Source organism: Rhinolophus sinicus, linkage group LG07 (genome assembly GCF_036562045.2).
Source record: "Rhinolophus sinicus isolate RSC01 linkage group LG07, ASM3656204v1, whole genome shotgun sequence".
Classification (NCBI taxonomy): domain Eukaryota; kingdom Metazoa; phylum Chordata; class Mammalia; order Chiroptera; family Rhinolophidae; genus Rhinolophus; species Rhinolophus sinicus.
In genome coordinates, this window is record NC_133757.1 from 73,112,441 (window position 1) to 73,234,561 (window position 122,121).

General features: G+C 48.4%; 7 protein-coding genes, 1 long non-coding RNA gene and 4 pseudogenes across 14 annotated transcripts; 6 read left to right on the forward strand and 6 right to left on the reverse strand.

Annotated features, from left to right (window-relative positions):
* The first annotated feature begins 1,223 nt into the window (after nt 1-1,223).
* On the forward strand, nt 1,224-4,595 carry LOC109434703 (CD209 antigen-like protein 2; annotated as a pseudogene).
* A 13,122-nt stretch (nt 4,596-17,717) lies between these two features.
* On the forward strand, nt 17,718-21,861 carry LOC141572684 (CD209 antigen-like protein 2). The gene is made up of 7 exons (XM_074337738.1): nt 17,718-17,868; nt 17,973-18,059; nt 18,283-18,372; nt 18,764-18,850; nt 19,266-19,417; nt 20,155-20,267; nt 21,093-21,861. Exons 1-7 carry the CDS (start codon nt 17,844-17,846, stop codon nt 21,241-21,243), a joined length of 705 nt encoding a protein of 234 aa, XP_074193839.1. The 5' UTR covers nt 17,718-17,843; the 3' UTR covers nt 21,244-21,861.
* A 1,314-nt stretch (nt 21,862-23,175) lies between these two features.
* Nucleotides 23,176-28,803, reverse strand: LOC141572850 (large ribosomal subunit protein uL4-like; annotated as a pseudogene).
* Nucleotides 28,804-34,897: 6,094 nt separating this feature from the next.
* LOC141572685 (CD209 antigen-like protein 2) lies at nt 34,898-39,033 on the forward strand. The gene is made up of 7 exons (XM_074337739.1): nt 34,898-35,050; nt 35,155-35,241; nt 35,460-35,549; nt 35,941-36,027; nt 36,443-36,594; nt 37,332-37,444; nt 38,269-39,033. Exons 1-7 carry the CDS (start codon nt 35,026-35,028, stop codon nt 38,417-38,419), a joined length of 705 nt encoding a protein of 234 aa, XP_074193840.1. The 5' UTR covers nt 34,898-35,025; the 3' UTR covers nt 38,420-39,033.
* A 1,311-nt stretch (nt 39,034-40,344) lies between these two features.
* Nucleotides 40,345-42,062, reverse strand: LOC141572851 (large ribosomal subunit protein uL4-like; annotated as a pseudogene).
* Nucleotides 42,063-51,811: 9,749 nt separating this feature from the next.
* Nucleotides 51,812-62,378, forward strand: LOC109461397 (CD209 antigen-like protein 2). The gene is made up of 8 exons (XR_012498043.1): nt 51,812-51,967; nt 58,306-58,386; nt 58,491-58,577; nt 58,796-58,885; nt 59,277-59,363; nt 59,779-59,930; nt 60,677-60,789; nt 61,612-62,378. It is a non-coding gene; the product is annotated as a CD209 antigen-like protein 2 (long non-coding RNA).
* Nucleotides 62,379-68,712: 6,334 nt separating this feature from the next.
* Nucleotides 68,713-71,506, reverse strand: LOC109461384 (large ribosomal subunit protein uL4; annotated as a pseudogene).
* Nucleotides 71,507-76,230: 4,724 nt separating this feature from the next.
* CLEC4G (C-type lectin domain family 4 member G) lies at nt 76,231-79,454 on the forward strand. The gene is made up of 9 exons (XM_019757581.2): nt 76,231-76,372; nt 76,702-76,803; nt 77,171-77,224; nt 77,367-77,429; nt 77,548-77,652; nt 77,991-78,080; nt 78,270-78,418; nt 78,533-78,648; nt 78,928-79,454. Exons 1-9 carry the CDS (start codon nt 76,318-76,320, stop codon nt 79,064-79,066), a joined length of 873 nt encoding a protein of 290 aa, XP_019613140.1. The 5' UTR covers nt 76,231-76,317; the 3' UTR covers nt 79,067-79,454.
* Nucleotides 79,455-89,991: 10,537 nt separating this feature from the next.
* Nucleotides 89,992-101,691, forward strand: FCER2 (Fc epsilon receptor II). Of its 5 annotated transcripts, none has more exons than XM_074337741.1 (12): nt 89,992-90,142; nt 92,144-92,247; nt 93,977-94,041; nt 95,070-95,189; nt 95,483-95,536; nt 96,168-96,230; nt 96,436-96,498; nt 96,592-96,654; nt 96,744-96,833; nt 98,396-98,868; nt 99,001-99,107; nt 99,463-101,691. In XM_074337741.1, exons 3-12 carry the CDS (start codon nt 94,020-94,022, stop codon nt 99,608-99,610), a joined length of 1,203 nt encoding a protein of 400 aa, XP_074193842.1. In that variant the 5' UTR covers nt 89,992-90,142; nt 92,144-92,247; nt 93,977-94,019; the 3' UTR covers nt 99,611-101,691. The 5 variants fall into 5 exon arrangements, with proteins under 5 accessions (XP_074193842.1, XP_019613137.1, XP_074193843.1 ...); XM_019757578.2 differs by having other exon boundaries at nt 89,993-90,142; nt 93,921-94,041; XM_074337742.1 differs by having other exon boundaries at nt 89,996-90,142; nt 93,921-94,041; nt 98,717-98,868.
* Nucleotides 101,692-103,638: 1,947 nt separating this feature from the next.
* TRAPPC5 (trafficking protein particle complex subunit 5) lies at nt 103,639-105,891 on the reverse strand. 2 transcript variants are annotated; one of them, XM_019757605.2, is made up of 2 exons: nt 105,738-105,891; nt 103,639-104,255 (listed from the first exon to the last, which is right to left on the reverse strand). In XM_019757605.2, the coding sequence occupies exon 2, from the start codon at nt 104,238-104,240 to the stop codon at nt 103,674-103,676; it is 567 nt and encodes a 188-aa protein (XP_019613164.1). In that variant the 5' UTR covers nt 104,241-104,255; nt 105,738-105,891; the 3' UTR covers nt 103,639-103,673. The 2 variants fall into 2 exon arrangements, with proteins under 2 accessions (XP_019613164.1, XP_019613165.1); XM_019757606.2 differs by having other exon boundaries at nt 103,639-104,252; nt 105,738-105,857.
* A 407-nt stretch (nt 105,892-106,298) lies between these two features.
* Nucleotides 106,299-109,822, reverse strand: MCEMP1 (mast cell expressed membrane protein 1). 2 transcript variants are annotated; one of them, XM_074337743.1, is made up of 8 exons: nt 109,767-109,822; nt 109,004-109,167; nt 108,584-108,673; nt 107,896-108,024; nt 107,666-107,716; nt 107,429-107,575; nt 107,099-107,164; nt 106,299-106,997 (listed from the first exon to the last, which is right to left on the reverse strand). In XM_074337743.1, exons 2-8 carry the CDS (start codon nt 109,125-109,127, stop codon nt 106,975-106,977), a joined length of 630 nt encoding a protein of 209 aa, XP_074193844.1. In that variant the 5' UTR covers nt 109,128-109,167; nt 109,767-109,822; the 3' UTR covers nt 106,299-106,974. The 2 variants fall into 2 exon arrangements, with proteins under 2 accessions (XP_074193844.1, XP_019613166.1); XM_019757607.2 differs by lacking the exon at nt 109,767-109,822 and adding an exon at nt 109,594-109,687.
* Nucleotides 109,823-114,045: 4,223 nt separating this feature from the next.
* Nucleotides 114,046-115,655, reverse strand: RETN (resistin). Its single transcript, XM_019757608.2, has 4 exons — nt 115,503-115,655; nt 115,190-115,316; nt 114,592-114,669; nt 114,046-114,268 (listed from the first exon to the last, which is right to left on the reverse strand). The coding sequence occupies exons 2-4, from the start codon at nt 115,305-115,307 to the stop codon at nt 114,132-114,134; spliced, it is 333 nt and encodes a 110-aa protein (XP_019613167.1). The 5' UTR covers nt 115,308-115,316; nt 115,503-115,655; the 3' UTR covers nt 114,046-114,131.
* Nucleotides 115,656-122,121: the final 6,466 nt, after the last annotated feature.

A 122,121-nucleotide genomic window follows, 5' to 3' on the forward strand; every position in this document is an offset into this window, starting at 1 on the left:
TTCTCTGACCCAATCTTCCCATAAATAGATAACCCCATAATGAATTCTGTTATATTCTTTGTTTTTTTTTTTTTAAGAGTACAGGTAAAAATTTTTTTTTTTTTAAATTGGGGAATGTTGGGGAATAGTGTGTTTTTTCAGGGCCCATCAGCTCCAAGTCAAGTCATCATCCTTCAATCTAGTTGTGGAGGACACAGCTCAGCTCCAAGTCCAGTCACCGTTTTCAATCTTTTATTTGCAAGGGGCGCAGCCCACCATCCCATGCGAGAATTGAACCAGCAACCTTGTTGTTAAGAGCTCCTGCTCTAATCAACTGAGCCATCCGGCCGCCCAAATTCTGTTATATTCTATGGAGTTGCCTGCATAGTTCTTAAGTCTGAAGATATTTTCTTGTTACAGTGGCCACTACATCTTGCCCCACCCTCAAATAGAGACTCACTTTAGATTAAAAATAAAACATAGTAACATAAAACTGACTGAATCAGATGGGAAACCAGGAGCCATACATAAATAAGTTTGATACACATAGTTTCAAAGTGATTGTCTACAAAATACTTAGTAATTACAAAGGGGGAAAAGGTAACTGCTTAGTGTAATGGTTAAGCAGGGACTCAGAGGTCAACCTGCCTAGGTCCATCTCCCAGCGCCACCACTTACAAGCTGTGTGACCTCAGGCAGTTGCTTGCCCACTCTGTTTCTCAGTTTCCTCATATGTAAAGGAGGTTAATAGTGGTACCTTTCTCATAGGGCTGTTGTGAGAACTGTCAGTGCCCCCCAGCCAAAGACCACCCAGAACATACCTATGATTGAACAAAATTGGGTTTATCACTTGTGGAGGTGAGGGAGAACACACACATAGCACAGGGCTCTGTGGGGCATATGCTAAGTGCTATTACTATTGAGTATTTATCATTGGGATAGACAATTTATACCCATTACTGGTGCACTGTATTAAACCTCACAATAACAGTATGAGAAAGAGTAACTGTCCCATTTCAAAGTTGAGGAGCCTGAGGCTCTGATAAGGTGGGGCAAAGGTCCCAAGACTAGATGGGGTTGGAGCTGCACCTCTGGCGCTGGCCTTGACCGAGAAGCTTCTGCCCCCTCCTTAAATGACTTTTCTCACAGCTGTGTCAGGCATTTCATCTCTACCCACCACTTTCCCAAGAGGAAGTGGAGTCCCCACCCTGTTCCTTGTTCTTCCTGAGATGGGGAGGAATTGATCTGAGGAGGGGCTGCCGAGAGCAATACATGGGGTTATAAAAACCACAGATAGTACAGAGAAAAGTTGGACAGAAGAGCAGGGAGGAAAGGAGGATGGCGGAGATGTGTGTGGGGCCCCATTCTGGGGTAATGCTGGGGAGGGCAGAGCTCCAGGGTCTGGGGGGGGGGTGTCTGCGTCTGGCCTCTGGCAGGGCTCAACAGGCTACAAAGCTCAGCTGAGGTTGTTCTGTCCTGTTCAGAAGAGAAGGAGCTCTTTGCTGGCCAGAAATTGGCTGAGAAATACCTTGGGCTACCCAGGAGATCAAGAAGCTTACCAGGTACTGGGGTCGGTGGTTCAGCAGCAAACACCTGGGGATGGGGGCAGCTGGGAGGCTCCATCCAGCATGGGTGGGGTGGAGCAAGTTCTGTCCCGGAGCCCCCAGCTCTGCCCTTCCTGCAGGGTGTCTGACGCGGGCCCCTCTGCCTCGGACGCTGCTTTTCATCTCTTTGGGTCTCTTCATGCTCCTGCTGACCCCCTTGGTTCAAGGTGAGTCAGGGACTGGGAACTAGGAGTCCTGAGTGCCTTTGAGTTTTCACTCTTGGATGGCCTTTGCCCTTTCGCCCTTTTCCACAAACCCCAAACCCACTAGGACTGGGGCATTTGAGCTCTGCCTCATCTTCTGTGTGACTGTGGGTTGGTTACCACCTCTTTCTGAGCCTGTTTCCTCATCTGTGAAATGCAGCTTATCTTCCTCAGAGGGGCCGGGGCACGGGGGAGAGTTAGGCTCTCAGAGACCTGGAAACTGGACCTGGAACAGGATCAGTCATACAGTTGGCTCATAAAGGGACATTCTCTGCTCTATTGCAGTCTCCGGGATCCAACAATCCCTGCTGAGAGAGACAGGCCATCAGGAGAGCCACAGCCCAGGTGAGGGGCTGGATGCTGGCATCTGGAGTGGGAGAGGGCTCTGAGGCTGCATGACTTTGGACAAGGGATGAAGGAGGAAAGACAGGAGTGGAGGAGGACACTGGCCCCCTGCATGAGGTCTTGGGGGCCTGTGATATTGGGCAAGTCGCTCTCCAAGCCTCAGTTTTTTTGTTTGTGTCTAATGGGCTGTTGCGGTCACAGTGAGATGCAGAGATCCTGTTCTCATGGGGCCATCTCTGCAACCAGTACACAGTAGGTGCTTGTGGGGGCAGAGCCCCAGAAAGTAGTTTACAGGCTCTCAGCCTCACGTGGAGGGGTGCTGGCTCGGGTAGTAGATGGCCATCAGCTGGGGCTGGTTGGCCGTCAGCTGTAGCCAATTGAGCCATTAGCCACTAATATAACTGCTGCGGCTATGAAGGAGAGCTGAGGAGAGTGAAAGAGAGTCATCGGTGGGTTGCAGACAAAACGGACAGCAGGTCGCACGTCCAGTGAACCCAGCCTCCAGTGAGACCGTAGTGGTATGACTCCCCTACCTATGGCTCCGTGGGTGTTCCTTTTTGGCCTCACCATATCCTGCGTTCTTGTATGGGGAGCGGGAGCAGAGACCCCGCAGGCCTCCCTGCACGACAGTGCTTAATAACTAAAGTCCTCTTCTTCCAGCAGTCATTTTGCAGGAGCAGATGCAATTAGACCTGGAGGAGATCCGCCAGCCGCTGGCCTGGATGAATGCCACCCTGGGTAAGTTTGGACATTAAGGGACCCAGCTGTGGGGTCCCCTGTGGGGTCCTAGGTGGGGTGGGGCTCACCTTCCATGGTGGCCGGCTGAGGATGGCAAACCAGAGCTGGGATCTTTCTCATGGGTTTCTCAGGACTGAGCTGACAGCGAACAAAGGGTCCCAGGCTTGGGTTCCCAAGATCTGAGGCAGGTGTTGGGGGCCTGTCTCCTTAACTGGCAAATCCAACCCGCCCTCCCTCCCAGCTGGCCTGTGCAAGCCCTGCCCCTGGGATTGGGACCTCTTCCAGGGAAACTGTTGTCTTCTCCCGGGCCTAGAACACTTGGAAAGCTACTGTCTGCCTGTGAGGACATGAGGCCCAGCTGGTGGTCATCAACAACATGGAGGAGCAGGTGTGCCGGGCCAGCCTCCTCTCTGGGGCTGGGCCAGGTGACTGGTCAACCAAAAGCCTTCTGCCACCCTCCTCTGCCCTCTGACAGATGGAGGTCTGGTGGGCAGCTGGTGGTGGGGGGGACATGCAGTCAGGGAAGGCTTCCCGGAAGAAGAATAATGGCTTTGTGAAGGTAATGTGAGAGGAGCCCATGTATGGACAGAAAGGGAATTCAGAGTAATCCCACCGATGACACATAAGTGAACTGAGACACAAGCTAACATATTTCCACACATCACAGCATACATGCACATGTGAACACATACAACTTAGGTAGGGGCTATAGGCCAGACGGCAGAAAGAACTTCTGTGGGATGCAGGGGTCGGGGGGATGTGGGAAGGCATGGGACAGGTGGCATGCACAGATCTGCCTCTGATGCCCCACCCTCTCCCTCTGCCATGCCCCCAGAAATTCCTGAAGTCTTGGGATATCAGAAATAATAAACACACCTGGATCGGCCTCAGTGACCAACACAATGAGGGGTCCTGCCAATTGGTGGACAAGAGCCCCCTACAACTCTGGTGATGGCCTAGAAGGAGGAGGGTAGGGAAAAGACCCCCACCTCAAACCAGGGGTGCTCTGACTCTGGGATTGGGCAGTACCACTGAGAAGCTGGGTGGCGATGCAGAGTCCTGCATCCACCCAGGGTGGGGTGAGAGGTCTGATGCTATAAGTGTAGGAATGGGCCCAGGAATTTGCATTTTTATTTTACCAGAGCTGATTTGGAAGGAGGTGGTTTTTGAATCCACATTTTGAAAACCCTACATCTGAATTCCTCTCCCCCATCTGGCTGGTTCTTGGAAAATTGCTGACAAAGGCCATGGACCAGTTTGTCCAAGGGTGGGTTGTGGGGGTGGACTCTGGGTGGAGGAGGGGACTCAGCTCGGATGGTGTCCACAGCTTCTGGAAAGAAGAGGAACCTAACAATCTTGGAGACAAAGACTGTGGAAATGCCCGGTGATAGCTGGAATGATAACGAAAGTAGTGTAGAAGATTTGTGGATCTGCGAGAAACCCTTCGCTCCCTGCCCTGGTCTCTGAGGGCCACTGTCAGCCCCTCCCACCTCCCCAGAGCACAGGTGGTTTGGGCATGCACTCTGCCAGCTTCTCCCTGGCCCCACCCCCTTCTGTTCTCCCTCCCCCTGAACTGAGGTTTCTGAGATCCTGAGACTTGGAGATCCCCTTCTCCTCGGAGACCCATCCCTCCATAGGTTATCAACCATCTGTCTTCTTCTGTGGATGGTCTCAGGGCTCGCCACTCAGACCCCATGACGTCCCCTTAATAAAGTTACATACTGCATTATGCCTTCTGTTGAATTTATTGTCTATTCCTTTGCCACTGTTTCCATTACTGCAGTTTTATAATATGGTTGATATACACTAGGACATTGTTTCCTTTCAATGTTTCTCTCCACTATGCATTTTACTTCCCAGAGACAGTTTTGAATCAGTGTGTAATTTTAGTTGGGAATATACTGTCGTGTGGGGAGTCATGCGGGGTCTCTGCTCCCACTCCCTGCACAAGAACGCAGGATATGGCCAAGGCCAAAAGGAATACCCATGGAGCCATAGATAGGGAAGTCATACCACTATGGTCTCACTGGAGGCTGGGTTCACAGGACGTGTGACCTGCTGTCCGCTTTTCTGCCAACCGACCGACGACTCTCCTCCACTCTCCTCGACTCTGCTCCTCTACTCTCCTCGACTCTCCTCCGTAGCCGCTGCAGTTATATTAGTGGCCAATGGCTCAATGGTTACAGCTGACGGCCAACCAGCCACAGCTGACGGCCAACCAGCCACCTGAGCCAGCACCCCTCCATATGAGGCCGAGAGCCAGGAAACTGCTCGTTGGGGCTCTGTCCCCACAATACATATGTATGTATGTTTGTCCACTCATTCGTGAACCAATTATTTATTCAGGCACCTTCAAAATGTCCTTCGGTAAAGTTTCATCTTTTACTTCATATACATTTTTAAAAACACATTATTTCTAGGTGTGTCTATTCATTTCCAATTGATGTTGTAACAAATTACTGCAAACTTGCTGGCCTGAAACAACCCAAATTTATTGTCTTACAGTTCTGGAAGTCAGAAGTCCAAAATGGGTCTCATGGGGATGAATTCGGGGTGTCGGCAGGGCTGCGCTCCTTTCTGGATGTCCCAGAGGAGAATTGGATTTTTTGCTTTTCTAGCTTCCAGAGGCTGCCTGCACTTCCCGGTCGGTGGGTGGAGCCTTCCTCCACCTTCGAAGCCAACAAGGAGCTTTAGTCTTTCTGACTTTGCGCGGCTCCAACGCTGACTCTTCTGCCTTCCTCCTCCACGTGTAAAGGACCCTTGCGATTACATTGGGACACCGGGATAGCCCAGTATGGTCTCATTGTCTGTCATTGGATTAGGAACCTCATTTCTATCGGCAACCTTCATTCTCACGTTTCCACATAGCACAACAAATCCTCAGGTTCAAGGACACCTTTAGGGTGACGATATTCTGCCCACCATATTGTGTTATAATCTTTATTGTTGTGCTGAATGGGCTACATCTCCATGACAGATGGGAGTTAGAGGACAATTCCTCAACCCTCTCTGCTGTTGACCTAGACAAGCGATCATTCACAGGTCAGCAGCAGGACGGAGCCCCCGCTGCCCCAGCAGTCCCCTGCTCAGTAATGCCAACTCTTTCTCACAGCGTCCTTTCCTTCCTCGCGTCGCGTTCCCATTTCCCTGCTGGTGCTGCGTGAGGACGACACTCCTTGCATTGAAATCCTTGTCGCAGGGTCTCCTCGTGGAACTGAACCAGATTCAGGTTCATGTGACTCACTCTGAATGGTCTGCAATGACCACGCCTGGTGAATGGATGAGCTGAGACTGGATCGACCATGCCATGTCCAGACTGCGACATATGACAGCCAGTGATCACCTCCCTGCACTTCCTCCCCGCCCACCCCACACCCCCAGCAACCCTGGAACTCACAGCGGTAACTTGAGTGCAAGATAGCTTCCCCAACCTGCAACAGTGTTAGCAAGAGTGCATCTTGGCTGTGGCTACGATGTGCCAAATTGCTGAGATTTAGGAGGTATTTCTTGGTGAGACATACCAGATTCTTAGTAACTTGCCCGCATAGGAATTCCGGAACCTCAGCTAACATCCACAGACTGGGTATGTAGAGAAGAGAGTTCACCCAACTCATTCTAGGAGGCCAGCACAATTTATCATTAAAAAGAATCCCAGTGAAATAAAAAGGAAAAAGGGAGGGGGGAGAGAAACTCCTGAACTGTATTGAAAATAAAAATGATCCAGGAATCAAATTGGATCAATTCAGTTAATGCTGGAAAGGATTTTCCCAACAAAAATTCTTCAAATAATTATGATAATTCTGATTTACCAGCTTGTGTTTGTAAAGATGGAATTAAGATATTCCCATGATAACTTCCAGCCAAGATATAGTAACAGGGTCTGAATTTACCCTCCTGCTGAAAACAAGTAAAATACCAAACAGGACAGAATGTATGGAACATTATTTTCAGACAGTGGAAGTTAGTGTAATTCAGTGGCCCTTGAAAGAGGAGAAATGAAGTGAGCCCTACAATTGCACCCACCTGCTGCCTGGAGAGGGTTTCCAGGTTGTAATACCGGGAGGGAAAACCCACGCAGAGTTCAGAGAACTCCCTGGTTTGAAAGGACAGTTGGGAACTGAGGCAGGCCAAAGAGGCTAGGATTCACAGGGCAGAGTTTTGGGAAGCCAGAAGTGCACAGGACCTGCAGAGAGTTCCCATTCAATATATATTTTTTAAGAGTTACAAAAATTTTTTTTCTTTTTTATTGGACAGCAGTGTGGTTTTCCAGGGCCCATCAGCTTCAAGTCATTGTCCTTCAGTCTAGTTGTGGAGGGCACAGCTCAGCTCCGAGTCCAGTCACCGTTTTCAATTTTAGTTGCAGGGGGCACAGCCCACCATCCCATGCGGGAATTGAACCAGCAACCTTATTATTAAGAGCTTGTGCTCTAATCAACTGAGCCACTTGGCTGTCCCTCTCACCCATTCAATCTTTGGCCAAATTTTGAATGGTGTACGCAGTTGAAGAAATTAGATGAGGCCAAGAAAGAACTACTCAAAAGGAATAAAAGGGAATACCTCAGGCTCACACAGGACTGGGATTATCAGAAGCCTACCATTTATGGGCCTGTGATATGAGTAAAAACCAGCTTCTGTCATTCTAAGCTGCTTGAGGGCTATTTGTTACTGCAACAAACCTAAGCTGACATACTTGCAACATTTCTGGGCGTAACAGCCCCACACGTCCAATGACCAGCATCTGAGACACTTTGCCAGGAATTCCAGAGAACAGCGACCCCACTCTTCTTCATAGCAGCCTTTGCCAATAACTGATCAGAGTGAATGGTTAAATCCTCTAGCTTCCTGGCCCTTCTGGAAGGATGACTCTGTGAGGCAACGTCTTCAGATTCAATTGCCCACTAAAATTACTTGCTTATTGACATACTTGCAATCGGCTTTTTTCCCTTCCATTTCTCACTTCTCCACGGCCTCACTTACTTCCTGGAGTCACCTACCAAATAAACTACATCTGAGTCCCTACCTTAGGGTCCCCTGAAGGAGGAACCATTCAGAGGGCACAGAATAAATAGAAACTTTGCATTGAGTAAGACAAAAGCCATGAGTTAGAGAAGTGCTGGGATGCATTTATTTAGTTATTTAGTTTTATAATTTTTAATTTTCAAAATTACAGTTGACATACAATATTATATTATTTTCAGCTGTACAACAAAGTGATTAGATATTTATATGACTTATGAAGTGATCTCCCCAATAAGTCTAGTACCCATCTGACATCACATATTGTTATTATGATACTATTAACTATATTCCTTATGCTATAATTTACATCCCCATAACTATTTTATAAGTACCAATTTGTATTTCTTAATCCCTTCATCTTTTTCACCAAATCCCTCAACCCTCACCCCTCTGGCAACCATCAGTTTGTTCTCTGTATCTATGAATTTCTTTGCCAATTTATTTTACTTTCTAGATGACAAATATAAATATCATTGTTTTTTAGATTGCACATATAAATAACATATGTGAAAACATTGGGTATTTGTCTTTCTGTGTCTGACTTATTTCATTTAGCATAATACCCTCTAGGTCCATCCATGTTGTTACAAATGGCAAAATTTTCATTCCTTTTTTATGGCCAAGTAATATTCCATTGTACATATGTTCCACCTCTTCTTTATTTGTCTATCGATGGACACCTAGGTGGCTTCCATGTTTTTGGTAATTGTAAGTAATGCTGCAACAAACATAAAGGTGCATATATCTTTTAGTGTTATAGAATTAGTGTTTTGGATTTCTTCAGATAAATACTCAGAAGTGGGATTGCTGGGTCATATGGCAATCCTATTCTTAATTTTTTGAAGACTCTCCATACTATTTCCAATAGTGGCTGCACCAATTTGCAATCCCACCAACAGTGCATGAGGGTTCCCTTTTCTCCACAACCTATCCAACACTTGTTACTTGTTGATTTATTGATGATAACTATTCTGACAGATGTGAGGTGATAGATCATTGTGGTTTTAATTTGCACTTCTGATGATTAGTGACGTTGAGCATTTTTTCATGTGTCTATTGGCCATCTGTATGTCCTCTTTGAAGAAATGTCTATTCAGGTCCTTTGCCCATTTTTTAACTGGATTGCTTGATTTTGTGTGTGTGTGTTAAGTTGTATGAATTCTTGATACAGTTTGGATATTAACACCTTATTGGATGTGTCATTGGTGAATACCTTCTCTCATTTGGTAGATTGTCTTTTCATTTTGTTCATGGTTTCCCTCTCTGGGCAAAAACTCTTTAGTTTGATGAACTATTTGTTTATTTTTTGTTTTGTTTCCCTTGCCATAGGAGACATATCCAATTTTTTTTTTTTTTTTTTTACTAAAAGTGATGTCAAAGAGTTTACTGCCTATGTTTTCTTCTAGGACTTTTATGGTTTTGGGTCTTATATTTAAGTCTTTCATCCATTTTGAGTTTATTCTTGTATATGGTGTAAGAAAGTAATCCAGTTTCATTCTTTTGCATGCATCTGTCCAGTTTTCCAAACACCAGTTGTTAAAGAGACTGTCTTTATCCCATTGTTTATTCTTGCCTCTTTTGTCATAGATTAACTCACTATATAGGAGTGGGTTTATTTCTAGGTTCTCTGTTCTGTTCCATTGATCTATGTGTCTGTTTTTATGCCAGTACCATGCTGTTTTGATTACTGTAGCCTTGTAGCATAGTTTGATATCAGGTAATGTGATACCTCCAACGTTGTTCATCTTACTCAAGGTTGCTTTGGCTATTCAGGGTCTTTTGTGGTTCCATATAAATTTTAGGATTATTTGTTCTAGTTCTGTGAAAAATGCCATTGCTATTTTGATCAGGATTGCATTGAATCTGTATATTGCTTTGTGCATTACGGACATTTTAATGATGTTAATTCTTCCTACCCACAAGGACAGTATATCCTTCCATTTATTTGTATCTTCTTCAATGTCTTGTGGTTTTCCAGGTACAGGTCTTTCACCTCCTTGGTTAAATATATTTCTATGTATTTTATTTTTTGTGCAATTGTAAATGGGATTTTAAAAAAATTTCTTTCTGATAGTTTGTTACTGCTGTATAAAAATATAGCTAATTTCTAAAATTAATTTTGTTTCCTGCTGCCTTACTGAATTCATTTATCAGTTCTAATAGCTTTTTGGTGGAATCTTTGGGTTTCTCTCTATCTAGTATCATGTCATCTGCAAATAATGATAGTTTCTGTTCTTCCTTTTCAATTGGATAACTTTTATTTCTTTTTCCTGTTTGATTGCTGTGGCTAGGACTTCCAATACTACGTTGAATAAAAGTGGTAAATGTGGACATGTTGGTCTTGCTCCTGATCTTAAGGAAAACGTCTTTAGCTTTTCACCATTGAGTATGATGTTAGCTGTGGCTTTGTCATATATGACCTTTATAATGTTGAGGTATTTCCTCTATTTCCACTTTGCTGAGAGTTTTTTGTTGTATCATAAATGGACGCTGGATTTTGTCAAATGCTCTTTCTTCTTTTAAGTGTGACACATATATTAAAATTGCCAACGCTAAACCAAAAATTACATATTTGCATTAGGTTTGGAAATCTAGCACTATAACTCAACCTGGAAAGCAGAAATAACATTTAGGAAAACAGCCACTTTACAATGCACAAACAGGAAAATATCTGTCTGGGCTGGCAGAGGGTGCAAGGATCAAGCAAGGCAGGCAAATAAAACCCATCATTTCAAAAGCCACATACCATCATACTGTATTGCATTAAATAAGAGATCTTGATCTGTAACAGAACCCTGGGCCGCTGACTTCATGTGTCTCAGGTACAGATTTGTAGATTTTCTCAAGGGTTGTTTTGGTGTCACTTTTTGTGTTTAGTTTCACAAAAAAAGAAAAAGAAAAAACACAAAACAAACAAACAAAAAATCAATCCAGAAGTAGCCTTTTATTTTTTAAATTATTTTTTTCTGTAATATCACAGTTCTTGACCCCAGAAGAAAAGGCGGTAAAAGTCAAATCTAAAAGCAGAGGGTCAGGAGCCGCCAGATGGCTCAGTTTGTTGGAGGGCAAGCTCTTAACAACAGGGTTGCGTGTTAGATTCCCACATGGGCCAGTGAGCTGTGCCCTCCACAACTAGATTGAAGGACAATGACTTGGAGCTGGTGGGCCCTGGAGAAACACACTCTTCCCCAATAGTCCCCAATAAAATAAAATTTAAAAGAATTATTTAAAAAAAAAATAAAAGCAGGCAGTCTCTCAGTTGGTGTGCATATCCAGTTTTTCTCTCATTTACAGAAGACTGCTTCTCATGATTGACTTGAACGCTGAGAGACCACGCCAGAGCACCTGTGTGTGTGTGTGTGTGTGTGTGTGTGTGTGTGTGTGTGTGTGTGTGTGTGTTTGGTGAGCTTTATTGTTCTTTAGCAGGACTGCTCTAGAGGTGGGGGCTTCTCCTCTCCTCCCGTTCTCCCGGTGCTGGGCAGATGCAGCCCGCGGGGACCCGGGGTTGTGCGCTTGCCTCTCGCCGGTCCTTGGATTGGCCTGGCCGGCAGCTGGCAGCCAGGCTGCCCAGAAATCACCACACATCTGCGCACCCTATCCGCGCACCCTTTCCGCACCCAGTCGACGCTTGGGCCGCCGCTGCCTCCCTGGCCTTTTCTCTTCTTCCCGCTGGCTAACCAGCCTGCCTGGCCCCGCCCCAGCCCGCCCCAGGCCACCGGGAAGCGCAGCTCCGTCAAAAGCTTTTTCTGCATCTGTTGATTTTTGTCCTTTATTTTGTTTATATGTGGTGTATCGTGTTAATTGATTTGCGGATATTGAACCAAACTTGCATCCCAGGAATACTTGATCATGTGTATGATCTTTTAATGTATTGTTGAATTTGGTTTGCTAATATTTTGTTGAGGATATTTTGCATCTGTATTCATCAGGGATATTAGCCTATAGCTTTCCTTCTTTCCTTCCTTCCTTCCTTCCTTCCTTCCTTCCTTCCTTCCTTCCTTCCTTCCTTCCTTCCTTCCTTCCTTCCTTCCTTCCTTCCTTCCTTCCTTTTGTAAGGTCCTTGCCTGGTTTGAAATGAAGGTAATGTTAGACTGGTAAAATGACCTTGGGAGACTTTTCTCCTCTTCAATTTTTTGGAAGAGTTTGAGCAGGATTGGTATTAGACCCTCTTTGACGGTTTGGTAGAATTCACTAGTGAAGCCATCTGGTCCCTGACGTTTGCTTTTGGGAAGGTTTTGGATGACTGATTCAATTTCGTTGCTGGTGATCGGTCTGTTTAGATTTTCCAGTTCTTCATGGTTCAGCCTTTGAAGGCTATATGTTTCTAAGAACTTGTCCATTTCTTCTAGGTTGTTGAATTTGGTGGCATATAGTCCTTCATAGTATTCTTGGATGATCCTTTGTATTTCTGTGGTGTCCGTGATAACTTCCCCTTTTTCGTTTCTGATTTTGTTAATTAGCGTCTTCTCTCTTTTTATCTTAGTGAGTCTAGCCAAGGGTTTGTCAATTTTGTTAATCTTTTCAAAGAACCAGCTCTTTGTCACATTAATTTTTTCTATTGTCTTTTTGTTCTCTATTTCATTTAGTTCTGCTCTGATTTTTGTTATTTCCTTTCTTCTGCTGACCTTGGGTTTCACTTGTTCTTCTTTTTCTAGTTCTTTAAGGTGTAACATGAGGTTATTTATTGGGATTTTTCTTGTTTCTTGAGATAGGCCTGTAATGATATAAATTTCCCTCTTAAAACTGCTTTCGCTGCATCCCAAAAATTTTGGTAGGATGTATTTTCATTGTCATTTGTTTCTATGTATCTTTTGATCTCTCCTCTAATTTCTTCTTTGACCCAGTCATTCTTTAAAAGTATGTTGTTTAATCCCCATGTATTTGTGTTTTTCCTGCTTTCTTTTTGCAGTTGATATCCAATTTCAAAGCCTTGTGATCAGAGAATATGCTTGGTATGATTTCAATCTTCTTAAATTTGCTGAGGCTGATTTTATGTCCCAGTATATGGTCTATCCTTGAGAATGTTCCATGAACACTAGAAAAGAATGTATAGTCTGATGTTTTAGGATGAAGTGCTCTATAAAGGTCAATTATGTCCATTTCATCTGATATGTCATTTAGGGCTGCTGTTTCGTTATTTATTTTCTGTTTGGATGATCTATCCATAGCTGTCAATGATGTAATTAGGTCCTCTAGTATAATTGTGTTTTGGTCAATTTCTCCCTTTAGTTCTGTTAGCAGTTGCTTGGTATATTTCGGTGCTCCCTGATTGGGGGCATAAATATTGATGACTGGTATGTCTTCTTGTTGTATAGTCCCCTTTACCACTATGAAATGTCCATCTTTGTCTCTTGTTACCTTTTTCACCCTGAAGTCTGTTTCATCTGATATCATTATGGCCACACCTGATTTTCTCTGGGTACCATTTGCTTGGAGTTCAATTTCCACCCTTTCACTTTGAGTCTATGCTTGTCCTTGTAGCTGAGATGTGTCTCTTGGAGACAGCATATGGTTGGGTTTAGTTTTTTTTGTTTTGTTTGTTTGTTTGTTTTAGAGCAAGTCTATTGGCAATGAACTTCTTTTTCTTTTTCTTTTTTTAAAGATTTTATTGGGGAAGGGGAACAGGACTTTATTGGGGAACAGTGTGTTCTTCCAGGCCTTTTTTCCAAGTCAAGTTGTTGTCCTTTCAATCTCAGTTGTGGAGGGTGCCGTTCAGCTTCAAGTTGTTGTTCTTTCAGTCTTAGTTGTGGAGGGCACACCACAGCTCCAGGTCCAGTTGCCATTGCTAGTTGCAGGGGGCACAGCCCACCATCCCTTGCGGGAGTCGAACCGGCAACCTTGTGGTTGAGAGGATGTGCTCCAACCAACTGAGCCATCTGGGAGCTCAGTGGCAGCTCAGCTCAAGGTGCCGTGTTCAACCTTAGTTGTAGGAGGCGGAGCCCACCATCCCTTGCGGGACTCGAGGAGTTGAACTGGCAACCTTGTGGTTGAGAGCCCACTGGCCCATGTGGGAATCGAACTGCCAGCCTTCGGAGTTAGGAGCATGGAGCTCAACCGCCTGAGCCACCGGGCCGGCCCCTGAGTTTAGTTTTTTGATCCAATCTGCTACTCTGTGCCTTTTTATTGGTGAGTTCAGTCCATTTATATAGGGTGATTATTGATATGTGAGGATTTCCTGTCATTCTATCTGTAGTTTTCTGGTAAGGCTGTGTCTCCATTGTTTCTTTGCCTTTTTGTTTTTGTCTATTATTTCTGTGTGGTGGTATTCTATGATGTTTCCCTCTGTTTCTTCTTTTATTACAGTATATATTTCAGTTCTGGATTTTTTTGAGTGGTTACCCTTAAGTTTATGTAAAAGAAAGTTTGATATTTAGAGTATTCCATTTTCTTCAGCACGCTTTCTTTCTCCATTCCCATATTCGGTTCAGGCCTTTACTCTCCCCTTTTTATGTTTGGTTGCCACAAATTGTCCCTGTTGATGGTGGTCGAATAGCCTCCTTTAGTATTTCTTGTAGTGCAGGTCGTGTATTAGAAAATTCCCTCAGCTTCTGTATGTCTGGAAAGGTCTTTATTCCTCCTTCATATCTAAAGGATATCTTTGCTGGATATATTATTCTTGGCTCATGATTTCTCTCTTTCAATAGTTTGAATATTTGGTTCCACTCCTCCTGGCTTGTAGAGTTTCTGCTGAAAAATCTGATGATAATCTAATGGGCTTTCCTTTGTAAGTTACCATCTTCTTTTCCCTGGCTGCCTTGAGGATTCTTTCTTTGTAGTTGATTTTAGACAGCTTCAATACAATGTGCCTTGGAGAAGGCCTGTTGGGATTGAGGTAATTAGGTGTTCTATTTGCTTCTTGGATTCGAGGGTCCAGTTCTGTCCACAAGTTTGGGAAGTTCTCATTGACAATTTGTTTGAATATATTCTCTGTTCCCTTCTCTCTTTCTTCTCCTTCTGGTATGCCCATTATTCTTATATTGCTCTTTCTGATGGAGTCAGAAAGTTCTTGTAGAGTTCTTTCATTTCTTTTAAGTCTCAAGTCTCTTTCTTCTTCCATCTGTGTAATTTCGAGGTTTCTGTCTTCGATGTCACTCATTCTTTCCTCCATCTGGTCAACTCTACTACCTAAACTGGTTATTTCATTCTTAATTTCTTCTGTTGCGTTCTTACTCTCCAGAAATTCTATTTGGTTCTTTTTTAAAATTTCAATCTCTTTTGTAAAATGCTCATGCTGTTCTTTGATTGTGTTCTGAGTTCATTAAACTGCCTATCTGTGTTTTCTTGCATCTCGTTGAGTTTTTTCAGAACTGCAATCTTGAATTCTCTGTCATTTAAGTCACATATTTCCGTACCTTTAAGTTCCTTTTCTGGAGACTTTTCACTTTCTTTCTGAGCTGTCTTGTTGCCTTGGTTATTCATGGCAATTACTGATTTATTATTTCTCTTCCTAGACATCTACAGGAGTGGCTTCTGCAACAGGTTGATAGGAAGAGGTCTTTCTTTTGTTTTCCAGTACTTGTTGGTAGAATGTTTTATTTTCTATCTGGCTGCAGTCTTTTTTTCTCTCTCACACGGTAGTGCTATGTTTTCTCTGCACTATTCCAGTTTCTCACACAATGGGGGAATTCCCTGGGAGACAGGCTTCTCTTCTGTTAATAGTTCGCCTGGGTCACAGGGCGAAGTGTCCCGTGTGGGTATGTGGAGAGCTTTTGAAGTACCAAAGCTGTTCCTGCACCAGATTCAGAGCCTGTATGTTTCAGCAGTTCTGTTTACTCCTGCAGGGATCCACCCAGATAGGTGGGGCCAGGGGCGGGGTGAGTTGTGAGAGGTGGCCCAGAGCAATGGCGGCGACCACCACCACAGCTGGTCCTGCTTCCACAGCTCCCTCCCCTTTGCCAGAACTAGTTGGGCTGCGAATCTGTGTCTGCGGTCCACAGTTCTCAGAACAGCAAATATTCTGTTCTTTTGCTCTGACACTGCTACTGTTCCACTTCTAACATCGGGCAGGTGGGGGCGGAGCGAGCTCTGGGAGGGTAGGGAGGGGGTGGCTAGTCTCAGTGCCTAAGGCTCCGTTCTCTGCTCGGCAGTGAGGGCTTAAACCACCGTTTTCAGCCTTCTTCCCTCAGTCTTTTCTCAGAGGTCTCTGCCATGAGCGTTGGGTTCAGCCGAGTTATACGCTGCCCCCTCAGCCCTGTGGGCCTTAAGAGGAGCCCTAGCAGTCCGAGTTCTTCCCTCTCCCGCAGCTGCGGTAGTTCCGGGAAGCAGCGAGCTCGGAGCACTGAGCCAGGTCTGCGTCCTGCGCCCATGCGGCTCCGTCCCCGCACTTCTCCCTTCCCTCCCCCCCCCCACTCGCGTGATTCGCCCACCTTTAGGTGAATTCAGCAGTGGGCCTCTTCGTCTTGCCTGTCTGCTGTGCAGGGAGTCCTTTGTGGAGTTATTGTTGTTCAATTAGTTGTAAATTCCAGGGGAGCTTTACAGAGGCTCACCTCACGCCGCCATTTTGATTTTTATCTGTAAGTTTTAAACAAGCACATTTTTATTCCTTTCTCCTATAGGAAGCTAATTGTCAGAATCCCAGATGTGTAATCAACTGCTGACGTCTGCACACTCAGCAACACAGTTTTTCAAAAATTGTTTTTATCTTGGTAAAAGATATATAACATGAAATTGACCATTTTAACCGTTTTTAAGTACACATTCATAAATCCCACAGCCATCCTCACCATCATCTCCAGAACTTTCCATCTTCTGAAACTGAAACTCTGTCCCCATTAACACTCACTTCCCTCCCCCTCCCCCAGCCCTGGCCCCACCATCTACTTCCTGTCTCTATGAATCTGACCTCTCTAGGGACCTCCATTGAGTGGATTCACCCAGTATCTGTCCTTGTGTGTCTAGTCTTTCACTTACCATAACGTCCTCAAGGTCCATCCATGTTGTAGAAGGTAGCCACTTGGGTCTTTCTAGGACTATTACAAATAAAGCTTCTGTGAGTTTTTGGTTTCCTCCTTGATGCTATTTATACGCTTTGGATAACAGTGTGGACTGTGGAGGTGGACTGTCCGGGTTTGAATCCCATCCCCACTATTTAGCAGCTATGTGACTTTGGGCCAGAGGCCTAGTTCAGTGTCCCCCTATCTGTAAACTGGAGGTCATATTATCTACCCCAGGGTGGGAAGAGTAAATGAATTGTATATAAAGTAGTTAGAAAAGTGCCCCACTAGGGGCCGGCCCGGTGGCTCAGGCGGTTGGAGCTCCATGCTCCTAACTCCGAAGGCTGCAACGGCAACTGGACCTGGAGCTGAGCTGCACACAACTAAGATTGAAAGGACAACAACTTGACTTGGAAAAAGACCTGGAAGTACACACTGTTCCCCAGTAAAGTCCTGTTCCCCTTCCCCCCAAAAAAAAAGAATAAAAGAAAAGTGCCCCACTATAGTGGGCATTAAATAAACACAAGCAATTATGATTCAGCTACAACTTCCAAAGTCAGCAGAAATCACCATAAATGTGAACATCAGCAAGCCAAGTCAGCAGAGCCTGAAGGTCAGAGGGGAAAGTGGTTCCAAGAAGATTGGGGGTACTGCCGGCTCACCCCGTCCTATGTGGAGAAGGAATAACAAATTAGTGTTACTTCCCTTGTCATTGGATTTCATCAAAAGCATCTCAAGCTGGCCACAGCTTGAGTGGACTAGTCCTTCTCACTGTCGACCTGACCCCAAGACACCCAGCAGCACTTCCCTGGCATTCCTGGAAGGTCATCGCATTCTATAACAGAAGCCCCCACCCTCTGCCTTTGTGGTGATGAGTCAGTGCCCAGTTCCCTATTTCCTTCCTGAGTGAAAGTAGATGTGGGGAGTGAGCATCCCAGGCTGGGAAATAAAAGCTGTGGTCCACAGGGACTCGGACAAAGCTTTTGGAGACAGTGGGTGGACTTGTGTGGCCCAAGGAACTGATGGCACAGCAGCTGGGCTCCCTGGGTGAGGCTGGGTGGGGACTCTGGGATCTAGGGCAGGTGGGTAAGGGGATGGCTAGGTCTGGTTTCAGCTTGTCCAGGCTCTGAATTTGTTCTCTACCCACTCAGAGGAGGAAGAGCAGATAACCAACAGCAACAGAATCTCCCCTCAAGCCTTTGGATTCCAACGGACCCCTGATTCCAAGACTTTCACAGGTACAAGAGGATTAGGGGACGGGGACCAGGGACAGATGATTACTACCAGATTCCTGGGTCCTGGGGAAGTGCAGGCTCGGGGCCTGGGCTCCTGGGTCTAGGAGAAGGTGGGGGCTGTGGTCCTGGCTCCTGAATGCTGGAGGTGGAAGATAAGGGACAGAATGTCTCTGGGGCAGGCTGAGGGACATAGGCACGCTAGAACTGCCATCCTTTTCTCCCTCAGGGTGTCTGGAACGGGGACAGGTCTCCTTGGTGCTGCTGCTCTTCTCTTTCAAACTCTTCGCTGGACTCCTGGTGGCCATCCTTGTTCAAGGTCAGGGGCAGGCCCTGAGGTCTGGGGCTTCCAGTGTTGGGGCTTTTGGCTACGGACATAGCCTTGGGTGGGAGAGGGGGACAATCCCGGAGGGAGGTGGGGCTGAAAGCCAGAACTTAAGTTACTGTCGGTTTCCCTGGTCAGCTCTCTGGTGGCCTCTTCCATAGCCCCTCCCACCGCTGGTGCCGGGGAAGGGGGGAGAGCGGCAGAGGGATGAATGCTGGCTCCACCTGTCCTCCTGGTGTGGACTTCTCTGGACATCAAATTTCCTCATCTGTCACAGGATTAACCAAGACCTTGACCCTCAGAAACAATGTTCTCCACGGTCCAGTGTAGGGCATGACACAGAGTAGGTGTTTAATAATTGCAATTTGTTTTTTCCTTGGCATAGTCTCCAACATACCCAGGCCCCAGGGACTGGAACACTCGAAGCAGGAGGAGATTTACCAGGAACTGACCCAGCTGAAGTCTGGCCTGGGTGAGTGGCCAGAAGCCAGGGGCCACGGGCCTGGAAGGGTCTCCATGTGGTGTGACTCTGTTGGCATCATTCTTCTCTGCACCTTAGTTTCCTCATCTGTGAAATAGGAACACGAAATGAAAAGGATGATGGTACTTGATGTTCCCAGGGGTCAGGCATACAGTAGGCACTAAATTAAACCAGTCTCTTCTTCTGAGTTCTAAATCCCCTATTCCTCCCAGCCAGGGAGTGATGAGGGTCGGTATTTCTACATTCTCTGGGGGCTGAGAGGGAGTCATGGGAATTGGAGAGGGGAATGGTCCATGTTGCATGTGGAGTCAAGGAGGGACCTGACCCTCAAGGGATTAGGGTGGACAGGTACAGGTTCAGGGGTGTCCGGAGCTGGGTCCCAGCCCTGACTCACCTTCCCTAACAGCTCGCCTCTGCCACCGGTGTCCTTGGGAGTGGATCTTCTTCCAAGGAAACTGTTACTTCTTCTCCAGTTCCCAGAAGAACTGGCATCAGTCCGTCATTGCCTGCCAGGACGTGGAGGCTCAACTCGTGGTGATCAAAAGTGCAGAGGAGCAGGTACACCTGTCCTTTCCGGGGACCTGGCTTGGTCTGGAGCATGCACCTGACCACTGGCCAACTGGGGACCAGATGATGAGAGTGGATGTTCTGGGAGAGAAGCTGCTCACTCCACGTGGAATAGTGGGGCGGGGAAGGATACGCATGAAGAGACCCCAGCAATTTGTAAGGAGATACAAACAAGATCTGAACATGTGCGAGTGTTTTGGGGGACACCTAAAATATAAGTAAACCCCAGCGGTATCCTGGCAAATGTTTAACAATTAGCTCTTTGGGAGGCAAAAGCCCTGATTTGTATCGGTTGCCAGTTTCCCGGGTGTAAATTCTCCACCATGGCTGATTTCAAGCTGATATCATTCAATGCGGAGCTGCAAAGAGACGTGCATGAGCAGCTCTCACAAACTGGTTCGATCTAATTCCAGAACATTAATCTCAGGCATGAATGAATTAGTGAGGACATGCTTAGCACATGTAAAACCCATAACCATGTCATATTACCAAGTGTGTGTGATGAGAGACCAGTTATGTACATATATCTGCAAGTCAGAACAGCTGTGCTCATAGGATACAGATGTGAGGGAAACTCCGACATCCTGAGCGCACGTAGGGGCTCAGGATCTGGCAAACTAGAGGCTAAATGTCAGACTAAAGGATGGACTTCCTGCCAAAGGATGGGGAGATGCTGCGCCTGGGAAGTGGGGGGCCGAGCTCCCTCCTGACTTCTCTCCATCCACCAGACATTCCTGCAGCTGCGGGTTCCCAAGGATGACCCCCGTACCTGGATAGGGCTCTCAGACCTGAAACATGAGGGGAAGTGGCATTGGATGGACAACTCAACCCTGTCGAGCAGGTAAGTCTCAGGCACAGGGGACCCTCTATCAAAGCTTCCTGACGTGAGCTTTTCCTGGGAATCCTCCCCCACTGCCTGAGAGGGTTTAAGAGTCTGGGATTTCCACTGAGTTGGGAAGGTGGTCTCCACATACTCCTGTGTCGATAGCATGCCAGGAGCCCCAGATTCCACCATCATAACTGCAGGAGCAGCTTGCAGGCTGAGTGGGTGTTTTAAGATACAGTGTATGTTATCAGACTATCAGAAATATGGTAAGGCTGACCGAGCAGATTGCCATTGAAAAGATAGTTTGTTGCAGACACAGATTCTAAGAGAAGGAATACACATCACGGTGCAGGAGCGTCCCACGGGGAAGCACAGGTTGGTCAGGAAGAAGAGGGAGAGGAAGAACTGTGGGCAAGAGTCTTTATTGTGGTTTCAAGGGAACGAGTGGGCAAGGCAGTGTGAGGGGCCTTAGCATTGGCTCGTCTGAAAAACGTCAGTTACTCTCGGGCATAGGGGCTGCCCCTAGTTGTCTGGCGCTGGCCCTGGGGTGATCAGGGCAGGATCCTGAGTGTGAGAGCCTGATAACTAAGGTGGTTGGGGTGTGGGCTCTGGATTGGTTGCTTTATGGTTGAAAAGCATGTCCCAGGGAGAAGGGCTTCTGCTCAAATTGTAGGGGCAGGAGGCCAAGGCGAGTTGACCCAGGCATGTCATCGGGCCGTCCAGAACAAGGCAAGCCCGTCATATGCGTGCAGGGCAGATGTGAAAGCATCAGGTTAACCGAAGCTGGAAACACAGTTAACACAGTGGGATCAGGGCTAACGGTCTGGGTGGCCTTTGCAGCTTCAGCAAGTATTGGAACGATGGGGAACCTAACAGCCATGGGGATGAAGATTGTGCAGAATTCAAGGGCGATGGCTGGAACGACTCCGGATGTGACAGAAGCAATCTCTGGGTCTGCAAAAGGCCCTCAGCTTCCTGCTCTGGTGATTGAAGGCTGGTTTCTGTCCTCACCCCTGCAACCCCAACCCCTCCTCTGCTGCATCTGCTGAATTTCACCCATGTTTACGCCATGTTCACCCATGGTCCTTCTCCTGGTCTGTGCATGCTGAGATGTCTACAAAAGCTCCGAGACACTCTTCTGTGTCAGACTCCTCACCCTCTATGGGCTCAGCTATGTCCTTCCTCTGATGCTTCGAGGTTCCCCTTGGCTCAGAGATTGTAGTTCTAGAGACCTTGGAGCTCTTAAAAAAAACGATGAAGAAAAGAAAAACCAATAGGCTCAAAATGGAGTCGGTGGTGCTAAGCCCCATGTCAGCAAATCAAGACTTCTTTGCAGTTCCAGCCCCTCCCAGGAACGTGTGCTGTAACCTGTCCACCTGGAACTTCCTGGTGAGCACTAGTGAGGTCACGGGCCTGAGAAGACTCTGCCTTCTCCTAAGGGAAGGCGACCTTCCCTGGGATCATCCACTCTTTTCATTTCCTTGTTCCATCCTCCTTCTGCCTATAAAAAGCATGCATTTTGTCCAGCCTCTCAAAGCTCCTTGCTACTTGCCAGATGTGATGTTGCCTGATCCATGAGTCATTCAATAAAGGCAATGAGAGCTGCCAATTTACTCTACTGAATTTTGTTTTTTAACAGAGCTACACAAAGTGACCAGAGCTACATAAAGGATACCATGGGGGCTCGATGGGGACTCGTGTGTTTCATGGATCTACTCTCTCTGCCTTGAGAAGATCACATGGTTTTGGTGATCACGTCAGATCCCACAGGTTAAGGGCTGGGTCCTTCAAGACTGTCCCACCCTTCAGAGACCAATTGTAAGTCCAGGTTGTCACCTGGGCTTCTGACCAACCGGCTATAAATCAGAGGTTCCAATGACCCCCCCACCCCTGCCCTCTTTGGATTTGAGGAATTGGCTATAGTGTCTCACAGAACTCAGGGAAACACTTTACTTACTAGATTACCAGTTTATTGTAAAAGGATAGATCATGAACAGTGAGATGGAAGAGATATGGAGGAAAAGGTATGGGAAGGGTATGGAGCTTCTGTGCCCTCTCTGAGCACCACTCGCCCCTAATCTCCAAGTACTCACAACTTAGAAGGTGTTCAAATCCTGTCCTTTGGAGTTTTTGTGGAGGTTCATTACAGAGGCATGATTGATTAACTCATTGGTTATTGGTGATTGAACTAAATCTGCAGCCCCTCTGGTTCTGAGACTTCAGTAGTAAGTCAGACACTTCTGTGGGTTCCTGGAAACGGCCGCTTATCAAATGAAGGAAGTTTTATCCCGGATTTTGCTTACTGACCATTTTTCTTGTGTTTATCTTTTTTTAAATGAAAAATTAGTGTTGAATAGACATATCTTATAATTGTAACATGAAGGGAACAAAAACAAATTGTGGAAGGATATAGACCATGTGGTGCCATTTGTTTAAAGCTTGCAGATGTGCAAAACAACCCAATATATTGTCTAAATGGATACATAGTGTTGACTGGCAAAAATAACTCTCCAGAAAATCCACCAAAAGAGCTGTTTATTCGGGAAAAGAAAAAGAAACAAAACCCACCACTGTCGCCCGGGAATGCACACCTCCAACCCAGGGCTCCAACTAGCTGCCCAAGTGAAAAATAACCCCGGTTCCAAGATGGCTATTCTATATATCTGCAAACCCCCCACCCCCACCCCTGGTAGTTACCACAAAGTCCAACAGGAAGTCAGGACCAGAGAGACAACAAGGGGCCTAGCTGCACCCATAGTCCTCCCATTTCTATGGTTAAGCATTTTAACACGCTGGTTCATTTTTATCAATAGCTACAGTATGTTTTAATATGATAAATATCAAGTTTGGGAGGGCAGTTGACTTGGGGGATGAGGAGAGAAATAAAGTGATTCGACCTTTACGGAATAAAGAAGTTTTAAGGTTATGCCGCAGGCTGCCTTTCTTCTGTGGTGGGTTTCTTTCCTGCGGGCTTCTTCTCAGCTGCTGGCTTCCTGGTAGCTGCAGCCTTTTTCCCACCAAAGGCTTCTTCTGCTTCGTAACGCCAACAGCCTTCTTTCCTTTCTTCTGTACCACTGGCTTCTTGCCTGGAGCCCCCTTCTCATCTGACTTGGCTTCTAGCACTGCTGCTGCTTTATCCTCCTGGAGCTGGTGGTTCTTGGCCTGGTGAAGAATGGGTTCCGGTGCATGGTCTTTGCATGTGGGTTTAGCGTCAACCCAAACGATTCTCAGGTTTTTCAGTGGATTCTCTTCAGGACTCTGCAGTGACTCTTCTTGCGTGGTGCTCGGTGGGCTCTTTGCATCTCTGGGATTTTCAAGATTCCACTAAGGTCTGTACTGAGTGTCTTGTGCATGGGAAGGTTGTAGTTACTCTTGAGGGAGGCAGCTTTACACCAACTGCCACACACATCATCTAAGTTGTGGAAAGCACTTTCAGCCCAAATGCAGAAATGGCCCGCATGCCCACCAGGAGCAAGTTTCAAAGTGTTCAGTTTGCTTACATTAAGCCGAGTAATTCCAGGGATGTTTCTGAAGGCTTTGCGGTTGTCCTCATTATAGATGACACAAGGTACCCTGTATTGGAAGCGACAATGTTTTCCCATTTTGCCCTTGAGAGCTCTCATTTCCTAAGATGCATAGACATTTTTATTTATTTATTTTAAATTTTTATGGGGGAATATTGGGAACAGTACATTTCTCCAGGGCCCATCAGCTCCAAGCAGTTGTCTCTCAATCCAGCTGCAGAGGGTGCAGCTCACTGGCCCATGTGGGAATCCAACCAGCAACCCTGTTGTTCACAGACCGAGCTCCAACCAACTGAGCCACCCAGCGTCCCTGATTGATTTTTTTAAGGAGGGTGCAGCTCACAGTGGCCCATGCGGGGATCGAACCGGCTCTAACTAACTGAACTAACTGGCCACCCCGGTATTGACCTTTTGATGTCATTCCAGGTTTTAAGCTTTTTAAGGAGCAAAACAGCCTCCTTGGTCTTCCTGCAGCCTTCAACTTTACCTTCAACCACCAAAGGAAGTTCAGCAACTTCCTCAATACGATGACCTTTAGACATGACCAGCACTGGTTAAGGCCGAGGCGGCCAAGGCAGAGCAGATGGCATATCGCTTCTGTGCTGTGATCACTGCGGTGCCAATGGCGCCAGGTTGTGGTTGGTGCAAACATGAGGCCCCCATGACACACATTGCCAATGGCACCCCAGTCAGAACGCTGAGTCCCATCGCTTCGAACGCTGGGAATTCGAGCCACAGCTCTGCCAGGACCCCACGACTCAGCACTGGTTTGATGACCTGCTAATTCACTGACGGCACAGGGCTGCCTGTTGTTTTTGCGCAAGTTGGTGTGAACAAAGTTCACAATATCTGGCCGAATGGGAGCCTTGGACACAGCAGGAAAAGTGACATTTTTGCCAGATGATTCCCCCTTTTCAGAATACACCGATATCAGTGAACGAGCACACACCTGGCGGGGAGAGGAGACGCCACGCTCCCCTCAAGCCCGTGGCTCCCACAGGAAAAGGCAGGACTGATTTACTTTTAAGAGGACCTGACATATGTGAAGATGTCAAACCTTGATAAAGCTGCTTGGAAAATGTGGGTTTTCATGGGCTTTTTCTCTGCATCCCTGTTTGCATGCATAATTTTTTCCATAATAAAAACAGCAAATCCAAAATTAACAGCAACAACCAAAGTGTAACATTCCGTTTGCATTGAGCTGGGTTTCCTGATGGGTAGTGAGCCTCCCTCCCGTCTCTGGAGAAAATAGAAGTCACCAGGTGGCCTTGGCCTTGGGGCTGAGTCCTGTGACTTTTGCCTTCTTCCCATATTAGTCCAAACCCCTTGTTCCCACTCTTCAAGTCCTTGTATGATCTGGCCCTAGCTGACACCCCAGCCCCAGACTACTGCCTGCGAATTCCTCTCTGTTTTTCTGAAAAGTCCCATTCCCTCTCCACTCCCGCTGTTTACATGTGTTAATACCATGTTTGGAACACTCTTTCATCCACCCATCTCCTCCAGAATAATTCTACTTCTCCAGGCATCACCTCCTCCAGGAAGCCTTCCCAGATTTTCTGGGCTGAATTAGAAGTCTCCAAGAGTCCTCATAGTGCTCCATGCTTCCTAGACTCATCACATGGTTTTAACATCCCTGGTCACCTGTTCCCCACCATTCTGCACTCTCACCACCCCAAAAGTGTCTCCCTTCATTTTTATGGGCCAGGGTGAGGTTAGAGGTCTGTGGCCAGCCTCATGCCTGGAACCACCCTTCTCCTTTCATTTCCCCTTTCATTTCCCCTGAGGCAAATTCTAGGCACGGGACATGGTGCTGGCAGCCTTCTGGTGACTCCCTAAGCTGGACAGCTCCCCCCACCCCAAGGTAACTTGGGCTCTAGGGATGATGTCTGACAATTAAGTTTGCGAACTTATTGCAACAATGTTCCTAACGTTTTTTGATATCAGAGGGATTATTCATTATGAATTGCTACCAACTGGACAAGTAGTTGACCAAGTTTACTATTTGGAAGTGCTGAAAAGTTGCATGAAAAAGTTAGACAACCTGAACTTTTCACCAACAATTCATGGCTCTCGCATCACGACAATGCACCAGCTCACACGACACTGTCTGTGAGGACGTTTTTAGCCAGTAAACAAATAACTGTACTGGAACATCCTCTCTACTCACCTGATCTGGCCCCAATGACTTCTTTCTTTACTCAAAGATAAAGGAAATATTGAAAGGAAGACATTTTGATGACATTCCGGAATCGAAGGTAATATGATGACAGCTCTGATGGTCATTCCAGAAAATAGTTCCAAAATTGCTTTGAAGGATGGACTAGGTGCTGACTCAGGTGCATAACTTCCCAAGGGGAGTACTTCAAAGGTGACCATAGTGATATTCAGCAATGAGATATGTAGCACTTTTTCTAGGATGAGTTTGCGAACTTAATTGTCATACATCCTAAATACCATCTCTTCTGTTTTTGTCTATCGATGGACACTTGGGTCGCTTCCTGTTTTAGGCTACTGAGAGTAATGGTGCAACGAACATGCAGGTACATATACCTTTTAACGTCATAAAATTTGTGTTTTGTATTTCTTCAGATAAATACCCAGAAGTGGGATTGATGGGTCATATGGTAATTCCATTCTTAATTTGTTTGAAGAATCTGCATACTGTTTTTTATAGTGGCTGCACCAATTTGCAATCCCACCAACAGTGCATGAGAATTTCCTTTTCTCCACAGCCTCTCCAACACTTGTTGCTTGTTGATTTATTGATGACAGTCATTCTGACAGATGTGAAGTGATAGATCATTGTGGTTTTAATTTGCATTTTCTGATGATTAGTGACATTGAGCATTTTTTCATATGTCTGTTGGCCATCTGTATGTCCTCTTTGAAGAAATGTCTATTCAGGTCCTTTGCCCATTTTTTAATCAGATTGTTTGATTTTGTGTGTGTGTGTTAAGTTGTACGAATTCTTGGTACATTTTCGATATTAACACCTTATTAAATGTTTCATTGGCGAATACCTTCTCCCATTTGGTAGACTGTCTTTTCGTTTTGTTCATGGTTTCCCTCTCTGGACAAAAACTCTTTAGTTTGATGAAATCCTATTTGTTTATATTTTCTTTTGTTTCCCTTGCCATAGGAGACATATCCAACAATTTTTTACTAAGGGTGATGTCAAACAATTTACGGCCTATGTTTTCTTCTAGGACTTTTATGGTTTGGGGTCTCATATTTAAGTTTTTAATCCATTTTGAGGTTTTTTTTGTATATGGTGTAAGAAAGTGATAGTTTCATTCTTTTGCATGCATCTGTCCAGTTTTCCAAACACCGCTTGTTAAAGAGACTGTCTTTATCCCATTGTTTATTCCTGTTTCCTTTGTCACAGATTAATTGACTGTATAGGAGTGGGTCTATTTCTAGGTTCTCTACTCTGTCCATTGGCCTACATGTCTGTTTTTTATGCCAGTACCATGCTGTTTTGATTACTATAGCTTTGTAGTATAGTTTGATATCAGCTAGCATGATACCTCCAACGTTGTTCATCTTTCTCAAGGTTGCTTTGGCTATTCAGGGTCGTTTGTGGTTCCATATACATTTTACAATGATTTATTCTAGCTCAGTGAAAACTGCCTTTTGTATTTTGATTGGGATTGTGTTGAATCTGTAGATTGCTTTGTGCATTATGGACATTTTAATGATGTTAATTCTTCCTATCCATGAGGACAGTACATCCTTTCATTTATTTGTATCTTCTTTGATGTCTTGTAGTTTTCCAGGTACAGGTCTTTTACCTCCTTGGTTAAATATATTTCTATGTATTTTATTTTTTATGCAATTGTAAATGGATTTTTTTCACTTCTGTTTCAGATAGTTTGTTATTGCTGTATAAAAATACATCCAATTTCTTAATATTAATTTTGTATCCTGCTGCCTTACTGAATTCATTTATCAGTTCTAATAGCTTTTTGGCGAAATCTTTGGGGTTCTCTCTGTATATTATCATGTCATCTGCCAATAATAATAGTTTTAGTTTTTCCTTTCCAATGTGGATAACTTTTATTTCTTTTCCTTGCTTGATTGCTGTGGCTAGGACTTCCAATACTATGTTGAATAAAAGTGGTAAATGTGGGGGCCGGCCCGTTGGCTCAGGCGGTTAGATCTCCATGCTCCTAACTCCGAAGGCTGCCACTTCGATTCCCACATGAGTCAGTGGGCTCTCAACCACAAGGTTGCCAGTTCAACTGCTCGAGTCCCACAAGGGATGGTGGGCAGCGCCCCGTGCAACTAAAATTGAACATGGCACCTTGAGCTGACCTGCCGCTCAGTTCCCAAATGGCTCAGTTGGTTGGAGCGCATCCTCTCAACCACAAGGTTGCCCGTTCGACTCCGACAAGGGATGGTGGGCTGTGCCCTCCACAACTAGATTGAAGGACAATGACTTGGAGCTGGTGGGCCCTGGAGAAACACACTCTTCCCCAATAGTCCCCAATAAAATAAAATTTAAAAGAATTATTTTAAAAAAAAAATAAAAGCAGGCAGTCTCTCAGTTGGTGTGCATATCCAGTTTTTCTCTCATTTACAGAAGACTGCTTCTCATGATTGACTTGAATGCTGAGAGACCACGCCAGAGCACCTGTGTGTGTGTGTGTGTGTGTGTGTGTGTGTGTGTGTGTGTGTGTGTGTTTGGTGAGCTTTATTGTTCTTTAGCAGGACTGCTCTAGAGGTGGGGGCTTCTCCTCTCCTCCCGTTCTCCCGGTGCTGGGCAGATGCAGCCCGCGGGGACCCGGGGTTGTGCGATTGCCTCTCGCCCGTCCTTGGATTGGCCTGGCCGGCAGTTGGCAGCGGGGAATCACCACACATCTGCGCACCCTATCCGCGCACACTTTCCGCACCCAGTCGACGCTTGGGCCGCCGCTGCCTCCCTGGCCTTTTCTCTTCTTCCCGCTGGCTAACCAGCCTGCCTGGCCCCGCCCCAGCCCGCCCCAGGCCACCGGGAAGCGCAGCTCCGTCAAAAGCTTTTTCTGCATCTGTTGATTTTTGTCCTTTATTTTGTTTATATGTGGTGTATCGTGTTAATTGATTTGCGGATATTGAACCAAACTTGCATCCCAGGAATACTTGATCATGTGTATGATCTTTTAATGTATTGTTGAATTTGGTTTGCTAATATTTTGTTGAGGATATTTTGCATCTGTATTCATCAGGGATATTAGCCTATAGCTTTCCTTCTTTCCTTCCTTCCTTCCTTCCTTCCTTCCTTCCTTCCTTCCTTCCTTCCTTCCTTCCTTCCTTCCTTCCTTCCTTCCTTCCTTCCTTCCTTCCTTCCTTTTGTAAGGTCCTTGCCTGGTTTGAAATGAAGGTAATGTTAGACTGGTAAAATGACCTTGGGAGACTTTTCTCCTCTTCAATTTTTTGGAAGAGTTTGAGCAGGATTGGTATTAGATCCTCTTTGAAGGTTTGGTAGAATTCACTAGTGAAGCCATCTGGTCCCTGACGTTTGCTTTTGGGAAGGTTTTGGATGACTGATTCAATTTCGTTGCTGGTGATCGGTCTGTTTAGATTTTCCAGTTCTTCATGGTTCAGCCTTTGAAGGCTATATGTTTCTAAGAACTTATCCATTTCTTCTAGGTTGTTGAATTTGGTGGCATATAGTCCTTCATAGTATTCTTGGATGAGCCTTTGTATTTCTGTGGTGTCCGTGATAACTTCCCCTTTTTCGTTTCTGATTTTGTTAATTAGCATCTTCTCTCTTTTTATCTTAGTGAGTCTAGCCAAGGGTTTGTCAATTGTGTTAATCTTTTCAAAGAACCAGCTCTTTGTCACATTAATTTTTTCTATTGTCTTTTTGTTCTCTATTTCATTTAGTTCTGCTCTGATTTTTGTTATTTCCTTTCTTCTGCTGACCTTGGGTTTCACTTGTTCTTCTTTTTCTAGTTCTTTAAGGTGTAACATGAGGTTATTTATTGGGATTTTTCTTGTTTCTTGAGTTAGGCCTGCAATGATATAAATTTCCCTCTTAAAACTGCTTTCGCTGCATCCCCAAAATTTTGGTCGGATGTATTTTCATTGTCATTTGTTTCTATGTATCTTTTGATCTCTCCTCTAATTTCTTCTTTGACCCAGTCATTCTTTAAAAGTATGTTGTTTAATCCCCATGTATTTGTGTTTTTTCCTGCTTTCTTTTTGCAGTTGATATCCAATTTCAAAGCCTTGTGATCAGAGAATATGCTTGGTATGATTTCAATCTTCTTAAATTTGCTGAGGCTGATTTTATGTCCCAGTATATGGTCTATCCTTGAGAATGTTCCGTGTACACTAGAAAAGAATGTGTAGTCTGACGTTTTAGGATGAAGTGCTCTATAAATGTCAATTATGTCCAGTCCATCTAATGTGTCATTTAGGGCTGCTGTTTCGTTATTTATTTTCTGTTTGGACGATCTATTCATAGCTGTCAATGATGTATTTAAGTCCTCTAGTATAATTGTGTTTTGGTCAATTTCTCCCTTTAGTTCTGTTAGCAGTTGCTTGGTATATTTCGGTGCTCCCTGATTGGGGGCATAAATATTGATGACTGGTATGTCTTCTTGTTGTATAGTCCCCTTTACCACTATGAAATGTCCATCTTTGTCTCTTGTTACCTTTTTCACCCTGAAGTCTGTTTCATCTGATATCATTATGGCCACACCTGATTTTCTCTGGGTACCATTTGCTTGGAGTTCAATTTCCACCCTTTCACTTTGAGTCTATGCTTGTCCTTGTAGCTGAGATGTGTCTCTTGGAGACAGCATATGGTTGGGTTTAGTTTTTTTTTGCTTTGTTTGTTTGTTTGTTTTAGAGCAAGTCTATTGGCAATGAACTTTTTCTTTTTCTTTTTTTTAAGATTTTATTGGGGAAGGGGAACAGGACTTTATTGGGGAACAGTGTGTTCTTCCAGGCCTTTTTTCCAAGTCAAGTTGTTGTCCTTTCAATCTCAGTTGTGGAGGGTGCCGTTCAGCTTCAAGTTGTTGTTCTTTCAGTCTTAGTTGTGGAGGGCACACCACAGCTCCAGGTCCAGTTGCCATTGCTAGTTGCAGGGGGCACAGCCCACCATCCCTTGCGGGACTCGAGGAGTTGAACTGGCAACCTTGTGGTTGAGAGGACGCCCTCCAACCAACTGAGCCATCTGGGAGCTCAGTGGCAGCTCAGCTCAAGGTGCCGTGTTCAACCTTAGTTGTAGGAGGCGGAGCCCACCATCCCTTGCGGGACTCGAGGAGTTGAACTGGCAACCTTGTGGTTGAGAGCCCACTGGCCCATGTGGGAATCGAACTGCCAGCCTTCGGAGTTAGGAGCATGGAGCTCAACCGCCTGAGCCACCGGGCCGGCCCCTGGGTTTAGTTTTTTGATCCAATCTGCTACTCTGTGCCTTTTTATTGGTGAGTTCAGTCCATTTATATTTAGGGTGATTATTGATATGTGAGGATTTCCTGTCATTCTATCTGTAGTTTTCTGGTAAGGCTGTGTCTCCATTGTTTCTTTGCCTTTTTGTTTTTGTCTATTATTTCTGTGTGGTGGTATTCTATGATGTTTCCCTCTGTTTCTTCTTTTATTACAGTATATATTTCAGTTCTGGATTTTTTTTGAGTGGTTACCCTTAAGTTTATGTAAAAGAAAGTTTGATATTTAGAGTATTCCATTTTCTTCAGCACGCTTTCTTTCTCCATTCCCATATTCCGGTTCAGGCCTTTACTCTCCCCCTTTTTATGTTTCGGTTGCCACAAATTGTCCCTGTTGATGGTGGTCGAATAGCCTCCTTTAGTATTTCTTGTAGTGCAGGTCGTGTATTAGAAAATTCCCTCAGCTTCTGTGTGTCTGGAAAGGTCTTTATTCCTCCTTCATATCTAAAGGATATCTTTGCTGGATATATTATTCTTGGCTCATGATTTCTCTCTTTCAATAGTTTGAATATTTGGTTCCACTCCCTCCTGGCTTGTAGAGTTTCTGCTGAAAAATCTGATGATAATCTAATGGGCTTTCCTTTGTCAGTTCCCGTCTTCTTTTCCCTGGCTGCCTTAAGGATTCCTTCTTTGTAGTTGATTTTAGACAGCTTCAATACAATGTGCCTTGGAGAAGGCCTGTTGGGATTGAGGTAATTAGGTGTTCTATTTGCTTCTTGGATTCGAGGGTCCAGTTCTGTCCACAAGTTTGGGAAGTTCTTATCGACAATTTGTTTGAATATATTCTCTGTTCCCTTCTCTCTTTCTTCTCCTTCTGGTATGCCCATTATTCTTATATTGCTCTTTCTGATGGAGTCAGAAAGTTCTTGTAGAGTTCTTTCATTTCTTTTAAGTCTCAAGTCTCTTTCTTCTTCCATCTGTGTAATTTCCAGGTTTCTATCTTCGATGTCACTGATTCTTTCCTCCATCTGGTCAACTCTACTACCTAAACTGGTTATTTCATTCTTAATTTCTTCTATTGAGTTCTTAATCTCCAGAAATTCTATTTGGTTCTTTTTTAAAATTTCAATCTCTTTTGTAAAATGCTCATGCTGTTCTTTGATTGTGTTCTGAGTTCATTAAACTGCCTATCTGTGTTTTCTTGTATCTCGTTGAGTTTTTTCAGAACTGCAATCTTGAATTCTCTGTCATTTAAGTCACATATTTCCGTACCTTTAAGTTCCTTTTCTGGAGACTTTTCACTTTCTTTCTGAGCTGTCTTGTTGCCTTGGTTATTCATGGCAATTACTGATTTATTATTTCTCTTCCTAGACATCTACAGGAGTGGCTTCTGCAACAGGTTGATAGGAAGAGGTCTTTCTTTTGTTTTCCAGTACTTGTTGGTAGAATGTTTTATTTTTTCTCTGGCTGCAGTCTTTTTTTCTCTCTCACACGGTAGTGCTATGTTTTCTCTGCACTATTCCAGCTTCTCACACAATGGGGGGATTCCCTGGGACACTGGCTTCTCCTCTGTTAATAGTTCGCCTAGGTCACAGGGCGCAGTGTCCCGGTGGGTATGTGGAGAGCTTTTGAAGTTCCAAAGCTCTTCCTGCACCAGATTCAGAGCCCGCATGTTTCAGCAGTTCTGTTTACTCCTGCAGGGATCCACCCAGGTATGTGGGGCCAGGGGCGGGGTGAGTTGTGAGAGGTGGCCCAGAGCAATGACGGCGACCACCACCACAGCTGGTCCTGCTTCCACAGCTCCCTCCCCTTTGCCAGAACTAGTTGGGCTGCGAATCTGTGTCTGCGGTCCACAGTTCTCAGAACAGCAAATATTCTGTTCTTTTGCTCTGACACTGGTACTGTTCCACTTCTAGCATCGGGCAGGTGGGGGCAGGGCGAGCTCTGGGAGGGTAGGGAGGGGGTGGTTAGTCTCAGTGCCTAAGGCTCCGTTCTCTGCTCGGCAGTGAGGGCTTAAACCACCGTTTTCAGCCTTCTTCCCTCAGTCTTTTCTCAGAGGTCTCTGCCATGAGCGTTGGGTTCAGCCGAGTTATACGCTGCCCTCTCAGCCCTGTGGGCCTTAAGAGGAGCCCTAGCAGTCCGAGTTCTTCCCTCTCCCGCAGCTGCGGTAGTTCCGGGAAGCAGCGAGCTCGGAGCACTGAGCCAGGTCTGCGTCCTGCGCCCATGCGGCTCCGTCCCCGCACTTCTCCCTTCCCTACCCCCCCCCACTCGCGTGATTCGCCCACCTTTAGGTGAATTCAGTAGTGGGCCTCTTCTTCTTGCCTGTCTGCTGTGCAGGGAGTCCTTTGTGGAGTTATTGTTGTTCAATTAGTTGTAAATTCCAGGGGAGCTTTACAGAGGCTCACCTCACGCCACCATTTTGATTTTTATCTGTAAGTTTTAAACAAGCACATTTTTATTCCTTTCTCCTACAGGAAGCTAATTCTCAGAATCCCAGATGTATAATCAACTGCTGACGTCTGCACACTCAGCAACACAGTTTTTCAAAAATTGTTTTTATCTTGGTAAAAGATATATAACATGAAATTGACCATTTTAACTGTTTTTAAGTACACATTCATAAATCCCACAGCCATCCTCACCATCATCTCCAGAACTTTCCATCTTCTGAAACTGAAACTCTGTCCCCATTAACACTCACTTCCCTCCCCCTCCCCCAGCCCTGGCCCCACCATCTACTTCCTGTCTCTATGAATCTGACCTCTCTAGGGACCTCCATTGAGTGGATTCACCCAGTATCTGTCCTTGTGTGTCTAGTCTTTCACTTACCATAACGTCCTCAAGGTCCATCCATGTTGTAGAAGGTAGTCACTTGGGTCTTTCTAGGACTATTACAAATAAAGCTTCTGTGAGTTTTTGGTTTTCTCCTTGATGCTATTTATACGCTTTGGATAACAGTGTGGACTGTGGAGGTGGACTGTCCGGGTTTGAATCCCATCCCCACTATTTAGCAGCTATGTGACTTTGGGCCAGAGGCCTAGTTCAGTTTCCCCCTATCTGTAAACTGGAGGTCATATTATCTACCCCAGGGTGGGAAGAGTAAATGAATTGTATATAAAGTAGTTAGAAAAGTGCCCCACTAGGGGCCGGCCCGGTGGCTCAGGCGGTTGGAGCTCCATGCTCCTAACTCCGAAGGCTGCAACAGCAACTGGACCTGGAGCTGAGCTGCACACAACTAAGATCGAAAGGACAACAACTTGACTTGGAAAAAGACCTGGAAGTACACACTGTTCCCCAGTAAAGTCCTGTTCCCCTTCCCCCCCCCAAAAAAGAATAAAAGAAAAGTGCCCCACTATAGTGGGCATTAAATAAACACAAGCAATTATGATTCAGCTACAACTTCCAAAGTCAGCAGAAATCACCATAAATGTGAACATCAGCAAGCCAAGTCAGCAGAGCCTGAAGGTCAGAGGGGAAAGTGGTTCCAAGAAGATTGGGGGTACTGCTGGCTCACCCCATCCTACGTGGAGAAGGAATAACAAATTAGTGTTACTTCCCTTGTCACTGGATTTCATCAAAAGCATCTCAAGCTGGCCACGGCTTGAGTGGACCAGTCCTTCTCACTGTCGACCTGACCCCAAGACACCCAGCAGCACTTCCCTGGCATTCCTGGAAGGTCATCGCATTCTATAACAGAAGCCCCCACCCTCTCTGCCTTTGTGGTGATGAGTCAGTGCCCAGTTCCCTATTTCCTTCCTGAGTGAAAGTAGATGTGGGGAGTGAGCATCCCAGGCTGGGAAATAAAAGCTGTGGTCCACAGGGACTCGGACAAAGCTTTTGGAGACAGTGGGTGGACTTGTGTGGTCCAAGGAACTGATGGCACAGCAGCCGGGCTCCCTGGGTGAGGCTGGGTGGGGACTCTGGGATCTAGGGCAGGTGGGTAAGGGGATGGCTAGGTCTGGTTTCAGCTTGTCCAGGCTCTGAATTTGTTCTCTGCCCACTCAGAGGAGGAAGAGCAGATAATCAACAGCAACAGAATCTCCCCTCAAGCCTTTGGATTCCAACGGACCCCTGATTCCAAGACTTTCACAGGTACAAGAGGATTAGGGGACCAGGGGACAGATGACTGTTACCAGATTCCTGGGTCCTGGGGAAGTGCAGGCTCGGGGTCTGGGCTCCTGGGACTTGGAGAAGGTGGGGGCTGGGGCCCTGGCTCCTGGGTGCTGGAGGTGGAAGATAAGGGACAGGACGTCCCTGGGGCAGGCTGAGGGACACAGGCACGCTAGAACTGCCATCATTTTCTCCCTCAGGGTGTCTGGAACGGGGACAGGTCTCCTTGGTGCTGCTGCTCTTCTCTTTCAAACTCTTCGCTGGACTCCTGGTGGCCATCCTTGTTCAAGGTCAGGGGCAGGCCCTGAGGTCTGGGGCTTCCAGGGTTGGGGCTTTTGGCTACGGACATAGCCTTGGGTGGGAGAGGGGGACAATCCCAGAGGGAGGTGGGGCTGAAAGCCAGAACTTAAGTTACCGTCGGTTTCCCTGGTCAGCTCTCTGGTGGCCTCTTCCATAGCCCCTCCCACCGCTGGTGCCGGGGAAGGGGGGAGAGGGGCAGAGGGATGAATGCTGGCTCCACCTCTCCTCCTGGTGTGGACTTCTCTGGACATCAAATTTCCTCATCTGTCACAGGATTAACCAAGACCTTGACCCTCAGAAACAATGTTCTCGACGGTCCAGTGTAGGGCATGACACAGAGTAGGTGTTTAATAATTGCAATTTGTTTTTTCCTTGGCATAGTCTCCAACATACCCAGGCCCCAGGGACTGGAGCACTCGAAGCAGGAGGAGATTCACCAGGAACTGACCCAGCTGAAGTCTGGCCTGGGTGAGTGGCCGGAAGCCAGGGGCCATGGGCCTGGAAGGGTCTCCATGTGGTGTGACTCTGTTGGCATCATTCTTCTCTGCACCTTAGTTTTCTCATCTGTGAAATAGGAACACGAAATAAAAAGGATGATGGTACTTGATGCTCCCAGGGGGCCAGGCATACAGTAGGCACTACATTAAACCAGTCTCTTCTTCTGAGTTCTAAATCCCTGTTCCTCCCTGCCAGGGAGTGATGAGGGTCGGTATTTCTACATTCTCTGGGGGCTGAGAGGGAGTCATGGGAATTGGAGAGGGGAATGGTCCATGTGGCATGTGGAGTCAAGGAGGGTCCTGACCCTCAAGGGATTAGGGTGGACAGGTACAGGTTCAGGGGTGTCCGGAGCTGGGTCCCAGCCCTGACTCACCTTCCCTAACAGCTCGCCTCTGCCACCGGTGTCCTTGGGAATGGATCTTCTTCCAAGGAAACTGTTACTTCTTCTCCAGTTCCCAGAAGAACTGGCATCAGTCCGTCATTGCCTGCCAGGACGTGGAGGCTCAACTCGTGGTGATCAAAAGTGCAGAGGAGCAGGTACACCTGTGCTTTCGGGGGACCTGGCTTGGTCTGGAGCATGCACCTGACCACTGGCCAACTGGGGACCAGATGATGAGAGTGGATGTTCTGGGAGAGAAGCTGCTCACTCCACGTGGAACAGTGGGGCGGGGAAGGATACGCATGAAGAGACCCCGGCAATTTGTAAGGAGATACAAACAAGATCTGAACATGTGCAAGTGTTTTGGGGGACACCTAAAATATAAGTAAACCCCAGCGGTATGCTGGCAAATGTTTAACAATTAGCTCTTTGGGAGGCAAAAGCCCTGATTTGTATCGGTTGCCAGTTTCCCGGGTGTAAATTCTCCACCATGGCTGATTTCGAGCTGATGTCATTCAATGTGGAGCTGCAAAGAGACGTGCATGAGCTGCTCTCACAAACTGGTTCAATCTGATTCCAGAACATTAAACCCAGGCATGAATAAATTAGTGTGCACATGCTTAGCACATGTAAATCCCATAACCATGTCATATTACGAAGTGTGTGTGATGAGAGACCAGTTATGTACATATATCTGCAAGTCAGAACAGCTGTGCTCATAGGATACAGATGTGAGGGAAACTCCGACATCCTGAGCGCACGTAGGGGCTCAGGATCTGGCAAACTAGAGGCTAAATGTCAGACTAAAGGATGGACTTCCTGCCAAAGGATGGGGAGATGCTGCGCCTGGGAAGTGGGGGGCCGAGCTCCCTCCTGACTTCTCTCCATCCACCAGACATTCCTGCAGCTGCGGGTTCCCAAGGATGACCCCCGTACCTGGATAGGGCTCTCAGACCTGAAACATGAGGGGAAGTGGCATTGGGTGGACAACTCAACCCTGTCGAGCAGGTAAGTCTCAGGCAAAGGGGACCCTCTATCAAAGCTTCCTGACGTGAGCTTTACCTGGGGATCCTCCCCCACTGCCTGAGAGGGTTTAAGAGTCTGGGATTTTTCTGAGTTGGGAAGGTGGTCTCCACATACTCCTGTGTCGATAGCATGCCAGGAGCCCCAGATTCCACCATCAGAACTGCAGGAGCAGCTTGCAGGCTGAGTGGGTGTTTTAAGATACAGTGTATGTTATCAGACTATCAGAAATATGGTAAGGCTGACCGAGCAGATTGCCATTGAAAAGATAGTTTGTTGCAGACACAGATTCTAAGAGAAGGAATACACATCACGGTGCAGGAGCGTTCCACGGGGAAGCACAGGTTGGTCAGGAAGAAGAGGGAGAGGAAGAACTGTGGGCAAGAGTCTTTATTGTGGTTTCAAGGGAACGAGTGGGCAAGGCAGTGTGAGGGGCCTTAGCATTGGCTCGTCTGAAAAACGTCAGTTACTCTCGGGCATAGGGGCTGCCCCTAGTTGTCTGGCGCTGGCCCTGGGGTGATCAGGGCAGGATCCTGAGTGTGAGAGCCTGATAACTAAGGTGGTTGGGGTGTGGGCTCTGGATTGGTTGCTTTATGGTTGAAAAGCATGTCCCAGGGAGAAGGGCTTCTGCTCAAATTGTAGGGGCAGGAGGCCAAGGCGAGTTGACCCAGGCATGTCATCGGGCCGTCCAGAACAAGGCAAGCCCGTCATATGCGTGCAGGGCAGATTTGAAAGCATCAGGTTAACCGAAGCTGGAAACACAGTTAACACAGTGGGATCAGGGCTAACGGTCTGGGTGGCCTTTGCAGCTTCAGCAAGTATTGGAACAATGGGGAACCTAACAGCCAAGGGGATGAAGATTGTGCAGAATTCAAGGGCAATGGCTGGAACGACTCCGGATGTGACAGAAGCAATCTCTGGGTCTGCAAAAGGCCCTCAGCTTCCTGCTCTGGTGATTGAAGGCTGGTTTCTGTCCTCACCCCTGCAACCCCAACCCCTCCTCTGCTGCATCTGCTGAATTTCACCCATGTTTACGCCATGTTCACCCATGGTCCTTCTCCTGGTCTGTGCATGCTGAGATGTCTACAAAAGCTCCGAGACTCTTCTGTGTCAGACTCCTCACCCTCTATGGGCTCAGCTATGTCCTTCCTCTGATGCTTCGAGGTTCCCCTTGGCTCAGAGATTGTAGTTCTAGAGACCTTGGAGCTCTTAAAAAAAAGATGAAGAAAAGAAAAACCAATAGGCTCAAAATGGAGTCGGTGGTGCTAAGCCCCATGTCAGCAAATCAAGACTTCTTTGCAGTTCCAGCCCCTCCCAGGAACGTGTGCTGTAACCTGTCCACCTGGAACTTCCTGGTGAGCACTAGTGAGGTCACGGGCTTGAGAAGACTCTGCCTTCTCCTAAGGGAAGGCGACCTTCCCTGGGATCATCCACTCTTTTCATTTCCTTGTTCCGTCCTCCTTCTGCCTATAAAAGCATGCATTTTGTCCAGCCTCTCAAAGCTCCTTGCTACTTGCCAGATGTGATGTTGCCTGATCCATGAGTCATTCAATAAAGGCAATGAGATCTGCCAATTTACTCTACTGAGTTTTGTTTTTTAACAGCTACACAAAGTGACCAGAGCTACATAAAGGATACCATGGGGGCTCGATGGGGATCGTGTGTTTCATTGATCTACTCTCTCTGCCTTGAGAAGATCACATGGTTTTGGTGATCACGTCAGATCCCACAGGTTAAGGGCTGGGTCCTTCAAGACTGTCCCACCCTTCAGAGACCAATTGTAAGTCCAGGTTGTCACCTGGGCTTCTGACCAACCGGCTATAAATCAGAGGTTCCAATGACCCCCCCACCCCTGCCCTCCTTGGATTTGAGGAATTGGCTATAGTGTCTCACAGAACTCAGGGAAACACTTTACTTACTAGATCACCAGTTTATTGTAAAAGGATAGATCATGAACAGTGAGATGGAAGAGATATGGAGGAAAAGGTATGGGAAGGGTATGGAGCTTCTGTGCCCTCTCTGAGCACCACTCGTCCCTAATCTCCAAGTACTCACAACTTAGAAGGTGTTCAGATCCTGTCCTTTGGAGTTTCTGTGGAGGTTCATTACACAGGCATGATTGATTAACTCATTGGTTATTGGTGATTGAACTAAATCTGCAGCCCCTCTGGTTCTGAGACTTCAGTAGTAAGTCAGACACTTCTGTGGGTTCCTGGAAACGGCCGCTTATCAAATGAAGGAAGTTTTATCCCGGATTTTGCTTACTGACCATTTTTCTTGTGTTTATCTTTTTTTAAATGAAAAATTAGTGTTGAATAGACATATCTTATAATTGTAACATGAAGGGAACAAAAACAAATTGTGGAAGGATATAGACCATGTGGTGCCATTTGTTTAAAGCTTGCAGATGTGCAAAACAACCCAATATATTGTCTAAATGGATACATAGTGTTGACTGGCAAAAATAACTCTCCAGAAAATCCACCAAAAGAGCTGTTTATTCGGGAAAAGAAAAAGAAACAAAACCCACCACTGTCGCCCGGGAATGCACACCTCCAACCCAGGGCTCCAACTAGCTGCCCAAGTGAAAAATAACCCCGGTTCCAAGATGGCTATTCTATATATCTGCAAACCCCCCACCCCCCCCCCCGGTAGTTACCACAAAGTCCAACAGGAAGTCAGGACCAGAGAGACAACAAGGGGCCTAGCTGCACCCATAGTCCTCCCATTTCTATGGTTAAGCATTTTAAGAAGCCGGTTCATTTTTATCAATAGTTGCAGTATATTTTAATATGATAAATATCAAGTTTGGGAGGGCAGTTGACTTGGGGGATGAGGAGAGAAATAAAGTGATTCGACCTTTACGGAATAAAGAAGTTTTAAGGTTATGCCGCAGGCTGCCTTTCTTCTGTGGTGGGTTTCTTTCCTGCGGGCTTCTTCTCAGCTGCTGGCTTCCTGGTAGCTGCAGCCTTTTTCCCACCAAAGGCTTCTTCTGCTTCGTAACGCCAACAGCCTTCTTTCCTTTCTTCTGTACCACTGGCTTCTTGCCTGGAGCCCCCTTCTCATCTGACTTGGCTTCTAGCACTGCTGCTGCTTTATCCTCCTGGAGCTGGTGGTTCTTGGCCTGGTGAAGAATGGGTTCCGGTGCATGGTCTTTGCATGTGGGTTTAGCGTCAACCCAAACGATTCTCAGGTTTTTCAGTGGATTCTCTTCAGGACTCTGCAGTGACTCTTCTTGTGTGGTGCTCGGTGGGCTCTTTGGATCTCTGGGATTTTCAAGATTCCCCTAAGGTCTGTACTGAGTGTCTTGTGCATGGGAAGGTTGTAGTTACTCTTGAGGGAGGCAGCTTTACACCAACTGCCACACACATCATCTAAGCTGTGGAAAGCACTTTCAGCCCAAATGCAGAAATGGCACGCATGCCCAGCAGGAGCAAGTTTCAAAGTGTTCAGTTTGCTTACATTAAGCCGAGTAATTCCAGGGATGTTTCTGAAGGCTTTGCGGTTGTCCTCATTATAGATGACACAAGGTACCCTGTACTGGAAGCGACAATGTTTTCCCATTTTGCCCTTGAGAGCTCTCATTTCCTAAGATGCATAGACATTTTTATTTATTTATTTTAAATATTTATGGGGGAATATTGGGGAACAGTGCATTTCTCCAGGGCCCATCAGCTCCAAGCAGTTGTCCCTCAATCCAGCTGCGGAGGGTGCAGCTCACTGGCCCATGTGGGAATCCAACCAGCAACCCTGTTGTTCACAGACCGAGCTCCAACCAACTGAGCCACCCAGCGTCCCTGATTGATTTTTTTAAGGAGGGTGCAGCTCACAGTGGCCCATGCGGGGATCGAACCGGCAACCTTGGTGTTATCAGCACCATGCTCTAACTAACTGAACTAACTAGCCACCCCGGTATTGACCTTTTGATGTCATTCCAGTTTTTAAGCTTTTTAAGGAGCAAAACAGCCTCCTTGGTCTTCCTGCAGCCTTCAACTATACCTTCAACCACCAAAGGAAGTTCAGCAACTTCTTCAATACGATGACCTTTAGACATGACCAGCACTGGTTAAGGCCGAGGCGGCCAAGGCAGAGCAGATGGCATATCGCTTCTGTGCTGTGATCACTGCGGTGCCAATGGCGCCAGGTTGTGGTTGGTGCAAACATGAGGCCCCCATGACACACATTGCCAATGGCACCCCAGTCAGAACGCTGAGTCCCATCGCTTCGAACGCTGGGAATTCGAGCCACAGCTCTGCCAGGACCCCACGACTCAGCACTGGTTTGATGACCTGCTAATTCACTGACAGCACAGGGCTGCCTGTTGTTTTTGCGCAAGTTGGTGTGAACAAAGTTCACAATATCTGGCCGAATGGGAGCTTTGAACACAGCAGGAAAAGTGACATTTTTGCCAGATGATTCCCCCTTTTCGAATACACCGATATCAGTGAACGAGCACATGCCTGGCGGGGAGAGGAGACGCCACGCTCCCCTCAAGCCCGTGGCTCCCACAGGAAAAGGCAGGACTGATTTACTTTTAAGAGGACCTGACGAATGTGAAGATGTCAAACCTTGAGAAAGCTGCTTGGAAGATGTGGCTTTTCATGGGCTTTTTTTCTGCATCCCTGTTTGCATGCATAATTTTTTCCATAATAAAAACAGCGAATCCAAAATTAACAGCAACAACCAAAGTGTAATATTCCGTTTGCACTGAGCTGGGTTCCCTGATGGGTAGTGAGCCTCCTGTCTCTGGAGAAAATAGAAGTCACGAAGTGGCCTTGGCCTTGGGGCTGAGTCCTGTGACTTTTGCCTTCTTCCCATATTAGTCCAAACCCCTTGTTCCCACTCTTCAAGTCCTTGTATGATCTGGCCCTAGCTGACACCCCAGCCCCAGACTACTGCCTGCGAATTCCTCTCTGTTTTTCTGAAAAGTCCCATTCCCTCTCCCCTCCCACTGTTTACAGGTGCTAATACCATGTTTGGAACACTCTTTCATCCACCCATCTCCTCCAGAATAATACTACTTCTCCAGGCATCACCTCCTCCAGGAAGCCTTCCCAGATTTTCTGGGCTGAATTAGAAGTCTCCAAGAGTCCTCATAGTGCCCCATGCTTCCTAGACTCATCACATGGTTTTAACATCCCTGGTCACTTGTTCCCCACCATTCTGCGCTCCCACCACCCCAAAAGGGTCTCCCTTCATTTTTATGGGCCAGGGCGAGGTTAGAGGTCTGTGGCCAGCCTCATGCCTGGAACCACCCTTCTCCTTTCATTTCCCCTTTCCTTTCCCCTGAGGCAAATTCTAGGCACGGGACATGGTGCTGGCAGCCTTCTGGTGACTCCCTAAGCTGGACAGCTCCCCCCACCCCAAGGTAACTTGGGCTCTAGGGATGATGTCTGACAATTAAGTTTGCGAACTTGTTGCAACAATGTTCCTAATGTTTTTTGATATCAGAGGGATTATTCATTATGAATTGCTACCAACTGGACAAGTAGTTGACCAAGTTTACTATTTGGAAGTGCTGAAAAACTGCGTGAAAAAGTTAGACAACCTGAACTTTTCACCAACAATTCATGGCTCTCGCATCATGACAGTGCACCAGCTCACACAACACTGTCTGTGAGGACGTTTTTAGCCAGTAAACAAATAACTGGATTAGAACACCCTCCCTACTCACCTGCTCTGGCCCCAATGACTTCTTTCTTTACTCAAAGATAAAGGAAATATTGAAAGGAAGACATTTTGATGACATTCCGGAATCGAGGGTCATATGACGACAGTTCTGATGGCCATTCCAGAAAATAGTTCCAAAATTGCTTTGAAGGATGGACTAGGCACTGACTTAGGTGCATAACTTCCCAAGGGGAGTACTTCAAAGGTGACCATAGTGATATTCAGCAATGAGGTATGTAGCACTTTTTCTAGGATGTTTGCGAACTTAATTGTCATACCTCCTATATACCATCTCTTCTTTTTTTATCTATCGATGGACACTTGGGTGGCTTCCTGTTTTGGGCTACTGAGAGTAATGGTGCAATGAACATACAGGTACATATACCTTTTAGTGTCATAAAAGTTGTGTTTTGTATTTCTTCAGATAAATACCCAGAAGTGGGATTGATGGGTCATATTGTAATTCCATTCTTAATTTGTTTGAAGAATCTGCATACTGTTTTTTATAGTGGCTGCACCAATTTGCAATCCCACCAACAGTGCATGAGAATTTCCTTTTCTCCACAGCCTCTCCAACACTTGTTGCTTGTTGATTTATTGATGACAGTCATTCTGACAGATGTGAAGTGATAGATCATTGTGGTTTTAATTTGCATTTTCTGATGATTAGTGACATTGAGCATTTTTTCATATGTCTGTTGGCCATCTGTATGTCCTCTTTGAAGAAATGTCTATTCAGGTCCTTTGCCCATTTTTTAATCAGATTGTTTGATTTTGTGTGTGTGTGTTAAGTTGTACGAATTCTTGGTACATTTTCGATATTAACACCTTATTAAATGTTTCATTGGTGAATACCTTCTCCCATTTGGTAGACTGTCTTTTCGTTTTGTTCATGGTTTCCCTCTCTGGACAAAACTCTTTGGTTTGATGAAATCCTATTTGTTTATTTTTTCTTTTGTTTCCCTTGCCATAGTAGACATATCCAACAATTTTTTACTAAGGGTGATGTCAAACAATTTACGGCCTATGTTTTCTTCTAGGACTTTTATGGTTTGGGGTCTCATATTTAAGTTTTTAATCCATTTTGAGGTTTTTTTTGTATATGGTGTAAGAAAGTGATAGTTTCATTCTTTTGCATGCATCTGTCCAGTTTTCCAAACACCGCTTGTTAAAGAGACTGTCTTTATCCCATTGTTTATTCCTGTTTCCTTTGTCACAGATTAATTGACTGTATAGGAGTGGGTCTATTTCTAGGTTCTCTACTCTGTCCATTGGCCTACATGTCTGTTTTTTATGCCAGTACCATGCTGTTTTGATTACTATAGCTTTGTAGTATAGTTTGATATCAGCTAGCATGATACCTCCAACGTTGTTCATCTTTCTCAAGGTTGCTTTGGCTATTCAGGGTCGTTTGTGGTTCCATATACATTTTACAATGATTTATTCTAGCTCAGTGAAAACTGCCTTTGGTATTTTGATTGGGATTGCGTTGAATCTGTAGATTGCTTTGTGCATTATGGACATTTTAATGATGTTAATTCTTCCTACCCATGAGGACAGTACATCCTTTCATTTATTTGTATCTTCTTTGATGTCTTGTAGTTTTCCAGGTACAGGTCTTTTGCCTCCTTGGTTAAATATATTTCTGTGTATTTTATTTTTTATGCAATTGTATGTAAATGGATTTTTTTTTCATTTCTCTTTCAGATAGTTTGTTATTGCTGTATAAAAATACATCCAATTTCCTAATATTAATTTTGTATCCTGCTGCCTTAGTGAATTCATTTATCAGTTCTAATAGCTTTTTGGCGAAATCTTTGGGGTTCTCTCTGTATATTATCATGTCATCTGCCAATAATAATAGTTTTAGTTCTTCCTTTCCAATGTGGATAACTTTTATTTCTTTTTCTTGTTTGATTGCTGTGGCTAGGACTTCCAATACTATGTTGAATTAAAGTGGTAAATGTGGGGGCCGGCCCGTTGGCTCAGGCGGTTAGATCTCCATGCTCCTAACTCCGAAGGCTGCCAGTTCGATTCCCACATGAGTCAGTGGGCTCTCAACCACAAGGTTGCCAGTTCAACTGCTCGAGTCCCACAAGGGATGGTGGGCAGCGCCCCGTGCAACTAAAATTGAACATGGCACCTTGAGCTGACCTGCCGCTCAGTTCCCAAATGGCTCAGTTGGTTGGAGCGCGTCCTCTCAACCACAAGGTTGCCGGTTCGACTCCCGCAAGGGATGGTGGGCTGTGCCCGATGCAACTAGAAATGGCAACTGGACCTGGAGCTGAGCTGCGCCCTCCACAACTAAGACTGAAAGAACAAAAACTTGAAGCTGAACGGCACCCTCCACAACTAAGATTGAAAGGATAACAACTTGACTTGGAAAAGTGGCCTGGAGGTACACAGTGTTCCCCAATAAAGTCCTGTAAAAATAAAAAAGTGGTAATTGTGGACATGTTGGTCTTGCTCCTGATCTTAAGGAAAACGTCTTTAGCTTTTCACCATTGAGTATGATGTTAGCTGTGGCTTTGTCATATATGACCTTTATAATGTTGAGGTATTTTCTCTATTTCCACTTTGCTGAGTGGTTTTCGCGTTTTTATTTTATTTTTATCATAAATGGATGCTGGATTTTATCAAATACTTTTTCTGCATCTATTGTTATAATCAGATTTTTATCCGTCATTTCATTTATGTGGTGTATCATGTTGATTGATTTGCAGACACTGATCCAAACTTGCACCCCAGGAATAAATCCCACTTGATCATGATGTATGATATTTTAATGTAATGTAATGTTGAATTTGGTTTGCTGATATTATGTTGAGGATATTTTGCATCTGTGTTCATCAGAGATATTGGCCTATAGTTTTTCTACGTTCCTTCCTTCTTTGCTTCCTTCCTTCCTTCCTACCTTTGTAACGTCCTTGCCTGGTTTGGAATTAGGGTAATATTAGACTGGTAAAATTACCTTGGGAGCCTTCTCTTCCCTTCATTTTTTTTTTTAGAATAGTTTGAGAAGAATAGGTGTTAATTCTTTTTTGAATGTTTGATGAAATTCACCTGTGAAACCAAAGTCCAGGACTTTTGTTTGTTGGGATTTTTTGAACATTGATTTGATTTCATTAGTAGCTATTGGTCTGTTCAAACTGTCTGTTTCTTCTTCTTCTTCTTCTTCTTCTTCTTCTTCTTCTTCTTCTTCTTCATATTTTATTGGGGAAGGGGAACAGGACTTTATTGGGGAACAGTGTGTACTTCCAGGCCATTTTTCCAAGTCAAGTTGTTTGCCTTTCAATCTTAGTTGAGGAGGGCGCAGCTCAGCTCCAGGTCCAGTTGCCATTTCTAGTTTCAGGGGGCAGAGCCCACCATCTGTTGCAGGACTCAAGGAATTGAACTGGCAACCTTGTTGTTGAGAGCCCACTGGCCCATGTGAGAATCAAACCGGCAGCGTTCGGAGTTAGGAGCATGGAGCTGTAACCACCTGAACCACTGGGCCGGCCTTCCTTCTCCCTCTCCTTCTCCCTCTCCTTCAAGATTTTATTGGGGAAGGAGAACAGGACTTTATTGGGGAACAGTGATTTTATTGGGGCAGGGGAACAGGACTTTATTGGGGAACAGTGTGTACTTCCAGGATTTTTTCCAAGTCAGCCTGTTGTCCTTTCAATCTTAGTTGTGGAGGGCACAGCTCAGCTCTAGGTTCAGTTGCCGTTGTTAGTTGCAGGCGGCTCAGCTCACCATCCCTTGTGGGAATCCAGGAGTCGAACTGGCAACCTCGTGGTTGAGAGCCTGTGCTCCAACCAACTGAGCCATCTGGCCACCCAGGAGCTCAGCGGCAGCTCATTGACTTCATTCTAGTTGCTGAGGGCGCAGCTCGCTGGCCCATGTGGGAATCGAACTGGCAGTCCCATTGCCCAGAGCTCGCGCTCGAACCAACTGAGCCACCCGACCACCCTGTCTGTTTCTTCTTGATTCAGTCTTGGAAGACTGTATGTTTTTAGGAATGTATCCATTTCATCCAGATTCTCTAATTTGTTGGCATAGAATTGTTTGTAGTATTTTCTTGTAATACTTTGTATTTTTGTGGTGGCAATTGTCACTTCTCTTTCATTTCTGATTTTAGTTATTTGGATCCTCTGTTTTGTTTCTTCATGAGTCTGGTTAAAGATTTATCCATTAAAAAAAATCTTTTCTAACAACCAGCTCTTGGATTCGTTGATCTTTTAGACTCTATGTCATTTATGAGGTAGGACAATTAAGTTTGCAAACTCACCCTAGAAAAGTACTATATACCTCATTGCTGAATATCACTATGGTCACCTTCAAAGTACTTCCCTTGGGAAGCTATGCACCGATGCCAGCGCCTAGTGCACCCTTCAAAGCAATTTTGGAACTCTTTTCTGGAATGGCCATCAGAGCTGTCGTTGTATTACCCTTGATGTCTTGAATGTCATCAAAATGTCTTCCTCTAAATATTTCCTTTATCTTTGGGTAAAGGAAGGAGTCATTGGGGGCCAGAGCAGGTCAGTAGGGAGGGTGTTCCAATTGAGTTGTTTATTTACTCCCTCACAGACAGTGCCGTGTGAGCTGGTGCATTGTTGTGATGCAAGAGCCATGAATTGTTGATGAAATTTCAGGTCGTCTCACTTTTTATGCAGCCTTTTCTGCTCTTCCAAATAGTACAGTTGGTTAACTGTTTGCATAGTCAGTAGAAATTCATAATGAATAATCCCTCTGATATAAAAAATGGTTAGCAACATCATTGCAACTAGTTCGCGAACTTAATTGTTTGACATATTTCTGCTCTGATCTTTGTATTTCCTTCCTTCTACTCACTTTGGGTTTTGTTTCTTCTTCTTTTTCTAGTTCTTTTAGGTGTAAGGTTAGATTCTTTATTTGAGATTTTTCTTGTTTCTTGAGGTAGGCCTGTATTTCTATGAACTTCCTTCTTAGAAATGCTTTGGCTGTGTCCCATAGAGTTTGTTTATTGTATTTTTATTTTCATTCATCTCAAGATGTCTTTTGATTCCTTCTTTGATCATATTGTTCAACCCCTTCAATGTTTAGTAGCATGTGATTTAGCCTGTAAATGTTTGTGTGGTTTTCAATTTTCTTCTAGCAATTTATTTCTAGTTTCATACCATTGTGTTCAGAGAAGATGCTTGATATGATCTTAATCTTCGTAAATTTGTGGAGGCATGTTTTACGCCTAATCTGTGGTCTATCCTGGAAAATGTTGCATGTGCACTTGAAAGGAATGTATGTTTTTCTTCTTTGGGGTGAAATATTCTCAAAATATCAATTTAAATACATCAGGTTTAAGGTGTCATTTAAGGTCGCTGTGTCCTTGATTTTCTATCTGGATGATCTATCTATTAATGTCAACGGGGTGTTAAAGTCCCTTCCATACTGCATTAATGTCGATCTCTCTCTTGCTGTCTGTCAAAATTTGCTTTATGTGTTTAGGTACCTCTATGTCGGGTGTGTAATTGTTTACAATGGTAATATCCTCTTGTTGGATTGACCCCTTTATCATTATGAAATGTCTTTGACTTTTGTAATAGCCTTTGTTTTAAAGTCTATTTTGTCTGCTTTAAGTATTGACACCTCAGATTTTTTCATTTTCATTTGCACAAAACATCTTTTTCCATCCCTTTACTTTCAGTCTCCGTGCGTCTTTTGACCTCAAGTGTGTCTCTTGTAGACATCATATTTCTGGGTCTTGTTTTCTTATCCACTCAGCCACCTTATGTTTTTTAATTAGAGAATTTAATCCATTTACATTTAAGTAATTGTTGATAGATATGTAGTTATTGCCATTTTATTATTCATATTTTTTATCTTTAGACTTTTTTCTTCTTAAGAAGTCCGTTTACATGTCTTGTAATAGTGATTTAGTGGTGATGAACTCCTTTAGCGTTTTCTTGTCTGAGAAGCTCTTTATCTGTCCTTCGATTTTAAATGATAGCCTTTTGGGGTACAGTAATCTTCATTGCTGGTCCTTGCTTTTCATTGTTTAAAGATTTCCTGCCAATCCCCTCTGGCCTGCAAAGTGCCCGTTAAGAAATCAGCTGAGGATCTTATGGGAACTCCCTTGTAGGTAACTAATTGCTCTTCTCTGACTACTTTTTTTTAAATTTAAAGTTTATCGGGGTGACAATTGTTAGTAAAGTTACATAGATTTCAGGTGTACAATTCTGTATTACATCATCTATAAATTCCATTGTGTGTTAACCACCCAGAGTCAGTTTTCCTTCCATCACCATATATTTGATCCCCTTTACCCTCATCTACCACCCCCCTCCCCCCTTATCCTCCGGTAACCACTAAACTATTGTCTGACTACTCTTAAGATTCTCTTTTTGTCTTTGACATTTGTCATTTTAATTATGATGTGCTTTAGTATGGGCCTGCTTGGGTTCATCTTGTTTGGGACTCTCTGAGTTTCCTGGGCTTGTGTATGTGTTTCTCTTCCAGGTTAGAGAAGTTTTCAGTCATTATTTCTTTAAACATGTTTCAATTCATTGCTCTCTCTTTTCTCCTTCTATGATCTGAATGTTTGTACAGAGGTCCCTTAAACTATCCTAATTTTCTAAAATTATTTTTTTCTGTTTGCTGTTGTGATTGGGTGTTTTCACTTTCTTGTCTTGCAAATTGCTGATTTGTTCCTCTGCTTCATCTAATGTACTTTTGGTTCCATCTAATATATTCTTCATTTCAGTTATAGTATTCTTAATTTCTGACTGGTTCTTTTAAATGTTTTCTATCCTTATTTTTATGCTTTCTATCTCTTTGTTAAAGTTCTCACTGAGTTCATCTATTCTTCCCCTAAGTTCATTGAGCATCTTTATAACCAGTGTTTTGAACTTTGTATCAGGCAGCTTGCTTGTCTCCATTTTATTTATTTATTTATTTGTTTGTTTGTTTGTTTGTTTTCTGGAAGGTTGTCCTTTTCTTTCATTTGGGACATGTTTCTCTGTCTCCTCATTTTGGTGGCCTCACTGTGTTGTTTCTATGTGGTAGGTAGATCTGCTAGGTCTCCCAGTCTTGGCAGATTGGCTAATGTAGTAGGTGTCCTATGGGCCTCCGTAGCACCATCTCCTCGGTCACTTGAATTGGGTGCTCCAAGGGTGTCCCTTGTGTGGGTTGTGTGTGCACTCCTATTGTAGTTGAACTTTGATTGCTGTTGCAATGTCTGTGGGAGTGATGGATGCACAGGCTGACTCATAGAGAAGACTACAGCAGATGAAATATTGTGCATGGATTGACCCTACAGAGCAGGACTTGCTGTAGTGGAGCTCTGGTTCCTGCCAAGTTCACCCTTTAGGTGTGTCATTTGTGGAGCTGGTTGGGTGGTAATCTGATGTGTTCTGAAGCCAGCCACAGGGTGTGTTGGTTCTGGGGCCTCTTGGGAGGGGCTCTGGTGCAGGCCAAGGTTAGTCACTGTCTGTCCCTAACCTGGGTCACCTGGTAGGAGCTACAAAATGATCTGTAAATGCAGGCCACCTGTGCTGGGCTTGGAGCCACCTGGAAGAGGCTCATCTGCAAACCAAGCCTGGCTGCCACTAGTGCCAGTCTTGGAGCCACTTAGCAAGTTTTATGGGGCATGCCAAGGCCAGCTGCTGCTTGTTTGGGGTTTGTGAACATTTGACAGATCTTAGGAAAGTTTGAAGCATGAGCTGAAACAGGCCATTTGTGCGGAACAGCTGATGCAGAGGTTCAGGCATGAGATTTGGGTAGGGTGGGGTCTCAGGGAATCACCAGGGCAGAACAAATGGCGTTAATGGGTTATATAACTCAACATAATAATTATTTATTTTGTTCTATCTTTGGCCATTAACAACTTCTTCAGGTTGACTATTATGTCATTTTAACATGCTCCAGATTCATTTTGTATTTTCCTTGACCAGCTCTGTAATCAACCATTTCTCCAATGAACTCTGGTTTCTTTTAGTAAAAAAGTAATACTTAGAAACCAAAGTCGGTAGGCTAGTTATTGTATTGTTTCACCATTTTAATATGTATGATTCAATGGTGTTAAGCACATTCACAATGTAGCACAACCGTCCCCACCATCCATCTCCAGAACTTTCTCATCTCCCCAAACTGACACTCAGTCCCCATTAAACACTCACTCTCCATCCCCCTCCCCCAGGCCCTGGCACCACCATCTACTTCCTGTCTGGATTTGACTCCTCTAGGGACCTCATGTGAGTGGAATCATACAATATTTGTTCTTTTGTGATTGACTTATATCATGAGTATGTCTTCAAGGTTCATTCATGTTTTAGCATGTATCAGAATTTCCCTCCTTTTCATAGCTGAATAATATATATTGTCTGGAGGGACCACATTTTGTTTATCTATTCATCTCTTAATGGACACTTGGGCTGCTGCCACCTTCTGGCTATTGTAAATAATGCTGTTATGAACATGGGTGTACTAGTATCTGTTTGACTTCCTGTTTTAAAATCTTGTGGGTAGATACTTAGGAGTAGAATTGCTGGATCATCTAGTAACTCTAATTTTTTTTTTAAAGATTTTTTTTTTAATTGGGGAAGGGGAACAGGACTTTATTGGGGAACAGTGTGTACTTCCAGGATTTTTTCCAAGTCAAGTTATTGTCCTTTCAATCGTAGTTGTGGAGGGCGCAGTTCAGCTTCAAGTCCAGTTCCCGTTGTTAGTTGCAGGGGGCGGAGCCTCCCATCCCTTGTGGGAGTCAAGGAGTCAAACTGGCAACCTTGTGGTTGAGAACCCACTGGCCCATATGGGAATCGAACCAGCAGCCTTCGGCCTTAGGAGCATGGAGCTCCAACCGCCTGAGCCACCGGGCTGGCCCTGGTAAGTCTAATTTTTTAATTAAAATGTATTAGGGTGACAGAGGATTCATTTTCAATGGAAACTTTGTCCCCATTAAACTCCTGCAGACCCTCGCCTGTCAAAGGGTTGCCTTCATTTGGGCCAGAAGCACCCTTTCTTTCCTCTCATTTACCCTCTTCCTGCCTCCAGAATCTGATCTGGGGTCTTCAATGTTTGGAGACAGAGGGAGTCCACTGGGAGGCAGCCAAGGCAGTCGGCCATAGCAAAGGGTCAACCTAAATTCTGAACTCCCAGAGAGCTGGACTGAGTGGCTGCTACTGGGAGCAGGGTGAGGGCCTAGCCTCTGCTGTAGGAGAGGCAGCTTCACCCAGCCCTGAAGCCTAGGCACTGTGTGGCCTGACCGCCTGTGTCCAAATCTCAGCTCTTCCACTTGGGTGCTGTGTGAACTTGAGCCTATTCCTCAACCTCTCTGAGCCTCATTTGTGCATTTGTAAATGGGATAATCATAGCACCCACCCTGTAGGGTCATTGTAAGGATTAAATTAGATAATGCCTATAACATTGTTGAGAAGAGTCTGTATGCATATTTTTTTTTGTTTTGAGAAAATTATTTAAATCAGTGAGATATTTCATATATGAAAGAAAATTTGCACTTCCTAAACAAAGTCACAGTGCTATGGAAGTATGATGTTGTCTACTTCCCAGTGTGCCCAGAATGTTCCAGTTGGCGTACGTCTGTCCTAAGTGGTATAATGATTAGAGGCAGAGGTGGGAACAGTTGACTCCAGGTGCAAGCCATTGTCGTCTGTGGAGAATTTTATAATGATAACAAAACAGACTAAAAGCCCCTCTGCTTATTATTCGAATGCGCCGGCAATTCTAAACAACGTCAGTGATGAAACACTCCTCTCCCCCAAAATCTTTCATGGGTCTTAATTCTAAACAAGCACTGTGGTTACTACTGTGTTTTTTTAAAACACTGAAATATAAACCACATACCATAAAATTTACCCTCTGAAGCATAAAATTCAGTGGTTTTTGGTATGTTTGTGGGGTTGCGCCATCACCACTACCTAATTCCGGAACAGTCTTTTATCACCCCCAAAAAACTCCATACCCATTAGCAGTCACTCTCCATGACCCATCAGTTATTGTTGAGTTTTAATAGCATTATCCGTAAGGTTCAAACAAGTACATTTTTATATTTATTTTAATTATAATTTTTTAACTTGTATTTATTTAAGTGTGTTTTTCCAGGACCCATCAGCTCCAAGTCAAGTAGTTATTTCAATCTAGTTGTGGAGGGCGCAGCTCACAGTGGCCCATGTGGGGATCGAACCGGCAACCTTCTTGTTAACAGCATTGTGCTCTAACCCACTGAGTTAACTGGCTGCCCCCAAACAAGCACATTTTTATTCCTTTCTCCTACATGGAAGTTAGTTCTCAGAATTCCCAGATGTGTGGCATCAACTACTGATGTCCACACACTGAGCAACTGTGGGGACAGAGCCCCAGAAAGTAGTTTACAGGCTCTCGGCCTCACGTGGAGGGGTGCTGGTTCGGGTAGTGGGTGGCCGTCAGCTGTGGCTGATTGGCCGTCGGCTGTGGCCGGTTAGCTGATTGGCTGCTAGTATAACTGCTGTGGCTACAGAGGAGAGCCGAGGATTGCTGAGGAGAGCAGAAGAGAGTAGAGAAACAGAGTTGAGGAGAGGGTCGGTTGGTGGAAAGGCTGACGGCAGGTCACGCGTCCGGTGAGCCCAGCCTCCAGTAAGACCATAGTGGTATGCCTCCCCTATCTATGGCTCCATGGGTGTTCCTTTTTGGCCTCACCATATCCTGCGTTCTTATGTGGGGAGCGGGACCAGAGACCCCGCAGGCTGCCCCGCACGACAAATGTCGCAGCGAACAGGGTCTCCTGCACGACAAATGGCGCAGCGAGCAGGGTATGGTGTCGGCCAAAACTTTCCGGAAGATACTGGAGCAGTTTACACATATAAACCTCAGTTTCGTAAGCAGGGTACGGTGCGGGCCAAAACCTACCAAAGGATGGTGGAGCGGTTTGTGCGTGTGAGAGCCCAGCTTCGGGAGGCCCATGAGGAACGACACCGGGAACGGGAGGCGTGGTCTGCCTGGGAGACTCAAGCCTCCAGCTGGCACACCACCTTCTTGGCCATAGAAGGCGTTGTCCTCCTTTTGTTGATCTGCTGCGGCCTTAGGATCTGAGGGTGGTGGACATCTTACAAGGAGGCCTCCACCCACTCAGACACCTGGCACAGTGAGCAAGATTCCGACCAGGTAGGAATGGCGTCTGACTCTGGGCAGGAGGACGTGTGGCCCCCACACAGTGTGTGGTGCCTGGTGGCCACTGTTCTCAGGAGTTGGACCCCCAAGGAAAGGTGGGAGGACATGGACGGGTCTCCGGCCAGCGTGGAGAGGGCCCTGCAGGCTCTGGCTGAGCGGTTGCCAGAGGAGGAGAAGGCTACAGCCGGCCGCGTGGGCTGGATGTTCCTCACGGCCTTGAGTCTCAACACGGAAAATGGGCTTAATGAAATGGCCCAGGTGCCTGACCAGGTGTCCCGGTTGGAAGCGCTGGAAGCCCGGGTCCGCCTGTTAGAACAGGGGCCCCAAGGTGGAGACTCTGAGGCAGAGGCAGAGGAAGCGAGTGGAGACAATGTAGCTCCCAACCCCCAAGCCTGGCCAATCTTGAAGCAAAGGGTAAAATGTGAGCAACCTTTGGGCCCGGGGGCCATTGCTGCCGGCAACCCAGCTGTGACTGAGTTCACAACCTACACCCCTTACACTCCCACTAAGTTGCAGGAGCTGGGGAGGCGGTACAGACAGCGCCCTGGAGAGCCAGTCTCGGCTTGGCTATTACGTTTATGGGATGAGGGAGCAGACAGCATTCTCTGCTCCCCAGGCAAGATGGAAAAGCTAGCCTTCGTGACAGTGCATCCGTCCCTGCGACAAAGGTTACAAAACTGCCATAGATTGGCCAACAACCAGGGCAACCATTCTCTAATGCAGTGGCTCACTGCTGCGGTACGCACAGTATGGGGACAGGCTGGCGAGCTGCCAGACACTGTGAGTCAATGGCAGTCATATACAGAACTTACGCAAATAATCCGTGAAATGGGTATGAGACATGCTATTTTTAACCTCAACATGCAGGGCCCAGATGACGAGCTTTTTACTGCCAGCATGAGAGATCTGGTTTTGGACACTGCACCTGCGAGTGCTTTTGGATCCTTGGTTGCTATTCTTACACCGTATGTAGGGCGACGGATCCATGAAGTTACAACTGCCATGGCCACCCTAGGGGATGTTGAAAGCCGGAGGTGAAGGAAGTTAAGACAGGAGGTCCGCACAGTTGAGACCTGGAAGCCCAAACCAAAGGTAAAGGGGCGAGGTCGCGGGCCTCAGAGAGTAACACGCGCACAGATGTGGCGTGATCTCGTGGCAGCAGGGGTCGATAGGAAGAAAATAGACTGACAACCCAATGCACTCCTGCTGGAACTTTGGAATCAGTTGCGTCCGGAACAAAAATTCTGGAGAAGCATAAAGGAGGAGTCTGGGAAAGCGCGACCCGTGTCCCTCCAGGACTTCATGCAGCCACTTGAGGCCGACTCCTTTCAGCTTGATTAGGGGTGGGGCCAAGGTACCCGGTCAGAGGGGACGAGCAGGGACCGGAGGCCCCACGTGGAACTGTCCATACATTGGTCCCCTTCTAATGTGCAGAGGGTTTTGGCTCTAGTTGACACTGGGGCAGACTGCAGTCTTGTTTATGGGAATCCAGAACTGTTCCCTGGACCAGCAATCTGCATTGATGGCTACGGGGGGAAAACTGTGACTGTGAAAGCTGTTTCCTTACCACTGGGTATAGGAAGGCTTCCTCCTCGTACCTACAAGGTTTATGTCTCCCCCGGTCCGGAGTATATTCTAGGGGTGGACGTGCTACATGGCCTCAGCTTACAGACGTCGGTAGGAGAGTTCCGTCTCCGGATCCGGGTGGTGAAAGCGGTGACATGCGGGCATGCTCACCACCCTTCTCAAGTGTTGCCACAGCCCTGGCGCATGGTTGCAGTGCGACAGTACCGCCTGCCAGGAGGACAGGAGGAGATTGGTCATACAATATTGGAATTGGAAAAGGCACATATTGTGAGGCCAACGCACAGTCCCTTTAACTCCCCAGTATGGCCTGTCAAGAAGCCAGATGGGACCTGACGAATGACTGTGGACTATAGGGAGTTAAATAAGGTGACACCACCCTTGCACGCTGCAGTGCCTTCAATTCATGATTTAATGGATCATCTGACTGTCCGCCTGGGGACATATCACTATGTAGTGGACTTGGCCCTGGAAGGTCAAAAGCCCCCACTGTCGGTGGTTGGGTCTGATAGCCCCATGGGGGGCCGGTTTGACTCATGATTTGCAAGTGACGCCAGGGGTGGTGGCTGAGTGGCCACCGCAAGTGACTATAGTATACAGAGGTCCTGATACCGGGAAGATTTTGCGAGGAAACTATGTGCTCTCACTATGGCCTATTATGGGGTCCCCTGTTCTGTTACATGTTGAAACTATGCAAGGGACCCCAAGTACTGCCATAAAGGTCTGGTACCACAAACCGGGAAAGGTGCCAGTGGCAGCGACCCTCCTTTCCCAGGACAAAAAGCTAGTATGTATCCTCCCAGATGGAAGGGATTTGCCATTGTTGGTTCCTAAGACTACCGTTTCTTTTCGTCCGTAGGTGTCAGTAGGCTAATACGGCACCGGGACCCTCGCGGAAGACGCTTGTCGCGTAGATTGTGAGGCGAGACCCTGTAGGGGTGGAGTGTGGGGACAGAGCCCCAGAAAGTAGTTTACAGGCTCTCGGCCTCATGTGGAAAGGTGCTGGCTCAGGTAGTGGATGGCCGTCAGCTGTGGCTGATTGGCCGTCGGCTGTGGCCCATTAGCTGATTGGCTGCTAGTATAACTGCTGTGGCTACGGAGGAGAGCTGAGGAGAGCTGAGGACTGCCAAGGAGAGCCGAGGATTGCCGAGGAGAGTGGAAGAGAGTAGAGAAACAGAGTCGAGGAGAGTGGAGGAGAGTCGTCGGTCGGTTGGCGGAAAGGCTGACAGCAGGTCGCGCGTCTGGTGAGCCCAGCCTCCAGTGAGACCATAGTGGTATGACTCCCCTCCCTATGGCTCCGTGGGTGTTCCTTTTTGGCCTCACCATATCCTGCATTCTTATGTGGGGAGCGGGACCAGAGACCCCGCAGGCCGCCCCGCACGACAAATGGCGCAGCGAGCAGGGTCTCCTGCACGACACATGGCGCAGCGAGCAGGGTCTCCTGCACGACAGCAACGTAGTGTTTTAAATATTGTTTTTGTCGTGGTAAAATATACATAACATGAAATTGACCATTTTAACCATTTTTAAACACACATTGATAAATTGCAGAACTATCCTCACCATCCATCTACAGAACTTACTCATTCTCCCCGGCTTCCACCATCTACTTCCTGTCTCTATGAATCTGACTCCTCCAGGGACCTCATATAAGGGGAATCACACAGTATCTGTCCTTGTATGTCTGGCTTATTTACTGAGCCCAATGTCCTCAAGGTCCATCCATGTTGTAGAAGGTAGTCACTTGGGTCTTTCTAGGACTATTACGAATAAAGCTTCTGTGAGTTTTTGGTTTCCTCCTTGATGCTATTTATACTCTTTGGATAACAGTGTGGACTGTGGAGGTGGACTGTCCAGGTTCGAATGCCATCCCCACTATTTAGCAGCTATGTGACTTTGGGCCAGAGGCCTAGTTCAGTTTTCCCCTACCTGTAAACTGGAGGTCAGATTATCTACCCCAGGGTGGGAAGAGTAAATGAATTGTATATAAAGTAGTTAGAAAAGTGCCCCACTATAGTGGGCATTAAATAAACATAAGTAATTGTGATTCAGCTACAACTTCCAAAGTCAGCAGAAATCACAATAAATGTGAACATCAACAAACCAAGTCAGCAGAGCCTGAAGGTCAGAGGGGAAAGAAAATTGGGGGCACTGCCAGCTCACCCCTGTCCTGCGTGGAAAAGGAATAACAAATTAGTGTTACTTCCCTTGTCACTGGATTTCATCAAAAGCATCTCACAGCTGGCCACGGCATGAGTGGACCAGTCCTTCTCGCTGTCGACCCGACCCCAGACACCCAGCATCACTTTCCTGGCATTCCTGGAAGGTCCAGCCCATCTCATTCAATAACAGAAGCCCCCACCCTCTGCCTTTGTGGTGATGAGTCAGTGCCCAGTTCCCTATTTCCTTCCTGAGTGAAAGTAGATGTGGGGAGTGAGCATCCCAGGCTGGGAAATAAAAGCTGTGATCCACAGGGACCCGGACAAAGCATTTGGAGACAGTGGGTGGACGTGTGTGGCCCAAGGAACTGATGGCACAGCAGCCGGGCTCCCTGGGTGAGGCTGGGTGGGGACTCTGGGATCTAGGGCAGGTGGGTAAGGGGATGGCTAGGTCTGGTTTCAGCTTGTCCAGGCTCTGAATTTGTTCTCTACCCACTCAGAGGAGGAAGAGCTGATAACCAACAGCAACAGACTCTTCCCTCAAGCCTTTGGATTCCAACGGACCCCTGGTTTCAAGACTTTCACAGGTATAAGAGGATTAGGGGACCAGGGGACAGATGACTGCTACCAGATTCCTGGGTCCTGGGGAAGTGTAGGCTCGGGGTCTGGGCTCCTGAGACTTGGAGAAGGTGGGGGCTGTGGCCCTGGCTCCTGGGTGCTGGAGGTGGAAGATAAGGGACAGGACGTCCCTGGGGCAGGCTGAGGGACACAGGCACGCTAGAACTGCCATCATTTTCTCCCTCAGGGTGTCTGGGACCGGGCCAGGTCCCCTTGGTGCTGCTGCTTTTCTCTTTCACAGTCTTCACTGGACTCCTGGTGGCCATCCTTGTTCAAGGTCAGGGGCAGGCCCTGAGGTCTGGGGCTTCCAGGGTTGGGGCTTTTGGCTACGGACATAGCCTTGGGTGGGAGAGGGGGACAATCCCGGAGGGAGGTGGGGCTGAAAGCCAGAACTCAAGTTACGGTCGGTTTCCCTGGTCAGCTCTCTGGTGGCCTCTTCCATAGCCCCTCCCACCGCTGGTGCCGGGGAAGGGGGGAGAGCGGCAGAGGGACGAGTGCTGGCTCCACCTGTCCTCCTGGTCTGGACTTCTCTGGACATCAAATTTCCTCATCTGTCACAGGATTAACCAAGACCTTGACCCTCAGAAACAATGTTCTCCACGGTCCAGTGTAGGGCATGACACAGAGTAGGTGTTTAATAATTGCAATTTGTTTTTTCCTTGGCATAGTCTCCAACATACCCAGGCCCCAGGGACTGGAGCACTCGAAGCAGGAGGAGATTCACCAGGAACTGACCCAGCTGAAGTCTGGCCTGGGTGAGTGGCCGGAAGCCAGGGGCCACGGGCCTGGAAGGGTCTCCATGTGGTGTGACTCTGTTGGCATCATTCTTCTCTGCACCTTAGTTTTCTCATCTGTGAAATAGGAACACGAAATAAAAAGGATGACGGTACTTGATGCTCCCAGGGGGCAAGGCATACAGTAGGCACTAAATTAAACCAGTCTCTTCTTCTGAGTTCTAAATCCCTGTTCCTCCCAGCCAAGGAGTGATGAGGGTCGGTATTTCTACATTCTCTGGGGGCTGAGAGGGAGTCATGGGAATTGGAGAGGGGAATGGTCCATGTGGCATGTGGAGTCAAGGAGGGTCCTGACCCTCAAGGGATTAGGGTGGACAAGTACAGGTTCAGGGGTGTCCGGAGCTGGGTCCCAGCCCTGACTCACCTTCCCTAACAGCTCGCCTCTGCCACCGGTGTCCTTGGGAGTGGATCTTCTTCCAAGGAAACTGTTACTTCTTCTCCAGTTCCCAGAAGAACTGGCATCAGTCCGTCATTGCCTGCCAGGACGTGGAGGCTCAACTCGTGGTGATCAAAAGTGCAGAGGAGCAGGTACACCTGTCCTTTCCGGGGACCTGGCTTGGTCTGGAGCATGCACCTGACCACTGGCCAACTGGGGACCAGATGATGAGAGTGGATGTTCTGGGAGAGAAGCTGCTCACTCCACGTGGAATAGTGGGGCGGGGAAGGATACGCATGAAGAGACCCCAGCAATTTGTAAGGAGATACAAACAAGATCTGAACATGTGCGAGTGTTTTGGGGGACACCTAAAATATAAGTAAACCCCAGTGGTATGCTGGCAAATGTTTAACAATTAGCTCTTTGGGAGGCAAAAGCCCTGATTTGTATCGGTTGCCAATTTCCCGGGTGTAAATTCTCCACCATGGCTGATTTCGAGCTGGTATCATTCATTGCGGAGCTGCAAAGAGACGTGCATGAGCAGCTCTCACAAACTGGTTCAATCTGATTCCAGAACATTAAACCCAGGCATGAATAAATTAGTGTGCACATGCTTAGCACATGTAAAACCCATAACCATGTCATATTACGAAGTGTGTGTGATGAGAGGCCAGTTATGCACATATGTCTGCAAGTCAGAACAGCTGTAACAGCTGTGCTCATAGGATACAGATGTGAGGGAAACTCCGACATCCTGAACGCACGTAGGGGCTCAGGATCTGGCAAACTAGAGGCTAAATGTCAGACTAAAGGAAGGACTTCCTGCCAAAGGATGGGGAGATGCTGCGCCTGGGAAGTGGGGGGCCGAGCTCCCTCCTGACTTCTCTCCATCCACCAGACTTTCCTGAAGCTGCGGATTCCCAAGGATGACCCCCGTACCTGGATAGGGCTCTCAGACCTGAAACATGAGGGGAAGTGGCATTGGGTGGACAACTCAACCCTGTCGAGCAGGTAAGTCTCAGGCACAGGGGACCCTCTATCAAAGCTTCCTGACGTGAGCTTTTCCTAGGAATCCTCCCCCACTGCCTGAGAGGGTTTAAGAGTCTGGGATTTCCACTGAGTTGGGAAGGTGGTTTCCACCTACTCCTCTGTCGATAGCATGCCAGGAGCCCCAGATTCCACCATCAGAACTGCAGGAGCAGCTTGCAGGCTGAGTGGGTGTTTTAAGATACAGCGTATGTTAGCAGACTATCTGAGATATGAGGTTCACCGAGCAGATTGCCATTGAAAAGATAGTTTGTTGCAGACACAGATTCTAAGAGAAGGAATACACATCACGGTGCAGGAGCGTCCCACGGGGAAGCACAGGTTGGTCAGGAAGAAGAGGGAGAGGAAGAACTGTGGGCAAGAGTCTTTATTGTGGTTTCAAGGGAACGAGTGGGCAAGGCAGTGTGAGGGGCCTTAGCATTGGCTCGTCTGAAAAACGTCAGTTACTCTCGGGCATAGGGGCTGCCCCTAGTTGTCTGGCGCTGGCCCTGGGGTGATCAGGGCAGGATCCTGAGTGTGAGAGCCTGATAACTAAGGTGGTTGGGGTGTGGGCTCTGGATTGGTTGCTTTATGGTTGAAAAGCATGTCCCAGGGAGAAGGGCTTCTGCTCAAATTGTAGGGGCAGGAGGCCAAGGCGAGTTGACCCAGGCATGTCATCGGGCCGTCCAGAACAAGGCAAGCCCGTCATATGTGTGCAGGGCAGATTTGAAAGCATCAGGTTAACCGAAGCTGGAAACACAGTTAACACAGTGGGATCAGGGCTAACGGTCTGGGTGGCCTTTGCAGCTTCAGCAAGTATTGGAACGATGGGGAACCTAACAGCCATGGGGATGAAGATTGTGCAGAATTCAAGGGTAATGGCTGGAACGACTCTGGATGTGACAGAAGCAATCTCTGGGTCTGCAAAAAGCCCTCAGCTTCCTGCTCTGGTGATTGAAGGCTGGTTTCTGTCCTCACCCCTGCAACCCCAACCCCTCCTCTGCTGCATCTGCTGAATTTCACCCATGTTTACGCCATGTTCACCCATGGTCCTTCTCCTGGTCTGTGCATGCTGAGATGTCTACAAAAGCTCCAAGACTCTTCTGTGTCAGACTCCTCACCCTCTATGGACTCAGCTATGTCCTTCCTCTGATGCTTTGAGGTTCCCCTTGGCTCAGAGATTGTAGTTCTAGAGACCTTGGAGCTCTTAAAAAAAACGATGAAGAAAAGAAAAACCAATAGGCTCAAAATGGAGTCGGTGGTGCTAAGCCCCATGTCAGCAAATCAAGACTTCTTTGCAGTTCCAGCCCCTCCCAGGAACGTGTGCTGTAACCTGTCCACCTGGAACTTCCTGGTGAGCACTAGTGAGGTCACGGGCCTGAGAAGACTCTGCCTTCTCCTAAGGGAAGGCGACCTTCCCTGGGATCATCCACTCTTTTCATTTCCTTGTTCCGTCCTCCTTCTGCCTATAAAAACCATGCATTTTGTCCAGCTTCTCAAAGCTCTTTGCTACTTGCCAGATGTGATGTTGCCTGATCCATGAGTCATTCAATAAAGGCAATGAGAGCTGCCAATTTACTTCATTAAATTTTGGAATTAACAGAGCTATGTGTAGTGACCAGGTGTGTGATAGGCTGGGAGCTCCTGTGTTCCATTTATTTATTCTCTCTGCCTTGACAAGATCACATGTTTGGCTGGCCCTGTGTAGCCGTCATGGCCCCTGCAGCTTTATCACATCTATGCATGCCTTCCATCTTCCCAACACTATTCTGCCATCACCTGCCACCTCTGTGATTGCTAGGAGCACCAAGGAGTTAATGACCCTGGTCAACCAGTGAATGCTGGGAGTTGGCATATAGGTGTTCCAGCTCTGTCCTCCCTCAGTGGTGTGGTGGGCCCTGGGGTGGGCCACCCAGATCTCCTGTCAAGGAAGGAGGTATTGCCCCAGCTGCTGGAACTGCTGCTGGCAGACAGGTAACAGCCCTTTAGGGACTACTCAGCTGCAGAGAGCCACCTGACCCAAAGTCATGTGTCTTCCTGGCACAGCTCTCACTGGTGCAGGGGGACAAAAGTCTGACCATGTTGGCCCAACTTGGGGACCATTCTGGAGTCAGCTGGAGATGTTGTCACACCTGCCCTGTTCAACATTTTCTGCTCATTCCTGCTTCCTTCCTTTGGTAGAAAAAAAAAAGAGATTTAGTCTTTGTCCCCGCTTCCTGGCACAGGGCACCTAAAATCCTTGGAATTTGCTGAGTGATAGGGGTGTCTTCTGTTAGTCACAGTGAACCCCTTTGACCACACTTGAGTTTATTCCAATGATGGGACCACTAGAGAGCTTCAGGTTGGAGCTGGTCACCAAACGACCAAACGTGTGATTAGAGGATGGGAACTTTCAGCCCCACCTCCTGCTCTGGGGTAGGGGGTTGGAGATTGAGCGCTATAAAAACTCCTCAACAGGAGATTGGATGAGCTTCTGGGATGGTGGTCACCTCAAGGTGCTGGGAGGGGGACACCCCTGGAGAGGGCACAGAAGCTCCACGCACCTCCTCTTCCCCCACACCCTGCCATGTGCGTCTCCTCCATTTGGCTGCCCCTGAGTTGGATTCTGCACAATCATCCAGTAAATGTAAGCAGTGCTTTTCTGAGTTCCATGAGCCATTCTAACACATTAGTGAACCTAAGAGGGGGTCAAGGGAACCCCCAAATTGGGCTCAGTGTGCAGAATTGTGGGTATCCTGGGCATCCCATTCGCAGTTGGCGTCTGACGTGGGCTCAGTCTTGTGGACTGAGCCCTGTGACCTGTGGGATCTGAGCTATCTTCCCGGTAATTAGTGTCAGAATTGGAGAATTGCCTGGTGTAAGAAAAAAACGCAGAGATTTCTGCTCTGCTCCAAGTGCTGACTCTGCACCCAGTTCCAATATGGGGTGTGGTGCTGGAGTCTCCCCACACATTAAAGCAGTTCTCCGACTCCAGGGAGGTGTCCTACAATTCAGCTAAAATCTGACACTCTCTATGTGGCGATAATGTCAGATCCCACAGGTTAAGGGCTGGGTCCCTCAAGACTTGTCCCACCCTTTAGAGACCAATTGCAAGTCCAGGTTGTCACCTGGGCTTCTGAAAAACCCCCCTCGTTGGGTTCGAGGACTTTGCTAGAGTGGTTCACAGAACTCAGGAAAACATTTTACTTGCCAGAGCACCAATTTATTATAAAAGGACACATCAGGAACGGCCACATGGAAGAGATGCATAAGGCAAGGTGTGGGAAGGGGCACTAAGCTTCCACTTGCCCCAGATCTCCAAGTATGCAAATCTTGTTCTCTGGGGTCTTTATGGAGGCTTCATTATGCAGGCATAGTTGATTACTTCATTGGTTATTAGTGATGCAACTAAATCTGCAGCCCCTCTCCTGCTCCCTGACATTGGGGGTAGGCCTAAAGTTTCGACCCTGTAATCACATGGTTGGCTCCACTGGTTACCAGTGCCGTCCTTAGGTGACCATGGGGTTTTTCCCAAAAGCCACCTCATTAACATAGTCAAGGAAACCTTTAACACTCTCATCACATAGGAAATTTCAAGGGTTTTAGGAGCTTTATGTTAGAACTGGGATAAAGACCAACTATATCTTCTTATTATAAATCACAATACACAACGTGCCTGTCCCATCTCACTTACAGTCAGCTTCCCAATAAATGCAACCTGCTATCGGCAGTATAACTCAGAGGAATGTTCTAGATCATTTCCCAGAGGCCCGCAATGGGTTTTAGCCCCAGGTCTCTACGTCAGTCGCCTGCTCGCGGATGCCCCCTGTGTTGGCATCTTCCTTTCCCCGCCCCACGTTCTCACTCCTCTACTGGTTCTTCTTGGGATCACTTTCCAGACAAACCACTTGTAACCAAATCCGTGTCTCAGCCTCTGCTTCTGGGGAAACCCAAGTCGAGTTGCTAGGCATTTACCGTCTCTATCAAAATGTCCTTGGCTATTCTTGTGCAATTTCTTTTAAAGATGATTCTTTAAAATTATCACAGCTTAAATGTTTTTGCATGTAAGTAATCCATGCACACGGAACCAAAACATACCAATTTATACCATGAAAACTAAAGCTCCTCCCTCCCCATCCTCTGAGCCCAAAATGTTACCCTCCCTCGTTGTAACCCCCACTGCATTCCAAATACTCCACTGGTGAGGCTCATCTCAAAATCTGCTCGGCAATCCCTTCCATAAAATGTTTAGAAATCTATTTGTGAATAGGCCGAACACAGAGGATTTTTAGGGCAGTGAAATTATTCTGTGTGATACATGTCATGATACATTTGTCCAAACCCATTGTAGTCACACAACAGCCTAGCCAACTGTCCCCCCGGGTCTTTCCTTAAGGAAAGAAGAGTCTGTGAGACTGTGCCTTTCTGGGACTCTGTTCCATCCTTGTGTTTACACCTTATGTCTCTCTGTCTGGTCCCCAAAAGATGATTTGTAGCCAAAGACACGTAAGATATCTCACAGGAGATACAACCTACGCCAGGCGGAACCGAGTGGGGACCCCCAATGAGCTGCCTTAGAAGAATACGGGAAGGGGCCTTGCCTCCCCTTCCCCCTGCCTGGGAAAAGCTGTTGCCGGCTCTGGCTTTTCCCTGGCACCTGTTTGTGAGAGAAGTCATGAAGACAACAAAGATCAGTTCTCTCACTTATCTCAACGGAGCTGTTACAATATGAGAGACTTGACCCTGAGAAGGTACATACCTTATGTAAGACATCATGGGACCTTGTGCTTCGGCTGTTTACAGACAAAGGGTGATTGGAATAAACACTGTTCTGCTATGATGTATGAGTCTCACAGACCGTGTAAGAAACAATGTTACTTTCTTGTTTTTGTATACCTATCAATAAAAACCCCCAGTTGGCCTTATTCTGGGCTCCAGTCCTCTGAGACTGAGAGACCCCTGGCCTTCTGAGAGATTTAACTGCATTAAGTCTCTTTGTTTCTTTCTTAAAAACTTAACCCAAACCGCCCCTTCTCACACTCTCACTGCCCGTGTTGCGCTGGACGCGACACCCATAGCGTGCCCAACACCAGGAGTGAACCCTAATGTCATCTGTGGACTTAGGTGATGGTGACATGTCACTGTGGGCACATCCATTGTAACAAATATGCCACCCTGATGCAAGGTGTCGATAGTGGGGGAGGCTGTGCCCGTGTGCGGACAGGGGGTTTATGGGAACTCCATGTCCTTTCTACTCAATTTTTCTGTGAAACTAAAACCACTCAAAAACATAGTCTATTTAAAATAAACTGTGTGATCCTCCTCACAGAACGATTGCAGTTGATAAGTGTAGAAGGAATGAAGGAAATAGGAAATCATCAGAGAATGTCATGGCAGTAAATGCTATGGGCCAGCTCCACAGACGGATGCTATACTACATTAGTGTGACTTCAATGAGAGAACCGGGATCTTTGCATAACCTCAAAGTATCCCCCCTAAAAAATATTTATTAATTACCGGGCTGGTGTTGACATGTTCACACAGTTTTATAGTGCTTCCATTCAGAGGGGGGGCTTACTCCTCCTCCCCCATGAGTGGGGCAGACTTGGTGACTCACCTCATAGAAATAGAGCGCTGTTTCTCAACCTTTCTTACCCCCGATTTTCATCCTTGACCAAGTGACCTTTATAAATATTTCCCTGATCGTCTCCCCCATATTAAATATTAAGGAATAAGATTTTGTTGGGTAGAGCTGAGCTTTGAAGGGACACAGGCATGGTCACACTTAAGATTTGTTTTCTGCCTCCTTGGGAGCAATATAAACCCCATTGAGAATGCTTGGAATAGAGTGTGGAAAAGAGAAAATCAGGACTTTATAGTGGAGAAACCTGGAAGACAGCACCTTAACCACATTGTCAGTAATAATCGTGTGGACATCATGTACTCTCTTCTCCAATATGATGTGATGAGAAGAGCATTTCCCGCTTGTTGTGTTTTGTCCCAAATGTGTAACCTCTGTCTAATCATAAGAAAAGGCCAAAAAAAACACCCCATCAGGGACCATCCAGCACAGTGCCTGGTAGCTACTCAGCAAAACTGTCAACATCATGAAAGACAAGGAAAGACCAGAAACCTGTCAGAATTTGGGGGAGACTAAGGAGATATGGTAGCTGTTGTGGGGTAACTTGTGTCCTCCCTAAATTCATATGTTGAAACCCTAACCTCCAGCACCTCAGAATGTCAGTGTATTTGAAGATCAGGTCTTTGCAGAGGTGATTAAGCTAGAACAAGGTCATTAGGGTGGGTCTTAATCCAATATGACTGATGTCCTTCTAAGAAGAGGGGATGAGGACACAGACACGCACAGAGGGACGACCATGTGAGGACATGAAGAGAAGATGAACATCCGCCAGCCAAGGAGCGAGGCCTCAGGAGAAACCAACCCTGTCAGACACCTTGGTCTTGGACTTCCAGCCGCCAGCACTGGGAGAATACATTTCTGTTGCTGAAGCCCCCAGCCTGTGTTTCTTTGGTATGGCCACCCTGGCCAATGAATACAGTGACTAAATGACCTATGGCTTCCTGGATGTGATCCTGTGACAAAAAAAGGACTCCAGTGGAAAAACGTGCATTCTAAATGAAGCCTGCAGTTAATAGTACTGTACCAGTATTGACTTCCTCATTTTGACACACATGGCGGTAATGTAAGATGTTAACGTCAGAGGAAGCTGAGTAAAGGTTACACAGAACTCTGTCTACTGTCATTTCAATTCATCCGTAAATCTGAAATTGTTTTTCAAACTGTTTGAAAAAGACTGAAAAAAATCCGTTTAGGATTCCACTTACATGAGGTACATGGAATAGTCAAATTCATAGAGACAGAAAGAAGGGTGGTTGCTAGGAGCTGGAGGGAGGGGAAATGGGTACAGAGTTCCAGTTTGCAGTGATGGAAAAGTTGTGGAGAGAATGGTGGTGACGGCTGCACGACAGTGTGAAAGTACTTAATGCCACTGAGCTGTGCATTTAAAAATGGTTAAGATGGCGAATTTTATGTCTTGTGTATTTTACCACAATAAAACAACTCTATCACAAATCTAATTAGGATTTTAATTGGGATGGCATTGAATTTTATAAATTAATTTAGGAAGAAATAAACTCTGAGTGTCCTGTTAGGGAACTCCCATTGGGTCTTGATTTGCTCAGATTTTAGTCGAGTTTAATAGTTTTATTCATATTCTTGTTATGATTATTCTTTAATGTTCTAGAGTTTTTCTTATATAGGGGTGAAGATTTGTACCTTCTCTCATTTTCAGCTGCTTATTCCTAGAAAGCTACTCCCTTTATAGATTGATCTTACTGCATCTTTAATTAGTCCAGAAGTTAAGTCTCTAGGACTTTCTAGATAGAGGATCACGACTTGGAAATACTGTCAAATTTGACTCTTCCTTTCTAAGAGTTATAGGTCTTATTTCTTTTAATGTTCTTACTGCATTGGCAAAATAGCAAGATGGGTATATTAATTTTGTTCTTACTTTTATCAAAACTGGTTCTCAGAATTCACTAGTAAGTCAGACATTTCTGTGGGTTCCTGGAAACAGCCACTTATCAAATTAAGGAAGTTTTATCCCATTTTTTGTTTACTAAGCATTTGTTTTCTTGTGTTTATCTTTTTAAATTAAGAATGAGTGTTGAATAGACATATCTCATAATTGTAACATGGACAAAAAAATTGTGGAAGGATATGAACCACGTGGTACCATTTGTTTAAAGCTTCCAGATGTGCAAAACAACTCAATATATTGTCTAAATGGATACATAGTTACAGTATGTTTTAATATGATAAATATCAAGTTTGGGAGGGCAGTTACCATGGGGGATGAGGAGAGAAATAAAGTGATTCGACCTTTATGGAATAAAGAAATTTTAAGGTTATGCCGCAGGCTGCCTTTCTTCTGTGGTGGGTTTCTTTCCTGCGGGCTTCTTCTCAGCTGCTGGCTTCCTGGTAGCTGCAGCCTTTTTCCCACCAAAGACTTCTTCTGCTTCGTAACGCCAACAGCCTTCTTTCCTTTCTTCTGTACCACTGGCTTCTTGCCTGGAGCCCCCTTCTCATCTGACTTGGCTTCTAGCACTGCTGCTGCTTTATCCTCCTGGAGCTGGTGGTTCTTGGCCTGGTGAAGAATGGGTTCCAGTGCATGGTCTTTGCATGTGGGTTTAGCGTCAACCCAAACGATTCTCAGGTTTTTCAGTGGATTCTCTTCAGGACTCTGCAGTGACTCTTCTTGCGTGGTGCTCGGAGGGCTCTTTGCATCTCTGGGATTTTCAAGATTCCCCTAAGGTCTGTACTGAGTGTCTTGTGCGTGGGAAGGTTGTAGTTACTCTTGAGGGAGGCAGCTTTACACCAACTGCCACACACATCATCTAAGTTGTGGAAAGCACTTTCAGCCCAAATGCAGAAACGGCCCGCATGCCCACCAGGAGCAAGTTTCAAAGTGTTCAGTTTGCTTACATTAAGCCGAGTAATTCCAGGGATGTTTCTGAAGGCTTTGCGGTTGTCCTCATTATAGATGACACAAGGTACCCTGTACTGGAAGCGACAATGTTTTCCCATTTTGCCCTTGCCAGCTTTCATTGGCTGAGAGGCATAGTCCTTTTTAATATAATTCCAGGCCTTAAGTTTTTTAAGGAGCAAAACAGCCTCCTTGGTCTTCCTGCAGCCTTCAACTTTACCTTCAACCACCAAAGGAAGTTCAGCAACTTCCTCAATACGATGACCTTTAGACATGACCAGCGCTGGTTAAGGCCGAGGCGGCCAAGGCAGAGCAGATGGCATATCGCTTCTGTGCTGTGATCACTGCGGTGCCAACGGGGTCAGCTTGTGGTTGGTGCAAACATGAGGCCCCCATGACACACATTGTCAACGGCACCGCAGTCAGAATGCTGAGTCCCACCGCTTCGAACTCTGGGAATTCGAGCCACAGCCCTGCCAGGACCCCACGACTCAGCACTGGTTTGATGACCTGCTAATTCACTGACGGCACAGGGCTGCCTGTTGTTTTTGCGCAAGTTGGTGTGAACAAAGTTCACAATATCTGGCCGAATGGGAGCCTTGAACACAGCAGGAAAAGTGACATTTTTGCCAGATGATTCCCCCTTTTCGGAATACACCGATATCAGTGAACGAGCACACGCCTGGCGGGGAGAGGAGACGCCAAGCTCCCCTCAAGCCCGTGGCTCCCACAGGAAAAGGCAGGACTGATTTACTTTTAGGAGGACCTGACGTATGCGAAGATGTCAAACCTTGATAAAGCTGGTTGAAACGTGGCTTTTCATGGGCTTTTCTCTGCATCGCTTTTTGCATGCATAATTTTTTCCATAATAAAAACAGCGAATCCAAAATTAACAGCAACAACCAAAGTGTAACATTCCGTTTGCACTGAGCTGGGTTCCCTGATGGGTAGTGAGCCTCCCGTCTCTGGAGAAAATAGAAGTCACGAAGAGGCCTTGGCCTTGGGGCTGAGTCCTGTGACTTTTGCCTTCTTCCCACATTAGTCCAAACCCCTTGTTCCCACTCTTCATGTCTTTGTATGATCTGGCCCTAGCTGACACCCCAGCCCCAGACTACTGCCTGCGAATTCCTCTCAGTTTTTCTGAAAAGTCCCATTCCCTCTCCCCTCCCATTGTTTACATGTGTTAATACCATGTTTGGAACACTCTTTCATCCACCCATCTCCTCCAGAATAATACTACTTCTCCAGGCATCACCTCCTCCAGGAAGCCTTCCAGATTTTCTGGGCTGAATTAGAAGTCTCCAAGAATCCTCATAGTGCTCCATGCTTCCTAGACTCATCACATGGTTTTAACATCCCTGGTCACCTGTTCCCCACCATTCTACGCTCCCACCCACCCCAAAAAGTGGGCCTTTTTATGGGCCAGGGCGAGGTTAGAGGTCTGTGGCCAGCCTCATGCCTGGAACCACCCTTCTCCTTTCATTTCCCCTGAGGCAAATTCTAGGCACGGGACATGGTGCCGACAGCCTTCTGGTGACTCCCTAGGCTGGACAGCTCCCCCCACCCCAAGGTAACTTGGGCTCTAGATATATACATGAGACCCATCTTCTTGTCTCCTTGCCCTTTCCTTGGCTTGTACCCTCTGCCTGGTAGACCCTTCCTTTTTCTGTACATGCCCTTGATGACACAGTTCCAGTGTTACCACTTCTAGAAAACCTCCCGTGATCCCGTGACTGCATTCATCCTTTCTCCTCCATAACGGCTGATAAATCAATTCCATCTAGATCCTATCCCAACAACACATTATGCAATCCTTGCATTTTTTTCCCCATTTCCTCCCACTGAGCCCTCACCCCTCCTGTGCACCGCTATCCTCAAGAGCCCCAGAAGGAGGGTGTGCCTTCCCAGAAAGTTCTGCCCCATAGTAAAATCCTGCTGTAAGTCAGCTGTCAGCGGCTGTTGACTCAAGCAAGCTCCACTTCTGATGATGAAGGCAAGTTGAGTCTTGTGTCTCGGAACAGGGGAACTTCTAGAAAGAAGAGAGGAAATTTTCCCATTCCATGGAAAATTACCTTCCTCACCCTGCACTAACCTTGGAGAACGGCTGACCTCTAATGTCTCATCTTTCTTCCTCGCTCTGTACCTTAGGCACCCACTAGATGATGTGTGATCTGTGTCCTTAAATACATGTACTTGATGTGATTGTGTGATGCCATAGTCGCATGGATCGCAAGTGGTTTCTGCTTTTCGCGACTCCAGGTTACGGAGATCTAGACATGTTGTTGCCTGTACAACTAGTTTACTATGAGTTTGTTTCAGCGTGTGTGCCCACCAAGCTTTACTTACTCACTGATGAGAAATCAAAAGCGCCAGAAAGGAAGTGGAAAGACCAGGCACTACCCGAGAGATAATTGCATCTGTATCTATAATACATACAGAACTTCTATAAATGAATAAGAAGAAAACCAAACCGCATCCTAGAAAAAGATGGAAGGACACAAAGAAGAGCAGATCAAAATCTAATGAATATTCAAAATCTCGAGGAGCCAGGGAACAAAATCCAAACCCGCAATGAGATTCAATGAGAAGCAGCAAAAGTAGTTCTCTGGTAAAAATTTAAAGACTTTTTTTGACTAAGGGGAATGAAAAATGAGAGAAGGGGGAGGGAGAGAGAAGACAAGAGATTGAAAATGCAGGAATTAAGGATTTCACTTGATAACTTAGCTATAAGAAAGAAATATAAATGAAAGGATAGGAGCAGGGAATTTTTTAAAATAAAAGGTGTGGGCCGGCCTGGTGGCTCAGGTGGTTAGAGCTCTGTGCTCCTAACTCCGAAGGCTGCCGGTTTGATTCCCACATGGGCCAGCGGGCTCTCAACCACAAGGTTGCCAGTTCAATTCCTCGAGTCCCGCAAAGGATGGCGGGCTGTGCCCCCTGCAACTAGAAACAGCGACTGGATCTGGAGCTTGAGCTGTGCCCTCCACAACTAAGACTGAAAGGACAACAACTTGAAGCTGAATGGCACCCTGCACAACTAAGATTGAAAGGACAACAACTTGACTTGGAAAAAAAAAGGAAGTACACACTGTTCCCCAATAAAGTCCTGTTCCCCTTTCCCAATAAAAATAAAAATAAAATAAATAAATAAAAGGTGTAACTGAAGAAAACAATAGCAAAACCCACCAGGTTTAAAGAGCTTTTTATATGTATTGACTCATATAAGCTCATTAACAGTCCAATGAGGCAGGAACTACTACTAATATTATTCCCATTTTATAGATGGGAAACTGAGGCATAGGAAGAAAGTTTATTCATCCTCCTAAGACTATATGCCTCATAAGTGGTGTAGCTGGGATTTAACCCAGGCAGTCTCTCCCTGAACTAGTAAACTATAACATGTCTTTAAACTAAAAATAGCAGGAAAAATAAATAAAACCTATTTTTTTAGAAAAAGACTCACAGGCAACAATCTTGAAACACGGGTAATAATACAGTTGTTGTTTTTTTAAAAAAAGAAAAGACTCACAAGTGGAATATACCTGAAGTCAGCCTGGAATGAGAAGAGAACATACAGCAGCAATTAGAAATTAAGAAAACAGTCTGTGTGCCCATATGGCAATAAACTTAAAGATCTGGAAGAAATACAGCTTCTTAACAAAACATGACCCATGTCAAAAGAGAAGTATTAAAAATGTAGTCTAATGTCTTAATCATTCTTTTGTCGTTTGTTTCCTTGATGTTTTGATTCTCGAAAGTTTTGCTTTTCCAGTATTTAGAGTTAGACCCCTCTGGGCAGGCATTGGCTGTCTTATTCACTACCACATGGCCAGGACCTTCCATAAAGCACGTAGCAGGCACTCAATAAACCCTTAAGTGAATTAGGGCAGGCTGTGTGTCAGCCCTGAGGGAATGCGTACCCAGATGGTCTTACCCAGGGCAAATGAAAGTGTACAGCCCCACAAACACTTGTACACGAAAGTTCATAGCAGCCTTATTGCTAATAGCCCAAAACTGGAAACAGCCATCAATAGGAAAATGGATAATCAAACTGGTATGTCCACACATGAAATTCTACTCAGCAATAAAAAGGAACGAAGTTTTAATAATCATGCTAAGTGAACGAAGCCAGACTCAAAAGGCTAAATACTGTATGATTCCATTTATAGAAAATTCTAGAAAATGCAAACTAATCTAATGACAGAAAGCAGATCAGTGGTGACTGGGGGAAAATAGGGGTATATTAAATATATCATAATATAGTCACACCTGTCATCTGTAAGGCCACAGACACATGAGTTGGGCAACAAAAGCTTTATCACCTTTCGATGGTAAAGATGAAGAAACTGGGTACCCAGAGACTATGATTTGCCTGAGGTTATCAACTGGCTCATCAGTGACATTTTTACACCTCCTGATTCTACAAGAAGCAATATTCCTCTCACTGTACTTAAATGATCATTTCCCCCTCGGCTCAGGATTCTCATTCAGACCTGATCCATGGAGAGAGAGAGAGAGAGAGAGAGAGAGAGAGGTCCCAGGTACCCACAGAAGTTCAAGGCTGGCCCCTCACTCATCCAGCTTCTCTCTATGGTCTCAAACTCCTCAGCACTACCTGAAACATGCCAAGGGTACCCAACAGTGTTGACAGTCCACCACTTTGAGTTAAGGCACGCGTGCTTTTCCTAAAACTGTGCCTGGCCATGAGTGAAGCCATCGACACTGGCCCAGCGATAGAAAGTTGCTTCTGTATTTATGGAAAGTTTGATGAGGACATGGTCTACATATCTGCTTGGAGAGATTCCTCTGAATGAATTCTCTGCCCTTCTCCAGGTGTCTGATCCGAATTCTCTGCTGCAACAAAAGGAGGAGCTATATTTGTCAAGAGCAGGGAATCGATCTGAATTTTCTGCACAAGTCCAGTCTCTTAGATTCACGCTGCCTTTTTGATCCTCATTTCCTTTTTGATTTTCTTTTTTTAAAAAAATTCTCTTCTGTTTTTGTTTTATTTTATCATATATGTCTCTTTCATTCCTTCCTGGAACAAGAGAGGAAAACAGGCATTGAATAACATTTTTAAATAAAATGTGGATGATGTTTATGTCTGAGGGTTGTTGAGAGGATTCGAGAAGGTAGGCCATGTTTATGCATCTACAGGAGGGGCTGAAATGTAGGAAGTGCTCGGTAAAAAATAACATTTTACCAGCACAGCCAACTTTATTTGTGAAACAAGGAAAATAAAGGCTTACTTCTCTTGAAAAAAAAAAGAAAATAAATAAATAACATGTTACCTTCTCAGCAAGGCCCACCCCGGCCCAGCACTCCCAAGCCCTTTGTCCTACTCCATGTTTTCTTCCATAGCACTTAGGACTTTTAAATATCCCAATTTAGGGTTCTCGCCCTCAGAATCAGGGGCCGGATGATTCTCTGTTCTGGGGGTGTCCTGTGCATTGTAGGGTGTTGAGCAGCATGCCTGGTCTCCACACACTAGATGGCAGTTATCACAACCCCCCTCAACTTTTGACAATCACCAAAGTCTCCAGGCTTGGCCCAATGTCCCCTGGGGAGCATAATTGCCCCCAGTGGAGAACAACTATTTATACAACTTACTTTTTCATTATTTACCGTCTGTCTCTCCCTACCCACTGCTAGAATGTTTGCTCCATGAAGGAGGGAATTTGCTCATTCAGGACATTGATGTCTGCCGGTATAGATGTAGATGTGAACAAAAGTCCACCTCTGTGCCTGGATTTCATTTCCTTTTTGATTTTTGTGTTGTGACCAACCTCACTGTCCTTAGCAAGCACATCAAAGCTTTTTCGTTGATGATCGTCTGTGCTCCTTAAAATGTAGCCATAAACATTTGTGTTAATAATGGCAGGTATGGCATGACAATGGAGGTAAATTTCAAAATGTGACAGTATGGATTTAAACAGTCACCTATCACAGGATCACAGGAGGTACAGCCGGCCTGGCACTACTGCATTCTTTGTCCCTTTGTCTTGTCAATCATTAGTACCGAGTTATGCTATAAAAAGTACAGTAACAGGGGTCTGGTAACGGAGAATAATCTGCAGAAAATTGCTGGGTGGTCTGTTCTGCTCTGACCCAACCTTCCTGTAAGTAGATTACCCCATAAGAAGTTCTGTTATATTCTATGGAGTTGCCTGCATAGTTCTTAGGTCTGAAGATGCCTCTCGTTAAGGTCCTTACACCGTCGCACCGCTGTCGGGTGATGCCCAGTTCCTAGATCGATGCCTGGCACACCGTAGGTGTTCAGTTTTTGTTGAAAAGATGAATGAACATTTAGTGGGTTTTGTGCCTCGGGATGGTGCCAGGACTTGATTTGCATAACCTCATTTCTTTGTCACAGCATCCCTTGGAGGGAGTCCCTGTCACTGTCCCCCTTTGCACAGAGGAGAAAAACTGAGGCTTCTAGGAGCTACATACATCATCCCTCCACCCACTCACCTAAGAGTTGAGTCCAGAAGCTTAGCTGACCACCACCTAACAAACGTCTGTGTTCTCCCTTCTGGCCCAGTGTTGAATTAAGGGTCAGCCTCTGTCAGGCACCTATGGGAGAGATGAAGAGGGAAGCTGAGCTGGCCTGGGGGGGCCAGACGTGAGGGGGCTCTCTCAGGGACCCAGAAGAAAGGACTGGAACTCATCCGGGTTCAGCTGGTCCCTCTTAGAAGGAAACCCAGCCCCTGACCTGTAAGAGATGGAGACTGAGCTCCAAAGCGAAGTCCCCAGCACCTGCCAGATGTTGCTATGGCAACCCCCCCCCACACACACACACTCCACCCCCTTCCACCCTCTCTACCCTTCCTTTACTCCCCACTCTCCCACTTCCCCTACAACACTTCACCCTGACCCCTAGTCCAGCCCAGAAAAGGCACAGCCCTGTAATTTGTCAATGGGTCCTTGGTACCAGGAATTGAGACGCAGGAGATAGGAAGGAAGGAAGAGAGGGTGGAGCGAGGGAGGAGGCTATATTTATATCTATGTCGAAGCGGGGAGCCTGCTCACCATGGACACTGTCGGGTACAGCAAGTGGGATGGCAAGTGCGAGGAGGCATCTGGAGGTATGAGCAACGGGACTGCCTCACTGGCCCCCTTGGGTCCCTCTCCAGCCAGTGATTTGGGGGTTGATGGGGGAAGGGAGGGCAACAGCCAAGAGAGGGCACAAGTAGTGGGTGCAGAAGAGACACTACAGGCTTTAGAGCCAACCGGAGATGGATTCAAATTTCAACTCTGCCACTTAAGGGCTGCGTGACCATAGGCAAGTCACGTAACTTCTCTGAATCCCAATTTCCCTGGACGAACCCAAGCGTCCAGGATTCAGTCCTCCAAGCCCAGGGATCCAGTGCAGTCCTAGTACAGAAGGGACCCAAGAGTCTATTGTTTATCCAAGGGTACCGGGGATGCTGGGGACGGCGACTCGTCTTCCTGGCCCTGGCTCTCCTGGTCGTCATAGCCCTGTGGGCCTTCATTCTGAGCGTCCTACTTTCCAAGGGTGAGTGACCCTGTATGATGGGAAGATTGTGTCCCAGCCCTCCCCCTCCCCCAGTACTGTCCTTCCTTCAGCCAGAGGGTCCACCAGCTGGGTCCCTGATCTTTGCCTGGGGCTGAGTGTGAATACATATGAACAGTTGGTGTGCATCTTCGGGCTGTGTGCACCCCACATTTGTGTGTATGTGTGTGCAGGAATGTGTGTGCATGTCCCGGTGCGCTTGTCACCCCTCGGCGCATCGGCACATCAAGTGAACTGTGCCCCTGCCGGTCCCCTCGGTGGGTCCCAAGAAGGGGGTCCCGGTACCCTCCGGGCGAGTGGAGAGTTCTCCAGTCCCCTGGACCGCGCCTGCCGGAACTTCTCTCCGCAGCCTCCACTCAGCGCGGGGCGCTGTTCGGCAGCCAGGACCTGTTGAAAACAAACGGTGCGTGCAGACCCGGGACTCCTGGGTGTGTGAGTGGGTGGGCACCTCAGGGTCCCCGGGGCTGCCCGCGGAGTGGAGAAGGGTGTCCCGTGAGTCTCCGCGAGTAACCTGGAGCCTGTGGGGCGGGCGTGGGTCGTTCCAGCCTCGGAGCAGAGGGCGGCGCTGGGAGCCTTGAAGAAGGAGATCGGAGTCTGCAATAGCTGCTGTAAGACGAGCGGGCTGAGGGCGCGGGGCCTGGAGACGTGTCTTGCCGGCTGGAGACCGGGCTTGTGGCCATGATTCCATGTCTCAGATGTCCCGCGCCATCTCCGCCCTCTTCCCAGGCCTTAGGACAGAGGCGCAACTGCAGAACGTGCGCACCGAGGTTACCGAGGCGCAAGAGAAGTTGATCCAGCAAGAGAGCTCCCTGAAAGAACTGAGCGAGCGCGGTGAGGGCCGGACATCGCCACGACCCCTGATCTCTCACCGCTCCAGTCACCCGACCCTTGATTCACATCCTGACCCCTCTGTGACCCAGACCCTATTCTGTGATCCTGACCTCTTAACTCCAATCGTGCCCCCCCATACTGATCCTGACTCCTGGACTCTGCCCTTCACTACAACTCTTTAGCCACAACTGGACCCTTCCCAGCTAAAACAGTCCTTGGCCGTGTTGTCCTTTTTGCCCTCAACACTGACCACGGACATGGATGCTGCCCTTTATCTAATGGCAACCCTGCTCCTGACCCTGACCTCAGCTATAATCTGGACTCCCTTGACCTCGCAGTGACCCAGAGCTTGGCTGAAGCGGCCAGGGACCGCGAGGGCATCCGCAGCGAGCTGTACCGGGCGTTGGAGGCCGCACGATTTGGGAACAGTGAGCGGGACGGGGTGGGGTGGAGTGGGGGAGACAAGTGAACCCTGGCCGTGGGCCTCGGGGTTCCCTGATCCGCCCTTTGACCTTGGCCTGTTCTCCATGACTCTGCCCCTGCGCCCCCAGGGCCCACTCCTAATCCCCTGGGTCTGCTCCACCTGCGAGCAATCTACCTCTTTGGCCGCCTTGCAGGCTCCTGCGAGCAGTGCCCCACGCGGTGGCTGCCCTTCCAGGGCTCCTGCTACTTTATCTCTGCGCTGCGGGCCAAGTGGGTAGACGCGCAGCGCAACTGCTCCGGCGAGAGTGCGCACCTGGTGATTGTCGGGGGACTGGAGGAGCAGGTGCGCGGCCTAGGAGATCCTAGGGGGGAAGCGGAGTTCACCTGAGGGGGAGGGGCCCAGGAGGTGTGAGCATGCCCGGTGGATTTCCCTGGCTCAGTTTCCCTTTCCATCCAGGCCTTCCTGAGTCGGAATACCGGAAACAGCGGTTACTGGCTGGGCCTGAGGGCGGTGCGCCGACAGAGGAAGATCCAGGGCTACCAATGGGTGGACGGAGTCCCGCTCAGCTTCAGGTGAAGGAGGGGATCTGGGGAGGGGGACAGGTCAGACCCTAGGAGCAGTGCTTTGGACAGATCTCAGGGACTCCTTAGGGATGGGCAGGGTAGCCCCAGGAACTGCCGAAGGGATAAATTCTGGGAGTTAGAAAGTTATATCCCAGGTGCATGCTCAAGTTAGATCCTCAGGCTGTTTAGGTTAGACCCAAGCAATTAACAGTCTAGACCCTGAGGCTGGACCCCAGGGCTATCGTCGGCCTAGACACCCCCATCAACACCCCCACTAAACCACTACAGCAACTGGAACTTGGGAGAGCCCAATGACTCTCAGGGGCGCGAGGACTGTGTCATGATGCTACACAACGGGTTATGGAACGATGCACCGTGCGACAGCATCAGAGACAACTGGATCTGCGAGAAGAGATTCAGCTGCTGAGCCCGCCCAGTGCCCCCAAGCCACGCCCACCGCCACAAGTGTGATTGCCTGCGCCGCTCACCCTCCTGGCTCCGTCCACCGCCATCGGATTTTTTTTTTTTTCTCCCTCCCTACCCACCACTACTGAAAACTCTGGGACTTCCTCTCCAACCTCACCACAAACTCCTCCCACGTGGACCTAACTTAGCCTCCACACCTTCCAAAATCCTGGTTCCTCGGCCCTGTGATCTGACCCCACCTCCCTCCCTAGCCAAGATCAGGTGATTCCGAGATGGAGATGTTTGGTTTTCTTGCATTTCTTTCCCGAGACTGGAAGTACTTAAAGATAAGGGTTTTGTGAACCGTCCTCGATGCCCTAGGGAGCATCAATAAATGTTTGAAAAATGAATCTGGGCTCCTCGCTCTGGTGAGTTCTTCTCAGCTTTATCCCAAAGACCCTGACATGACCTCTCTAAGTGAACTCATGGCCCTATGATGCTCCAAAACCCAGTGAGTAGCGCGCCCTGGGCCATGTGGGCTGTGGGGCACTGGGGACACAGGAGTAAGAGCCAACCCTTACTGTGTCCCTCCCACCCCCAGACCTCCTCCACCTGGTCTGGCTAAGCACAGGGAGTGACTCAATGGAGGAATGCATGAATGAGTGACACATAATGCATTTGAAGGAGCCACCTGTGTCCTCAGGGAGAGGGACTGTGCAAAGATTCCAAAGTGGTGGCCCCTTTTCTTGAGGAGACTGTCACTGCATTATGGAGAGACAAGGCCCTGAGACAGGTGAGAGAGGGGCTGCCCAGATCTGATGAGCAGGACCCTTTTGTCTCTGGAACTGAGGTTCTGTGATGACTGGGTAGGGCGATCAGGAAATACATCCCAGAGAAGACGGATTTTCGAGGAGTAACGAGATTTCAACATGTGGAGCTGGGAAGGGAGGGTTTTGCAGGTGGAAGATGTTGGAAGGTATTAAGTATGGCTGAACTCATTTGAGGGGTGGAGGATGCACAGAGCCTGGCTTTATCAACTGGGGGCTTTTTATCTGAATTTACCCTGCATTCCCAAAGTTTTCTGCGCCCATCCTGGGGACCTGAGGGCTCTCCTGGAATTTCCAGTGGAGATGAGTCTAACTAAGGGGTGTGACAGGCTATCAGCCTTTAGTTCTGTGCAGAACTGAGTCCAGAACCAAAGCTGCTGGGCGCACCCAGGCTGCGTGGCCCTGAGAGAGTCAACTGAGCAGGAAGAAGAGAGAACAACACCCAAAGGCCCTGGCCAGGTGAAACCTTTTGGTGGACCAATCCCCCAACCCTTCCGTGGACCCTCTACAGCTACAGCCCAGAGCGGGCACTGGCCAGGCGCAGGAGCCACCTGACTCCTGGACAGATACATACTTAGTGGACTGTTGGCCAGGCGGATGGCTTTCCAGATGGTTGCCTTGGAGGAGTATATGAGTTTCCCAGGGTTGCTGTGACAAATGACCACCAACTGGGTGGCTTAAGACAACACACATTCCCTCCAATTCTGGAGGTCAGAAGTCCAAAATTAGTTTTACTGAGCCCAAATCAAGGTGTCACCAGGGCCAGACTCCATCTGGAAGTTCTAGGGGGAGAATCTGTGCCTTTATCTTTTCCAGCTACTAAAGCTGCATCCCTCACGTTCTCTGGCTCAGGGCCTCTTCTTCCATCTCAAAGCCAGGAGGGTAGCACCTTCTTCAGTGGTTGCATTGCCTTCTCCTTCTGGCTCAAATCTCCCTCTGTTTCCTTCTGATAAGGACATTTGTGATTGCATTTAAGGCCCACCTGGCTGACCCAGGATGACCTCCTGTAATACTGCAATGCAGTTGTGAAACTAACCACCCCAAGTCAGCACAGATGCCACCCGCAGATTTAGGGCACAGTTCCTAACAAGACTGCCCTCACTGCAAGTTGGAGGGTCCCCACGTCACCCATACTTCTGACCAACTGATTCTGAGCAACTGATCTCACAACCCCTTGTGGTTCCATAATTTACTAGAATGACTCAGAACTCAGGAAAGCTCTATACTTACAATTACAGTTTTATTATGAAGGACGCAAATCTGGACTAGCCAAATGAAGAGACCCATAGGGTGATGGCTGAAAAGATCTCAAACACACACGCCCCAAGTGTTCTCTTCCCGTGAACTCAGGACATGGCACTCTCCCAGCACTTAGATGTGTTCACCAGCCAGGAAGCTCCTCTAAGCATTGGTGTCCAGAGTTTTTATTGGGCTTTCATCATGAAGGTGTGATAGGTTGAATCATTGGTTATGCAGTTGCACTCTGTCTCCAGCCCCACTTCCCCCTCTGGAGCTCGGGTGGCTGAAAGTCCCACCTCTCATGGTTGGTCTTTCTGGCATGGCAAAACCCTCCCCCCGCAAAAAAAATCTCCTTAGTTTATAAACTCAGGTGTGAGCCAAGGGTCCCCCATGAAGATTAAAGACGCTCCTATCACATGGAAAATTCCGAGGGTTTAGATGCTCTTTGCCAAGAACCAGGGATAAAGACCAATCAAATTCTTTAATACATAACATCCCCCCCATCTCTAAATCCCTAATCACATGTGCAAAATCTCTGTTGCTGTGTGAAATAAACCAATCACAAAAGGAAAAGTACTGCATTATTTCACTTACTTGAAGTATCTCGAGTAGTCAAACTTAGAAAGAAAGTAGAGTGGTGATTGTCAGGAGCTGTGGGGAGGGAGATGTGGGGAGTTGTTTACTGAGTATGGAGTTTCAGTATTGCAAAATGGAAAACATCTGGAGATTGCTTGTTCAACAATGTGAATATACTTAATGCTACTGAACTAACTGTCCACTTAAAAATGGTTAAGATGTAAATTTTATATTGTGAATTTTATACCACAATGAAAATTTAAAAATATTTAATGCACCCATTTCCAGCTCCAAGTCAGATTGTTTTTTGAAAAATGTATATATCTGTGTAGCCATCACTACATTCCAAATATAAAACATTTCCATCTTCCTCTCAAATTCCTTCCCAACACTCCCCCTCCCGCTCCAGGCCACCATGATCTGCTTTCATCACTACTGGCTAGACTTGTCTTTTCTGGAGCGTCACATAAATTAAATCACACTGTATGTTGTCTCTTGTGCCTAGATTCTTTCTCTAGGCATGATGTCTTTGAGATTCATCCGTACTGTTGTGTGTACCCAAAGTTTGTTCCTTTTCACTGTTGTCCCATCTTCCGTTGTGTGGCTGGACCACAATCTGTGTGTCTAGTCACCTTGAGTGATGTTTGCATTGACTTCAGTGTGAGTTACTATGAATTAAGCTGCTACGAACACTCTTATACAGATCTTTCTATGGCTGTAAGTTTTTACTTCTCTTGAGTAAATACCTGGCAGTGGGTCAGATAGTAGGTGAACGTTTAACTTTTATAAGGAACTTGTCAAACTATTTCCCAAAGTGGTTGCACCATTTTGCACGCCCATTAGCAATGTCTTAGGGTTCTGGTTGCTCAGGGAGGGTATTTTTGACCCAGGAGAGACTTTAGCAGTTCTAGAGACAGGTGCAGGGGGGTTATCTAGAGAAGAGCAGGAGGGAAGGAAATAAAGCTGGAATCTGAAGCAGATAATGGGGGAAGATAGGAAGCTGGTAGTAACATATGCCTGATAACGTGTTTTCATGAGAAGACTGGGGGACTGGGAAACAGGAAATGGGGGAAGGTCTGCTATTTGGAATTATGGCCCCCTGAACAAAGACCAAGGAGGAGGTCGGTGAGAGAAGCTGGAGAGGAGTGAGATCAAGTCTCCTGGGAACAAGGAGCAATTTCATTCATTCATGCATGCATGCATGCATGCAATGTAATTATTTGGATTCATTCAATGCAGTTATTTTCTCATCCACAAACATTTCTCCAGTGCTAATTAGCTTATTATACATCAGACACTGGCATTCGACAGAGAACAAAAGGTCAGGGTCTCTTTCCAGCAATCCCTCTCCTGGGCATCTACCCAAAAAACTCTGAAAACATTTATACATAAAGACACGTGTGCTCCAATGTTCATTGCAGCTTTGTTTATGGTGGCCAAGACATGGAAACAACCAAAATGTCCTTCGATAGATGAATGGATAAAGAAGTTGTGGTATATATACACAATGGAATACTATTCGGCGGTAAGAAAAGACGATATAGGAACATTTGTGACAACATGGATGGATCTTGAGAGTATAATGCTAAGCGAAATAAGTCAGAAAAAGCAGAGAACCATGTGATTTCACTGATATGTGGTATATAAACCAAAAACAACAAAAGAACAAGACAAACAAATGAGAAACAGAAACTCATAGACACAGACAATAGTTTAGTGGTTACTAGAGGGTAAGAGGGGTGGGGGGTGGGAGATGAGGGTAAGGGGGATCAAATATATGGTGATGGAAGGAGAACTGACTCTGGGTGGTGAACACACAATGGGATTTATAGATGATGTAATACAGAATTGTACACCTGAAATCTATGTAATTTTACTAACAATTGTCACCCCAATAAATTAAAAAAAAAAAAAAAAGAGGTCCAGGTCTCTGGGCATGGAGGATTCTGAAAATCCTTAGGCTGAGTGGATGTAGCCATTCACAAAATAATACAAACTGTAGGAGCCCATTTATATGAAGTTCTAGAACAGGCGAAACAATCCCAGGTAGGAAAAATGTGGGCACAATGGTTGCCTAGGAGCAGAGGCAGGGATTGCCAGGGAAAGGCCATGAAGAACTTTCTGGATTGATGGAAACGTTCTGTGATCTTGATAGGAATTTGGATTTTAAGGTGACTGCATTTGTCAAAGTTCAAAGAGGGCGGCCGGTTAGCTTGGTTGGTTAGAGCGCGATGCTCGTAACACCAGTGTTGCCAGTTCGATCCCTACATGGTCCACTGTGAGCTGCGCCCTCCACAACTAGATTGAAACAACTACTTGACTTGGAGCTGATGGGTCCTGGAAAAACACACTTAAAATAAATTTACAAGTTAAAAAGAAAAGCTCAAAGAAAATACTCTTTTTCATGCGTTTCATTCTATGCCATTTTACTCAAAAAGAAAAGAAAAGTAAGGAGAGTGGCAAACAAATATTGGACTTTAGTTCACGTTCTGCAGGCTGGAGTATTTCAGAGGAAGTAAGCTGATGTATGTAGCTAACTTTGAAATGCATAAAAAAATGGATTGAGGGGTGGATAGAGGAGTGAATGAATGGATTTGTAATTAAGTGCACATAGAAAATATTGATTGTAGAATCTAAGGATGGGTTTTTCCTTCTAAAATTCAACTTTTCTGCATGCTTGACGATTGTCCTAATGAAGTGTTAGGGTTCAGGTCGTGGTGCTGCCTCCCTGGGGCTCACAATCTGGGCATGAGATGATAAGGAGGGGTAGATGGTTGTGTGCCCACATGATGAGGTTGGAAGTAGAACTCTTCAAAATAGCAATTCCCTGACTCCCTGCTTCTAGCCTGAGGGGTGAGATGGGGCGTGGGGGAAGGAGGGTCTCCCTTGGAGAAGCTAAGGGGATTTATACTGGGCAGCAGGGGTGGGAGCAGAAGAAGTCCCTTTCAGCTGCCCTCTGCCCCTTTCCCAGGGGGTGTCCCCACCAACAGCCCCCGGAGTGACCATAGGACCACACTTTCTGGGGCTGAATCAGCAGGTCATTGGTGACTTTAGGGGCCAGCCACAGTATCCTGGATGAACCTGCCCTACCCGTCACCCCACTTTCCAAGGAAATAGCCTTGAGACAGAGTAGCCTGTCCTTTCCCACTTCCCACCTCCCTCCTCCCAATTCCAGGAAAATCCCTGGGATCCCAAGGCGCTTTACCAGGTTGGCTGAGGTGTCTGGGGAAGCCCTCAGGGTGGGACAGGACACACTCTCCTCCAGCCTTGGGAAACCCCTTCCCCATCTTCTTCACCCTCCCTCCTCCCCACTCTCACCTCTCTTGTGTCCTCAGATCCACTCACAAGTGACTCAAATGGATGAATTTGGCAGACGCTGACAGAAAGCCCAGAATCCAAAACCATGCTTGCCACTTACTGTCTGGATGAGTCTGGGCCCGTGACTTTGTCTCTCTGAGCCTCAGTTTTTGCATCTCTCAAGTGGCAATAATAATAACAGCAATAATAACAACAGCATCTACCTCCTAGGGTACTGTGGTCAGCTGAACAACGGCCATCCTAATCCCCAGAATCTGTGAATATGTGACTTTACATGGTAAAAAGAATTTTACAGATGGAATTAAGGTAAGGATCTGGAGATGGGAGATGATTCTGGATTTTGGGGGGTGGGGCAGGGGGAGAATGTTGTCATAAAGGTCCTTATATGAAGGCGGAAGCAGGGTCAGAGTCAGAGAAGGACACGTGACAATAGAAGTAGAGTCAGAGAGAGGTGGGAAGATGTTACACTCCTGACTTTGAAGACAGAAGAAGGGTCCAAAAGCCAAGAAATAGGGGTGCCTCTAGAAGCTGAAAAAAGCAAAGAAGCAGATCCTCCCCTATAGCCTCCAGAAGGAACCAGCTCTGTGGAGGCCCTGATGTTAGTTAGTCCAGTGTGATTGTGTTGGACTTCGGAGCTCCAGAGCTGCAGGATAATAAATTTGTGTTGTTTAAAGCCTTCCAGTCTCTGGTAATGTCTTACAACAGTCATAGGAAACTAATTCAAATATGATGCCTGCAAAGCACCTACTGTGTGCCTTGGGCTGACGACTTGGTGGTGACCACTGGCAAACCAGACCCGTTCACACACGGGTCAGGGGTGAGAGATCATTAAACCGATGACTGAGGGGCTAGAGGCCGCTTTAGCTGGGGTCACTTCCCTCAAGAGCAGAGACCTGGAGGATGAGGAAAGACCAGCGAGAAGGCTCAAAAATTGGAAAAGCCGGTGGGTGTGGCTGGAGCCAAGGGGGAGCCATGCAGGAGGAGAGGGTACCAGCCACACTGCCCTCGCTGGCTGCTGGGAGTTTGGGTTTCCTTCTAAGGGCCTTTGCAGGAGTTGGGGCTTAATTATGGGAGAGACAGGACAGCCACGTGTTTGGGGAAGTACTGAGCGCTTCTCTCCAGCCGTGGTGCAGACGGTTTTACGCCCTTCACAACCTATGGGGGAGAATTGCGTTTATCTGCACTTTACAGATGAGGAACCTGAGGCCTAGACAGGATGAAGTCACCCCGCAGGGAAAGGGGATGGAGCTGGGACTCTGCCGGCCTCCCCTTTCCCACCTAGGGGTGGGCAGTGAACAGGTGTGTCCAGCAGGGGGCAGCACCCCTACTGTCCTGGCCACCTAGCCTGCCAGGATAGAGAAGAAAAAACATGCAATCCTAGATCCAAGTCCCTGAAGGGCTGGGGGCCTGAGACCCTGAGGGAAGGACTGGGGACCTGGGGTTCTGGGTCCCTAAGGGGCTGGGGGTCCTGAGGCCCTAGATTTCTGGGTCTCTGAGGGTGGGGACTGGGGTCCTAGAATCCCAGATCTCCAAAGTGCTTGAGGCATGGACCCCTCAAGGTGGAGCCTGGAGTCTTGGCTTCTGGGTCCCTAAGGGGCTCCCAGAGGGTGGAGTCTGTAACTTTGGGTGCAGCAGAGCAGAGCCATGGAAAGTTGTAGGCGTCAGGAAGATGTGATCTTGTCGCTGCTGTGCAGGGAAGGGACTGAGAACAGGTGGGAGGGAGATGAGAAGGGGGCTGCCACCATTGTCCCGGAGACACAGTGGCTGGGGGTGGGGTCATGGGAGAGGAGAGAGAACCAATCAAAGGAGGAGGAATGTAAAAGGTGGGCGCCCATGGCCCAGTGCTGGTGCTGGGTGATACTGGGCCCAGCTGTGGCTGCATCTGGGCTCACTCTGCTCCAGTCTCACTCGTCTGTGTTCCTCCAACACACCACCAGGGATCCCCAGCCAGGAAGGGAAAACCACAGGGAGGAGACGTGACAGCCACACTGGGCCTGCGGGCTGTTGCCCTTTGCACTTGCTGTTCCCTGTGCCAGGGATCCTCCACCTGATCCCTGAAGGCTGCTTCTTTCATTCCCTTCAGGGGCACCAGCTCAGACGTCACCCACTCACAGCCGTTTCTGATCACTCCGCTTCAACTGCACCTCTGTCTCCCCGTGTCCTACGTGCTTTATGTCTCTTCACAGCACACGGCACTGGTCTGTCTCCCGAGACTGAACGGCAGATCCAAGGGCAGGAATTTCTGTCCAGCTCATTTACTACTGCAGCCCGAGTGCCCAGGGCAGTGTCCAGTGCCTCAGTGAATGAATGAATGAATCGATGAATCAATGAATTAATCAATGCATGAGCAAATGAAGCTCAGGACTGAACACAGAGATGTGAGGCGTCAGCAAGCATTGGGGCGACTGAAGGCGAGGGGTCGTGAAGAAACACAGCAAGCAAGAGGTGCTGAGGGGAAACTGAGGCATGCAGTGCAGGGAGAGCAGAGTGAAGCAGGAGGGTCGCTGGTGGAGGGGCACCGATTCTGTGCACTCAGCCCTCCTTCAGCTCTGCAGAAGCCTGGCAGAGGGCCTGTGTGTGTGTCTGTATGACAATGTCTGTTTGTGTTGTGTGTCTGTGTGTGTGTGTGTATGTTTGTTTGTGTGTATGTTTCTGTGCATTTATATGTGCGTGTTTATGTGTTTGTGCATGTGATTGTGTCATGTGTGTATCTGTGTGCACACTAGGTGTGTCTATCTCGTATCTGTAGTCCGATTGTGTGGTGTCTATACCTACATTTATGACATGTGTGTACTTTGTTTGTACCTGTGTGGATGTCTATGGACTTGGCTGTATCTGTGCTTCTCTGTGTACGTGTTGTGTGTGTGTGTGTGTGTGTGTGGATGTCCACCTGTGGTTTGCTTGTGTCGTGCGGTCTGTAGATCTTTGTGTATGTGTTGTATCAATGTCTATGGGCTGCTTCTGTGGTTTTATTGTGTGGTGTGTTTGGTAGGTTGTGTTGTATCTGTGTTTTTAAATATTTGTATTTCTGTGTGTATGCATTATGTATGTCGTGTGTGTGTCCATTGTAATATGGTGTGTGTGTGTGTGTGTAGTTTGGTTGTGTCCTGTGGTTTGTATCTTTGTCTGTGTTGTGCAGCCATCTCTGAGTTGTGTCTGTGCGCATGTGGTGTGTGTGTGGTTTTGTGTTGTGTCTGTGTCTGTGGTTGGATTGTGTTGTGTTTGTCTATGTGTCTTAATTTGTGTGTGTGGTGTAAATGTCTGTGTGTGTGTTTGTGCTTTCATTGTTTGGTGTCTGTGCGCATGTGTTGCACGTGTATCTGTGGTTTAGTTGTGTAGTGCTTGTTGGTCTCTATGTGTGTGATTCTGTGGGCAATGATGTTGCATCACTTGTGTGTGTGCATGTGTGTGTATCTGTGTGTCTACGTGTTGGGGGCCCCCACACTCCACATCCCTCACCCTACTGAGTCACGGCAGCTGTCACTTGGGCCCAACCCCAGTTCTCTGGAATTCTCACTTCCCCACAGCACTGAGGCTCTGCAAGAGGTTATAAGAAGATGTCAGGCCTGCCAGGGCCAGAAGTCCAGTGCCCTCCTCTGTGTGAGAAACTGAGGCCCGAGAAGGGCAGAGACTGCTTAAGCCACAAGGTCAGAGGAGGCAGAAAAGCCACTGTCCCCTCTCCAGGACCTGGCATCTCTGGGAGAGGATGGTGTGGATTTCCCCTGGCTGGGATAGGGCGGGGCACTGGCTCATGAGTTCAAGGTCGCAAAACCCAGGGGAGGACCTGTGGCGGCTGGGACATTGAGAAAGAAAATCCAGCTGCAGCTTCTGCTTCTCCCAGAGTGGCCTGCTCAGAGATCTCCAGGTTTCTCAATCCTCCAGTCTAAACGAGCTCTTCCCCAAGGTACCCCCAACCCTGCTTTCCACCACCTAAAATTATCCTGTGGATTTATAGATTTTAACCTTTGTTCTTATGCTACAACATGGATAAACCCTGAAGACATGGTGCTCTCAGGAGGACTAATACTGTGTGATTCCCCTTATACGAGGTCCCCAGAGGAGTCAGATTCATAGAGACAGGAAATAGATGGTGGTGCCAGGGGCTGGGGGGGGGGGGAAGTGAGTGTTTAATGGGGAACAGAGTGTTAGTTTGGGAAGGTGAAGAAGTTCTGGAGATGGGTGGTGGGATAGTTACACAACAGTGTGTATGTATTTAATGCCACTGAGCTGTACACTTAAAAATGATTAAAATGATAAATTTCATGTTGTGTATATTTTACTACAATTAAAAACAAAACTCTTTGTTTTCCTCCTTCATGAGAGCTGGGACTTTACCTTGTTCCCAGGTGCTGGCACACAGTAGGTGCTCAATGAATGCTTGTTGAATGAATGGAAGAAGAAAGAGATCTGTCAACAGCAGATGGAAAGGTAGATGGAGACAGAAAGAAACAATGAAAGTGTGTTGAAGCCTGAAGCCAGCATCTCCTTGTCAATAAATCGTGCTTTGAAGCAGTGGTTCTCAAAGGGGGGTGATTCTGCTCCTCCCAGGGGGACATTAGGCAACGTCTGGAGGCATTTGTGGTTGTCAGGACTACTGTGTTTCCCCGAAAATAAGACCTAACCAGAAAATAAGCCCTGGCATGATTTTTCAGGATGATGTCCCCTGAAAATAAGCCCTAATGCGTCTTTTGGAGCAAAAATTAATATAAGACCCGGTCTTATTTTCGGGGAAGCACAGTAGATGCAAGGGAGGGGGGAGGTGCCACTGGCAGCAGTGAGTAGAGGCCAGGGATGCTGCTAAACATCCTGCACTGGACGGCCCCCAAAGCCAGGAATCATCCAGCCCCAATGTCAACAGTGTCAAGAACAAGAAACCCAGGTTTTAGAGACACCTCCTCCTGGAGGCCCTCCTGGATTTGACACACCTACTGCCTCACACACCCCGTTTCCTTCTCCCCCTGGCAACACCAGAAGAGATTAAACAGATGGGATGATCCCGGCGGCGGGCGCTGAGCCAGGAGGCAAGGTTCCTTCACGTTTGCGGTTGGCGCCGGGCCCTGTCCCAGGTGCTGACGTTCTGCATTTAGTGCTGTGGATGTGGCTCCACTCCGCACAGGGCGCCGGAGATCCAAGCATCGGTGAGTTGGAGTCGCGTAGAATCGGGTTGGGGTGGAGCTGAGGCTGGGGTTATATCCCGTCTGGGGACCGTGAATGGTCGTTGCGGGACCCCTGACTCGGTCTTATTGAGTGGAATCCAGAACTGGTGTGGAGCGCGGTGCAACCCCAGGCTCAACGATCCCAAACCTGAAAGAAGAACCGACAGTCTCAGATCGCGGCCCACATCCGCACGGTTTCCTGTTTTTCCCCTAAAGTGAATGAGACGTGGGTTGATACCGCAGAGGGGAAGAGGGAGGGGGCGATCGCGTGACAGGGTCCCCAGCTGAGATTTCACTCCCGAAGCATCCTCTTGTTTAAACTGAATGTTGGCAGGGACCCAGCACGGACCCAGCCGTAGAGCCTGGAAGGACACCGTACTCAGTGTGGCTTGGTGCTAGGGCACGAGAACATCTGGGAAACCAAAATCCACTCTGGACCCTGTCCTGTGTCCTCACTGAGGCCCGACAGGGCTTGTTTCCAACTTTCTCCCTCCCCCTCCTTCCTGTGTCCTCCTCATCGCCCTGCTGTCCACACAGCCGCTCGGCTGAGACCCCCGTCATTTTTCACAGCATCTTGCGAGTGCCCACCCCCACATCTCACCCGTTACCAAGGCCCATCTCTTTTCAAGCCGACATACTTCCCTCCATCCCCATAGCCGCTGCTCCAGGCTACCTCCTCTGGCCCGTGCACCAGGTGACAGTCGTCCCCCCACCCCACCCCAGTGTCTCCATCCCAGCCAAGCCCTCCAAAAGCATCCCTCCCAAGGTCCCTCCTCCTGCCTGGCTCCCCATGACAGCTCCGTGGGTCCCCCAGGCCTCCTACTGTCCTGTGTCCACCCAGCAGCCCCAGTGACCCCTCTGATGCCCACCTGAGAACTCTGTCTCCTACTTGAAATGGTCATCCTCTGTCACATGGCAAACCATGCAATGGGTTCAAGCCCCCACAATTAGCCCAGATCAAGGTCGAGAGGAACATTTGGAGGGCCCAGAATGAGCAGCCCCAGGCCACCATACTCATTCATTCAGTAGACATATAGAGAGGGCTGTGCGTCCCCATGCTGGGGACACAGTGCGACAAACAAGGCAGCACCATCCATCCCTGCTGTCCTGGATTGCACGGCCCAGGGGACATTCCAGTCAGGCCCCTTCCCATCTGGTGGAGGGCCCGACTCAGTCCTGGTTGGGAGGTGGGACCCAGGGGCACAGGTGGGCATCTTCTAGCATGAGAGACAGGGTGTCAAGCCTGGGGTGAGGAGGCAGCCCATCCAAGAGTGGGGGATTTGGCATTGGATATTCCCCAGTCAAGAGTGGGGATAGGGTTCAAGATTGGGGGACATGGTATAGGCATGAAGAGCAAGGTAGGCAAAGTGCCAAGGAGCCTCAGTAAATACAAGGCCAGGTTGCACGATGGTTAGGGCTGCAGACTTGGGATCCATGCTGCCTGGGTTCAAATCCTTTCTCTGCCACTTGAAAGCTGTGTGACCTAGGGCAAGTTACTTAACCTCTCTGTGCTTAACATCCTTCATCCATAAGGCAGCATAGATAACAAAAGCATCTACCTTATAGGGTGATTGTGAATATTAAATGTGTTACTGCATCTAAGACACTAAGAACTGTGCCTAACATGTGTTGCTACCAAATTAAACTGTACAACAAAATTGCCAATATCTGACCACAATCTTATCATATGTCATGTATCTTTCTTTTTCTTCCCTCCTTCCCTCTTGCTCTCTCTCTCTCTCCTTTCTGCCCAGTCACTTTGGTCCAAATCCTGATTCTACCACTTACCTCCATCAGCACTTTGGGAACGTGGGCTCGTGTCTCTGAACCTCAGTTTGCTCACCTGAGACATAGAGATAATAATAGTACGGACTTTACCGGGTTGTGGTCACAGAGGAGGCCATGTGTGTAACGTGGTTATCTGGGTGGTGAGCCCATAAATAGGTCTGTGAAAATAGATGCTGGGGGTGGGTCTGCTTTCAGAAGAAAGTGTGCCTCCAAGTTCAACTTCTCACCACTGCTTGCGGCCTCTGCGGCCTCTCCAATCGGCCCCAACGGACCAGGACAGCGACACTCACAAAACTCATGTGAGTATGAGTGTGTGATGTGTGTGAGTGTGCAACTCATGTGTGATGTGTGTGATTGCCTCTGAATGTGTCTGTGGGTGCACATATGTGACTGTGTGTGTGTGTGTGTGTGTGTGTGTGTGTGTGTGTGCGCGCGTGCGCATGTCGTGGCTGGTGGTCGGAAATGGACATTGGTTTCCTGGAAGAAATGAGCTCTGCACTGAGTCTCGAAGAATGACCAGGAGGTGGTCTGCGTGTGAGGAGGGTAGTGGGCAGTGGGTGATCGGTGTCATGGACAGAATCTCCAGGTGTGTAGGGACCTGGTTGGGCAAAGTGAAAGCCAGCCTATTGGCATGACTGAGCAGAAAAGGTGAATTTCGTGAGTGCACTGGGGAGCTGATGGTAGAGGGCCCTGAGGAGCCACGGAAGGTCATAGGCAGAGGCAGGAACTCTCATGTTAGATACATGGCCTGGCTTCTGGACCCTGCTGCCCTGGCACTTACCAGCAGCCCACGCCAAGAGGTCATGTCCCCAGGTAGTTGATCAAACAAGCTCCAGGTCTTGGGTTTGAGTCCCACTCCCACCACTGGGATGTGGGCAAATTACTTACCCTCTCAGTACCTCCATTCACCCAGCACCCCACCAGTAGATTTACTGAGTACCTATTGTGTGCCAGCCCCTCACACACCCCACCCTACTTCATCCAGTGGAGTCAGCGCTGTCGCTCACCCCCAGTTTACAGATGAGCAAACTGAGTTGCTCATCCAGAGAGAAGCCAGGACTCAGCCCCCGGTCTGGCTGGCTTGGGCTCAGGCATGTCCAGCCGCAGGATGGTGACACCTCTGGCCTCCTCCAGGATGGCCAAAAACCCGGTCTGAGCTGCCAGTAATCAGAACCTGGCTGCCCCATATCTCCATTTCCCCAAGGCTCAGAGATGGGAAGCCACTTGTCCAAAGTCACATAGCAAGAGGGACAGCCAGTGACCCCCAGGCTTGTTTGACCCAAAGCCCATGATCTTCAGCATGTAATAGGTGTTTTAAAGTCAAGCAGCTTTAAAGATATCTTGAGCAGGTTGGCAGAGGAGGAAGCTGAGGCCTGGTGACAGAGTTTCTGCATTTCCCAGCAGGACCTGGCACACAGTAGATGCCTGATAAATGCTTAGTATCTGAGGACTCACTGTGTGCAGCCCTGTGCCAAAAGACTCGCGTACATTATTATCTCATTTGAACCTACCACTGCCTCCTGAGCTGGGCACTATCATAGCCCGCATTTTACTGAGGGAAAAACTGAGACAGAAAGGTTGAGTCCTGGGCTGAGCTTGCACAGCCTGCAAGAATAACAAGACTGGAGGACAGTTTGGGGGTTTACTATGTGCCGGGCCTTATACAAAGCACATAGAGTCAACCACGACCCTACAGTGTTGATATTATTACTATCATAATTTTATAGATGAGGAAATTGGTTTCAACGCTCAGCCACTTGCCAAGATCACATGGGTGCACATTTATTGAGCACCTGCTGTGTCCTCACATGTGATGGGCTTTGGGGCACCCACCTCTGATCTCAGGCCTGTGGCCCTCCACACCAGCTGCGTCTCCCAGTTAACTGCAACACAAAACCAGCCACTGAGCTTCTCAAGCCCAGGATGCTTTCCTGTGGTAACTAGAGTCTGATATAACCCTAACCCTCATTAGAACCCAGATCCCAGCTGGAGCTGTGACTGTGTTTGTCAAGTGGACTGCCTTGACAGGTGGTGAGCACCCCACCACTGGGAGGATACAAGCAGGACTGCCATGGAGGAAAATTCATACTCAGGTGAGAGGTATCTCTGGAGCTGACACTGGCGAAAGGAATAATTCTGACCTCCTACCTTCCACCCAGGAGAGGAGAGGGGCTCCTTCCCTCTCTGGGACAAAAAGTGAATTTCTAGGGAAGACCCACCAGGGAGGCGGGTAAATCTCAAGTGGCCTTCATGGCACAGAGTCAGGCAAAAAGGGAAGCCGAGGCACCTCCCTTCTCTGACTCAACACCTTCCCAGCAATAACCACCAAAAAACCCAGTTCCAGCTGGGGCACTAGGAGCCCAATAGAGCGGGAGACCAGTGGGACAGGGACTGAGAACTCAGCATCATGGATCCTCACAGCCAGGATGAGGGCAGGGGGCCTGGGCCTGCGGTGGAGCATCAAGGTAGAGTTTTGGGGGGCCCAGGAGCTGGGGTGAGACCTGGGGGTCTGCCATCTGGGAAAATGGCTAGGGAACAGCTCAGATATGGGGGAAGAACTGAGACCCTGTATCCTGTGTTTAGGGAAGGGGCGCAGGGTGGGAGACAAACATCAGGGTGAGGGCTGGGGTAGGAGGGGAAGGAGGACCCCGCCTTCTGGAGGTGAGGCTGGGGACCCAGTATTATTGTGGGGGAGATAGCTGAACTTATAAAAAGCAGAAGGGGCACAGGTGACAGCTGGGCGGGGATCAGCCGTCTTTGGAGGGGTCTCAGCTCCTGGCCCAGGGCATGTATCTCTGGGCAGAGTCAGGCTTGCTGATGGCTGGAGTGTGGGCAGGAGCAGTAGAAAGTGGGCTGGATGGGCAGAGGGACAGACTCAGAGATGCACAGATGCAAGATGGACATACAAAGGTCAGGGGCCTGATGGACATGAAAGATAGCATGAGGGGGAGGTGTAGAGAGGAGGCTGGGGGTCCACTGAGACCTTCTGCTTCAGTGTGTTTTGGACAGGTTCTCAGGACTTTGGGGCTTTGGTCAATGGGGAGATGGGCAGAGCTGGAGTCCAGCCTCATCCTGCACCCTTCATTGCTCCGCCCATTCTTCCCTTTGTCCCTCCCCGCAGAGGTTTTGAAGTTTCACCGAAGACATGGGCAGTGCTGCAGGCGGGGGACGCAGATTGCCCTGTTGGGGCTGGTGTTCACTGCACTGTGGGCCGGGCTGCTGACCCTGCTTCTCCTGTGGCGTGAGGACACCCCTGGCCCCACATGGCCCCCTCCCAGACACCCACTCCCAGATCCTGGGGAGCCCAACACATCCCTGGGAGCCCAATTCCCACACGTGTCTCCAACCCCTTTTCGGGTCAATTTCCTCCACTCTCAAGAGCCCCCTCCCCTCGCTCCTGCTCAGCACCCATGGCTCCCGCCCTTCGGGCACCTCCCACATGATATACCCAAGGCCTCCATCCCCAGCTGGCCGGTGGGGTGTGGGTGGATGAAAAACCCTTTGTCTTCCCTCCGCTTCTCTTCTCCTGCCCAGACTGGGACACTGAACGGAATCTGAAACAGCTGAAAGAGACCGCTGCCTGGAACAGTACGGAGGGGCCAGGGTGGGAGAAGGGGGTTAGGACACCAGACAATTGTCCTGCTTCTGTCACTCACCACTGTGGGACGTGGGAGGAGGACTGGGCTTCACTGTTTCCCCAGGAACTGAGAGTCACCCTGTGTTCCCCCCTCCCTGGGTGGGGGAAAACCCCGCAACTCTTGGAGGGGGTGCCCTGAGAAGTTCCTGATAGAAGGGTGCCTGACCTCTCCGTGCCTCAGCTTAGTCACCTGTAAAACGGGTATCATTTCAGTGCTATGAGGTGGAAACAAGCTAAGACTTGGGAAGCACTTAGAAAACATCAGGGGGTGGCCGGTTAGCTCAGTTGGTTGGAGCGTGATGTCAATACCACCAGGGTTGCCAGTTCGATCCCCACATGGGCCACTAAAAAAAACCATCTGGCCTCCAGTAAGATTTTAATAAATGTCCACTGCTTTTATATTTATTTCTGGGTGGGGGAAGAGAACACAAATTCATTCTATTAAAAACAAAAAGCTGCGATCATTGTGACTGTGTGGGGGGAGGGGGTCCTGCACTTGGGGTCGGGGGGGAGGGGAGGGGGATTCAAGGACCTGCCTGCTGGCTCCTGAGGCCATGTCTTCCCTTCCCCCACCCACCCCAGTCTCTCAGGTTTCCAAGGACTTTGAAAGACACACAGGTGACCAGATGGCCCAGAAATCCCAGGGTGAGTGTCCTCAGCCCGGGGTCTAGGGGAAGGAGAGGAGGGAACTTGAGTGAACATGGGTATACAGTGCTCCGGACTACCAGTGAATTGCAAAATGAGCAGGTGGCCCTAAAGCCCCAGGCTAAGGGGTCCAGGGTGCCAGTGGGAGGAGTGGGGTTGGCCTCGAGGGGCTTGCTTACCGCTGAGCCTCCTCCCCTGCAACCAGCTGCCCAGATGATGCAGAACATGGAGAAAATCCGAGCAGAACAGAAGAGAATGAAAACTCAGGGTGAGAGATCAGGGTGGAGGGCGGGGTCCCAGAACCATGGGGACCGCAAGGCCCGCAGGTGTCACCTCTGACACCTGTCCTGCACCCCATCAGAGTCTGAGCTCTCCCAGAACCTGGATGGACTTCTTGAGGACCTGAGCAACCTCAAGTCCCAGGGTGAGGCTTGGGAGGGGTCAGAGGTGCGGAGGGACCGGGAGGGGCCCCCAAGCTTGTCTGTGACCACTGCCCCCATCCAACCACCCAAGGCTTGAACGAGCGACACACAGCCTTGAATTCACTGGAAAGACTCCAGGAGGAGGTGGCGAAGCTGTGGATAGAACTTCGAGTGTCCAACGGTGAGTGTGTGTGTCTGTGCCTATGTGTGTGACAACACAGGTGTGTGGTGGCATGTGTTTGAATGCGTGGGAGACAGGTGTGTGTGACAATGTGGAAAGATGTGTGTGTCTGTGTGTGGCAGGGCCAATGGGAAACACACAAGAGAGCCCTTTCTCAGTTCAGCTGCTCCCTCCACCAACCTGGGTGGGGGTCCCACACGTTTTTCCTCCAGGCAAAACCTGTCCTTGTTTAGCATCACTGGGTCCTCTTTACTGATCTGTCCTCTGCCCATCATGGCTCAGCAATGGGTCATCAGTAGGATGCCCTCAGCCACAGCCCTCCCGGAAGGTTGTCTGACCCAGCCAGAGAGCTGTAGGGTCACCTCTGAAGAGATGGGGACAAGAGGCATTGTGGCATCTTCCCCGGGGGTGGCAGGGGTGGACGCAGTGCTGGCAGTTACAAGGTTCATGCGGGTGGCCCCAGCAGGCTGCAGACGGAGCAGAGGTTCAATCACTGTGCCTTTAACCTGAAGTCCCACTCTACCCCACCGCCTGCCCTTGATTTTTTGTGTGCCCCAGCTGGGTGAGAGGAGGAAGGATTTGTGCATGGTGTGAGGGAGTGCTGTCCCTTGAGGTGTGGCGAGGGGATTCCAGCAAAAGACCCCGTGTGCTCCCCTGGGGAGGCTGAGAGGATGGATCTGGACCACACTGACTCTGATGGATCACTAGCCCAGGGCCGTCTCTCAATGACTCTGACACAGCCACGACTCCTTCCCCAAAGTTTTCTTGAAAGGAGACGTTCTCTTCCTGTTTTAGTGCAGCACCCCCAGAGGCCTGCACGCTAGTTAGCATTTCATCACAGAGAAGCACACCGAGCTGTGTCCCTCCCAGGGCTTTGCAAACGTCTGTGGACCACAGGTCCCTAGAACAATTCCACCAAAGCTGTGGAGCTGTCCCTGCCCGTCACTCTAAGGTCTATTTTAAATCACAAGTGAGTGTACCCAGTAGCAGTGGGTTCAACCTCCCACCTGGGAATGCTGGTGGCAGCAACAGTGCCTGAGAGTTTCCTTGGGTTGTAAGCAAGGGGAGAGAGAGACCAAGGTGGCCCCAAGTCAAGGCCATGGGGACCCAGCCCTCTAGTCCCGTTCCCCACTCCCACAGGTTCTCCTGACCAATGAGAAGAAAATCAATTCATACCCCAGAAAGTGGCCAAGAGTGCCAGTTTTGGGGGTGCCAGCAATGATGGTGGCCAGGGCTGTTATTGGAGCAGTTGGTGGGGACAGTAAAGTAATGCTGGCGACCCTGGTGCTGGCATTGCCATCAGCATTGGTGATTAGGACATGGCCGGTGCGGTGTTGGTGAAGGTGATGTCAGTCAGGGTGTGGGCGGTGGAGAGATGTTGCTGGCACGTGGGTGACAATGCCACGGGGATGATATTGATGAGAAAGGGGTCGCTGGCAGCGGGCGTGGTAACAGTGGTGGAGGTGCTCCTGTGGTGGGCTGGGCTGGCATGTCAGCATCCGAGCTCCAGGGACCAGAGCTGCCTGCCAGACTGTTAGGCGCTGAGGTGGGTCTGCTTTCAGCCCGGACCCCAAGAGTGACTCCAGGAGAGACGCTGCCACCCACTCTGCCCATTGTACCCATGGTGCCTGCCACAGCGCCCACCCCAGCACCCACCATAGTGCCCACCACAGCGCCCACCATGGTGCACACCACAGCGCCCACCCCAGCACCAGCCACAGCACCCACCATGGTGCCCACCACAGCGCCTACCCTAGATCCAGCCACAGCGCCCACCATGGTGCCCACCACAGCGCCCACTCCAGCTCCAGCCACAGCACCCACCATGGTGCCCACCACAACGCCCACCACAGCTGCCCCCTTGAGCCTCTCCTCCACCCCAGGCTCCATGTGTAACACGTGCCCTGAGGAGTGGGTCAATTTCCAACGGAAGTGCTACTACTTCGGTGAGGGCGCCAAGAAGTGGATCCAGGCCAGGTTGGCCTGCAGCAAACTCCAAGGGCGGCTGGTCAGCATCCACAGCCAGGAGGAGCAGGTGGGCTTGGGCTCTCCAGAGGGTGCGGCCAGCATGGTGGTCGGGGGAGGGGGGAGCCCCACCCCAACCTCTTGGATGGCGGGCGGACCCAAGCACATCTCCCCAGCCCTCCAGCCCTGTCCTGCTCCCCAGGACTTCCTGGCCAAGTACATCAACAGAAGGGGATCCTGGATTGGCCTTCGGGACCTGAACATAGAGGGGGAGTTTGTCTGGATGGACCAGAACCCCCTGGACTATAGGTGAGAAGAGAGGATGTAAAGGAGATGGCCCCAGGCCCAGGCTTGGAGAGGGCACCTCTCTGTGATGAGAGGAGAGGGCATTTGGGGGCACATACCCCAGGCCCAGACTTGGGGAAGCGTCTCCATTGCAATGGCGGGAGATGATCAGGGTGTTTTGTTCTGTTTTGTTTTTCTGACCACAGCGCTAGGTTTTGTTAGGGATGTCACTAAGGTTGACTCTCTAGAGCTGCACAGACGTGTGGTGGAGACCCAGGAATGGGGTTGGGAGGGCTGGCTCAGCGGGGTGTGCCTAGGCTGAAAGCAGTGGGGCCCCTTCCCCCTGCTCCATCCTCTGACCCCAAGACTTCTGCTCCAGCAACTGGCGGCCGGGGGAACCCAGCAACGGGGGTGACACAGGCCTGGGAGAGGACTGTGTGATGATGCTGGGCTCCGGGCAGTGGAATGACGCCTTCTGCAGCAACCCGCTGGACGGCTGGGTGTGTGACCGCCTGGCCACGTGCTGACTGTCGCCCACCACCTCGGTTCCTCAGACGTGGACCCAGACGGCCCCCTGCCCGCCCACGGAGCACCCCTCTTTGTCATTCCGTTGCCTCCAATATGGAAACAGCCAGGCCCCAAGTGGGACCCTGAGGACCCCAACCAAAGTCTGGGTGCCTCTTTTGTGTCTGAAGGGACCCAGTGACATTTTCTCCTGCCCAAATGCAGGCAGCTGACCCATCCCTAGCTTCTGCCAATACCCCAGAAGGCCTGTCCCTTGCCCCTTAGCCCAACGGGCTATCGCCACCCCTCTGCCTTCTAGTGCTGAGTTCCCACCTCCAGAAGCCCTGGCTGCCAGCCAGAATGCTGGAAGGGCCCTCCCTGCTGGAAGGCCCCGCCCTGCTGCAGAGCTCGGCAGCCCTGCTTTCCCTGTATGCTTCCTCCATCACCTCCACCTTACCATCTGCTAGAGTCAGAAGTGGACTCCCCGTCCTTCCCAAACGCAGCCCATGTCTTGGCACCACTGGACAGACCCCCGGCTCAGGCAGCCAGGCCCCCCTGCCCCACCTGTATCAGGAACATGGAGAATGACAGCCCCTCACATGCACCCTCTGCAGAGGCCCCTTTGACTCTGGTTTCTAGGTGTGGATGGTGGGAACTGGGAGTTCCAGAGCCTGGTGCCTGAGCCCACCTCTGAATAACGGGAACAACTGAAATGACATTTGTACCCCCTTACTTCATTAACAGAAGCATTTACTAGGCAGAGTTGCAGATGAAGACTCTGGGGTCCAATGGAGCAGAGAACAGCCCTAGAGCCCCAGAATATTGCAGGGCAAAGCCGTGGACCACCCTGAACCTAGTTCCCCAACCCAGGCTGCCGGGAATGCACCCAGTACACAGAAGGCGCTTAGCAAGTGCTAGCCAGCTGCAGAGACAGATGGGCAAGTGGTCTCAGCCTCACTCCCACTCAGGGTCTGTGTGGCCGAGGTGGCACCAGCCCTGGGCTTGTCCAGGATCAGCCCTGCACCTGAGGCAGAAGGGAGGCAGGCCAGGATCTCAGGAAACCCCACACTCATTAAACTCATCTGCCTACCCCACCCCCAATTCCTGGTCTGGAGAAGAGCCAGACGTGATCACGTGATTCTCAAGCCCACTGAAAGTGGAGGAAGAATCATGGGCAGATTCCCACAGTGGACCACCTGGGATCCTGGGAATTAAGGGCCAGGCCAAGGGCCAGCCACCACCCTGGGGGACTGGGGAGGGCGCTGTAGTAGCACCTGGGAGTCCTAGGGCTCAGGATGAGGCTGGGACAGAGCTGGGCATTCAGAGTGAATCGTGGGTGAAATCCCAAATCACCTGTTGTCTCTACCCACTGCCCACCCCCAGATTTGTCTCCCCCAGACTCGTCCTTAGAACTCTGAGCCACTCTACTTGCTTACCTGAGCTCTCCACGTGGAGAATGGGGAACTCAGCTCCACTCTACTAGTCCCTCAGGCCAATACTGGGGTCACCCTAGCCACCTCTTTCCCTCACCACCCCCTCCAAACTCCTAAGGAAAGCCATGGGCTCTGCCATCAAGCCATATTCAGAATCCACCCACTTCTCAATGCCTTGGTGGAGCCCACATCCTCGCTCACCTGAACTGGTGTGGTCTCACTTTTTACTGTCCCAAACCTTCCAGAGTTTCCCTCCAGCTCAGAAAAAAAGCTGAAGTCCTACAGGGTCCTTTGCCATGGCAGAACCCTTCCCACGCACCTCACCTCCCCAGCTTTCTCTCTCCTCCCACCAGCCCAGCCTCCTCACTGCTCCTGAAGCACTTAGGCTCACTCTGCTTCAGGGCATTTGCACATGCTGCCTCCCCTGCTCACTCCTCAGCAGGGTCTATGCTGAGCACTCTCTCCCTCCCATTTAAATTGACACCCCAACTTTTTTTACCCCACTGTACTTTTTCACCATGGCACTCCAACAAAATGTGGAATTTACTGATGTTTGTTGCCCGTCTCAGGTTAAGAGTGCGAGCTCCAGGGCAGGTCTATTTGTTTTGTTCTCAGCTGTGTTCCCAGTGCCTGGCACATAGTGGGCCCTCAATAAATATTTGTCAAATGCATGACCATGGGCAAATGACCTCTTCTCTTGAAACTGCTTTGTGGCCTGGAAATGAGGGGATGCTGCCTTCCAGTCACCAAGGGCTGGTGCTGGGATCCTCCTCACTCTACTTCACACCCACTTGTCTGGGGGCTTCTGTGGAGACCTTACTTGCAGCCCAAAGCATCCTAACTCGAAGCTGCTGTGGTGGGAACCACCTGTTCCTTCTCCTCGTCCTCCTCTGCCCCAAATGGGTGCTCAGCCCCACAATCCTATGGCTTGTTCCAAACCTGCTTCCTTCTCTACAGATCCCTCCTCTTCAGCAGGAGACACACACCCTGGGCCCCCCCTTTCAGTTCACAAGCTCTCCTGCATCTTCTCCCCTCCCTTTCTCTCTGGCATCCTTCACTGCTGGACCTCTGGACGGAGCTGGCTGTGCCATCCTTGCCTCCTGCGTCTCTCTCCTACAATCTGGTTCCCAACCCCCCAGCAGGGCCCAGAAGCCACTCCCACTAGGGTCCCTGAGAACCTCAGACTGCTAAACCCAAATATGACCCCTGCAATTCCCTCCAAAATCTGGCTCCCCGCCACGTCCTCTGGCTGTCCTTCTTCTGGGCCGGTGGCTTCCATCTCTGTACTGACCCCCAACCTCTCCTGGACTCCAGACCCCAAATCCCTGTTGGCCTCCTACACACTGCCACTCAGCCCATATTCGGGCTGCCACCCTGACCACCCCGTTTCCCAGCTCCCTTGGGCCACCTCCCCTCCCCCAGCCAATAGCTATTTCCCGACCATCCCTGTGCTACACAGGCTGGGCGGAGTAGTTTTATTTATCCCGTTGCCACTTACTGCCTTCTTAATAACGTGCTGAAGCCCGCTGAGCTCATCGCCTTTTGCTGGGATGACTGAAACTGCCCCTGACCAAGCCTGGTGCCCTGGGTCTCCGCCTTGCACATGAGGCTAGAAAGAGCATTCTAAATAGCATATTGAAAAGTGCACCCACCCCTTAAACTCTCCATAAGCTGCGATGGGGACTCAGCCGAAAGTACCCGAGGTTCCCTTTCAAAACACACTTGTCCAGGTCCTGCGGAGGTAAGGGAACAGGGAAAATTTACACAAGCTTCGGAAGGATTTACCTTGGGGAAGAGGAGTGATCAGGGCCTTGGGGGTGGTGGGCAAAAGGGGTGCCTGAGATGTAACATGTTTTAAACAAGGGATGTGTGTTCGTGTGTCAATCATGTATGCAGAAATTAACTTCAAACTATTTTAAGCGTCCAGATTATTCTGAAGGGAGCCCACCCACTTCCCCTTGAGGACCAGGTGTCTGAGGCCATAGTTCTCAAAGGGTAGGCCTGGTGGTTCCTGGGAACTTGTTAGAAATGCAAATCTTCTGGCCCACCCACATCTGCAGCATCTGAAACTTGGGAGGGGAGGGTGGTAGTGCCCAGCCACCCAAGTTTTAATATTCTGTGCCCCAGGGCACTGCTTTTCAAACTACGGTGCACAGGAATCCCTTGGGGGGCCTGGGGTGGGCCTGAGGGTCTGCATTTCTGACAAGCTCCCCTGAGATGTGACACTGGGGGTTCCTGGACCACACTTTGAGTAGAGCAGGAGTCAGCCTGTTTTCTAGGCACAGAGCCACACCTAATCGTTGACCTACTGCTGGGCACAAACTATTCACTGTCTACTCCTTTACAGAAAGGGTGCCAGCCCCTGGTCTAAAAGAGTCTCTCTTAGCCTAATCCCTCAACCCAACCCCATTTCCAGCCACCCATCGCCGGTGTTAGGGGCAAGAAGAACCCTGGGGCCCCCCAGCCCACACTGTCCCTGACCTCCCCCAACCCTATCTGAACGCCCAAGCTGGGTCTGACCTGGCCCTTCCCACCTCCCCACAATATTATAAACATGCCTGGGTCAAGGTGTTGAGTGGATCCCTCAGGCCCCCACACAAGACACAAGACACATGTGAGAAGGGGGTTTTCTCATCCTTTATCTCCGGTGGGGTCAACGGCCCTCTAGTGCCCGGTCTCGAGCGATGACAGCCTCCTCGAACTTGATCATGAGCGTGGTACCCTTGTGCCAATGTGCTGTGACCTTGGCGGGGAAGCCGCTGTGTGTGAGCACCGCCTCCACGATGCCCGCTGTGAAGCTGGCACAATTGAGAGTGCTGTTTTCTTTGGGCACCGAGATGTAGGTGTTGATGAGCGGTTCCCGCTCGATGATGTAGAAGGTTCGCGCATCATCGTTGGCCTGCTCCAGCTTGTCGGCCTCCTTGCCAAAGAGTGCCTTCCACACAGCACCCTTTACGAAGAGCAGGGCGCCCAGCACCTTGGTCTCACGCCGGGCACCTTTTTCGCGAGCCACCAGCGCATCCAGAACACGAGCACCCACCTGGCGGCCCAGTGCTGCCAGGCGTGCTTGCAGCTCCGCCACAGAGAAGACGCGGCTCTGGCAGTGCTGCACCAGTTCCGAGAAGAGCAGCGCGAAGGCACTCAGGCTCACCTCCGTGCGCGGCCGCGCCAGCGCGCGTTCCAGCAGTGCCGACTTCCCTCGCGTGAAGCGCGCCTCCATGCCGCCGCTGCCCTGCTGGGAGACCAGGCATCGCCGGTGTTAGGGGCAAGAAGAACCCTGGGGCCCCCCAGCCCACCCCCATGTGCTCCATCGCTGACTTCCCACGTGGGAAGAGATGAATGGAAGGAAAGGGGGCATTCACCTGTGCGTAAATCTCGCCTCCATTACGCCTAGCCAGCAAAGGATAAATGGGGGAAGGGGTGGGCTTATACCCTCAATCAGAAGTGAGTTTAGGGGGGAAAGGTGTGAGGAGAGCCAGGAAGATCACAAGGGAGCGCTGGAAACCACCCTCACCCTCGAGTTCCAGATGATTCCACCTGCGTGAGAAATACCTTTGTACCCCCTCCGTCTCCTGTGGCCACAACTAGAAAACTAGTGCGGGGGGCAGAGGGCGTCAGACCTAGGGCTGGTCGGGGAAAAGGATGGGGTACAATGAGCGCACACTGGCAACTGTCTCTCCCCTCGAGTGCGCTACAGCACTGACTTCCTGCGGGTAAAGCAAACTTCCCTGCCTCTCCCCGTCTCTCCCCTGCAGAGACGTGGAAGGTGGAAGCAGGGGTTATATCGAGAACCACCGGCCAAGATTAGAGGCTTGAACAGACGAGATACAAGAGGCAAGCCAGGAGGGGACGCTGGGAATCCTTCCAACGCCGCGCCTTCGGGTTTGGGACATGGATGGGCCTGCATTTGTAAGAAAGACTGGGAGGGCAGAGAAGGCGTTGGGAGCCCGCCACCCCGGTGCTCTCCACAAAGGTAGCTGGACTATATGGAGGGGGCACACAGTCAGACCCCGGGCTTAGGGGAGTCACGAGGGGACGCTGTGATCTTTCATCCGGAGCTAGAAGCCACAGCTGTCCGTGGAGACCGGGAAGGGGGGCTGTTGGAGAAAACCCTGAGGCGTTGCTGAGACCTCCACAGTGTGGCTCTGCGGTGGGGATGGCAGCGGACTGGGGGATCCCAAGGGCGCTGAGACACCCTACTTTCCCCATCCACCCTCACCCACTCAGGTGTGAAGCCGCCGTCCAGGGTGAGCTCGGGAGGGAGAGCTGAGAACCCCGCTCCCACCAGGCAGGGACGGAGCCAGAGGCCAGAAGGGTCTACGGATGCTGAGACGCCCCCCAAGAGGTCTGCGTGGAGGATGGGAAGACCAGCGGGTTCCCAGGGGCTCCAGGACGCCCTCGCCCCGGTGCACAGCCGCCTACATAGGTAGGGCCCAGCGCGCGAGACGGGAAAAGGAGTGTTGAGACCCCCTCCACCGGGCTGCGATGAGGACCAGTGAGCTGAACCGCGGAAAGGCCGGGGCCATTAGACCCCCTGCCCCGGCGCGGAGCGGACAGAGCAGCCCACCCTCCTGGCGGTCCCCCTGGGAAGGCCGGAGCGGGCGGTCCGGGGATCGCGGACGCCGAGACCCTGGCCCAGGACCTACAGGCCCATGGGGAGGGGTCGGAGCCTACAGGAGCCAGCGCGGGCAGGGGCGCGGGCGGCTGGGGGTCTCACCAGGAACTGCAGTCGTCGGCTCGGCCGAGCTGCTTTACGACGCCGTAAAAAGGCCTTGTGTGCGCAGGCGCCGCGGCGGACAGGCGTGTGGGCGGGGCGCGCGCTGTGGTTCTCGAAAACGGCCGCCTGGGGTCGCACGTGTCTGTGCGGCCCGACACATGGGTGCGGTCACTCTCCCAGGGACCTTGCTGGCCTCGGTTGGCCCACATTCACGGGGACAGTAGCATGAATGGTCACATGCTCAGGGGCACATGTTTGACGATGGGCACACCTCTCTGTCTTAGGGCCACATGTGTACATGTGTACATCTCAGGACACAAACCCTCATGGGCACACATTCAGGGACACGGACTCAGTTACTCTCTAGGTACACATTCGTGGACACACAGGGACCCACTCGAGACAGCGTTCTCACACACTCTCGTGCCCCCAGCGTTCCTGGCATAATGTCCTCCTGTTCACTCTGGTTTTTCCCATTCCCCAAGTGCAAACAGTTGCAGACCTTCGCCCACCAGGCCCCAAAGACCCCAAGTCACCCCAGTAACAGATCTGAAAGCCACATTGTTTTCCCTTGGCCTTTATTTCCATGAATCACAAAATGTGACTGCAGAAACAGACACACAGTGTACATGCTCTGAACACCCTGGGTGACATAATCAGTCACGTTCACATTGACACACACCTGTTCACCTGGGCACAGGGAGTGCCAGGGCACACACAGCAACACCACAGTTACAGTGATACATTCCCATGGTGTGCTGCACACACACTTCCACCATGACACATTTGTACACACAACATACTGCAGGATACTCATGCTTGTTTACACTCACAGTGAAACATGCATGGGCAACACATGTCAATAACACCTACACTCACGGTGACACGCTGTCACATGCATGACACAACATGCCACGACATGCACATGTCACATAGACAGTGACACAGGCGTGCACATCACACCCTCTGTGACTCCCACATTCAACATTCACCCAATATACCTTCCTGTGAGACACACTGAAATACCCACCCTCCATGAAATGCTTACCGCCCCCCCCACACACACACATGCACACACACACCTCCACAAAACTCATTCACCCTGACACATGATTTTCTATATGTGCGGATGATGGACAGGTTCAGACCAGGCTGGGGCCCCCATGTTCCATCTTCACTGGGAGGTACCAGCCCGTCAAGGTACCAAGCTTCAGCCAGGGCTTCCATGTCTTCTTGTTTATTCAAGTGAGGGCTGGGCCTCTGGAGGGGTGGAGATGTGAGGTCAGGTAGATCATCCCCCAACCCTTGAGAGAGAAGCTAGGGCCAAATCCAGGGTTCCACCTCCCCAGGCCCCAACTTACTTTCAGTTTGTATAGTCTGCAGCTTCTCAGAGATTTTATCTAGTTTAGTCTTGATATTGCCTATGTCTAGGGGTAGGGAGAGACAAGAGGAAGATGGGGTGGAGCCCCAGACAAGGCCTCCACTTTTATTGGAAGTTTCCTTGCCTGATCCCCAGGCTGGCAGAGCCTGTGCACTTGGGGTTTCCAGCAGCATTTAAATACCCCCAAGTGACTTGAAGGTGACATCCATCACCCCTGCAAACCCTGCGCTCTGGGAAGGCAAGACCTCTGCTGTCCCCTCCCCCTATTCCCCAGCACCACAATTTGCCCAGTGAAGGTCCACAGGGGCACCTGTTGGCAACGTCTCCAGTTTCTTGTTACAGGTCTGGACGTTGCTCATGACTGTGGCAATGAGCTTTTGGGTATCAGTGATTCTCTGCTTGACTTTGCTCCAGCCCAGCGTCTGCTCTTCCTGGCACTCTTGCACCGACTTGGAGACTGAGGGAATGGAGCAGGGATGTTTGTGTCACCACTGCTCTCCCTACCCGCACCCCAACCCTTCGGGCCTCCCCCAGGTCCTGCCCTCACCATTCTTGAGATCACTTTGCAATTTCAGCAGCTCCTGGGACATATTGGAACCTGTTCAGTATGGGGAAGGCACAGGAAAACCCTTCAAGCACCCCAGTTCTGCAGGCCTGGGAGCAGGGGTGGAGGAAAGGAGAGGAACTGGGAGAAAGGGGAATGATGGGAACTCTAGGCCTCCCAGCTCCTTAGGACCCCTCCGCCCCGCCACCAAACCCAAAAAACAGTCCACTCACCCTTCACCAGGATCCAGACCAACAGGATGATGCACAACAGGACAAGGAGAATGTACAGGCACGTGATGGCTCTGTGCAACCAGCTGGGGGCCTGGGCAGAGTCCGAGAACGGCCTGGACCGGGCTGGGACTGGGGCAGAGGCAGGGCAGGTGACCTACAAGTGCTCAACACCACCACTCAGACCTTTAGTACTGACGAATACTATCAATAGCTCTGTCACCTACGCCCACTCTTCCCAATACCATCAGCAGCTGTGACCATCGACAACACTGACACTAACATGCACCCTGACCTGCATTCCCAGTATTTGTCCCTAACACTGTCACCATTGTCCCCCACTCACCATCTTCACCAACAGTCACCAATGTCACTAGCTGTCACCAGCAGCCACCAAAATCAATACCCATTGTTACCAGCATTGTTCCCATCAATCACCCTCATCAGTTCTAAAGTGATTCCTTCCCAATCCACTCCATTGTCACCTACTCACCATCACCATCATCCAAATCTTCACCAACACTTCCACCTGCACAATCCCCACCACCTACAAAGCTACCCCCACCACTGTCACACACAAGCCTTGATGCCACCACACCCCACACCAGTGACCCTGACTTTCACATGCTTCTGCTGTTCCTGCAATCCCCTCCCATGGATGTGGGATGTGGGCTGGTGGGTGGCTGCTCACCCTGTTTCTTGGGTGATGAATGACTGCCCTTTGGCTGGTCCCGGTTTCTGAAGGTCAGTGTGATATTCTCATAGGCAGGGTCATCTACACCTGTGGGTGAGTCAGTGGGCAGCATTTGGAAACCTGCGTGGAGCTCCGGGGTGGGGGTGAGGGTGAGGATGGGAGAAGGGCTCAGAAATCTTGGTTCACTGAACCACTGAACACATTTCTGGGGATAAAAGATAAGGAGTAGGGACCTAAGATCTGCTTCTTGGTTAAGAAAAGAGAGCTGTGTGAGTGTGTGTGTGATACACACACACACACACACACACACAAATTTTGGGGAGGGGAAGGAGCCCTCTGGCCCCCACTCTCAGCCCCTTACCTCTCCCATCCCACCCTCTCCCTCTTGACCTCTTCCCCCATCCCCAGGTACCTAACCTTTTTTATTGTCTGGGATCCCCTTTTGCTTGTCTTTGAAGGCGGCTGCCTGCATCCTGGCCTCCTGGTTCATGTAGATTTCCTCAGCCTCCATGGTCCCCAGTGTGCCAATGTATTCACGCATATCCCCACCCACCGGAAGGTATCTCAGCAGATGAGGAAGTCTCCGGGTTGGGGTGGGGGGAGGATAGAGAGGTCAGTCTCCTCTTTTCAGGGATCCAGGACCCTCCACCCTGGGGCATCCTCACCCACTCAGATCAAGAGAGATTTACTAACAATGGTCACCCCAATAAACTTCAATTTAAAAAAGTGCAACAATTAAAAAAGAGAGAGAGGATTTAGGAGACCAGAGGTCTCAGGGAGGACCAAGAAGAGAAAACCATAGACCCAGAGACATAACACAATGGTCAGGAACTTGTGATAGCTAACTAACACTTGAGTCAGGAAGTGTTAGCTAACCTTACGATCATCATTTTGCAATCTAGAAATGTATCAAATCAACCTGTTGTACATCTGAAATTTATACAATGTAATGTGTCAGTTATATTCAATAAAAATAAATATAAAACGTTAAATGGTCGGGAACTTACAGAAAGCTGTGTGTGCGTCTACCTGGGTGAACCTCATCGTCCTGTTCTCTCTCTCTCTCTCTCTCTCTCTCTCTCTCTCTCTCTCTCTCAAGAGAGAAGCCGTGAGCCCTCAGAGTTCCCCTCTTAGGATAGGGATAGTCAGCCTTAGAGGCAGGATTCCTGGGTTCCCACACCTTCTCTCCTCTTGCTCCAATCCCACCCGAAGAAATTCTGCATCTTCAAGGCCTCGTGGAAGAAAGGAACGGATATGAGGCAACAGTGCTAACCACGGAAACTCCACACACATATCTGGGACTGAGGCCAGACCTACGCCTTCACCTTCCTGTGATCGACTTTCCCCTCAATCTGGAGACTTCAGATGGAGCAACACCCACTCTCATCCACACATCTGCTCACCTACCCAGACCCAGACCCACATACACACTCCCAAATACCCTCAGTCATACATGTGCTCATGTATACACACCCATTTACATGTTTCCACATGTGCTTACCCAGAGAAACATACACGTTTATGCATTCACCCTCCTACACTCTGTCTAGGTATCTTAAAGCTCTCTTTGTGTTTATCTGACCTTGAAAACGGGGGATAAAAATGAGACAATGTGTATCGGGAATTTTCTCTGTAAGTCTAGAGTAATGCCTTCCAAGAGAAATATAATATGAACCACATGTTTAAAATCTTTTGGCAGCCACATTAAAAGACTAAATTAATTTTAATGTTTGACATAATATACCCAAAATATTATCACTTCAGCATGTAGATAATATTTTTAAATTATCAATGTATTTTACTTTTGGGGGGTACTAAGTCTTCAAAATCACATATGTGTTTACACTTGAGGTGCATTTCAATTCGGAAGGGCTACATTTCGAGTGCTCAGTCGCTGCCGTATGGGACAATACTGGTCTAGAGTGTTATTATATAATAGTTTTCTCCCTTTGGAAAAAATAAGTAAAAGACTTTTTGACAATGTGCAAGAAGTGTTCTGTTCTAGGTTTAAAATATATGATTAAATTCAAGATAGCTTTGGAATGGTCCCCCAAGATCTGGCGAGAAGAACGTTCTCTTTCCTAAACCATTGCCAACCTTGTCTGCTCCAGGAAGATCAACCTAACAGTGATTAGGTGCCAGCTCCTCCCTCTGATGATAGAAAGCAGTCAGCCATTGAGTAATTCAACCCCCTTCTGATGTAACAGCCACAGAGATGGGCCAATGGGGAGCTGGCTTTGCTCTGATGGACAGGTTCTGGGGGTGGGACCACAGGCTTGCACCTTTCCCTGGCTCAGGTGGGGCTAAGACTGGCTTCAGCCCTCTGGACCTTGAGAAAAAGGCAGCAGTGACATTTTGTCGCAAGCACCTGGAAGGGCAGTCGCCACATTTCAGTCCCGTCTTGAAAGTCTAGGGGACATTAACCCCTCAGCGGGGCCTTACTTCCCTGCGTGGTACTCGTGACGCGAGTGGGGAACAAAGTCCTGACACACAGGTTCAGGTAGAGTGAGTAACACAGCTTTATTTGGGAGCTAATGTCCCTCCAGAGGCCAATGCTCTGGTAAGTACAGAAGGTTATACAGAATAGAATAGAATTTAATAACGAACCAAGTCCCAGAGTCACATGAGGTGGAAGAAGGTTCCCGGTCCCGGAGAGGCTAGTGGGCCCATGACAGGTCTGAGGAAGCCGGTCTTGCAAGGAAGAACTTCGGAGAGTTCCGGTATCACTGCTTGCACCTGGCAGAGGACTCTGTCAGATCATCGCCCAGACAAACGTCCCGGAGGATCGTTCCAGAGTGTCTCGCTCAGAGCCTCGCAGAGGGACTTAGCCTGAGCGACCAGCCAGACCACTCATGGCATTGCTCTCGAGCTCTACTTTTATCCTCCTTTCCCTGGACTTGTTTGCTTCTTAGGTGACAACCAGAAGTTGTTTTGGTGAATGTGTTTATCATTCAATTTTGTTATGCTCAGTTTCACACAAAAACGTGTTTTTCACTTCACTCATATCAGTCTCACACATGTGTGGCCATATTCCTAGCTTGCATCCCTACTAGTAAACAACTTGTTTTGCAAACCTCAATCCAACATATACAATACATTTTATATGCTCTACACACACACACTTGGAGACCCACAAGCAACCATGTCACAGTGACCTGAGAGGGCTCAACAGGGTTGCCTGACCAGCCCCTTTCATGCGGGTAACAGTCTCTATTTTCTTTTAAGAAAGAAAATGTGTCCTAATCAGGGATTGGCTTAAGGTGAGCACATGATCCAAGCCTAGCCAATCAGAGTCTAAGATTTGGCACAGGGCTGGGCAAATGAACTAGACTCAACCAGTGAGACTCAGGCCCAGGACTTTTGTGGGTTAATTAAGAAAAATTAATTTTTTCCCCTCCACTGGGGCTGTCACACTGGAAAAATGTAACCCTAAAGCTGTGACAGGGGAGAACCTACTTGAGAGAGTGAAACCAGCACTGAGGAAAGCAGACCCTAGAGTCAAGTCCTAAAGATATCATTTGAGACCCTGGGTTTAGCTTCCTGAATCTGTTGTTCTAATCTTGGCCTCTTAGTTACGTAATCCAGAAACTTCCTTTTACTTTTGCTCAAACTAGCTTGAGGTGGGGTCTGTGGCACTTGAAGAATCTTGGCTGCCACAGGTGGCTGGGTAGTTGGTGAATGAAGAAATAGAGGCTCAAGAAGGGGGGCTTGCCTGTCCAAGGTCACATGGGCAGTACGATGTGATCTCCAATTCTGGGAACGGAGGCTAACTGCTGGAATTGAGGGTTCTTTGAGAAGAACTCTTTGATAACTGTGCTGGAATTGAGAAGACCCTTCTTGGGGTCCAGTTACAGGGGCACAATTGGGTGGGACTTGGAGACAAAGGCATACACCTCAGGGTCTTGGGACAAGGGAGTACTCCCCCTCCCCAAATCAGTGAGGGAGAGGGACAGGCAAGGCACTAAATTCACGTTCTCAGGTCCTGGACACACTTTTGAGTCAGTGGTCTCACTCCAACCCCATGGCCAAAGTGGGGTGAGGAGGGAGGACCCCTGGATTGGAGGGGAATCCCTGGATTGCAGTCTGGGTGGGTTCCTCAGGCACCAGGAGTGTTTATGATCTCACTCATGGCCCCCAGGATCAGACAGGGGGCTGTGCCATCATAGTGGGTGGGTAGCAGTGGAAGGAGAGTCCAAGACATCCTGAAAAGCAGGAACCCACCCTAACACCCATTCTCCAGACCCTGGAGCTTGCTGCTGGAAACTGTGACTTTTGAATCTGGGGTCCCTTTCAAGACTGGGCACCAAGGGTTCTGAGGTCTGCATTTCTCAGGGGCTGGATTTAAAGACACCCCCCCAGGTGAAGATTCCCAGGAAACTGGACCCTAATTACCTGGATTTGTGCCCCCAGGGATGCTGGAATTTTCCTCTTAAGGAATTAAGTCCAGACTGAAACCAGTGTTATCCAGGCTGACGTGGGGACTTGATGCTGGAAGCATGAGTCTGTCCAGGGTATATACATGTATACGAGTATGTGTCTCTATATCCTCATCCTGTCGGCATGTCTGTGTATTTCAGGGGTGCCTCCGGTGTCCATGTGTGTCTGTGAGTATAGAGTCTTCTGCGTGACAGTGGTAACTGGGTTGTGTTCTATGTGTGCAAATGGCCACATGTAACTCTGTGTATGTAGTGTGTGTACACCTGGGTGGTGTACCTGCATGTGTATGTGGCTGCTTATTCTACAGACATTTCCTGAGCACCTACTATGTGCCATGATCTCCTTTAAACACCAGAGATACACCAAAGAGGAAACAAGTTCCCTGCCCTGTGTCTTCATATTCAAGTGTTCATAACGGTGTGCGTATGTGCCCCCGTGGACTGCAGGTTGTAACTATTCGAAACTGTACCTGCACGTGTGAAAACTTGAACCTGTGGTGCTTTTCCTCTGGTAGAAGTGCTCAGCAGGCCCAGGTGAAGACTTTTCTGTCCACAAGCCAGGCTTTGCCTGAGCCTTGGGGTTCCTTGATGGGGTGGGGAGTGACTAAAGGAGCTCAGGGCTCTGGGCTGAGAGATGATTGAGGGATCCACCCTGATCCTGGGGCTGCTGCGGCCCTGGAGTGTATGTGGGGTGGGGGCAGGGATCCCGGTCTCATCCAGACCCAGACCCTGGATGAAGCCTGATTGTGGGGGCTGGGGGAGAATGACCAAGCAACTTCCTGGAAGGCCGTCAAGGTGACCCCAAAGATAACACTCACTTCCACTCCTGAAGGAGGCGATGAACCCATTCTCAGAGGTAGAGGTGGGGGCCAACATGGGAGGAGGAGGGAATGGGGCAGAAGAAAGACACAGTCGCCCCCTCCCCATCCCTGCCTCCCTCTAGCGTCTACACGCCCCACTCTTTTCAGAGACGCCCCACTCTTTTCAGAGACGCAGGATCAGTTCCCCACACAAAAGATCCTCTTCAGCATTTTCTCAGGGTTTATTTCCAGCCCCGTTCCTCAGACACCTGGCCACGCCCCCCGGGCTCACGCCACGCTCAAGCGACCTCAGGCGGCGGCCTGCAGACGACAGCAGCGAGCTCCCGTCCAGTCCATGCCCGCGCACTGGCAGTGGCAGGTGGTCTCGGCACGCACATCCCACGAGCCACAGGCGGAGCCACACGTGCAGCCGGTGACAGCGAAGCCTGTCAGCAACAGTGAAAAAAGCTTGGACCCCGAGCCCGAGGCTTGGTGGTGGAGGTCTAGGGAGCTGGAGGCTCCCAGACCAGGTAATGGCAGTCCTGTGCGTGGGTTGTGGGGAGGCTGGGGGCCTGGACACCAGTGTCCTAAGGAAATGGGGTCCCGCCCCTGGGACAGGAAGTATGCTGGGGTTGCAGACCAGTACCCTGGGGAAGTAGAGTCTGGGACTCCATGGTCCTAGAGAGAAGTAGAGGCTGAGCATGGGGAAGGGGTTTACACGGTACTGGGAACAGAACTGAGAACATGGACAACGGACTTCTGTACTCACCTGCGGGACAGGTGGCCAGGTCCCCCCTGGAGGTGACACTCCGGCAGGTCAGATCAATATTTCTTACTGCCTCAAAAACTGCAGGAGGGAGGAGGAGAGGGTCTGTGAAACCAAGCTGCCCAGGCCCTGGTGGCTTAGAAAGAGGCATAGGATCTAGAAAACTCCCCTGAGGAAGGCCCAGGTGGCCCAGGCCCTTGTGGAGAGCCCAGGTGATGGGGAACTCACCTGGAGCATGTCTTGAGGTGGGCGTTTTGGAGGAAGAAGGGATTGGAGCTTTGGTTAAAGGTGGAGCTGGATGGCGTTGGGATTGAGTTGGGTTTAGGGGTGAGGTTTGCTTAAGGTTGGGTTGGAACCTGAGGTTTGGTTGGGGTTGTGGTTGGGGTTGGGTTTGGGATTGAAGTTTGAACTTTAGGTTTAGTTGGGGTTAGGCTCAAGGTAGAGGTTTATCTGGGATTGGAAGTAGGGTTGGTTTGGGTTGGGTTAGGTTGGGGTTGAGCTTTGGTTCAGGTTGGGGTTGGGGCTGATTGACCTTTGCTCTAGGTCTGGAATCACAGGGGCCTCTGAGGCCCCTGGTAAGGTTGGATGTAAAAGTCCTTACTTAGGGAGCTGGTGACATCTTGGATCTTCTCATTGATGGCTTCGTCCACGGGACACAGAGACTTGCCATACACCAGCAGCCCCAGGAAGGGGAGGAAGAAAAGAGAGAGACCCTTCATCCTGCAGGGCTGGAAGAGGGAACCAAAAGACCAACAGCTGGGTCAGCTCCTGCCCATCCGGGGGAGGGTCCATGCCCACAGAGCATGTAGGATCCACAACCCTGGGTCCCTGTGGGGGATGGGGCCGGAGGCCCCGCTTTGCCCCCAGTTCCCGCACCAGGGCTCTGGGGGGAAGCAGGAGCAGCTGTGACTTACCGTTTAAGCAGACTCAGCAGGCCAAATCTTGGACTCGAATTCCATGCTGCTGCCACATCTCCCTCTTTAAGGCCTCTGGGTGTGGGGCTTCCTGTCTTGGTAATACCACCATTTGCCCCTGGCACTTCCTTCCCACATCCGGGGCCAAGAGGAAGCCTCTGGAGCAGGCTGCAGGGGCCCAAGGGTGGAAGCTTTGTCCCCCTTTTTGCCTAACCCTCCCCACATCCGGGGCTGGGACTGATCCAGAAGGTAGCGCCTGGGGGATGATTCCAGAAGCCGTATTACAAGAGACAGGTAGGGAAATGAGTTTGCATGAAGGGGTGGGGAAAGCAAACATGACCACAATAACATCCCTGTGTGAGAATTGCAGACCATGTTCAAATGCCTACCTACGATACAATGGATAAATAGAACCAGTTTATTTCCTCAGTGGAACAACCTACAAGGGCCTGTGGGCCAAATCCAGCCTGCTATCTATTTTTGTATGACCCATGAGCTAAGAACGGTTTTTACTTTTTTTTCCCCAATAGAAATTGATTTTTAAAGTTGTGTAGAAGACACATAACAAAATTTACCATTTTAACCATTTTCAAGTGTACAGCTCAGTGGCATTAAATACATATACACTGTTGTGTAACCATCCCCATCACCCATGTCCAGAACTTCCTCACCTTCCCAAACTGACACTCTGTCCCCATTAAACACTCACTCCTCCTCATCCCCACCCCAGCCCCTGGCACCACCATTTACTTGCTGTCTCTATGAATCTGACTCCTCTGGGGACCTCACATAAGAGGAATCACACAGTATTTGTCTTTCTGTGTCTGGCTTATTTCACTGAACATGATGTCCTCCAGGTTCATCCATGTTGTATAACATGTACCAGGACTTCATTTGTTTTTAAGGCTAAATTCCATTTTATGTCACATTTTGTTTACCCATTCATCTATTGATGGACAGTCCAGTTGTTTCTTGGCTATTATGAATGATGCTGTTAGGAACATGGGTGTGCAAATATCTCATGGAGTCCCTGCTTTTAATTCTCTTGGGTATGCACCCAGGAGTGGAATTGCTGTATTATATGGCAATTCTATATAGTTGAGCTTTTGGGGGGAACTGTTGAACAGTTTTTATATTTTTAAATTGTTGAAAAAAATATTTAGTATTTAGTGGCCAGATGAAAAGCATATGACATTCAAATTCCAGTCTCCATAAAGTTTTCTTGACACATGTCCATACCCATGTTTTTATTATCATCTGTGGCTGCTTTAGCAGAGTTGATTAATTGTGACAGAGACCATATTGAGGCAGGACACATTGAGGTAGCCTAGGAAATTGACATTGAAGTAACCTAGGAAGTTGACAACCCCCTCCAGGGTACTTAGATGCTTCACTGGTTACACCAGTAACAGAGTGAATGTATCCAGTACCTACAGCTGGAGAAAAATAAGAACCAGTTTCTTCCAACTAGGCTGATCCCTATGTACAGGGCATGACCCTTAGCTAATTATAATGTCATTATAATCTCATTTGCATTGTTGCTACTGAGACTCCCATCATGCATCTGACACCATGACAGTTCCAGAAAAAACAAATAAGGAAGAAAAAGCAGGAAACAGAGGGTACCGCCCAGGGGGAGAAGATGAATGAACTACGTCAATGGGACATCACTAATTCCCACCCTGGGAGGGATAAATACCCCTGATCGTGACTTCCTCAGTACGACTCTTCTATGAGTTCGCCCTCACTTTCCTCTCAAGTGTGTATTTTCATTTTCAGTACATCACATTCACTTTCCTGCGTCTGTCTCACTCTTGAATTCTTTCTTGCATGCTGCTTTGGGTTGAGTCCTCTCTTGGATATCTCCGTGAGCCTCAGGCGATATGGCCCACAAAACTGACCACGTTTACTATCCGGTCCTTTACAGAAAAATTTTTGTCCCACCCTGGTCAATAGCAATGAGTGTGAATGAGAGACCAATGAATGGATTGCAGCTACATGCAGTAGTCTGGATGATTCTCACCAATGTAATGGTGAGCAAAAGCTCCCAGACACAAAAGAGAACGTACCACAGAAATCCATATTTGTGTACTTTTCTTTAAACCTGTTATATTTTAATAAAAGTGATGTGTGTATGTGTGTGTGTGCGCACGTGTGTGTGTGTGTGTGTGTGTGTGAAATCCCTGTGTGGATACAACAGTACACAGGGCCAAACATAAGCAACATTTACTGAGCACCTACTATGTGCCAGATGTTGCACTGAGCATTGAGCATTGTGTAGGGAGCAAAGGGGCATTCCTGCTCTCATGCAATTTGCCCTTGTCTGTCCGGAAAGACAGACACCAAGAGAACACTTAATCAGCCTCCAATTCCACCTGTCATCTGTGCCCTGAAGGAGAGGAACGCCATTCTGGGAAAACTTCTGGCAAGAATCTAGCCTCAAAATACAGGAACACAAGAAGGTTTTTGTGGAGGAAGAGATGACTGAGTGGAAATTGGAAGATGAGCAAGCATTAAACAGGAGGACAAGCCAGAGAAAACATTTCTGGTGAGGGAACTGAATGTCACAAGGGGCAAGACAAAGGGCTCCAGTTTTGAAGAACTGAAAAAACACGAGTAGGGCAGGAAGGCAGAGAGCTTAGTTGGGATAAATGAATTCCACAAGCTCCCTTCTTTGAAGACTCTGTCAACCAAGCAAAAGTTTAGGCTGTAATAAAGAATAAGTGGCATTTATTGGAAGTTGGGGTTTGTACAGGCAAAACATACAAGGTGTAACTCTTTCCTGCAAAGGAAGGGTTGCTCACTAGGTTAACAAGGTTTGGTTAGTTCCAATACACAAACAAGGAGGGTGAAAACTACAAGGAGGAGGTCAAGTCCATAGGTGTCCATGCAGCAGTGGTTGTTCCAGGATGTTTATTGCCTCAGCCTTGAGCAGAGTTAGCAACAAGTTAGCAACAGAAGAGCAGCTCTGAGAACTGAGGCACAAGACATACAGAGGCCCCACTTCTGGAATTGCCTCCTGACTGTATTTTAAGTGGGTCTCCTAGCAATTCTTTTTCCATGTTATTATTTTTTTCATTACCAACCCCCACAGTTTGGGCACAGGGTGGCTCGGGAGGTGGCAAAAATCATTTTTTGAGCGCTCACATTTTTCAAAACTTTTAGTTTCAGGACTTTTCAGATAAAATCTTTTGAGGGGTGCAGAAGAAGTGGGCAGCTCTGATAGAAGAGTGAAAGCAGGGAGGATATATGGAACCCCTAGGGTTCCCTGGGGACTCAGTTTGCAAACCATTGGTTCAGTAGCAGGAAAAGTCCATATCATATGTCCCTTCTCTTTTTTAAAAAAAAATTCCGGACAGCCAGATGGCTCAGTTGGTTAGACTGTTGAGCTCTCAACAACAAGGTTACTGGTTCAATTCCCGCATGGGATGGTGGGCTGCGCCCCCTACAACTAAGATTGAAAACAGTAAGTGGACTTGGAGCTGAGCTGCTCCCTCCCCAACTAGATTGAAGGACAACAACTTGGAGCTGATGGGCCCTGGAGAAACACACTGTTTCCCAATAAAATTCAAAAAAAAAAAAAAAAGAAATCCTTTCATTTCCCCTGAGTCCTACCAGTGACTCTTGAGCTCTGCTGGCTTTAATTTTGCACTTAATGCTATCTAATATAATTTTCAGAGCAAGGTTTTTAAAAAGTACAATAGGACAATCATATACTTAGAATTTTTAAAAATCCATTTTATTGAGATATGCATACTTTCCTTACAATAAATCTCATCTATCTTAAGGATTCAGTTGGATGCATTTTAACAAATGTATACACCTGCATGCTGCATAATGTTTTGTTTTTCACAAGTATTTTGTTTTTTCTCTTTCTTTAAAGATTTTATTGGGGAAGGTGAACAGAACTTTATCATGGAACAGTGTGTACTTCCGGGATTTTTTTCCAAGTCAAGTTGTTGTCCTTTCAATCTTAGTTGTGGAGGGTGCCATTCAGCTTCAAGTTGTCCTTTCAGTCTTAGTTGTGGAGGGCGCAGCTCAGCTCCAGGTCCAGTTGCCGTTGCTAGTTGCAGGGGGCTGCAGCCCACCATCCCTTGTGGGAGTTGAAACCGGCAACCTGGTTGAGAGGACACGCTCCAACCGAGCCACTCGGGAGCTCAGTGGCAGCTCAGCTCAAGATGCCATGTTCAATTTTAGTTGCAGGGGGCGTAGCCCACCATCCCTCGAGGGACTCGAGGAATTGAACTGGCAACCTTGTGGTTGAGAGCCCACTGGCCCATGTGGGAATCGAACAGGCAGCCTTCTGAGTTAGGAGCATGGAGCTCTAACTGCCTGAGCCACGGGGCCGGCCCCCACAAGTATTTTTTTTAATCAGTGTAATTTACACACAGTAACACTCACACTTTTTAAAAAAGATTTTATTGGGGAAGGGGAACAGGACTTTATTGGGGAACAGTGTGTACTTCCAGGACTTTTTCCAAGTCAAGTTGTTGTCCTTTCAATCTTAGTTGCAGAGGGCACAGCTCAGCTCCAGGTCCAGTTACCATTGTTAGTTGCAGGGGGTGCAGCCCACCATCCCTTGTGGGACTCAAGGAGTCGAGCAGGCAATCTTGCGATTGAGAGCCCACTGGCCCATGTGGGAATTGATCGGGTAGCCTTCAGAGTTAGGAGCACAGAGCTCCAACCGCCTGAGCCACCGGGCCAGCCCACATTCACACTTTTTAGTGAGTTCTGAGTTTCGACAAATACATAGTTGTAGAACTATCACTACCAAATAATAATTTAAATTACAAGTGGAAAAAAAAGTGATTTCTGAAAGATATAAAGGAAATCTGTGTCCTGAAGCCACAGAAAGAGGATTTTTCTACCCCATACAGCTGGTTTCCCACACAGCTGGTTTTCCTGTGGTTGAAGACCTTCTGAATATTCATAACTGTTACCAGCTCATTTTCTCTCTGTTAATATACATCTGCCCTTGAAGGGTTATTTTGAACAAAGGATCCCTGTATGACTAGGAAGACTAGACTCTGTTGCCACATTCTGTGAAACTGACCTCCACAGGCAACCTGCACTTCTGATTGGTTGCCTTGATAGATGATAACTTGTTGCCCTGGTGACACTGCTGCGATGACACATGGTTCTGTCAAATCAGAAAAAGAATCATTGATACTTGCTTCCCGTCTGTCCAACATGAATGTTGTAAAGAAAAGGAAACGCTTTGGAGCACTGCCAGATTCCTTTAGCAAAGAGTTGGAGAATTTTGTCTCTTTTATGTCAATACTGGGGAGGCAAGGTGGGGCTCCACCTTGCAGAATGGAAGAGGACAGGCGGATGGCTCTGGCAGAACCCACTGGGGGCAGGCTGTGCTTTGGGGAAAGGAGTGGCAAGGAGCGGCACCTTGAGGGTGGGTGGTGAAAATTGTGGCAGTTTCCAGTGTGAACAACCCGAGATTTTCCTTTGCAGAGACCCACTCCTGCCTCTCAGTGTTCCCCTGGCTCTTGCTTTCTTATAAAATATCATCATTCACTTCCAAGCTCCCAAGCCAGTTCTGAGATGATCGTATCTACTAATTGTTGAATGCTCATGCCTGTGCTGAAAATGTACACATAGGATCTCATTTAATCACCACCACCCGTAGATATGATTATTATCTCTGCTTTACAAAAGGCGAAGCTGAGGCCCAGAGAGGCTAAGTGACGTGCCCCAGGTCACACAGCCAGTTGGAGGAGAAGCTGGGATTTGAACTTGGGCGGTCTGGCTCCAGGACCTGCACATCTCAGCCCCAAGAAATGTGTGCTGGTGGGGAGATGGGTGGAGGGGCTCCCTGGATGGCCACAGCCACTGTCCCAGATTTTCTTTTAAGAAACGAAAGAAAAAGAAAAAAGGAATGGTCTTTTGAGAATATTCCTACAGCTATTCTTTTTCTATTCAAGAAATGACAGAAAGAAAATGTCCCTGTTTAAAAAAGAATTCAAAGAATTCAAAAGTTTATAAAAGAAAAGTTCCTCCATATTCCTACTCTTCTGGAGTAATCAAGAAATGAGAGGGGGTGGTTTTATGAAGTAACCTGCACCCTCCCCACCCCCAGCTGAGCAACTGTGAATAAACGGAATGGTAAGGGGTGGGGAGCGGTGGGGGAGCGTCTGGCCACAGCTTCTTCTGAGAATAAAACTGGGCCACAACCCCGAATGCCTCAGCCCCCACTACGTACCCCAGCACTCCCTACTGCCACCTCCCGAATCCTCCCAATAGCTGTGTGCAGTTTTACAGACGGGAAAATGGGGAGATTTCAGATCTAGATTTGTGTGATACCGAAGTCCTTACTTTTAACCAAGGCATTTTCCCACCCACACCATAATGCAGGGGGAGGGATACATAGAGCAGGGATGGGAATGCAAGGAGGACAAAGTGGGGGAGGGGCAGGAAAAACTTTGCAGAACCCACTTCCGGCCCAGCCTGACTCTTGAGGCCCAGCCCACCCAGAAGGAGCTATCTCTCCAGCCCCTTCCTATTGTATGTGCCATGTCCCTCCCCTGCCCAGCCTACCCAAGCAACAAAGGCAGACACTCAAGAAGGTTCAAGGATGTGAGGGGGCTGGAGCTCCCTTCCTGGGATGGTG

What these genes read in the sequence shown, in the direction of transcription:
- LOC141572684 (XM_074337738.1), top strand. Translation starts at nt 17,844, where the DNA reads ATGGCACAGCAGCTGGGCTCCCTGG. An exon ending in TCAAAAGTGCAGAGGAGCAG is followed by an intron (nt 19,418 to 20,154) that starts GTACACCTGTCC and finishes TCCATCCACCAG; the next exon opens with ACATTCCTGCAGCTGCGGGT. An exon ending in AACTCAACCCTGTCGAGCAG is followed by an intron (nt 20,268 to 21,092) that starts GTAAGTCTCAGG and finishes TGGCCTTTGCAG; the next exon opens with CTTCAGCAAGTATTGGAACG.
- LOC141572685 (XM_074337739.1), top strand. Translation starts at nt 35,026, where the DNA reads ATGGCACAGCAGCCGGGCTCCCTGG. An exon ending in CCAGCTGAAGTCTGGCCTGG is followed by an intron (nt 36,028 to 36,442) that starts GTGAGTGGCCGG and finishes CTTCCCTAACAG; the next exon opens with CTCGCCTCTGCCACCGGTGT. An exon ending in TCAAAAGTGCAGAGGAGCAG is followed by an intron (nt 36,595 to 37,331) that starts GTACACCTGTGC and finishes TCCATCCACCAG; the next exon opens with ACATTCCTGCAGCTGCGGGT.
- CLEC4G (XM_019757581.2), top strand. Translation starts at nt 76,318, where the DNA reads ATGGACACTGTCGGGTACAGCAAGTGGGATGGCAAGTGCGAGGAGGCA. An exon ending in GAAAGAACTGAGCGAGCGCG is followed by an intron (nt 77,653 to 77,990) that starts GTGAGGGCCGGA and finishes TTGACCTCGCAG; the next exon opens with TGACCCAGAGCTTGGCTGAA. An exon ending in GGCCGCACGATTTGGGAACA is followed by an intron (nt 78,081 to 78,269) that starts GTGAGCGGGACG and finishes GCCGCCTTGCAG; the next exon opens with GCTCCTGCGAGCAGTGCCCC.
- FCER2 (XM_019757577.2), top strand. Translation starts at nt 94,356, where the DNA reads ATGGATCCTCACAGCCAGGATGAGGGCAGGGGGCCTGGGCCTGCGGTG. An exon ending in GAGCAACCTCAAGTCCCAGG is followed by an intron (nt 96,655 to 96,743) that starts GTGAGGCTTGGG and finishes CAACCACCCAAG; the next exon opens with GCTTGAACGAGCGACACACA. An exon ending in TCCACAGCCAGGAGGAGCAG is followed by an intron (nt 98,869 to 99,000) that starts GTGGGCTTGGGC and finishes CCTGCTCCCCAG; the next exon opens with GACTTCCTGGCCAAGTACAT.
- TRAPPC5 (XM_019757605.2), bottom strand. Translation starts at nt 104,240, where the DNA reads ATGGAGGCGCGCTTCACGCGAGGGAAGTCGGCACTGCTGGAACGCGCG.
- MCEMP1 (XM_074337743.1), bottom strand. Translation starts at nt 109,127, where the DNA reads ATGCGTGAATACATTGGCACACTGGGGACCATGGAGGCTGAGGAAATC. An exon ending in GATCCCAGACAATAAAAAAG is followed by an intron (nt 108,674 to 109,003) that starts GTTAGGTACCTG and finishes ACTCACCCACAG; the next exon opens with GTGTAGATGACCCTGCCTAT. An exon ending in GGTCTGGATCCTGGTGAAGG is followed by an intron (nt 107,717 to 107,895) that starts GTGAGTGGACTG and finishes CATACTGAACAG; the next exon opens with GTTCCAATATGTCCCAGGAG.
- RETN (XM_019757608.2), bottom strand. Translation starts at nt 115,307, where the DNA reads ATGAAGGGTCTCTCTCTTTTCTTCCTCCCCTTCCTGGGGCTGCTGGTG. An exon ending in AGATGTCACCAGCTCCCTAA is followed by an intron (nt 114,670 to 115,189) that starts GTAAGGACTTTT and finishes TCCCTCCTGCAG; the next exon opens with TTTTTGAGGCAGTAAGAAAT. An exon ending in CCTGGCCACCTGTCCCGCAG is followed by an intron (nt 114,269 to 114,591) that starts GTGAGTACAGAA and finishes TGTTGCTGACAG; the next exon opens with GCTTCGCTGTCACCGGCTGC.